The sequence below is a fragment of the Molossus molossus genome, unplaced genomic scaffold (assembly GCF_014108415.1).
Source record: "Molossus molossus isolate mMolMol1 unplaced genomic scaffold, mMolMol1.p scaffold_m16_p_11, whole genome shotgun sequence".
NCBI lineage: Eukaryota > Metazoa > Chordata > Mammalia > Chiroptera > Molossidae > Molossus > Molossus molossus.
Genome location: NW_023425346.1, coordinates 52,877,563 through 52,987,977, shown reverse-complemented (window position 1 = coordinate 52,987,977; position 110,415 = coordinate 52,877,563). Strand labels below are relative to the sequence as shown.

Sequence of the window (110,415 nt, the reverse complement as noted above, 5' to 3'; positions counted from 1 at the left end):
CACCAAAGTGAAGACATTTCTACAAAGACCTTGAAAGAAACCTTTCCTTCCTTTTTCTCCAAGAATTTCTGGAGGAATAAAACACCACCAACAATAAAAAACCTACCTGACAATAACAATAAAATGCAAATACTTAGTGACCATTTACTCTTCAAGGCACTGTCTTGAGTGCTTACTTTTTTTAAATCCTCACTGTAGGATATTTTTACATTTATCTTCAGACAGCGGAAGGGGGAGAGAGAGACAGACAGACAGACAGACAGACAGACATCGACTGGCTGCCTCCTGCACAACCCAGCGGAAAACGAGGTACGTCCCCTTGGATGGAATCCAACCCAGGTCTCTTTGGTCCGCGGGTGGACGCTCTAACCGCTGAGCCAAACCGGCCAGGGCTTCAGTGCTTACTTTTAAGTGGACTCTTTTAAGTAGTTAACAAGGCAATAATACAGCAACACCAAGTGAGTATTAAAGTAACAACTCTGTCCTGAGAGCAAATAAAGGATTTGCTGCAAGTTTTAAAAACAATCTTTTTTTAAAAAAAAACCTGATATAGGTTAGTAGTCAAGCACCAATTTAATATCAGATAAACCTGTGTTCTGATCTTAACTCCACATTTAACAACTGTGTGACTTTGGACAAAGTTGTGATTAAATGAAATCATGTGCTTGGCATATGAAAATACCAATTAAATGTTCCCTTTTATGGGTGTTTTTACTTTAAACTTCAACTTAACCATGCAGATCTCTTGTACTTCTGTGTATCCCATCGAACAGCTAACAGCCAAAGTGCTGAAGAAGCCATGAATGCCCGCTGTGCAGGGATCGGGTAGTGCCATTACAGACTGCAACTTAACTTGGGAAAGGTGTGATGGTTCTACTAGGGTTTCAGTTGTAAAACGACAAGTAATGCACCAACATCGTTTTTATTTATAAAGTTCTACCAAAAGGGGCTGCTTATCAACATTTTACAACCAAGAGTTGTCCGCGGGGGCCCGTTTACTTAGGATTCATTTGGTGCTTCCAGGCTGGGATGACATCAGTTTCGCTCCAGTGCTAGTTCTGGAATCGCTTCCCCTTCCGTCCTCATTGTACCCGCTCCTGTCCCAGGACGCTACTTGTTCATTACAGATACTTGCTTGCTCTCTCTTTACAATCACAAGGTTTGTTATGCCGGGAAACAGGCATGTTGGTGACAGGCGTCCCTTGCACTGAAGGCCTCTCAAAGCTGGACAGACGAACGGTCTTTCCAGGGGGAGCCTGTCACCCCAAGTATTTACGGGTTTCGGCCCAGGTCTCGCGCTGCTGACCAGTTGGCTGTGCTCCGCCAGCTGGGGGTCCCTGGGACCGCGGGGCTTGGAGGACAGCCTGGGGACAGGAAAAGGGAGGACGCAGAGACCCTGCCCCGAGTGCCACGGGGAAGACCGGGGACACGTGCGCCCCAGCTCCATGGAGAGGCTGGGCGCACCTCGACTCACCTCACAAGCCCGGAGCTAAGCAGTTTAGCAGGAGAGGGAGGCAGGCTGCGCGGGCGCCACCACGCACCGCTAGGTCTCGGCCAGGAGCGGCTCCAGCCACCTCGCTCCAGCCGACGCTACCCCCCTGAAGGGTCGCGGCAGGGAAGGCGGCTTCGACCCGAGGGGGAAGCCCAAATTCTGGTAAGAGGTGCCAGAGCCGAGTCACAGAATCGCAGGGTCTCGAGGTCCAGCACTAGGACCCCAGAGGCTGGCGGGGGATGGGAGGCCCAATGGGGCACACCGAATCTCCCGCCCTGCTCAGGGGCGGAGCCCCGGGAAACCAATAGAAAGCGGGGTCGGCCAAGAGCGATGGCTCTGCTGGCCACCCGGCGCCGACCTGCGGGCCCCGCCCACCAAGTAACCTGAGGAAAACTAATCCCGAGACGCTGGGGTTTGGGCCTTTCCTTTCCTCTTTCCGTTTCCGGGGAAGGGAGAGAGCTGGTGCTTAGATCCGGGCAAGTTTACAGACGTGTTGCTTGCCGGGCAGTTTCTCTGTCAGGAGAGAATCTTGAAAGTGTTCCTTGGGTTCTCTAGATACCTTCTTTTGAGGAAACATATAATAAGAGTGAATTCACATTCTTTTTTGTTTAAACTCCACCTCCTTTGGCGTGAAAGGTAGGATCCCTTTATCTTTAAGGTTAGGGGTAGGGAGGAGCGGAGACCGTCTCTCTGTAAAGAAGAGAATTAGAGCCCGGGCACTGAATACGGAGATAGGATAAGACAGCAGCTAATGGAATAAAGAAACAGAAAAAACAGAATGATCAAACGTAGAAAGGGATAATGAGAGAGAAAGGGAATGAGCTGGTGGGATACAGTATCACCTACTAACACAATGCCAATTCATTTGGATTCAAAACAAAACTGCAGAGTCCCCCTGTGAGGAACAGAGGGAAGAAATAAAATAGTCACGATAGTCACGCTGCTAAATTACTAAAATCAAGAAGGTTGAGGCATAAGTAAATAGTTCCTTTGTTTGTTTTTTTTATCCTCACCTGAGGACATTTTTCCATTTTTTTGTTCAGATAAAGTGGGAGGGAGGGGGGGGGGACATCGAGTGGCTGCCACCCGCACAACCCAACCAGGGCCGGGGACAAACTGCAACCGAGGTACATGCCCTTAGCGGAACCGAACCCGGGTCTCTCTGGACCGCACGCCGACGCTCTAACCACTTAGCAACCGACCAGGGCAATAGTTCCGTTCTTATTTTAACTAGCCTGGGTACATAAACTTTTAAAAATTTCCCGTTCTGCGTCAATGCCTGGATATTCATCAAACCTCCATATAACCCTCTGATTACTTCCTGAAGGACTAAGGAAAGAATATTCCCATATTTAGATCACTTGACAACCATTATCCAGACCACCAGTCATCTATTACCATCTTGGACCAATCCAAAGCCTTAGAATGCAGGACTGATTCTTCTCAAGTGTACTTTTTACTGAAAGAATTCTGGGGGAGTGGAGGGGGGGGGGGCACCAATTTGTTGTCCCATTGTTGCAGTCATTGGATGATTCCCGTATGGGCCCTGACCCAGGATCAAACCTGCAACCTTGGCATATCGGGACTACACTCGAACCAACCAGGGCAAGAAGCCATGATTTTAATAGCTGTTAATAAGTTAAATATCTATAGATTTCTTAAAATACTGTGATTATTTTACTTTAAGAAAATAAGGAAAGCCTATGTTTGGGGAAGTCCCTACTAAATATTGGAGAGAATGAAAACTCTTTTTGAGTGTAATAATGTTTCTGGTTAAATTATATGATTCAGAATTTAAGACTACTAGTTCGCATGACCTAGCTATTAAAAAAAAAAAAGGTGTTTTCATTCCTAATGTGTATTAAACATTGTTCCTTAAGATAAAGTGCTAAAAGTAACTGGCCCGTCAAATGAATTTTAGTTCAGCCCCACTCCTTTCTAATTAACATCTTGAACAAAATGAGAGCTGTTTCCAAAGATTATATACATCCTATTTAGATTATGGCCCAGGACCAAATTTAAATACAAAAGACTTTTCTACCCTCTCTTAAGTAGTTTAAAATGACATTAAATCATAAAATAATTGCAAGTCCAACAAAATTCGGATTTCTTCCCAAATTACCTAGAAGCTTTTTTCTGGGGTGGTTGGGGCCAAGGGCCTGTAAAATATATATATTTTTTTCTTTCTTTTGGGCCTGTAAAATATTTTTAAGTTTTATTTTTGGGAGACTTCTCTGCTTTATTATGATCGATACCAGCTTTTCTCAACTGAAGTTCCTCTTATGTACCATAGAATGACTGTTTTCTCATTTCTCCCAAGAATAGTACATAATTAAGTACACAACTAGAACCATTGTATTTGTGCAGGAGAGAAAGTTAATTTATAACTATGGCTACCTGGGGTAATATTAGGGCATCTTTCATGGATTTAGTTTGCCTATTAGTAATCTAACTCTACTGAGATCTAATCCCCTTTCCTTCCCATTCTTCACAGGGGCCTTGGCCTGATGGGAAGAGGGCAAGTGTACTAACAGTTGAGAAGTCAAGCCCTGGCCAGTTTGGCTCAGCGGTTGGAGCATCGGCCCGCGGACCAAAAAGTCCTGGGTTCGGTTCTTGCTAGGGGCACGAACCAAAAAAAAAAAAGATAAGTCAACGCTGTGTGAAGCACTATCTTAGGTTAAGTGCACAAGTCTATGAGCCTGAGTGGGTTTAAGCCCAGCTCTACTGTTTACTAGCTCTGTGGCCCTGGAGAGATGAATTTTCTTTTCTTATAAAAGAAGAAAAATAGTACTTATTGGATACTGTTGTATTAATTGAGTACTGAAGTAATGCATTTTCTTTAAAGTATTTAGAACAGTGCCTGGCACATCCTACCACCCAATAAATGTTATTATTGTCTAATTCACACGAAAAAAATCTTTGAACCATAAAATATTGTGACCTGGACCAGAGTTGTATGTGTATGGATACCTTAATATTCACTACTTTTTAAAAATCCTCACCCAAGGATATGTTTTTCATTGATGAGAGAGAGAGAGAGAGAGAGAGAGAGAGAGATGAAGGGAGAGGGAGGGAAACATCCATAGGTTGCCTTCCGTATGCGCCCTAACTGGGGACCAAACAGGAAACCTGGGTATGTGCCTTGGCTGGGAATCGATCCTGAGACCCTCCGGTGCAAGGAATGATGCTTCAACTGAGCCACACCAGCCAGGGTTATTCAGTATTTTATTATAATATCTTAATGATTTTTTCTTAAAAATTGTTTTTTTCTTTATTGATTTGAGAGAGAGAGGAACATTGGTGAGAGAACATCGATTGGCCGCCTCCTGCATACCCCTCACTGGAGATTTGGTCCACAACCTGGACGTGTGCCCTGACCAGGAACTGAACCGGTAACCACAGCCACACTGGCCGGACATGACTTTTTCCTTTGTACTCTATATTTTCTAAGGTTTTCAAAATGAGCAAGTATTACATTTTTAATAAAAGGAAAACACTGAAACAGTCAACTGGTCAGTCTTATCTTTCCTAATTAATGCAGATCCTGAGCTAAGGAGAAAAAAATAAACAGGTTTGGTGAGTTGCATTATAGCATCCTCTTCTGGAACTGTTAATCCATAAGTGTTGGAAAAAGGCATAATAAACAATATATAAAGAAACCTAATGTGCTTTATATTGTTTGGATCTGAATAAAAGAGAACAAAGCCTTGGTCTGTAAGTAAGGAGTAACAGCCACGGAAAAAAAGCACAGAAGAAATTTTTCTAGGAAGTGAATGAAAGAGAAAAGGAAAAGAGGTCCTGGGGCTCAGCCCTTCATTAAACCCACTTTCCAAGAGAAAGCTAAAGTATACATTAGAAAACAATGTGGGGAAGATGAAGTTTAATGATTAGAGAAAAAATAGCTGCTGTGAGGAATGTAAGGAAACAGGCACTTTCAAAACACACTGCTGAAGAGAGTGTAGGTGGTACTATAATAATGATGGCTCTTTATAAGGACCCGGGAAAGAAAATTTTCTAACATTCCAGTATCAGAAACAGTTGTGCTTCACCTGAGAAACTGATTTGTTTTAACTTAAGGATACCTGAAAATCACATAATCAATCTTACTTCTCTTTGCATTTAGCTGCTTTAAAGTTCAGAGATAAATTTGTATCTCAACAACAACATACAGAAATGTATGGCATATTTTTATGTATTAAGTTCTGCCTTCATGTGCATTCTTACTTAATTTATGATGCTATATGTCATTTTATATATTGCCTTAATTTTATAAACTGCCTTAATAGGGTGTCATAGAACTAAAAGATTCAGACACACATAAATAAAATAAATTGCTTTGAAAAATGTAATGAAAGATCATTTTAAGGTATGAAATTTAGTTAAGATATAAAATTAACTCAGAAATCCAGTCAAAAGCCAAATAAAGCTGTATTTTTATACTGTACAAAAGAAAATTTACATTCTTAATGTAACTAGATACAACTAGGGAAAATTACACATCAAGAAACACAATATTTAACATCTTACATATGTTTCTGCATTGCAGACTGATAATGAATTTTATACATCTTTATTTACAATACCTTAAAATATTTTTTCATCTCTGGCATGTATTTACAGGTCAACAGTGTCTATATTTAACATTTCAACAATCAACAGTATTAACCAGTTCAGTAAGACAGTTAAGATAATGGCTTACATGCACCAATAAATATGATCTTAAATGTGCAGGTTTTGTGGGGTTTTTTTCAGCTCTGATAAAAAAAAAAATGAAGGTTTTCAGTAGTCCTAGGTTGAAAGAACATCAGTCAATAGAGATCATATTTTCTTCATGCCTATCCTATTTAAATTTTCACCAGCACTGTTCTCTGAATACTTGGGAAGTTTATACCAAGCTATAGATTGATGCTGGTTTAAAAAATAAAAAGGCTTATCTATATATACATTCCATAACCTTTTATGAAACAAACACGTGAAAGTGGGATATTTTCTTTTTGTCCATTTTGACAGAGATCAGACTACATAATGCTCAAGTAGTGAAAACTTCAGAAACTGTAGCTCATGAGAGCCAATTATGGGGAAAATCATCTTTGCACCATAAATACTGTTTCACTTAACCACTTAAACTGAATGTAAAGCCAGCATAATTTTTAGAGTAAGAATAAAAAAGATTCACTGTAAAGTAGTTGATGTAACTATTACAAGTATTTTAAAACACATGGAGCATTGAGCATTACCTCTCAATTCAGTTTGGATAATAAAACCCACAAACCTACATTAGTAATTGTTAGAAAGCCAATCTTCTCCTTCCAAGATGGCTGATCAATACATTCATTACTTTTAACTACCACCTGATAAAAAATAATAATACATAGAACCTGGTTGGAACATCAGTTAACATACAATTACATTTCATATTTTCCACAAAATCATTATTTAATAGTTTAAGTAAATCTTTTAGTTTTCATTAGTCTATACATTAAAGAGTCATTTAGCTTTTCATAACCCAATCATGTTTTTCTGCAAAGAAAAAAAATACACCGAGTGATTATGTACATAAATTATGTAAACATACCACTTAGAAATAATTGCCATTGCCTATTAGAAAAGTTGCATTTCCATCATTTCCCCCTCTATTTCACTTTTAAAAAGCCACAATATCATACAATATACTAACTTTAGGAACTAACTGCTTTTTTATTCAATACTGATTAACAGAATCCTTAATTTGAGTTAAGGAGACATGAAAATGTGCCACAGCAATTAATATTTGGACTTAACCTTTAACTGGTACTTTTGCTGGAAATGGAAATGTTGATATTTTACCGACAATAACAAAAGCTCAAATGGAATCTTGTAGGTACAGTATATCTATGTTCCAGATCAAAGAATATTTTAATATCTATCCCCCCCCCCCCCAAGCTAGAAAGCAATCCTTCACGTTAAAGTAGCCTCATTCCTTAACAGTTAGGTACTTTAAAAATTATATTTGGTTGATACATTTTCTTTGGTAAATTTTGTAGTCAATGAAGAGGTAAAGAATTCCCTCTGATACAATTAACACTTAAGCTGTTGACACTCAAATACAGCAAACCAGACTGATATCAATTCTGTAGTTGGGGATGGACTATCCAATTAAGTTCTTTTCTCTTTGAAAAAATAGGAACTTCAAAAAATAAAGTAGAATAATTTCCTTATTTAACCTAATTCCAGATACACATTTTTAAAAAACTCATTTATACTTTAAGCCACATCTAATTCTAATTTTTTGGGTCAAGTATATATTAAACACAATAGCTTTATAGCAGACTTCTGAATATGACTTAATTTGTAAACATGTTCTCAAAATCCAGAGGCAAAACATAGAACTTACATTTCTGTACTATGCTGCCAAGGTATTTCACATCATTCCTAGCTTCCTGCTAACTTCTATCCTGAACTATCTGCTCTTGTATAAGCTTCTCATGCAGCCAATGGCTAAGGCTACAAAAATACTGGGGATTGAAGTTACCAAAATTTTGTGGTTTTTATGGTCAGATTTAGAAGAAATGTGCCTACATAGGCAGGGGAAGTTTGGGTAATGATGATTCCTCTAATTCTCATGGCTTACGACCACCACACAAATTGCTGCACCATCAAAAATCTAGTATAGTTTAAGTACACATTGGATGAGTCTATGAGTAGTATTTCCTATGTATGTTCAGTGCCCATATGATATACCCATTAGGTACATAACACAGGTAATACTAAAATTTATGTCTTACACTAATCAACATAGACACCTTGGCAATGGAAAACTGTACCAATCCAGTAACTCATTATGCTTTTATTTGCACTGTTAACAATTTTGCACTGTATTCCACCTTCTTATAATCTGGCAAATATGCTAATATTTAGAGTTTCAGTTATTAATAATATCTAGTTGTTTTTCAAACAACTTTTTTCTAAAAAGCACTTTAGAAAAAAATTAAAGTATTACAAATAAGGGTCTCAACCAACTTGGTGGTTTAAAACATGACAATAATCATTCAACTTGAAAGATAAAAAGTACCATGTTCAGACTGTTTAACATAGCCATAGTATAGAAAAGTTGCTCTAAAATTCTTATATATTTTCCAACCACTGGCATGACCTATTCAACATTTTTAAACTGAAAAATAAATAACTGAAATACTGATTTAAAAACACCATAAAACAAGATTTACTTTGTAATCCAAAATCAGAAATGGAGGGATCCTCCTTGCCAGTGTTTGTATAAATAGTGTGCTACCCCCTAAAGACACATATTAATTTTTTTTATTTACAAATGAACATGCAGAGAATTAAATGACAACTGTCAACAACTAAAGTACTCAGAAATGGACCCATAACTAACCTCACAAAGTGAGGTAAGAAAAACACCCCACTACATTAAAATATTCACAAATATAGTGCAAACAACCAATCTGAAAGATTTTCAGTATTCCAGTGTCTAATAAATAATTATAATTAATTTAAAGCTACTAAGTGGAGTTTGAGAATATAGGTTGGAAATATTGAGCTTATATAGCTGAGACTACCACAATTAAGACATTTTATATGGTATGTACACTTTGAATAACATGATGGTCACCATTCCATTATGAATCATAAACTTCGCACTACAAACCTTTTTTAATCACATAAGGAAATGTTGCTTTTATCTATCATCTGCTCTAAGCACATGGAAGGTTCAATCTCTTTTGACATTAGAACTTAATGGAATCTAATTTATTCTTTACTTTGCAATACTTCATTGTGCAATACAATTAACTTGCTACCTAGGTGACTATAAAAGCTGGCTGATTCAAAAATTACTTTAAAATAGCCAGAAACACTGATCGAAGCCATTTCATTGGGTTTATTTTTGTATTTAAATAAATCCCCAGCAATATAATCAACTATAAAATGGCAGCATACACTGTTATGTGGCAGAAAATAGTAAGGCATAAATCAGAATAAGAAAAATGTATCTACCTTTATGTCTGTGGTATAGATACCTACACTTCCAACACTTTCCCCATCTGTATTTAGTACTCTACATTTTTCTGGATTTAATACTTTTCTTATGTGCTGTATTCACCAACTGCTAGTCCAAAATTGTACAGAAACTGCAGAAATGGAGTGTTACATAACACATTTACCCTAGTATGAGAAGGGAGGCAGTAGGGTATTACTATGCATTTGACGGGAGACAGGAATTTTATTCTGGCTCTGCTTCTTAGTTATGTGACCATGGCTATGTCACAGCTTTTTTGAGTCTCAGTTTCCTGAGGATGGATATGGGCGGCGGGGGCGGGGGGGTGTGTTAAGAGACAAGCAAGATTGTCTCTAGGGTCTCTGCTAGTACAAAAATTCTGACTCCATAATAAATAGGCACAGAAGAGTAATTAGGAGGGAAGGGGTCAGGATTTCAAATTACAACCATCATCACCATCCCCAGCTTCTAAAATGTTTTTTATTTAAAAATCTTACTTCTAAGTTAGCCTTTCACTTTACATTTTAGTTTGCTTTTTAGTAACACGATTTCAATTCATGTCATAAAGAAGAGTTTCAAAAACCTTCAAATATTTCTTAATCCAATCTGGTATAGATGGCATCAAATTGTTTATTATAGAAAACAAGTATTTTCTCCCTAACTAGTTTTTCCATAGATAAAAGGACTTTTTCTTTTAAATGAAAATTAGGAAATATAAAACAAGGATGTTAAAAGATATTTGCTGGCATATATTTTTAACAACTATTGTATATCCGAGAACTGTTTTTAATTAAATCCAATAAATAATGCAAATGCATATAAAACAATCTCTTACAAAATTTGACTTACAGCTAAACTAACTCATTCCATTTATTTATTATTTTGTTTGTTTGTTTGTTAATCCTCACTCAAGGCTATTTTTCCATTGATTTTTTTAGAGTGTAAGGGAGGGCAGGAGAGAGAGAGAGAGAGAGAGAGAGAGAGAAATAAACATCAATTGGTTGCCTCCCCCATGACCCCGACCAGAGCTGGGGATCAAACCTGCAACCCAGGTATGTGCCCTTGATCAGAAATCAAACCCAAAACCCTTCAGTCCTCGGCCAACACTCCAATTGCTGAGCCAAACCAGCCAGGGCCTAACTCATTCCATTTAAACTATACAGAAAATCTGTTCTAAAATACTGAATGCAAAGTTTGAACTAAATGAAATGTTCTTCGTATTTCATATCATATCACTTAAAAGAATGAAAAACAAATGTCATGGGCCATGCAACATCAATGGGTTATGTATACATACAGAATATATACATATACACACAGATAAATGAAATCTTCTAAGTTGAAAGTTTTCAAAACCAACTTTTCAGGTATAACATTTCTAACAAACCAAATGGTTTGGCTATAATTTGATATATTTGTTGGGGTTTTATCTTGCGCGTGCGCGCGCGTGTGTGTGTGTGTGCTTTAACTAAAATCATGCTAGAGTTAGATGCCAGTAAATGTTGAATTAAAAACAGCCTCCTAAATCAATGGGGCATTTCTGCCGTACAAGTAACTGACCTCCAGCCATGGCTAAGATCTCACTCCCTGGTTAAGTACAATGTTCTTTTCCTTTCATACCTATACTTTGCTTTCTTTACTATGTTACAGATCTTTACACTTCATTTATTTTGGCTACTTTTTCATTCATTTATCTGACATCTCTTAGTTAAATAAGGGATACCTAAAATATGTCTTTGTGATATATACATATACACACCATATATACACACATACAAATCAATAAATCTCTACTTATCAACTTTTAGCTTCACCCTGGACTTTGGCAATTTTGTAGATACTAGTTCAGGTTCTAGTTTTCCATTTTAATACAAGCTGAAAAATGTTACAGACCATCAAATTCAAATAAACATCTCATTGTTCTTATAAAGATTCTAACAGAAAATCCCTTAAAAAACAAACAAACAAACAAACAAAAAAAACCTCTTACAATAAAAAAAAGTGAGGGGGGGGTTATAGGTGTGAAAAAAATAGGCATTTTCCCAGTTATTTTATTTATCAAAATCTATTATAATTTTAATTGGTAGAGATAAAATTTTAAACTTTGTTAATTATGAGAATACTTGCTTTCTATAAATTCAGTATATTTTTCTTTCACAGTAATAAAATAAAGATGTCTAAATATACAAAGCACTAATAGTTCTGATGTATTTTGTGGAAGGATAACACATAGCAGTTCAAGTCACAATATACTGACTTTCAAAAACCAATATATTCTCTTCTATTTCAATCAAGCATTAGAGCCTGAAACCCAGAAGAGTTCATAATGAAATCTTAACCAACCATATCAGAATTTTTTTTTTTACCAATAATGCATTTTTGTAGCACAGTTACCAAATGCTACTTTACATACATTCAACATTTAGCTTACTGGCATGACTTCAAAGTTTTATAAAAATGAGAAACTTTTGCAGATATATGATTAGAAGGTACACAAATTGCATTACATTAAACACAAAGGCAGTGTAGTCCTTGTAGAAGAAATCAAGTCAGTACCCCCTGGTAGAAATGTTCTATAAAAATGTGTCACATTGAAGCATCAGTGTTTTCAGCCAATTATCTGTCCCTGATGTATTTCCTTGGAGTATATGATATATCAGGACTTCAGGTTTCTTAATCCAAAATATCTGACTGAATTTAGGTACATCTAGAAAGCAGCTGAAAGGGTTTCTCCAATAGTCTGACATCACAGAAAGTAGGTTGAGAAATCCCTTTCTTTACCTGAAGACGTACTGGTTCTACTTCAGTCATCAGCTCAAAAGGAAAAGAAAGAAAACCAATCAAAACTTCCCCTCACACACACACGATCCCACACAAGCTAAACAAAAAACACCCCTCCCTCCACAAAACCCCAGCACCAAAGTGTCAGTCATTCCTGGAAAGTAGAACACGCCCCATGGATTCTCTGATTTGTTCAAGCCTGAAGGACAGAAATAACTATGTCCCTGTGGGGAGGAGGGAAGACATGTTAATAATGACTATAGAGCCATTGAGAAAGTGCATTATCAATTACACAATCAACTACCCTCCAATGGAGGTGGCCACAACTTGATTTAAATGCCTCAGTAACTAAGCATTCGTGTCCTCAAGATAAAGGAGATGGGAGAAAAAGAGACACTCTTATTTTAATGAAAAAGTGCAGCAGTCTACCAACTTTCCCCATGCTTCTCAAGAAAATGATTGCACAGACTCAGAGAAGTCCAAAGTCATAGCAGAATCTCTGAGGCACTCCTGGTTAAGAGAGAAAAAAATGTGACCCAGTAATCATAGTTTATGAGAACAAACCCGTTTGTTTGTTTTTTTAAAGAAAGCCAAAGAATCATTTCATAGGGATCATATACACCATTTCCTCTAACATATCTTCAGTCTCACAGTGTTGAAATGGGACCGATCAGCCTACAATGGATTGCACATCACCCAAGGAGAAAGAAAGGCATGGAAAACGAAACATTTTATACTGCTTCACAAACACATTTACAAGGAATAGGTGAAGAGAAGATACAGGAAGGAGGGGAAAGAAAACCTTATTGCTGTTTCCATACAAAATACAGTATGAACATACCTAAACTAAATCAAATCTTATTACAATGACCAATATTTTCACAATGTGGGATGAAGTTTCTTCTTGCACAATGAAATGTTCAGTTTAAAAGGTAAGCAGAAAGATGAGAGAGGATGTCAAAACTACACCTGGGATATTAGCTGCATATTGAAACTTGGGGATCGAGACTGCTTGGTTAAGGGAGCTCCTGGGCTGAGGAGCTCTTTACCTTCTCCAGCTTGACCTAGCCGGTCTTCTTGTAGACTGATAGTTGAGTATCGATTAGCATTGTTTGTTGCTAAATTAGTAACTCCCTCAGTGCCAACCCCAATGCTGGTATTTGCTTGACTGCCATTTACATAGTCAAATGATTTACTCGAGGAAGCACTGGCTGTCCGAATTAGATTTAAACTATTGGTTTTTGGCACCACCTGGCCAGCAGGCAGACTCAGGTGTTTCTTCATCGGTGTCAGCTCAATTGAATCTACACTAAGATCAGTAGGTTGCTGTACATACTGCCGGCGAACTACTGAATCTCGAGGGCTCTCACTGGATTTTATGGGAGAAGCTATTTCTTTTTCCTTGAAGGAATGCCCAGTTGCTACTTTCCTTAAGCTTCCCTTCTGAGAAGAGGAGGATGGTTTGGTCCCAATTGGCTGACTGCTGAGGGAAGCCCCTGATGAAAATCCTTCATCTGCATCATTCAGGTTTACTGACTCCTCTTCTCCATTTACACCCTCAGCACCTAAAAAACAAATCAGAAAGACTCAGCAATAGCTAAATTAAATAAGAAGTAGCTGTGAGTAACAATTCAACTGACTTTATCTCTTGGGTAATGTTTGCTACAGGCTGGCAAAGGCTTTGTTATCAACACTTCCCCTAAATAATTTAAGGGAAGAAACCTAAATCTACACAGAATTCTAATTGTATTCGTTCTGTTTACTTAGCTTTAATTAGTCTAACTTTTGTAAAACTATCCACAAATAAACTTAGTATTCTATTAGTATTTAGGATAAAACAATTTTAGGTAAAATACAACATTTTGTCATCATAAATCTTTATAATATACAATTATCAATTTGAGGGGACCATACCTATTTAAAAAACAAAAAATTTTCCTATCTTCCTTAACCCACCATAAAATAGACCTCTTTCTAATTTCAGTCACCCAGAATAATGCCCAAAACATTTGTCCCTAACATACCAAATCCTTTTAAGCTACAGTAAAAACGTGTATTTCTTCAATAGCTAACTGCTTCTAAATGGCTTTAAACCCTTTAACATGAAACTAGTAAATTTTCTGATTCTAAAATAAAAAAAACTTTACGTTGCTCCAAGTTACTTCCTAATTGTATTTTGTCATATGGACATATCTACTCACTGGTTTCCATATTTTCTTGATCAATTAATGTGAAGAAAATACTTGATTTTCAGAGGGCAAGCTAGGGAACCAGCAGAAATATTTAAGAAGGATTTTTACTTCCTATATTATGTATTTCTATAATATTTAAAATTTTTAGTTTGAGATGTATTATTTTCATAATCACAAAATACTATATAGTACCCACTTATGTTTTATGCAGAAACTACAGTTAACAAAAGAATCCTTTTCTCTGAGTTTTGTAAGATGGGGAGAAGCATAATATATTTAGGTTGGGGTTTCCAAAAAGCCCAATTGTTTTACTGAAAGTATGAACAACACTCTCTTAGAAAATAATACACTTGCTTCTTTTAAAATCTGATAGTAGTTTAGTACATCATTAAGTATGTTTACCAGACTTTGAGAAGTTTAATCTGAATCTATAAACAGATAGCAATATAATTAAGGTAAAACGTTAGGAAGGAAATCTAAAAAATAATATCTTGAGATAGGGTTACCTAAGTAAACTATACATGAAATATTTAAACACAATCTTTATTTAACATAGTACCTGAAAAAATAAAAATATTTTCTTAGCTGTATTTTCTCATAGGGATTAGTTATTTCCTTCCTTCAAAAGAAGAATGAAATAAGCTATCCTTAAAGCAGAAGGCACACCTTGTTATTTTTATCCAGCAGTTTAATAATCTTTAATCATCATGCAAAGCCCTATGAAAATGCGGCTGACACTACTTCTCTCAACCCCTTGTTCAAAAGAATAGTTTAATGTATCTGAAATAAAAACGTTATCATCTTAGCAATTTACTTATAATTAGTATCAACAATTCCAAAATGCCCAAGAAAGTTTACTGGTTCAGAATTTATATCAGTAATATAAAACCAGAGTGTACAGAAATGTATTATTGGAGATATATATATCAAATTAGAAAAGGAGACTGAGAGACTTAGTGCTAGCTTCTGAATTTTGCCACATGCAGATTTAATGCCCAAGCAATATGGCCATAAAAGAGTTGATGATAACATAAAAGCCACCATGCAAAAGAATCTACTGATATTTTATATACTAAAAATGCTGTTTCAATATAGTGGAACACTGACTATAATCACAGGCATCCTCAGTTTAGTAATAATTTCAAATCCAACTTTAAAAGTCACAAATGAAATGTTACTTGACAATCAGAATAAAGATAGGTAATGGGCTCATATTCTCTTCAATTTCAACATACAGTAAATACAATTTTAATTATAAAAATATTTAAAACCATATATCAAAAAAAAAAAAAAAAGGTGTTATCTTTTTTTTAAAGGTCAATTATTAACTTTTATCCAAAAGCTCCTGCAGACTTCAGAATTACCAAAAGTTTACATAGTTCTTAGTAATTTCCTTCCATTTTAAAAAAAACTTCAAGGAATAAAAGGGGCTCTCCCTCTCCTGAGCACACCTTCTCTCCCTCCGCCCCAGCCCCAAGCCAGTTACTTTTACCTAAGCTCCAAGGGCCCCTTCTTTCACTTCTGTAACTTGTTTCCTGAGCCCACTGATGATCCAAAGAAGAGACAAAAGGATTTTTTTAACCAAAAAAGATTTTTGTTGTTGTTAATCCTCACCCAAGGATATTTTTCCATTGATTTTTAGATAGAATGGAAGGGAGGGAGGGAGGGAGAGGGAAAGTGAGAGAAAAAACATGGATGTGAGAGAGACACAAAGATGTGAGAGAGACTCCTGCACAACTCTGACTGGGGATGGGGACCGAACCTCCAACCCAGAAATATGCCCCTGACCAGGAATCGAAACTGCAACCCTTCAGTAGAGAGCCATCGCTCTAACCACTGATTCAAACCAGCCAGGGCCCAAAGAGGATTTTTAATGAACTTTTCTATTCATGTCTGCCTTTCCTTATAAATTTAACTTCTATCAATACTAATTTAAAATTACAATTAATCTAGATTAAAAGACAAAATAATTTTTGAGAAATTTCAAACACACTGACTGTGGTTATACTCCACCCTCACAAACTGCAATTTTCTACTGGTGATGAGAGATATTAAAACAGAATATTTTAATATTTAAAAGGAACTACTATTTTGGTTCCTTTTTCAAAGTATATGACTTTGATGAATTGGAAGAAATGTTTCAACCTTATCCCACATTTTCTAGAATATCATCAAGTGTTAATTAACATAGTACAACTACATTTAGCACAAATACTTCAACATTCTAACAATAGTAGGAGATATACACCAAGTGGCTCATTTAGTCATCTAGAATATTAAAAAACACCTGAAACCTATGTAATTTTAACCAATGCCATCCCAAAAAAATTCCATTTAAAAAAAAGGGGGGGCGGGGGGAGAATGTTAAGAAATATGATATTTAATTTATGTCAACTCTGGGTTCAACATCTATTCATATATTTATTTTTATGCCTTTATACAAGACTGACATTCTGGGGATAACAGATACAGAAAAAATGAAAAGGGAAGGCTGTATTTTTTTTGCATTTAGCTTCAGATAAAGCGGGAAGGAGAGAGGGCGGAACAGAGAGAGAGAGAGAGAGAGAGAAACAGCAATGCAAGAGAGACACATCGAGTGGTTGCCACCCACATGACCCCAACCGGGGCCAGGGACAAACTGCAACCAAGGTATGTGCCCTTAGTGGGAACTGAATCAGGGCCTAGTTAGCCGACGCTCTAACTGCTGAGCCAAACTGGCCAGGGCAGAAAGCTGTATTTTTCACAGGATCTCCGTAAAACAGCAACAACTCTTTGGGTCCCTAGATCATGCACATGCAATATACTGATAGAGGAAGTAAGGTCAATCTGGGCAAATGGACAAGGGAACAAAGGGTAGATTTAAATTCTTACTGAGCATGCTCAAATTTTTAATGCACCAAAGAGCAAGAGACTTCCTTAAGGTGGAAGTAATTGCTTTATGTATGTTTGGTCTTTAAAATAAGTAGAAATATGTAACCTATTTTAAAACTACTTGCTATATTTCATAAATTAGTGTAAAGGTTCCACAGCAGCAATACATTAAATAATGAAAAACGGATTAGGCTACAGTTCCCTTCTTCACAAAGCCAACGCCTATGGCATCACATGTAAAGCAACAAATAAATACTTTACTATCAGGGAGAAGTATTCTTTTATAGTCGGTGGTGGTGGTGGTGGTGGTGGTGGTGGTAGTGGTGGTGGTAGTGGTGGTGGTGGTAGTAGTGGTGGTAGTAGTGGTGGTGGTGGTGGTGGTGGTGGTGGCGGTGGCAGCAGTGGGGAGTTTAGAAGAGGGGGTATGATTCTCATTTTGAGTTACCTACATTGTAGAAACAAGGATCTACTGGATACATGACCTCTAAATAATACATTTCAATTCTGCTTGGGAGCTATATAAGATAATCATTATTTACTATAAATGATAAAATGTAGCATGCACCAGGATAGTACATTTGTAGAGGAAAGATGTTAGTAGTGCCCTAGTTAGACGCAGGCAACTTGATCTGATTATAAAAAGCCAATTGATAACAGGTTTACTTTGTTAAAGAGATAAGAAATTCTTGTTAATTGACTGCCCTGGAATTAGAGATAATTGCCGGCTCCACTTTAGTCCAATTTCCCAAAAATAATGTATTAATGTTTAAAATTCTCCTCACATATTTTTTAAAGAATTATTATAATGAATTAAATCAATTCATATTGAGTAATAAGGCTCATGTCCATTGTGTACATTTTCCCTTTTCTAATGTTAGAATAAACATGCTCAGTAATGAAAAAATTCCAAGCATTTGCAGACCTTTTGGAGACAGGCCTCTGCCTTGTTAGTAGCCATGCCAAGCTGTTCTTTGATTACACAGGGATGCAGACTACAGGCCAGCACAAATGGTAACTAAAGATTGTACTTGACCTGGCACTAGGCATATGGGGGGCTGTGCTTTGCAAGGAGGAGCTAATACACTCTGGGGTAGTAGAAACACACACTAAAATGGAAAGATGTTTTGCTGGGGTTAGAGAGCCAGAATCCTTTTCCAGCAACTGCCTCACTGACTTCTGTCTCCTCATCTCTGTCCTACCCTCTGTTGTGGCTGCTGCTGAGTTGGGCTCCGGTGAGCCATGCTCAGGAGTCCTGCGCACCAGCACCTCCCCCTCTTGCACACGTTTGATCCCTAGGTCAGTGGAGCCGTGTTGGACCGGGGAGCCAGGAATACTCGAGTCAGCCTCGTTTGAGAAGTCAAAGCCATCTGGGATTCAACATATAAAATTTTAGTGCTTTTGTGCTCCTCTATTCTTTTCTGAGCATTTGACCCAGGCAGATAAGAAAATGTATATATGGATATGATATAAAAACAAACACTTTATATAGTTACATGTGTGTGTACAGCATACACACACATAAGGCAGGAGATGAACAATGTGAGGTTTGCAAATGAATAGGATAGAAAAAAGAAATCATTAAAATGGCAATTAACATCTCTTAGGCAAGACAGCTTGACTATTCAAGTACCATATGACTATGAAATACTGCTGGATTCAGCACTTAACTAAAAAAGGAAAAGTAAAGATAAAAACCTATAAAACAATAATCATTTCTTTTATGGATAGCTTTTATTACACCATTAGTTTGACCAGTTATACAATTTTCTCCCACAATGCTCATACATGCACCCTTTTTTCCCAGTACAGTAAAAGTCTTAAGGAACTACTTTCCTATTATTACAAGTTCAAAAAAAGATAAAAATTAATTTGATCTTACTTTCTATTTTATAGAGCATTCATAGAGCATTTTAAAAACATCTTTCTACTTTATTTAAAAATATACTAAAATAAATTTAAGCATTTAAACCACATTTTTAGTGCTATTTTTTATAAAGTGAATGATTTTACTTTAATTATAGAGTATTATAATATCATGTGCTAATATAATCTACAAAAACAGCGATAAATTTACTTGAATCCATGAGTGAGCTATAGGGATTTTGTACTCACCTTCTCTCCTCCATCTATGGCGACGGATAGAAGCTGTTGTAATTGCAGTGCGAGAAATCCTCGGCACTGTTGGAGTGACTTCCACTTTAAGTACTTTCTGGCCTTCTTGTGAAGAATCAGGAGCATCAAATGGTAATGAGTTTTTCATGGCATTAGCAACCTAAAATGATAATATACGTCTATACATACTTCACCCTACATACAATTTATACTTATTACACACTTCTTCATTTTCATAATTTTTGAATATGTATTTAAAATGTGTACTATAAAAGTATAATGTGTCAGGAATATTTGTATCTCTATTGTTCTGTATCCTTCTAGGCAGGCTTTTATTTTATTTATTTAATCCTCACCTGGGGATATTTTCCCACCTATCATCAGATAGAGTGGGAGAGAGGGAAGGGGAGAGAGGGAGGGAGGGAGAAAGGGGGGAGAGAAACATCAATGTGAGAGAGACACATCAATTGGTTGCCTCCCACACGACTCGACCAGGGATGAACTGCAACCGAGGTATGTGCCCTTGACTGGAATTGAACCCACGATTCATTGGTCTGCAGGCCGATGCTCTAACTGCTGAGCCAAACCAGCCAGGGCTCTAGGCAGGCTTTTAAAATGAGAATTGATTTTTTTAAAACTTCAGTCACCCTACCAATTCCTTGAAGTTGTTGACTTTCAAAGAGAAAACACATTCCAAAGAAAACATTGTTTAACATTTGAACCCTGACATAAGAAAAATTAAAGTTTCCGATTCTTCAGATGATAAATAACATGCGAAACTTAACCTCTGATTAAAACAACTAGCCTTTTCTCCACTCTTTTGTTTCATAAGAAATTTTCCCCAAACATGTCTGATATTTTGTCCCAACACTTTCTACCCTCCATGGAAGAGAGTCAAATATCTGGTTCTGGTTCAAGAGTAACTGTTATTGATTGGTTTATGTTTCTTAATTAGTTAGTGCTAATCTGGCAGAGATCTTGAGCTAGAGGATTATCTTTCTCCCTCTCCTTATTCCACAAGGATAAGTGGAATGCAGCAACCTGGATAAGTGTGCCTTCTCTACCAACTCAACCATTCTTTCCAGGGGGCTGTTTCATGGTCTCCTAGATTGAGGGGTCGGAAGGTTAAGTCTTTCAGTTTAGCCTTTATCAGTACTAAAGATCATGCTTGTTTCTCTATTTGCCAACTATTTTATCTACTTATCATCTGGCTCTAGATTTGAATAAAGAAAAGGAGTATTATTTATTGGGTCCTTCAGAGACCCCCCAATAATAAATAACTATACGAGGACTAGAGATTAGGAATCACTTTAACTATATTGCCTTGGAAATTCCCCTCTACTTAATTTATAAAATTGTTACACACCACCCCCAAGGGAGTACATAATCTTGTTAAGTGCCCTGTAATGCAATCCCCACCTTGCTTTCTTCTGCCTCCATGTAGTCTTCCCTAAATTTCCTTCTTAATCTCAAATTCATGAAAGAAGCTGCAAAAATGTTATTCCCCAGAGAATTTGAGTTCTTGCTCTCAGGCTTATGTCCTCATTTTGGCTCAAATAAACTCTCATAAAAATTCAAATAGCCCAGCCGGTGTGGCTCAGTGGTTGAGCACTGACCCATGCACCAAGAGGTCGCCGGTTCGATTCCCAGTAAGGGCACATGCCTAGGTTGTGGGCCAAAATCCCCAGTGGGGGGCATGCAGGAGGCACCCAGTTGATGTTCTCTCTCATCGATGTTTCTATCTCTCTCTCCCTCTCCCTTCGTCTCTCTTTAAAAATCAATTAACAAGATTTTTTTTTAAATTCAAACAATAAATAAAAAAGAAAAAGAAAAAGAAAAATTGTTATAAAGACAAAAGTATGAATTTATAGTTTCACAAATGTAAGGTATTATTATTATAATTTTTTAAATCTTATTGTTTACTTGTTTTTTTTTTGTTTTTTTTTTTTATCCTCACCCGAGGACATTTTTCCATTTTTTGTTCAGGTAGAGTTGGGGGAAGAGAGAGGAAAAGAGAGAGAGAGAAACATCGATGTGAAAGGGACACATCGAGTGGCTGCCACCCGCACAACCGACCAGGGCCGGGGACAAACTGCAACCGAGGTACGCGCCCTTAGCGGGAACCGAACCCGGGTCTCTCAGGACCGCAGGCCGACGCTCTAACCGCTGAGCCAAACCGGCCAGGGCTTGTTTACTTGTTTTAATGTTAATCTTAAAGTTAGGGATGATGACATTAGAAAAAAATGGAAATTTAAAATAAAAAAAGATAATAAAATAGCTTTTTAAAAATTGTACTCTTAAAGTGCTGCAAGTAAAAATACATAAATAATATTTTTAAAATACCATTATAAAAATACTATAAAATGTTCAGAAAACAGCCCTGGCTGGTTTGGCTCAGTGGTTAGAGTGTCGGCCTGAGGACCAAAGAGTCATGGGTTCCAAGGGCACGTATCTCAGTTGCGGTTTGTCTTTGGACAGGGTCGTGATGGAGGCAACCAGTTGATGTGTCTCTCTCGTGTCAATGTTTCTTTCTTTCTTTCTCTCTCTCTCTTTCTCTGAAGATAAATGGAAAAATATCCTCAGGTGAGGATTAAAAAAATAAAGAAAGAAAATAAAAAGTTCAGAAAACAGAAAATTGCAAAGAAACAAAAATCATCCACAGTCAAATCGCCTAGATAACAATGGCATTTTATTTTTGTTTTTTTAAATATTTTTTCTTTATTGATTTTAGAGGGAGTGGGAAAGAGATACAAACACCGATGAGAGAGAACATCGATAGCCACCTCCTGCATGCCCCCACACTGGGGATGGGGCCCACAACCTGGGCCTGTGCCCTGACCAGAAATCAAACCGGTGACTTCTTGGTGCATGGGTCAATGCTAAACCAGTGAGCCACACTGGCTGGGCACACTGGCATTTTGTATGTTTCATCCGTCCTATCTAGATTTAAAAAATAGTTATATACTCCTTTACCACTTAACACAAGCTAGCATTTTTCTTTCATATAAATAATTTCAGCAAGCAAGTATCATATAACTTAACCATTCTTTTCTATGGAACATTTAAATTGCTTTGATGCCTTTGAAATTAAAAACAACACTAATGCTGTGCTTACAACACATTTTAAAAAAATTTAAAGTAGTTTTCTAGGATATGTTGCTAGACATGGAATAGTGGGTCAAACAAAACAAATACACATTACAAAACTGCTTCCGCAGAGGAGTGTTTAGAACTGTGTTATATGCTACTGGTAAGATAAAGAATGCCTTCCATAGCCCACTATTGGATGTTTACATTTGTTTTTATTTTTATTATCTTATTTTTAATCCTCACCCGAAGATATGTTATTTATTGATTTTAGACAGAGAGGAAGGGGGGAAGAGGTAGAGAGAGAGAGAGAGGGAAAGAGAGAGATAGAGAGAAACATCTATCTGTTGCCTCCCATACATACCTGGACCAGAACCCTAGGTATGTGCCCTGACTGGGAATACAACCCACAACCTTTTGGCGTATAGGACGATGTTCCACCCAAATAAGCCACCTGGCCAGGGCAGATGTTTACATTGTTTTGATTAATCATTTACCTTTTGGAGATATATTTACTTTGTGACAGAGTATAAAATCTTTTCATATAAACAAAATATTAATTGGCTTTCTTGTCATGCTTGTTGAAAACATTTTTTCAGTTTGTGCACGGCACATTAATTTTGTTTTTAAGACACTAATGGTTTAGAATTTAGACTGGTTTAGAATTAGAATTTATGTGGTCAAAAAAAATCATCAACCATTTTTTAGTGATTTGTCATATCACTTAAGCTTAGAAAGTCCTTCTTCCTGTAGAAATCTGAGTAAATATTTATAACCTTTTTCCCTCTCTTTTCTTAAAGGGCTTCAAAACATTTAATCCTTTAATTTATTTGCATTGTATTTTGATATATGATAGGAGAAGAGGATCTAAACCAATTTTGTTTTCTTACTAACAGTTAACCAACTGTTATTGTATAATAAACCCTTTTCTTCAATGATCTGGATTGTCTCATATATTACATATTAATTTCTTGTGTCCTCAACAGGCATAGGTATGTTTAATAAAAAGTAAATATTTTCACTTACCAATAGTGGCTGAGAAAAGAGTTCTAGCTGAGCTCGATAAATGATGTCATCAAGGACTTCCTGGCCAAGGTCCCACTGTCCATTATACCTAAGGAGAAGCAGACTGTTTACTATCTTTAGCAAATATCTTTGACATCGAACAACAATCTTTTTATTGTTCCAAGTCCTACTATTTTGATTCTTAAACAAGATTTTCACACCATTTTTTGCATCATTCCATTTCTAAACTATCCCACTTTGGGTTATAAGAACAAAATGAAAATTTCAGATATTAAAGTTTAAAATAGTTACAGATGTCTCTTCACATAAATTTTTTTATTTTTATTTTATTTTATCATATGTTGATATTTAGGGTAACCTATTTAATGCATTCATGACAATCTGGGTTATAAACTGCATAGAGAGACAGTCTCCATAAAGAAAACCTCAACAATTTCTAGACTCCAATGTAATTCAATGATTGGTTATGTTATATTTTGGCTATTTTAAAAGTACTAAAAAGATTATAAAAATTATATACCAATAAGTTAGACAACCTGGAAGAAATGGATATATTCCTAGAAACAAACAACCTACCAAGACTGAATCATGAAGAAATAGAAAATCTAAACAGACTGATTACTAGTAAGGAGATTGAATCCACAATAAAAAAAACCTCCCAACCCCTGGCCAGTTTTGCTCAGCGGTTAGAGCATTGGCCTGCGGACCAGAGAGTCCTGGGTTCGGTTCCAGCTAAGGGCACATAACTCGGTTGCAGTTTGTCGCTGGCCCTGGTTGTGGCCATATGGGTAGCAACCAGTTGATGTGTCTCTCTCTTTCTTCCCCCCTCTTTCCCTCTCTGTCTGAAGATAAATGCAAAAATGCCCTCGAGTGAGGATAAAAAAACCTCCCAATATGCCCAGTTGGTGTGGCTCATTGGCTGAGCATCGACCCATGCATCAAGAGGTCACCAGTTCAATTCCTGGTCAGGGCACAGGTTCAGGTTGTGGGCCAAATCCCCAGAGGGGGGTGTGCAGGAGGCAGCCAATTGATGTTCTCTCTCATCGATGTTTCTCTCTCTCTCTCCCTTTCCATCCTCTCTCTAGAATCAATAAAGAAAAAAAACCCACCAAAACACCTCCCAATAAACAAAAGTCCAGGACCGGAGGTCTTTGTGGATGAACTCTACTAAATATTTAAAGAATTAATACCAATCCTTCTCAAACTCTTCCAAAAAAACAGGAAAGGAGGGAACACTTCCAAATTCATTTTATGAAGCCAACATTACCCTGATACCAAAAATCAGACAAGGACACTACAAGAAAAGAAAATTTCAAGCCAATAACCCTGATGAACATAGATGCAAAATTCCTCAAAAACAGTATAAGCAAACCTAATTCTGACAATACATTAGAAAGACCATACGCCATGATTAAGTGGGATTTAGCCCTGGAATGCAAGAATGGTTCAACATCTGCAATTCAATCAACGTGAGACATCACATTAACAAAATGAAGGATAAAAATCATATCATCATCACAATGGATGCTAAAAAAGCATTTGACAAAATTTAAATCCATTCATGATAAAAACTCTCAACAAAGTGGGTATGGAGGGGATGTACCTCAATAAAATAAAGGTCATATAAGACAAACCCACAGTTAATATCATACTCAACAGTGAAAAACTAAAAGCTTTTCCTCTAGCCACTTTTATTCAACATAGTACTAAAGTCCTTGTAAGAGCAATTAGGCAAGAAAAAAATGAAAGGCACACAAATCTGAAAGGAAAAAGTAAAACTGTCTCTATTTGCAACTGACATACTGTTATACAAAGAAAACCCTAAAGACTCCAACAAAAAGCTCTTAGAACTAATAACAAATTAAGTGAAGCTGCAGGATACAAAATCAATATACAAAAATCAGTTGCATTTCTATACACTAACAACAAACTCTCAGAAAGAAAAATTAAGATAACAGTCCCATTTACAATTGCGTTAAAAAAAACCTAGGAATAAATTTAATCAAGGAGGAAATTATCTGTACACTGTATACTTACACTTTTTATAGAAGATACTGATGAAAAAAATTGAAGAACATAAATAAATGGAAAGATACTCCATACTCATGAACTAGAAGAACTAATATTGTTATAATATCCACACTACTCAAAGCAATTTACAGATTCAATGTAATTCCTATTTAATTTCCTACTGCATTTTTCACAGAAATAAAACAAACAATCCTAAAATTGTTATGGAATCATAAAAGACCTTGAACCACCAAAACAATCTTGAGAAAGAAGAACAACGCTGGAGGCATTATGATTCCTGATTTCAAACTATATTACTAAGCTATGGTTATCGAAACAGCATTGTATTTGCATAAAAACACACATAGATCAATGGAAAAGAATAGAGAGTCCAAAAATAAACCCATGCACCCTGGCCAGCGAGCTCAGTTGGTTAGAGTGTCATCCTGATATGCCAAGGTTGTGAGTTAGATCCTCAGTCATGGCACATACAAGAATCAACCAATGAATGAATCAATAAGTAGAATAACAAATCGATGTCTCCCCCCACCCCTGCTCTCTTTCTCTCAAATCAAGAAATAAAAATAAAAATAAATGAAATAAACCCATGAATATATGGTCAATTAATTACCACAGAGGAGCCAAGAATACACAATAGAGAAAAAGAATACTCTCTTAAGTAAATGGTGTTGGGAAAACTGAACGGCCACAGGCAAAAGAATGAAACCGGATCACTACCTTATGCATCAAAAATCAACTTAAAATGGATTAAAGACTTGAATGTGAGACCTGAAACCATAAAACTTCTAGAATAAAACACAGGCAGTATGGTCCTTTGACACTGGTATTAGCAATGATGTTTTAGTATTTGACATCAAAAACAAAGGCAACAAAAGCAAAAATAAACAAGTGGGATCATATCAAACTAAAAAGCTTCTGCACAGCAAAGGAAAGCATCAACAGAATGAAAAGACAACCTACAGAATGGGAGAAAATACTTGCAAATCATATATTCAATAAAGGGTTATTACCTAAAATAGACTTTTCCCCAAAGAAGACATACATAAATGGCCAACAAGTATATGAAAAGGTACTCAACATCACTAATTATCAGGGGAATACAAACCCAAACCACAATGAGATGTGTCATCTTATACTTGTTAGAATGGCTATTATACAAAAGACAAGAAATAACAAGTGTTAATGAGAATGTGGAGAAAAGGCTACCTTGTGCACCACTGGTAAATTATAAATTGGTGCAGCCACTATAGACAACAGTATGGAGGTTCCTCAAAAAATTAAAAAGTAGAACTACCATGATCCAGCAATTCAACTTCTATGTATCTGAAGGAAATAAAATCACTATCTCAAAAAGATATCTGCATTCCCATGTTCATTACAACATTATTTACAACAGCCAGTATATAAAAACAACTTAAGTGTTCACTGACAGATAAATGAATAAAGACAGATACACACAAACACACAACTATTACTTAGCCATAAAAAGAAAAAAATTAGCCCTGGCCGGTTTGGCTCAGCGGTTAGAGCCTCGGCCTGCGGTCCTGAGAGACCCGGGTTCGGTTCCTGCTAAGGGCATGGACCTCGGTTGTAGTTTGTCCCCGGCCCTAGTCGGTTGTGCGGGTGGCAGCCACTCGATGTGTTCCTTTCACATCGATGTTTCTCTCTCTCTCTCTCTTCCTCTCTCTCCCTCCCACTCTACCTGAACAAAAATGGAAGGATGTCCTCCGGTGAGGATAAAAAAAAAAAGAAAAAAATTACTGCTATTTGTGACAACATGGGTGGACCTTGAGGGCATTATGCTAAGAGAAATAAATCAGACCAAGAAAGACAAAAATACTGTATGATCTTACTTATATGTGGTATCTAAAATAAACAACCAAAAAAAACCCAAAAACAAAACACACAAAACCCCCCAAACTCACAGATACAGAGAACAGACTGGTATCTGCCAGAGGTGAAAGTTGGGGCAGAGGGGGTGAGCAAAATGGGTGAAGGAAGACAAGAGCTATAAACTTCTAGTTATAAGATAAAGAAGTCCTGAGGATATAATATACAGCCTGGTGATTACTGTAAATTACTATATATTTGAAAGTTGGTAAGAGTATAAGTCTTAAAAGTTCTCATTTCAAGAAGAAAGTTTGTAACTATGTGTGGTAATAAGTGTTAACTAAACTAATTGTGGTAACCATTTTAAAATATAAAATGTCTAATCATTATGCTATAGACCTAAAATGGATAAAATCTTATATGTAAATTATATCTCAATAAAAATTGTCTTCAATAGTTATCTTATTTTTAAATTAAAAATGTACATGCATTTAAAAAAATACTAAGAGGAATTCATATTAGAAAAACAAGATAATGGGTCCATCATGGAACAAGTGATAAGGAAAAAAAAGAAATACTAAGTTTCCAACGTTTGAAAGAATTTACCCAATTTCATAAGTCCACCTACTTACATGGCATAATAAACCCCTGTGAGAAGTTGCACCATAAACTCGGGATCCAATACTATTCGACCACAGAGTTCTTTCCAGTGTTTTTCGTGTTGCCGTGGAAACCCACTGACACAAACCCTGGGAAAATACAGCATTTATCATGTGTGATGTCCTGTTTCGTTGAATCAAATATTTTGTTTTTATAAATTCATTTATTCAATTATATATTCCCTAAACATTTTTAAATACCTGCTATGCACCAGTCACTGTCCTAGGTATACAGTTGTGAACAGGTAAAAATAAAATCTGTGCCCTCATAAATATACATTCCAGTGGACTGTATCAATAAAAACAACTTTTTCTCAAAGAACTGAGTCTTTCAAATTCATCCTTCTCTCTCTTCACAAAATAAATGCATAACTTTCTGGCATCACAAATTTTATCAGGATGAATTAGTGAGAGATACAGAAGTCTCAAAGCAAATAAAGGGACATTTCAAACTACTGATGCCTGTAAGATCATTTTTTATTAAAGTACCATAAACAATCCTCTAGCCCTGGCCGATTTGGCTCAGCGGTTAGAGCGTTAGCTCATGGACCAGAGTCCTGGGTTTGGTTCCCACTAAGGGTACTAAGGGCACTGTACCTCGGTTGCAGTTTGTCCCCGCCCCGGTTGGGGTCATGTGGGTGGCAACCACTCATGTGTCTTTCTTACATCAATGTTTCTCTGTCTCTCTTCCTCCCCCTCTCCTTCCCGTTCTATCTGAAGATAAATGCAAAAATGTCCTTGGGTGAGGGTAAAAAAACAAACAAAAACACCAAAATCCTCTACCTTCCCTCTCCTTAAAAGATGCTTCCAGAAAATTATGCTTAATAATTATCAAAAGTTGTAATGTACCTATATTACTTTCATCAATTAATTTATTGGAAAAATTGTAACAGTGAGTTCAGAAGAAATAGTTTTAGTTTTTAGTGCATCATGATCTCAGGAATTGTTTTCAAATTTCAGTTTACATATACACATTTTTATAGCAGAGACATACAATTAGGTGATCAATAAAAACCTTATAAAATAGCATTATATTAGTATTAAATAGATGGGTAAAATATAATGGAAATTCAATTTCAAGAATAATAATGAAAAATACAGAGTGGGACAAAAGTAGGTTTACAGTTGTTCTATGAAAAATAATACAATAATTAATAAATAATAATATAATAAACTGTTTCACAAACTCACAATTATAAACCTATTTTTGCCCCACCCTGTATAATGTCAGACTATTAAAGAAAAGCTTGTTCATTTATTTTTCAAAAGTCTGACAGTTGGTATGATTATTGCAATATTTACATTATATACATTTAAAATATTGACCCAACCACTATTTGTCTTCTTATGTCAATATTTATTGAAAATAATGTGATTTGCTACTATTTAAGATAGGATAAAAAATTTTAAATGTTAAAAATCTGCAAGGGGTACATACATTTTCAAAATTATTTAGGAGATATGTGAATTCTACTATCACTTCTGTTGCTAGAAAACATTCTTAAATGTTGTTAGGAAATGTTCTTACAATAATGTTGCCAATTAAAGATTCAGTAGATTTATTTTAATGAACCAAAAATAGTCACTTATAAATAAGTTTATCTGTAGATAGGCAGTAAGTGTTTAAACAGTATATTCTCTTGACAACAGCATGTAGGTTAGAGACAAGAACTTTGCTAGTCATTAATCATGTTGTTACAGGCAAGTGAAAATACTATACTTATTTTAAGTTCATTTATAAAATCAAACTTACAACTAATCTGGATTGGCTTTCCTCCAATTAGCAAAATTTAGTTTTGTTATAAACAGGACCACACTCTCTGCCCAGTTAGCATAATAGCATGACCTTGAGCAAAGAATTTGATGAACAGGCCCTTGGGGGCTGTGACCTCTATGATCCCGGCTTCCTGGTATTCACACCCTGTGTCATTTCCTCTTCTTGAATATGGGTGAGACCTGTATTTGCTTCTAACTAACAGAACATAGCAAAGGTGACAGGATTTCCATGACTGTGTGTATCTGACTATGTTATTTAAGAATGTAGTACAGGTCTCTCTTTCCTTTTACTTTGAAGAAGTAAGCTGTCATGTTATAAGCAGCCTATGTTGAGAAGCCCACATGGCAAAGAACTAAGACTGGTCTTCAACAGACAGCCAAAAAGAAATTGAAGTCCTTGGTCCTCCAACCACAGGCACCAAATTCTGTCAACAAAAATATCTAATTCTTCAACCGAGCTTCAGATAAGACTGCAAATCTAGCCAACATCTTAACTACAGCTTTGTAAGACCCTAAGCAAAGGACCCAGCTAAGTCATGCCTAGACTCCTGACACACTGAAACTATGAAATAATAAATTTGTGCTGTTTTAAGGTGCAAAGTTTGTGGTAATTTGTTATGAGGCAACAGAAAACTAATATAGCATTTAACCCTTTTGGTGGGGTCAGTTTCCTCAAGTAAAAATCAGTTGAGCCTTGGCTGGGTAGATCAGGTGGTTAGAACTTCATCTCATACACCAAAGTTGTGGGTTTAATCTCTGGCCAGGGCATATAGAAGAAGCAACCAATGAATGCATAAATAAGTGAAACAACAAATAGATGTCTCTCTCTCGTTTTCAATAAGTAAAAAGTTTTTTAAAAATCAGTTGAACAGGGTGAACTAAGGGTTCCTTCTATAACTGAAATTCTGTGACTCTAAATGTCCTCCATCTCCTAACTGATTTATATTACTTAAATTTTCTTTCCATAGTGAATATTTAAAATTCAGTCCAGTTCTGTCCAACTTATTAGAAATTCTGATTTAGTAAAGATTAGGAAACACAAATACAAATGAGACATATAATTGGTACTATTACTAATTTTCTTATATGAAGCAGAGATAGTTATTTGTGAATTATATTAAGAAAAAGGTTCATATTCCTTAAGACTTTTTTCACATATAGGACTATATATTCAAAACTCTCAAAGTGATTAGGTATATCACTAAACCACCCTAAGCTTAAGACATCTTGGCTTAACTTGATGTTCAGATAGAAAATATTTTTTGTTGTTGTTGTTAATCCTCACCTGAAGATATTTTTCCATTGATTTTTCATATAGTGTGGAAGGGACAGAGAGGGAGAAAGAGAGAGAGAGAGAGAAACATCAGTGTGAGAGAGACACATCAATCGGTTGCCTCCCACATGACCCTGACCAGGGCCGGGGGTTGAACCTGCATCCCAGGTACTTGCCCTTGACCGAGAATCAAACCTGAGACCCTTGGTCCACGGACCAACATGTTAACTGCTGAGCCAAACCAACCAGGGCAGAAAATACTTTTTTAATGCTAAAATATTTTCAAGAAGACATGATTCATGAGAGACGATAAGGATTCCTACAGGAATGTACGGTCTATCAGTTTTATTTACTGCTGTATCATGAGAAGTTAGAATAGTGCCTACCATAGAGAATATGCTCAATAATTATTATTCTCACCTGGAGCCCATCAGACAAAGAGATTGATAAGATGAAGCAGGCATATACACAATAGCAGAATTGTAACACAACATGAGAAAACTCAGGACTTCAAACCTAGAAAACATAAAAAGAGAGTAGAAAGGATTATGAATAATCACTTCTACTAGAGACAATAGTAAATTATTTCATTAGATGGTTATAAAAACAATGCCTTAATATTGACTTTCATGACTTCTCATATAACTATAGTCTCTTCCTCAATGCTTCCCATTTCCATTTTCCTTTTTAAAGGTCATATCCTTTGCTGCCATCTATATTTTCTTCCTCAAAAAATAAACCATCATGCTTGAATAGATGACCCCCCTATTTACTTAGTCTACTATTTCTATTAACTGCATGATAAAATCCAAACTCATCATGGCACAAGGGTTCTTTAAAATCCACCCTCAACCTACCTCTCCAACCTTACCCTACCTCCACTCCCTACCACATACACCACACTACATCAATCTTCTTACCACTCGATGAATATGCCATAACTTTTCATAAAAACTTCCTTTTATGCATGTTTCTCTTTCTTACTAGAATATACTTAGAAAACTTCTGCTAAGGTTTCAAGTCCTAGCTCAAATTTTTACCTTAGACATAAAGCTGTCCTTAATTCTCCCAGCTGAAAGAAACTCTTCCCTTATCTGCATAGCTCTAACATAGCATTTATTCCACTGAATCATAATTCTATGTCTTTTTCTGTTTTACCCATTTGGTAATAAACAACTTTAGGGCAGAGACCCTGATATATTCATCTTTACCTCTAGTGTCCAACACAGTCTAATATATCATGATATTATAATAAATATTTATTAAATAAAGAATGCTTTCTTAATCTTTACAACATCTAAGAAAGTTGCTCCTAAACCAGGATGCATATTACAGTTATTTAAGGATCTTTTGGAAAAATATATTACTGTATTTCAACCCAGACTGATCCACTAGAATCTCTAGGATCAGGACCTGAAGGAATTTTTACTTCTAAAAAGCTTTTCACAGGTGATGAAGAGTATATTAAAACTCTTTATACTACTTTCACAACATTTTTTGTAAGTCTGAAATTATTTCAATATGAATAGCTAAAAACTGAGTTGAAAGTCTGACTCAGTAGTCATATGTTCAGATCCCTTCTTCTTCTATAGGTTGCTTGGTTTATTGAAGATTTGTTTTCTGAAAAAAAAAAAAAAAAATTTTTTTTATCCTCACTTAACATTTTCCCATTTTTTTTGTACAGATAGAGTGGGAGGGAGAGAGAGGAAGAGAGAGAGAAACATCAATGTGAAAGAGACACATTGAGTGGCTGCCTCCTGCATGACCCCAAAGGGCCGAGGACGAATTGCAGTCAAGGTACATGCCCTTGACTGGAATCGAACCCATGACTCATTGGTCTGCAGGCTGACGCTCTAACTGCTGAACCAAACCGGCCAGGGCTGTTTTCTGAAATTTAAGGTTTCTTTTCTGAAAGAAGAAAAAAGAAATTTCCATCTAGGAACCACAAGGCATAACTGTGGTTTGGGGTAGAGTTGGAGGGGAAAGATACCATACTGAAATCAAGTATATTAAGTGAAACATACCTTACTGGAAATCGAGACCTCAAGCTCTTCTTCCCTACTTGGCCACCAGAATGCTAGCAGCTAGCCCTCTACTTAACAGACTAAAAGAATTTTTTTTTTAGGGAATTTGACCACTCCCTAAGAAGAAAGAAGTAAAGATACAGACTTAGAAAGTGAGAATGGCTCAGTGAGAAGTTGTGAAGTTCATAATCAACTAGTCCTATTAACATGGATAAAGCTTCTCAATTTTTATTCCCCTACTGTTAAATATAAGGGAGAGAAAAGACATCTAAGAAATTCCATTAACATGAAAATGAGATCAAATTATAAAAACAAAAAAAAAAGTACAATTTAGAGGAAACAATATACAAAGAGAAAACTTTGAATAAAGCAAATTATCATTAATATTCTCAAAAACATGAGAGATATTTCCCAAAAGAAAACAACAACACACCAACAAAACAAAACCAGTACCTATTTTAAAGACTGTTAAGAGGAGAAGAAAAGCCTTTAGGTATACAAAATATAACTGCAGAAATTAAAAACTCAAAAAAGAACTGGTGAATGAAGTTGAGGATGTAAGTCAAGTAAAGCAAAAGAAAAAAGATATGGCAAAGAGGAGAGAAGAGATGACCGCTACAGGAGATTCAACATCCAAATAATAAAGGCTCTGAAAGACAGATAATAAAGTATTTCCAGAATAAGAAGGAAGGAGATCCTACAATAATAAGTGTAAACCGGGCAAAGAGGGCAAAACGGTCCAGATTGGAGTAAGTCAAAATATTCTATCTAGGAATCCCTTTTTCAGAAAAATAAAATTGAGAAAATGATTAATGTGAATGAAGACTTGAAAGGAGATTAAGACAATTTGCAGAGCTTGGATTACAAAGCACATAATAAACAAAGAACAAAGCCAATTACGAATTCCAAGGGGGGAAAAAAGTATACCGAAAAGGAAAAGTAATTAGTTAATCACAAAGCTCAGCACTAAATAGCTCTGAATGAACCATGGTCATTCATAATAATGAGAAATCTGAATAATAATGAATTTCCCCACAATTACACTATAACCACCTTGAAAATACAGGAGAATGAGAAAGGTAATGAACTAAATCATTATCTTTCATAGAGATACATTAATTGATAATGCCTAAAACTGAAAATTAAGAAGCAGCAAGTTACTCAAAGATGTGGAGGTAAATATTAAGAGAGTCAGTTAAAAGCAAGATTTTTCAACCTCAGTATTATTGGCATTTTGGGTTACATAAGTGTTTGTTGTGGGGGGCTGGCCAAGGCATTGTAGAATGTTGAGCAGCATTCCTGACCTCTACAGGGGATACCTGTAGTAGCCCTCTCTCCAACCCAATTGTGATAACCTAGTAAGTCTCCAGACATTGCCAAATGTTCTCAGGGGGTCAGAGAAGTCCCCTGGTTGAGAACTCTTGTTAACAGTTGTTACATCTAGGAAAGAAGAAATGGGAGGGGGAGCTGAAGTTTGCAGTTATTCTTAATAAATGGTACAGAACTAGTGCATATCTAACTCTGAAAATGGATGTGTATTATGTGTATTTCTGATATAGCTGACTGTACAAAAACTGAAACATAAAAACAAAAAAAAGGCACAATGAAATATCACTCCACTCCCACTAAGATGAAAAACAAGTGTTGGTGAGGACAAAACTGATTTCAATCTGTGTCCTTTCCTTGTCATAAACCATAACTGTGAATACAACAGCTTTCATTCACTGAGTTTTGTGAGTCCTTCTAGTAAGTTATCAAATGCGAGTATCATATATTTAACTTTTTGCCTCTTCTCACACCAAACTTGAATCAAAGTAATTAGAGTTATTAAGCATAAATTAACAATTACTACTGTCTACAGTTTTGACCATTACCGATTTTGTGCAGTGAATGTCTCCCTCTGAGGATGAAGATCACTATAAACAACCCTGATGAGATCATGCTGACACAATGCCCCTTCAGTCAAAGCCATGGATCCAATTGTTGAGGGCTATAAAAATAAAATAAATTACAAAATTGTCTCTAAAATGAAGTAAAAGTCTATATCATATAACAATATTTAATTTTGTTTCAATAAAAGGCAGTTTCAGCCCATTTCTTCTCTTTCAAAACCCTTTCCATTTTTCAATTATATACAGATTTAATGTTTGAGAGATTATGAAATCAATCTATATTTATGGCACAGATAAGAAAAGTTGCTGAAAAGACTAAAAGTTACAGATACATAAATTTTTTATTGATTTTTTTTTTTTTTTTTAAGAGCAGGAGGGAGAGGGAGAGGGAGAGGGAGATAAAAACATCAATGAGAGAATGTGGGCTGCTTCCTGCATAACCCCCAATGGAGGTCAAGCTTGCAGTCAGGGCGTGTGCCCTGACCAGGAATTAAACAGGAGACCTCCTGGTGCATGGGAAGACGCTCAATCCACTAAGCCACACTGGAATATGAGCAGTCTTGGGGACTATACATTCAAACTGTGAAGTTTATCTAACTTCAGGTAGGTAAGTATTTTCATTAATCCTATTCTACAACAAAGACAGCAAGGTGTAGGGAATTATAATTAAAACAATATTGAAGGCTATGATCAAATGTTTCTTTAATAGTGACATAATTGATTTCACGTTTCTACAGTCAGAGGAACCATCCATTCATAAATGTTTCACTATCTTCCATTATATTTTATAACATGATTCACAGAACTTAATTAAAACTAAATTACTCAGAAATATTCTATGTTAAAACGAGTCATTCTATTTCCAACACAAAACAAAGTCCCAGAGGACTTTATTAAGAAAAAAAAAAAAAATAGCTGCCTAGAGCTATGAGACAATAGTCTACTGACTGTTAATAAGAAAATGAAATATAATTTTTAGATTACTGGTTCTGCACAACTTTATGCACTAAAAGCCACTAGAGATCAGAAGCTTAATTCATAACACGTATCCTTAAAGAGAGGAGGCAGAAGGAGTTCAGTTCAACAAGAGTCATCTACCTATATAATAATCAATGTTTTCACATTGTTCAAGCAAAGAAATATAAGCAAAAATCAGAAGTATAATGTTAGTGAAAAGCTGGAAAGCATCAATTAGACTCCTTTAAATGAAAATACAATAATTACAGTGATAATATTCTAAGTAGTCATTTCCTGAAAAATAATAAAACTCAAACACAGATGATTGCTAATTAATATGAAAGACCTGAAAAATAAGAGAATACTGTATGTCAACTATAATTGAAAAATTAAAAAATGATTTTAAATTAAAAAAATTAAAGAATATTTTTGAAAATTTCATAAAAGACTAATAAAAAAGACCAAAAATGATACTGGTGAAAAATAGAAAATAAATAAACAAGACCTAAGGGAAAACTTTCCATTAATTACTTTCAACCTCTTGACAACAGCTCAACTTTATATCACTAATAATAAACATCTACTTTTAACACAGTGTTGACTGCTCACGAGCTGACTTATGTTTTCATGCCCAAACATTGTTGACCACTCACAAGTTAACTTGTAAAGAAGTTTCTCGGTTTGTTGCTATTGATGGGACAATCAAAAAAATCACATTGGAGGGATTACTGGTCAACGGACCCTTTGGTTGAAGCTCCAATATTTCCTAAAACTATGAGCAGAATGAGGTCCAAGCAAATTCTTACATTTTTCCATCTTAGTGATAATTCACGAAATACATATGAAGTCAGACTGTATAAATTAGGCCTCTTCGGATTACTTTCTTCCAAAATTTCAGTCTTTGTATGTATCTAAGCAGGAGTTATCCCTAGATGAAAGTGCAGCAAAACCAGATATATTTGCAAAACATGTTGTGTACCATTACACGTAGGTGATTGCTATACAGTATACCACACCAAAAAAATTACTAAAATATATAATATGTATAAAATATAATATGTAGCAGATATGTACGAAGTTTCATTTAAATTCATTATGTATAAATAAAGTATACTGAAGTTTATTTAGATTGTTTCACTTTCATACTCAATTATGTTTTGTTTTGTTTTAGGGAGAGAGGGGGGAAGAGAGAAACATAGATATGAGAGAGGCACACCGACTGGTTGCCACCCACACGACCCCAACAGGGGCGGGGACAAACTGCAACCGATGTATGTGCCCTTAGCGGGAACCGAACCTGGGACTCTCTGGCCCGCAGGCTGATGCTCTAACTGCTGAGCCAAACCAGCCAGGGCTCGTACTCAATTATGAAAAAGTAGCTGGTGACATGAGAAAACTTCTGCGTAAAACTGCCAGTCAACAATGTTTAAGAAATAGATCAGTCAAGATACATTAGGAATATTTACCTCTGGTAAGAAGTTGACTTTTTATCTTTATTCAGTATAATTTTAAATAATTCTACATTTCCAATCTTACTTACCTCATGGTATATTGAAGGCTTAGATAAGGAAGGAATGGTAAAAGAGAGAACTTTATTGTTTCCATCTTTATCAGCAATTTCCTATAGTTAAAAAAAAAATATACAAAGATAATGAAATAATCACAGGACTATTAGAAATAATAATTACTTTCTTAATTTACCAAACATATCACTGGTGACTGAGGAAGATTTTTAGAAATAGTTAAAATACAAAAAAAATAACTACCCTAATTTATCTTTGCTAAATAGGCAAATTTGTACACTTTAGTAGTTGAATTATCCTTTGAGAGATTTGAGTGCAATACTAAGTAAATCAAATACAACATGACAGCAAAGACTTGAAGAAGGCACACAAATCAATTTCCATGTTAAATTTACATACAGGACAGGAAGATTACAAGTGATTAGATCTTTAAGTAGAAACATGGCTGAGTTAAACAAATTCAAATTAAAGGCCTTACCCAAGAGATTTACACTTACTAAATAAGAAAACATACTGTTCTAACACAGAATGAATCTTGACTAAAAGAAACTCTTACATTATTCAGCAATAAACTAAAGACTTCGAATAAGCTACATATTTAACATAATTATTCAACTAAAGTGACTAAAAATAAGCTCCTATTTAGGTAATTCTTATTGAACTAAAGAAAATTCTTATGAGTTTTAAAAGTACTTTATCTTTCATTGAAAAGGACAATGTGATCTTCTACAGGTATCAATAAAAATCTGCCTACAGATGCCAGCAATTAGAGGGGTGAAATGCTCCTCCTGTATCACTCCCTTTCTCTATTGCCTCATTTTAGTCTTGTTTCCTTTAAAACTCATATTAGTATACATAATGGGCATAAAATTCATAAAGAAGATTGCCCTACTAGACTTAGCAGAAAGGTGGTAAGACAGAGACTACGTAGTTAAACAACATAAAAGGAAGAAACAACTATGAAAACAACCACCAGCACCAAAATACAAACCTAGAAGAACATCCCCATAGGGCTCATTTCTGAATTTTATAAGTCATAGGAGAGTAACAATTATATGTGAACAATGGTCCTACCTCTAATTTTGGCAGGAAAATGGGTTTCAAAATTCCTTAGAGAGATCATTTACCTACTTTGTATTCAAACTAGTTATGACCACATCTGGGCCATTATGCCTCAAAGTCTATGCAAGCTAAAATGAACAAACGTAATTTAAGTTAGGCAGTAAAATTTTAATTTTTATTCCTAAATTTTAAATTAAGCCAAATACTTTAGCTCTATATTTGTGAATATTTGTGGAGAAGCAGGTTCTGCAATTTGTTTAAGCAAAGGGCAATATAAAACTCTCCTGGAGGCTATCTTAAACAAGGAAGAGGTGCTAGAAAGGGAAAGGAGAAAGAGAAACAAGTATATAAAAGAAAGCCAATGTGGTAAGAAAAATTGAGAGAAGAGAGAATACAGATATCAAGGGAATTAAAAGAAGACAGAAGCTTAAGGTTACATTTCTGACAAGTAACTGAGCAATTTTTTTATAGTACACTATATTTAAGATGGCAAAAGATATTTAAACCATAGCATTAAGTACTGTCAAGAACTTGTCAAGCATTCTGCTATACAAAATATTTTGCTTCATTTATCCCACTACTACATTTTATTATGCCAATCAAATTAATAAAAATGATAGCATAACGCTAAACATAATCTAAACCTCTAAATTCAATTATTAAATCAATAAACATTTACTAAGTACCTCTGGCTAAGCACTAGAGGGAGACACAGTGATACATGAAACAAATTTCCTGCTTAAAAAAAAAAACAACTATCAGGCAATTTAGCAAAAGAGAGAATTTTATACCAAGACTTAAGCTTTTCATTTTAAAAACTCACCTTCAATTATGATACTACTTACTAATCATAATAATAATTAGTTAAACACCACAGGCACCATGCTGGATTTTTCTAATTGTTTTTAATCCTATTATCCTAATGCTTTATTTCTGTTTTATAGATGAGGCTACTGAAGTCAAGATATTAAGTAACTTGCCCAAATATAAAACAACCACTAAGTGGCAGGGCCTGGTTTTAAACAAAATATGATTCCAAAGGTCATGCATTCTCCATCCTTCAGACATATGTTCTAGTGATGGAAATGTTTTCCTAATGATTGTTAAGGAATAACACTTAGAGGAGTGAGCACTGGTGCAGAAGAATAGTATTTATTGTGTGATTCAATATTTTATGCGGTACTTTATTACCTCTCAACTATAAAACTTTATTTTATTACGTGGAGTGTTCCTTTATAATAAGTACTGAATACACAAAGTATAAAACTTCAAAGGGCAGGAGTTCAATACCAATGTTCTAAAATGAGCACCATGAGAAAATAAAACAGAATAATGTTTAAGGTACTTATGAATTTCTCAGAAAAAAAGTTAGATAAACAATATTATATCACATATGTAATATATTATGAAATAATTATTAAAAATAAATTTTAAAACTTTTAAATACATAGCATGTATAAATATGATCAAAAAAATAACTTGAAGCCTGGCCAGTGTGGCTCAGGGATTGAGCATTGACCCATGTACCAAGAGGTTACAGGTTCAATTTCTGGTCAGAGCACAAGCCCAGGTTGTAGGCCCAATCCCCAATGGGAGGCATGCAGGAGGTGGCCAACCGATGTTCTCTCTCATCAATGTCTCTCTCCCTCTCCCTTCCTCTTTCTCTCTAACATCAATAAAGAAAAAAATTTTAAATTAGAGTTCAACATGTTACCTCTTTAAAAAAATAACTTGAATAAGTCATAAAATATTAACAATGTCATCAATTATAATAGTTTCACCTACTTTATAAAATGCATTATCAGCAATTATTAAGCACCTCTGTGCTCAATTTAATTAACTCAAATAAATTATTGAGCAGGCATTTCAATTTTTTTCTCTAAATATTCTTTAAGTATTATTTCAGAGGACTTTAAAAAATACTTAAAATTTCCCAAACTATCATTTTCAACTTACCAAATTATAAATTCCTAACAGAAGTGCTTCAATGCAACCATTACTCTGTCTGTCTCGGCTAACTGTAAGCCGTAAATAAACCCACATCAATTCTGGCAAGAACTGCAGTGTGAACCTCTTAAGTCGAACTTCAGAGCTACGATAGAGCTCAAACAGCTGGTGGCAGACAGGTTCCAGGAGCTAAAAGGAAAAAAGTACATTAATGATTTCCATTCTTTTGTCTATAATTATTTTTTTTAAAGGCACATATATAATATTTTCAAACTAAATTCTCAACATTAATTCTTGTATATTTTGAATCAATGCAACCAAAACCTGAATCTCTATGTACAGAGACAACGTATTAAACTGACCAATATACTAACTATAAGTACTCTGTGCTCATTTAATATCAACACAACTTTTTTTTTTTATCCTCACCTGAGGACATTTTTCCATTCTTTGTTCAGATAGAGTGGGGGAGAGAGAAAGAGAGAAACATCTACGTGAAAGGGACACATCAAGTGGCTGCCCCCCGCACGACCCAATCAAGGCCAGGGACAAACTGCAACCGCGGTATGTGCCCTTAGCGGGAACCGAACCTGGGTCTCTCTGGACCGCACGCAGGTCGACACTAACCACTGAGTCTAACCGGCCAGGGCTCAACATAACTTTTAATACACTATACTACTAAATTTAGTTCTTTAACCAAAGTACTACACTTATATTTAGTGAGTTTCCTTTTCTGTTCTTACCAACCATTACTACCCTCCATTTAAAAAGTTTCTATTGAAAGAAAATAATCTCAAATGATATGGTTGAAAGATTTAACTTAAGACTATGATTTAAACATATTACATACCACTCAGTAGAGAAAGAAATTTCATAATACATAATATTTGATATCCAAAATGCTAGCTAATATTTTAAATTAATGCTAGCTAATAAGTAAACCCAAACGGATTACTTTAATGTTTTGAGACTGATAAATTCTACTAATTATATTTGAAAGATTTTGAAAAGGAGGAAATTATACAGAAATAGCTTTTCCAGTGTTAAATTGGATAATCTTCACATGATACACACAATATGACTTATGAGGAATTTCATGACCTTGAAAACTGAAGAAAAAGAGCAGTTTAAATAAATCTTTCCATTTTCCCTAAACATGTACTGACAATTTAGAATGGTTTTGTTGAAATAACTGAAGACTAAACAAAACTATGATTTTAAAATGCAGGCAAAACACTGACGGAAAACTATAAAATAATGTTTAATATTTAACACTAGTTTAAAAAATGAATTATTCAGTAATTTATATGCTTAACTCTATTCTGAATGATTAAAACAATGCATATACATTTGGAAATCTGCTCAAATATAGTTATATATCTCTTTAAAAATCTAACATTCTAGAATAAAGTCACCACTTTCACAATTGTAAATTAAGTGTCAACAAATCTTGTACATGTAATATATTTAGATGAGTATGCTTAGCTCTTAAGGAACAACTCTAAAGCTAAAAATATTTATACACACACATCCTAGTCTAGTAACTGCTAGACTAGTAGTATTCAAAATCTTAAAAAACATTCCAACTTTCTCCTTACACTGGAGTCTAGATCACAAAATTTGCACAAGGTCACAGAGGTTAGTGGTGTAGGAAGATACTAGAATTCAGGTCTTCCAACACTAAGTTGATTTTTGCCCTATACCACATTTCTTACATGAGAGCAAAGAGAAAGTAGGAGGTGAGAATTGTTTAATTACAAATAGTATATTCCACATGGTGCCAATAATAAAGTAATAAACTTTTTAAAATAGTCCATTGCTGGCATCTTTTTAAAGTACTGACAATAATATTCTGATTTTGGGGGGGAAATTAAAGATTGTTGCTCTAATAAATTTATTTATTAAAAAAATATATACAAGGTTTAAAAAAACTTTTTTATAAGAGTTTATTTGAGCCAAACTGATGATACATGATGGGGAGCAAGATCTCAAGGGCCCCCAAAATATATATACAAGTTTTAAATCTCCTTTCTTCTTTAGTAAAAGACTCTAAAATTACTTGCTCTAAAATATATTGGCCATGGAACAATTATGATTTGTTTATGTGATAAGGACCTTAACTTTCTTTACTCAGTATCAAGAACTACATGTAGAAGACTATATTCTAAATAAGCATAACAAAGAAATACAGAGTGAGGAAAATTATTACTCTGCTTTTTTAAAAAAGTCGAAGGAGGAATAGCTGGCAATCCAGTAACTTTTAATCAGATACTACTGCAAAATAAGACTATTAAAAACTTGCCAATGCTGTCAAAAATCTTTGATTCTAAGCATATGTATTAGGCCATCATGTTATTAATTTCTCAGTCTCTTAAATGACTCTGATCTCCCCTGAATGACACTATCCCCCAAATCAAAAGGTGTTAAAAGTCATTTTCCTCTGGTTAAAAAAAAAAAAGCTTAAGAATAACTGACACATTCTCCAAATTTAGCAAACAATTTGATATGAAACCACTAAGAGAAATGCTATCTGATGAACACACTGAGACAGTCTGGTTAGAATAATGGAGACTAAATAAGCAATACTTTATAAGGTTCATCTGTGAAAAGGGATAGAGAAATGGGGTAGACAATAAAAGAATGCAAATCAAAGGTGGTTTTTTTTTTAATTAATTTATTTTTGTTACAAATGTTTCTCCACCCCCCCCAACTGGTTCCCCCCTCCCACCCCTCTCCACCCTGTCCTGGGCTTTGTTGTCCATGTCCATTGTTCATGCACACATGCATATAAGTTCTGTGGTTTATCTCTCCCCCACCACCCCCTTCAAAGGTGGTTTTTAACAACAGAATATGGTTGTTTACCATAGCTCATTAACCAGGAAAGGAAAAAAAATCAATCATGGAGGAAAGAGTGGAGATAATTACAGGAGCAATCTTTGAGGTGGCTAGGAAAGATGGGATATAGGCCTAAGTGAAAAAGATGGCCTTTGATACAACCTGGGATACTTCAACCACTGAACAGCAGAAAGGACAGAAGAGGATGGGTAGAGATGCTGGTAGAGTGGTATATTTAAATGGAAAAAATAAAGAGAGCTCCCAACTACTTTCTTATTCTTTTTTAATGACATAAAAAGGAGGCTGAAAATGAGGAGTAAGGAGGGTAAGAATATGAGAAAATAGGTGTAAAATGAACAGTGTACCAAAGAAGTAAGATTGCAAGAGATTTTCTATCTTGTATTTAAAGTACAGAAAGATGGAGGTCTCCTTGATGTGGAAAAACTGCTAGAGTGACTAAGGTATCTGGAAGGAGGGAAAGGAGAAAAAGTAAAGCAATATGTTGGTGTAGAGATTAAGACCTAAGCTTTAGTACAGGTTGGCCATGATATGTAATATCAAACTACCAGGAAATATACTTTCTTAAGAACTTTTATGGTCTTTAAAGTAAAAATGTTTGTAAGAGTGTCACAGTTTCAGTTCATATTATATATAGCACACGACATTTTTCAGAAATAACTTTCTGTTACCTAAATAATACATTTGATGTTTCAGAATATAACAAAATCAGAACTAAAAGGGTCTTCCTTCTAGGACTAAAGTCCAGAATTGCTTTGAGATTCTATAGAGCTTAATATTCTGTTCTTCTAAAGTATGAATACATAGTTAGAACCTGATAGGAGAAAGAATAGACAGACAGACCTACACTGGCAACCGGTTGATTATGACTGCTGGGTCTTGACCTTGAAACTCTCAAGTTGTAATTTTTCCATTTCTAGCCATGATGAGGTCTGACACATTAATATTTTGAAGTATGACAAAATAAAATAATGTAAATAACTTTTCTAAATGTCATAGCTTCCAAGTATAAAAGAAAAGAAAAGGATACTTTTTAATTTAATCCTCACCTGAGGATATGTTTTTATTGATTTCCTTTTAGAGAGAGTAAGGAAGGATGGGAGGGAGGGAGAGAAGAAGAGAGAGAGAGAGAGAGAGAAACATGGATGTGAGAGAGAAACATTGATCAGTTGCCTTAAGTACAAACCTGGACAAGGGATCAAATCTGCAACCTAGACATGTGCCCTGACCAGGAACCAAACTGAACCCACCACCTTTTTGGCCTACAAAACGACATTCCAACCAACTGAACTATCCAGCCAAGGTGGAAACTGATACTTTTTATACACTGATGAATCCCAATGAAAATGACAGCATTTTAGAATCTCATTTTGTATTTCACTATTCTTCTCATCAATATTTATTAAGTGTTCATTATGTACACAATAAAACACTAGATTCTAGGAAGTAACAAACATAGAATATATGACTACTGCCCATGAAGAGCTTACAATCTAAAGAGAAAGCATAAAACAAATTTTAATAAGCAAAGCTTAAATGTTAAGACAGTGCAAAACAAGGGGTGGGGTATACACACATTCATTATTCAAACAGAATTTTGAAAACTCCTGACCAAGGATATGCATTAATATATATATATATTACCATACCTAAAGTTATAAAACATTCATAAATACACAGCAAGAGAAAAAGACGCAAATGAATCCTGAAACTGCTGTTCCAAATAGTAACAGATGTAAGTCTAACTGACAGCCAATCCAAGTTTAGGAGATAGGACAGAAAGAGGTCAATAAGCAAGCTTTTAGTGATAGGACAAAAATGAAGATGCACTTTTAAGTTAAGCTGCTGGTTAGGAGATGATTACCTGAACTTCTTCAAAATCACTCCAGTACACAGCAGAGGCACTCGTGGAGGCTGTATCTGGGAAGATAAGAAGCTACTTTCCTGTGTGTTCCTTTCATTTTCATTTTAAAGCATACATGAATCCAGTGGTGATAAAACTGTATGTCAAACTATCGTGTTAATGAAAAGATAATGTGTGTATTTTGCATAAGTTAACAAATTCAATAGCTATATTTTTTTCCTTTTATGACAAAGCTGAATAATAGAAAACTTTAATCTTGACTATTTAGGCTAAAAATGGTTTTCTTGATCATTTTCAAGCTAAATTTACTAGCAGTATCATTTTATGTTACCAGTCTATGTTCACTGATTAGGGTAATTATACATAGTTCTATATTGTCAATAAAATAACTTATACTTATTTAAGAATACTTAAATAAATCTCAATCAGTATAAGGTTAAAAACTGGCTTCCAGAAAAGGAAACAGAGAAAAGTTTCAAATTAAATAATCTACTCAGATGATGGCCACTCAGATGAAGAATCAAAATATACTGTCCTCAACAGGAACAAATTTGATCAAAACATTAAAAAATATGGAGAGGGGATGGGGAAAGCCAAAGCAACTATCAGAATGAAAAACAGCAGGACTTAAAAAAAAAAAAAGAATAAGGAAAACTATAAAACTTAAATATATGTGTTTTAGTACACATATTTCATTTTACTACATTGAAATTATTTTTCTTATAAACTCTCCTACCTCATTATTTGAATCTTGAATAACTTTATAGAGGGCTGGTACCAGTGTTTTTTTCCGGTGTAAAGTTGCTGCATAACTGGTGATCTGAGTGTCAGGTAATGCCTAAGAAGAAAAATATCAAAGGAAAACAAAAGTGAACTTAATATTTGGGAAGTCACAAACTTTATTTTAAAGGAATTCCTCTTGAAAATATTTATAATAAAGTCAACTAAAAAAAAATTAATACAAGAAATAACCATGAATGTTAATAAAACAAATTAAATATATTATACAGAATGGGGCAAAAGTATGTTTACAGTTGTAAGTATGTGAAACAGTTTATTATTGTATTATTATTAATCAATTATTGTATTATTTATTTTTATTACACCTATAAACCTACTTGTACCCCATCCTGTATAATTCTAACTACTCAACCATAAAAATGATTAGAAATTACATATTATACTAAGATTTGACGAAATGGGTCATCTTAAACTAATCTAGTCTATAAAAGTAGTGTAGGATATATTTTAATTCTTGCATTTTATCTTCATAAAATACTTATTTCCATAGTGTTCATAAAGTAAAGTTTTCAATCAAATCAATAAATTATTTTAAATTACAGGAAATAAAATATAAGGCAAAAATCCTATTTCTATGCCTTATTAAAAGTTGGAGGCTTTCCCTTTTTTATTGAAATAATTTAAAATTTATGCCCTGGCCGGTTTGGCTCAGTGGTTAGAGCATTGGCCCATAGACCAGAGAGACCCGGGATCGGTTACTGCTAAGGGCACGTACCTTGGTTGCAGTTTGTTCCTGGCCCTGGTTGGGGTCCTGTGGGTGGCAACCACTCGATGTCTCTCTCACGTCAATGTTTCTCTCTCTTTCTCCCTCTTTCCCTCCCACTCTATCAGAAGATAAATGCAAAAATGTCCTCAGGTGAGGGTAAAAGAAAAAAAATTATATATCCCCTCATCAATCCTAACTATTTTCATTTTTACGTATTATCTTCTAGCCATTATTCACATTACGGCCAAATTTTAAATAGTTCCAATTATAGAAAGGTTATTTCATATTTTGCCATTTCCACTTCATATCGTATTTCAGTTTCTCCAAAGAACACATTTTCACTGTTTGCATTACTGACATGTAGAATCATAAGACATATTCTTATCTCCAATCCAACTTACCTTGAATTCTGATAACCATTCTTCCACAACACCACGATCAGATCCCAGCATTTTTTTCTACCTTCTGTTACTCTTATCTCTGAAAGAAAAAAAGCACTGAATTGAGGACAGCATTACTACATACAGAAACTATCAAAGGTAAATGATGTGCGCCTTTCACTAAACTCATCTAGTATATATTTTAGATAGGGAAGCTTAGTTTCAGAATATAACTCAATTAAACTAAAATTTTTTAAAGAAAGAAGCTTTATTTTTAATGGTACATTTGAAACCTATTTTCCTAAGGCTTTTATATTTTCCCCAACAATTATAGTTCAAGGTAGCAAAAATAAGTTTATTGAATGAAATCAAACTGCATGTTACCCAAGACAAATGCACAGTCTGTGTCTGGAGCTTTTTACCAAATATACAACTGGAATAAGTTATACTTCATAGAACAAACCACATAACAGATTATAAATGACAAAGATAGAAAAGCTAGATATCAAGGGTCCTATATTTAGCAAACTGATTGTAAATGTATATTATATGAAATAAAGCCTTTGAAGAAGATAAAATGATGTCTATGTTTTCTAAGATAAAAAAATGTCCAAGCAGCTGGGCCAGTCTGGCTCAGTGGTTGAATGTTGACCCATGCACCAAGAAGTCACTGGTTCAATTTCCAGTCAGGGCACATGCCCAGGTTGTGGGCTCAATCCCAGCATGGGGCATGCAGGAGGCAATCAACTGATGTTGATGTTTCTCTCTCATTGATGTTGCTATCTCTCTCTCTAAAATCAATTATAAAAATTTCTTTTAAATGTTTTAAAAAAATGTCCAAGTAGAAAAATCAAGTTATACAATAGCATATAAACTATAATTCCTTTGTAAAATTATATAAATGTTAAAAAAAAATCTGGAAACATATACAGGGATGGGCAAAAGCAGGTTTACAGTTGTTCATATGAAAAATGACAATACAATAACCAATAACTAATAAGAGAATAAACTGTTTCATATACTCACAACAGTAAACCTACTTTTGCCCATCCCTGTATGCACTAAACTTTAAGTGTTTGCCTCTGAAGGAAGAATTACTGAGGAAATACTAATTATGTAACTTTGAATTATAAAAAAAAGCATGTATTATTTTTAAAGTGAGAAAAACAATAAAAAGTTTTGTTTTTGTTTTTTTGTTGTTGTTAATCCTCACCCAAGGATATTTTTTCCATTGATTTTTGTTTTTTAGCGAGAGCCGAAGCGAAGGAGGAAGAGGGAGAGAGAAACATCCGATGTGAGAGGCACATCAATTGGTTGCCTCCTGCAAGCGCCTCAACCAGGCCAGGGATGGAACCTGCAACCCAGGTACGTGCCCTTGACCAGGAATCAAACCCAAGGGCCAACACTCTAACCACTGACCCACTCCAGCCAGGGCAAGTTTTGGTTTTTAATTTAAAGATCAAAAGGTAAGAACCAGAAGAAATAAAGAACTTCTTGGAGGAGTAAAGTATCTTCAAAGAAACTGAAAGTTCCATTATTAAAAAAGACAACATTTCAGCCCAGCTGGTGTGGCTCAGTGGATTGAGCATTGTCCCATGGACTGAGAGGTCCTGGTTTGATTCCTGGTCAGGGCACATGCCTCGGTCATGGGTTCGATCCCCAGTAGGGGGCTAGCAGGAGGCAGCTGATCAGTGTTTCTCACATTAATGTTTCTATCTATCGCTAAAAAGTCAATGAAAACATATTAAAAAAAAAAAGATAACATTTCCTAGGAGTGTGTCAAATTCCACACTAAAGATCTACCAAAAAAAAGAAAATCAGATTTTCTGATTTACCCCCCTCAATTCCAAAAAGATTAAAAAATATCCCTATATAATGCACTCTACCAAGTACTATATAAATAAGGAGTATAAAAAGGAGTAGGACATGACCCTTATTTTAAAATAGCAAATGTCCTTAAGGTAGATAAATTGCAACAGAAAAAAGAGACAGTAGGAAAACCTACAGATTAAAAGACATATAAAACAAAAATCAATAACCAAAGAACGAATCTTATTTGGACTCTGATTCAAACAATTAAAAAAGAACATGATGTAAGTGGAAGAAGTTGAACATGACTGGTTATTTAATGATATTAAATTAATGAATTATTATAGGTTATTTGATAATGGTATCACAGTTTTTTTTTAAAGTGTTTATTGCCCAGCAGGAGTGGCCCAGTTGGTTGAGCATTGTTCCTTGCACCGAAGGGTTGCCAGTGGAGAGGAGCCAGTTTGATTTCTGGTCAGGGTACCTACCTGGGTCACATATGGAAGGCAACTGATCAATGTTTCTCTCTCTCTCACTCTCCCTCCCCCTTCCTCTCCTTAAGTATGTTCTCAGGTGAGAATTAAAAACTAAAAAAAAAATAATAGATAAAAATAGTGCTTATCTCTTAGAGATACATACTGAAATATTTATTAGTGAAATGATGTCTAATATTTGCTTTAAAATAATTGGGGGACAGAGGGGAAAGACAAAGGAGGAGAGTTCAATGGATATAGATGAAATATGACTGGCCATGATGAGTTGATAACCACTGAAACTCAGTAATTGGTTATCGATACATAAGTTTCATTACACTATTCTATTTTGTTACAGGTTTGAAATGTTCCATAGTGAGCTGTAAGAAAAAAAAAAAAAAGAATTGATGAACTAGCCCTATGTATAAATCATGATACATAAGATATAAAGCAGTGGTTCTTAACTATTTTTTTAACAATTAAAAAATAAAAAATCATCACCCAAAGATACGTTTATTGGTTTGAGAGAGAGAGAGAGAAACAAAAACATCAGTCAGTTGCCTCCCATATGCACCCTGACTAGGGATGGAACCTGCAACCTGGGCATGTGCCAGGACCAGGATTCGAAACCACGACCTTTCGATGTACTGGGACAATGCTCCAACCAACTGAGGCACACTGCCAGGGCTGGTTCTTAACCATTTTGAGGGGGCAAAAGCAGAAACTCACAAACCCTTCCCCTCTTTGATATCCGAACAAAACAATGAAGCCCTAATTCAGAAAAAGATAAATATGATGCCCATATGTACACCATTTTGCAAATAATTTGGGGGAGTTCACAGATCTAGTAAAGCCACAGTAGACATGGAATCCCATGTTAAAACTCTTTTTTTTTTTTAAATTTTAAGATTTTTATTTTAAAAAAATATTTTCTCTTAATTGATTTTAGAAAGAGAGGAAGAGAGAGATAGAAACATCGATGAGAGAGAACATCGATTGGCCACCTCCTGCATGCCCTCCACTGGGGATCTGGCCTACAACTTGGGCATGTGTCCTGACTGGAAATCGAACCAGCAACCTCTTTGTGCATGGGTCGAGGCTCAACCACTGAACCACACAAGCTAGGCCCATGTTAAAAACTCTTGCTGAAGAAATAAGGTTCTTAAAAATAACTTCACAAAATAGAACACAACTACATATCCAAATAACAAAGTTCTTCAAAGAAGTAATTTTATCAGGTTCCTCCATTTATTACAATCAATGACTGTTCAAGTCACTGTCATAATTCCCTTTCAAATACAAATTAGTTAAGTGGTACCAAATATTCTTTAAAACCTAGTTCATGATAGAACTAGGCTTACTGTGCATTTTATGCTATGCAATATAAGTACCTATGTGTCAAAGGTTTGTGTTTTTCTTTTAAAGATTAAATAAATTAACACATCAGTGAGCAAAACTATGATAACTGCTCTTAAGGGTCACTGGTGGACCAAAATTATTGAATAAATAAAACTACACAAGTATTAGGACAACACATGAGAGAGTAAAAAATGAATTTTGCTACTGCAAATTTTCAAACTAGGTCAATGTCTATTTAGATTAGGTCTGAAATTTAAACACGTAAAATGTGCTGTTATTGTAAATACCAAGGTTCCCTAAGGAAAAACCTAGAGCTACATTGTCCAATACAGTAGCCACTAGTGTAAATAAAAATAAAAATAAAATAAAGTTTAAAGATTCAACTCCTTAGTTGCACTAGCTATATTTCAAGTGCACAGTAGCTAAATGTGGCTTGTGTCTCCCATACTGGACAGCACACATATAGAACATAGACATTATCACAGAAATTCTATTCGACAGCACTGATCTAGATGTAGCTAAATAATACAGTTATGCAGAGTAAATTTGATAAATCAGTAACTGTGAAGTTTAGATAATAAAAAGGTTAAAAGACATAATTATTAAAAAGAAAACACTTTTAAAAATAAATTTCAAAGGCATTAATTAAGATGTGATTATTTCAAATCTCCTAGGCCAAACTGCTTAATAAATAGAAGCTACCCACCAAAGATTACCAAAAATTCTAATATGTCTAATTGTATGGGAAATTCATTATCCTTTAAAAAGTCAAATTCTATAATTTTTACCTCTGTTCTAAGATCAGTTTTCTAAAGGAGGAGGTGGCACAGGAATGCAGCAGAGTTGAAGTGTGGAATTCATTTGTTAAGACTTAAATATTTTCCAATTCTATAAAAAAATGAAAATAGAGAACTGTAAAATATTGAGACATATTCTCAAGAATGTAATACAAAGAAGAAAGAACAATTTTGGTAAGACATTTATAATATAGTTTATCTAATTTAAGAAATAACTAGGAACTCAAAGTTTCTATAATAATTAGCATATACTTGTGTACCATTACCAAACCAAAAAAATAAAAACATTAAAAAAAAAATCTGAGTTTTAGTTTCAAATTAGTCATTAATTATCTGTTAGACATTAAGTAGGTTACTTAAATTTTCTGAAGCCTCACTTGAATAATCTATAAAACTGCGATTAACATACAATAATTCTGTGAATCCAACAGTACAGTGATATCATATACACATACACACATGGAAACAATCTTTAACATTTTGATATGTGTAGTATAAAACCAGGCTTAAATAATGAGTATCAATGACTATAAAATCATTTTGGCTGAGTTTTACAGAAATGAAATTTTATTTATTTATTTAATCCTCACTTGAGGACATTTTTCCATTTTTTGTTCAGAGAGAGTGGGAGGGAGAGAGAGGGAGGGAGGGAGGGAGGGAGGGAGGAAGGGAGGGAGGGAGGGAGAGAGAGAGAGAGAGAGAGAGAGAGAGAGAGAGAGAGAAACATCAACATGAAAGGGACACATCGAGTGGCTGCCTCCCTCACGACCCAACCAGGGCCGAGGACAAACTTCAACCGAGCTACGTGCCCCTAGCGGGAACTGAACCCGGGTCTCCCTGGACCAGAGGCCATCGCTCTAACCGCTGAGCCAAAGCGGCCAGGGCTAAAATTTTATTTTAAAAAAGAACACAGAAGACCTGGCCGGTTTGGCTAAGCGGTTAGAGCATCAGCCCGCGGACCAGAGAGTACCAGGTTCGGTTCCCGCTAAGGGCATGAACCTTGGTTGCAGTTTGTCCCTGGCCCAGGTTGGAGTCATGTGGGTGGCAGCCGGTTGATGTGTCTCTCTCACATTGATGTTTCTCTCTCTCCTTTCCTCCCTCTCTCTCTCACACTCTATCTGAAGATAAATGCAAAAATGTCTTCGGTTGAGGATAAAAAAAGAAAAAAAACACAGAAAATGCTATTACTTGAACTTTTGGCATAAAAATATATTAAAGGTTTTTTGATCGGAGAGAATCAGTTTCAAACTTTTAAATCTACGGTTTATTAGATTAGATTAAATGTGCTTTTCTTTAACTTTTTTTTTAACTTTATTGTTGAATGTATTACAGATGTTCCTCATTTTTCCCCCATTGACCCCCCTCCTCCCCATTCGTGCCTCCCTCCTGCCTTTCCCCACACTGTTGTCTGTATCCATTGGTTATGCATATAAGTTCTTTGGTTTATTTCTTCCCACCCCCAACACCCCTTCCCTTTGAGGTTTGTCAGTCTAGCAACCAATTTGTACTTCTTAATTTCTTCACTTTTTTCACCCATTCCCCCAACACCTCTCCCATCTGGCAACCAACAAAATGTTCTCTGTATCTATGGGAATGTTTCTGTTCTGCTTGTTCATTTTGTTTGTAGATTCAATTGTCAATAGATATGTATCCATTGCCATTTTGTTTGCTCATATTTTTTATCTTTCTCTTCAAGAAAACCCTTCAACATTTCATATAATAATGGTTTGGTGGTGATGAACTCCTTTAGCTTTTCCTTGTCTGGGAAACTCTTTATATGGCCATCGATTCTAAATGACAGCTTTGCAGGATAGAGTAATCTTGGTTGTAGGTTCTTGCTTTTCATCACTCTGAATATTTCTTGCCACTCCGTTCTGGCCTGAAAAGTTTCTTTTGAGAAATCAGCTGACAGTCTTTTGGGGGTTCCCTTGTAGGTAACTAACTGCTTTTCTCTTGCTGCTTTTAAGATTCTCTTTGCCTCGAACCTTTTGCATTTTGATGATGATGTATCTTGGTGTGGGTCTCTTGGGGTTCATCTTGTGTGGGACTCTCTGTGTTTCCTGGACTTGTATGTCTGTTTCCTTCACCAAGTTAGGAAAGTTTTCTTCCATTATTGTTTCAAATAGGTTTTCAATTTCTTGTTCTCTCTCTTCTCCTTCTGGCACCCCCAAGATGCGAATGTTGGCACGCTCGAAGTTGTCCCATAGGCTCCTTACACTATCCTCATTTTTTTGGATTCTTTTTTCTTTTTGTTGTTCTGACTGGGTGTTTTTGCTTCCATATATTCCAAATTGATGGTTTGCTTCTTGGCTTTACCTACTCTACCATTGAATCTGTGTAAATTATTCTTTATTTCAGTTAATGCATCCTTCATTTCTGACTGGTCCTTTTTTATGCTTTTGAGGCCCTCACTAAGTTCGCTGAGGTTCTCACTAAGTTCATTGAGCATCCTTATAAGCAGTGTTTTGAACTCAGCATCTGTTAGACTGCTTACCTCCATTTTACTTAGTTCTTCTCCTGGAGTTTTGTTCTGTTCTTTCATTTGGGAACAGATGTCTGTTTCTTTGTCTCATTTTGGCTGCCTCCCTCTGTTTGTTTCTATGTATTACTTAACAAGAGGTATGGGGCTAGCTGAGACCAGGTGCTGCTTGTTTGAAAGAATTTAGGAAAACCTGAAGCAGGATGCAAGACAGGCCAATCCTATGGTTAAGCAACTGGCAACAGCTTGGGTGGCCCTGAAAGTTGGGTGGGGTAAGGCCTCAGGGAATCACCAGCGCGGGGCAAACAGTGTGAGCCAGGTTGCCCAAGTCCCAGATGTCTGCCGCCCCAGGGAAGGGCTCACCAAAGGAACAAAGGCCTCTGACAGCAGCTGCCTCTCCAGCCCTAGCTCCAATGCCAAACAACTCAGTTCTTCTGAGTTGTTTTCAACTCAGGTCCTTTCAAACTGTCTCCCCCACGCCGGAGACTGAAGGGAGTGAGTCCGAATAAGTCCATGTGTGGGTCCTTTAAGAGGAGTTGTCTGGGGGCTCCTGCAGCTGCAGCCTCAGCCTCCCTCACCTCAGTTCCCACTGGTTTTACAGCTAGAAGTGATGGAGATTATCTTCCTGGCACTGAAACCCTGAGCTGGGTGCCTGGTGTGGGATGGGGACCCCTCAGTCCTCAGGGAGGATCTTCTCGGCCGAGGTATCCCTCCTGATTTTTATCCACCACATGTGGGTGTGGGGCCAGCCCTTCCGCCTACCAGTCACGGTGTGGTTGCTTCTTTAATTCTGTAGTTATAGGAATTCCAGTTAGCTTGATTTCCGGCGGTTTTGAATGATGGTTGTTCTGTAGTTTAGTTGTAACTTTGATATGGTTGTGGGAGGACGCCATACCGCGTTTATCTACGGTCATTTTGACTGAAAGTCCTTTTCTTTAACTTTTTCTAAAAGAGAACTCAGCCAGATGGATGAATCCATGCAATGGTTGGGGCCGAATAGACTGAAGGCAGAAGGAAGTACCTTTTCCAGAGAATCCAGAATGGGAAGCAGCAGAAAGGGGTCTCAGGAAGCAGGGATGAGTTCAGTGACTCTCCCACAGCAGCACTGTCTGCTCTGGGCTGAGTTGGTTAGAGTGGCTTGAGAGTTTGGGGTTTTTTAAATTGAGGAGAAATTCACATACCAGCCCATCACAGCTGCTGAGCACCAAGGAGGAAGCCTCAGTCAGGGTGGCGCATCTCCGATATGGAGGCAGGTCCCAAGCAAGGGCTATATATGGGTGGTGCTCCACTTAGCCTGCCACTGCACCATCATCAGGGTCCTCCAGGGAAGACGGATCAGGGTAGCCTAACAAACCTGCACCCTGGCCTAGGCCATTGCCTAGGACACCACATGAGACACCAAGTGATCCTGGGCACAGGTGGCACCAGAAGCTGCCAGATGAGTTGTGCTTCTTGCCCCAGGGCCTGGCCTGTTATGTGAGTGGCGGCAGTGGCAGTGGCCACTGCCTGGGCCCCTCAAAGGCAGGCAATGCAAACATTCCCTGTGTGCTGCCCAGCCCATAGCTGGGGGCAGATGGACCCCAATTACTTTATTTTAAGAAAAATCCATCCTAAAATTCATATAGCACCTCAAGGCACCCTGATTAGCCAAAATAATCTTGAAAAAGAACAAAAGTGGACAACTCAAACTTCCTGATTTTAAAGCTTACTGCATACGGCACAGGAAATATAGTCAATAATATTGTAATAATTCTGTATGGTGCTATTTGGGTACTGGAAACAACCAGGGGAAATACTTTGTAAAGTATATGATTGTCTAACTGATACTGGTGCAATAACCTGGTTATCATTTAACAGGAAAGAAATTAAAGAAAGACCAGGTAATACGGGCATGCCATTTATACAGCTTTGCCAGAAAGCTATAGTTTAACACTCCAGGTTTATTCCCCGCCAGCCAATCGATGGGGAAAACGACCTGACAAAGGCAGTTTAGAGCCATGCCCAGTAAGGTCTGAGTGGGAGGTGCCTACCTGTCCATCACACCTGGGAGCACGTCAGTGGCCAGAATAGACGTGGCCACTGCAAACTAAAGAAACCTGAATATTTAACCTCCTAGAAGGAAAGCTCTCTTCTGTTCTTGCTCTCTCTCCCCCTTGCTGCCTGCACAGACATGCTTGTGGGGCTCCCATGCCCTGCATTTCCCTATGAGGCCAGCAGCCATGTGGGATCCATACAATGGACTAATGGACTGACCTAGCCTAATGTCTGATCTGGACCCGGCTGCATCATGGAGCAGACAACATATACTCTGGCCTTATTTCGGGCCTTACTGATTCTACCACTGCCCCTCTTCCAGGACTGGATTGAGGGACATAGGACTTTATAATCCCAGAAATATAATTCCATGCCAGTAAAAACCATTCATTCTCCCATGGGGACTTCTGAATATGCTTATTCAGACTGCACCCCAAGAACCTCCTACCCACGAGTCTCAGAGGGATCTGGCCCACTCATCCCTCGGGTATCATAACCACAATGCTATACACCTGAAATTAATACAAAATAATACTGAAGCCCTGGCCGGTTTGGCTCAGTGGTTAGAGTGTCGGCCTGAGGTCCAGAGAGACCCGGGTTTGGTTCCCACTAAGGGCACGTACCTCGGTTGCGGTTTGTCCCCAGCCCTGCGGGAGGCAGCCACTCGATGTATCCCTTTCACGTAGATGTTTCTCTCTCTGTCTCTCTCTCTTCTTCTCTTTCCTTCCCACTCTATCTGAACAAAAAATGAAAAAATGTCCTTGGGTGAGGATAAAAAATAATAATAACACTGAATATAAACTGAAATTGAAAAGAAATTTTTTAATTAAAAAATAAAATGTGGCAATCTAAAAAAGAAAACTCACTACAAAGCTGCAGTAATCAAAACAGTGTGGTACCAGCATCATAAGCATAGACAGACCAATGGAATAGTTAGAGAAAAAAATAGAATATTTAATTAATGTAAAATCAGGCAAGAAAGAAGAAGGAAAAAAAAAAGATGGGCCAAATAGCAAATAATACTAAGCTTACACATATAAACACAATTATATAGTAACTGTATTACACTATATGGACAAAAAATTCTAAGTAGCCTGGCTGCTTGAGCCAGGCACCAAGAGGTCGTTGGTTTGATTCCTGGTCAGGGTACATGCCCAGGTTGTGGGCCCAATCTCCAGTAGGGGGCATGCAGGAGGCAGCCAATCAATGTTCTCTCTCATCGATGTTTCTATCTCTTGCTCCCTCTCCTTTCCATGTCTCTAAAAAAATTAATAAAAGAAAAATTTTAAAACAAACAAAAAATTCTAAGTAAAAGACTGAGCACACTTTTAAAAAAGAGACACACTTCAAATATAACTACACAGAAAAACTGAAAGTATAGGATGTAAAAAATACACCATGCAACACTAGTATACACATAAAAGGAAACTAATATACTCTACCAATACCAAAGAAAGTAGACTTTAAGGCAAGAATAATTACCATAGATAAAAGAAATATTACATAGTGATAAAGGGTCAATCCAAAGGAAGATATTACAATCATAATATACTTGTATATACCCCAAAATAATCTCAAAATACACAAAGCAAGAATTTTCAAAATTAGAAGACATAGACAAATCCATAATCATAGAGACCTCAATGCATCTCTCCCTGTATTGATAGAAAAAGCAATAAATAACCAGTAAGATATGAATAAAGCAATTAACAAGAATGACCTAAAGGACCTATATAGAACATTTTACCCAGCAACAAAAGAAATTCACTCTTTTCAAGGGTGCATGACACATTTATCAAAACTGACCACATACTGGGCCATAAGGAAAGCCTCAACACACTTCAAAAATGATGATGCCATTCAGCGCATTCTTTAACCACAACTAGAGTTCATTAACAACAACAACAAAACATTAATAAATAAAAACCTAAAATAAACACCACCTACCTGGAAATTTAAAATTATACTTCTAAATAAATCTATGGGTCAAAGAAGAAATCAAAACTAAAATTAGTAAATATATTGAACTCAATCCTAAGGAAGATATATTAAAACTTGTGAGATGTAGTTATAGCCGTAATTGCATATGCAAGAAGTTCCCAATTTGTACATATAAAACAAAGACATAGCTTCTACATGCATGAGTTTCCCTTAACCTGGTATCTTGCAAAGCTAACACTGTCTGTATTAGCAGAGGATGAAAAACAATGGTTCAAGCTTTTATTATTTTTTTTCTAATTTATCTTTATTGTTGAAAGTATTACAGATGTCCCCCCTTTTCCCCTACTGACCCCCTCCACCCTGCTCGAGCCCCACCCCACTCCCTTTACCTCACTATTGTCTGTGTCCATGGGTTATACATATACGTATATAAGTTTTTTGGTTAATCTCTTCCCACCACCCCTCTTCCCTCTGAGATTCGTCAGTCTGTTCCATAACTCCACATCTCTGGGTCTATTTTGTTCATCAGTTTATTTTGTTCATTAGATTCCACATACAAGTGAGATCATGTGATATTTGTCTTTCTCTGACTGGCTTATTTCACTCAGCATAATACTCTCCAGGTCCCTCCATGCTGTCTCAAAGGGTAAAAGATCCTTCTTTTTTATAGCTGCATAGTATTCCATCTTAATAAGCTAGTGAAAACAGCAAATGAATGAAACAGAAAACAAGCACACAACAGAGAAAAAAAGTCAACGAGGCCAAGAGTTGGTTCTTTGAAAAGATTAATAAAATTGACAAACCCCTAGTAATACTAATTAAGGAAAAGGAGAAAACAGAATTTTTAGACATCAAAAAGATAATGACATGATAAACTTTATGCCAATAAATGTGACACTTAGCATGTAATAAACACGTCTTAAAAATATATACATTAGCAATACTGAAAGAAATAGAATATCCAAATAGCTCCATGGCAATTAAAAAAATAAAACCTGTTATTAAAAATCTTCCCATAGCCCTGGCAGGTTTGGCTCAGAGGTTAGAGCATTCTGGGTTCAGTTCCCATAAGGGCAATGTACCTCGGGTGCAGTTTGTCCCCGGCCCCAGTTGGGGTTTTGCGGGTGGCAACCATTCAATGTGTCTCTCTCTCACATCGGTATTTCTCTCTCTCTTCCTCCCTCTCTCCCTTCCGTTCTATCTGAAGATAAATGCAAAAATGTCCCCGAGGATAAAAAAAAAAAATCTTCCCATAAAGAAAATCTCAAATGCCAATGGTTTCACAAGTGAAGTCTTCTAGACAATGAGGAAACAGCACCAAGCTTTTACAAAGTCTTCCAGAGAATAGAAAATAATAGACTTCCCAAGGGGAGCAAAACTGCCCCCCAATTGAAAACCAGGAGAAGGAAAAGTGACATAATTTATCAGTTCTTTAGAATAAAGCTATAGCCTCCTGATTGAAAACAACCAGGAGAAGGAAAAGTGACTTAATTTATCAGTTCTTTAGAATAAAGCTATAGCCTCTTCGGCACATAATTATTCTACTTTTAAGAAAGAGCTCCTTACTTGGCTTTTGGGCCCTGGTAGGGGGGCACCAACATGATCATGTGACTTGATCTACTCTTAAGAACTGGCTGTTCTGACCCATCAAGCCATAAAGTTGAATGTACTAGCAGTTTTCCGTCATACGTGGAAGTTATATTATAGGTGAAATATCAGCTTTTCCTCTCCTTCAGGGCACGTGAGAAAAACTATACTTCTTTACCTTTAAGTCAGATGTGATTTCATAACTAGCTTTAACCAATTAGCAGAAATGATTCCTGTAGAAGAATTTAATTGCCTGCATGAACTCTCCAGCCTGTTCTTCTCTTGCCACTATGAGTTAAAAAGAAAAAAAAAAGCAAGATACATATAGAGGTGCACTGCTGACCCATCATATGGAAAACAGCTGCCCTGGAGTCATCCAGACTTGAAGCAGATTTACATGAGAATAAACTTTTAAAAAATTTTAAGCCATCATTTGAAGATTGATTAATACCACTACATAAGTGGCTTATCCTAACTACAATAGTTGTACATACAATAAGGTTAGAGCCCTAAAAGCACAAATAAGTCTTTAAACAAATGTTTCAGACACTCGTCATCAGATGCACATCTGCTACATGTCAACTCTCCCTTCATCTACGGCCTTGTTTAGTTCCCTATCAAAGAAAGAAATACAAATTCAGGCCTGGTTTACACAAGGTTCCTATGATATGCTGGCATTACCCCTACACAGAGGTGGCCCTGTAAGACAGGAGAAAAGGGAAATCCTCCCAGCAGGCAGATTTTCAAAAAGTTACACTGGTTGTTCACCACACCTAAAAAGAAATGACCAGAGGTATAGATCTATGGTTTGGTTAGACAGGGTCTGCCACGCAAGTACTTGTTCAATATGATTATGAACAAAATGGCCCTGTGAGCAGGAATAGAAATTATACCTTGGCTCAATACAGACTTCCCCTCACCAATGTTAATTTACAATTCCATGATATACCAGGCTACTTCACACCTCCATGCATTTTAAGCTACCTTCCCCACTGGAATGTCCTTCAACTACCTTCTAGCCTAAATACTCTATTCTTCTTTCAAGACTCAGTTATCTCCTTTATAAAGCCTTTTCTTGGCATACAACCCAGTATCCTTTCCCCTCACTCACAAATTCTCAACCTAGAGTCCATACATTACTGTTGTAATTAACTAGTTCCTAGTATTAATAATAGAAAAGAAATAAAAGGAAGGCCAGACATCATAAGCATGGTCATCTGGACAGCTTTACCAGGAAGCTGCAACTTTACACTTCCCAGGGAACCACTGGTCCATTCCCTGCAAATCACTGGGGAAAGGGGTCCAACAAAAGAAAAGATGTACGCATGTGCAGTAAAGTCGGGGTGACATAGGGAAAATACTTGCCTGTCAGTCTAACTTGAGAAAAAGATAACTGGCTAGAGTAGGTGGAGCCACTGCAAGCATGCAGATTCTTAGAAGGTTAAAATCTGCAGCCCTAGCTGGTTTAGCTCAGCATTTAGAACGTCAGCTCGCAGACCAATGAGTTGTAGGTTCAGTTCTGGTGAAGGACACATACCTTGGTTGAGGTTGGTCCCGGCCCTGGTCGGGTCACATGGGAGACACCTGGAAGATATGTCTCTCTCATATTGATGTTACTCTCTCTCTCTCCTTCTCTCTCTCCCTCCCTCCCACTCTGATGATAAACAGAAAAATATCCTTGGGTGAGGATTTAAAAAAACAAACAAACCTGCAGATGAAGGAATTCTCAATCTCTTATTCCTTTTGCTTTGGTCCTGCTTCCTTGCACTCGCCCATGCTCCCTCCATAACCATGTGGTCCTAGAAACCGCATGGCCCATGGCCATGCAGACTTCACACACAATGGGCTGCAGCTGGGAACACAAGCTAAGCTAGCTATACTGAACTGTGCTTCAATATGGAATGGAGGCTCTGGGCAGTGGTTTTAAATCCTAGCTCTGCTGAAGATGAAATGGGACTTTTTCCTTGGTGATATGGAGGGAGATGGAACCTTAGAAACTCAGGGGTTTAATTCCACAGAAATAAAACTCATCCTCCCATGGGGGCCTCTGGAAATTCTTATTCCAGCTACACCCCAAGAAGCCTAGTTTCACTGGCAACAGGTGAGGACGCAGAGAGTACCCCACCAGTAATGCATAGACACCCCCCCCCCCCGCCCGCCGCCCAGGGACCTGTGAATAAAGTTCACAAACTTTTAAGAAATAATTATATCTTTCTTTTTGCCCTGGCTAGTTTGGCTCAGCGGTTAGAGCATCAGCCTGCGGTCCAGAGAGACCCGGGTTCGGTTCCCACTAAGGGCACATACCTCGGTTGCAGTTTGTCCCTGGCCATGGTTGGGTCATGCGGGTGGCAACCACTCGCTATGTCCCTTTTACATCAATGTTTCTCTCTCTCTCTCTCTCCCTCCCACTCTAGCTGAACAAAATATGAAAAAGTGTCCTCAGGTGAGGATAAAAAAACAAAAACAACTATATCTTTCTTTTTACTAATGTCCTACTAAAATTTAACATTTATTTTATTATGGATGTAGGCAAAACAACAAAACAAAACAAAACACATAGTATTGTCTATGACTTGGTCACCAATACATAGCACAGGTATTTTCAGAAGAAATTATAGTTGCTGCAGACATGAAAATATCATTTATGCTCATCCCTACTGCACACATTTCTCTGGCTAAAGAGCTTCTGCCCAATCCTGGATAAAAATGCAGTTTCCAACAACAGTCTTTCTTAAAAACACACAAAACATTGAAGAATGATTTTTTAGGACCTCTTTCTACTGGCTTTCGGGAAGGAAAACAGGCCCTATTCCTTCCCCTTACGAAGCAGGGAACAGTTGATTTCTTCCCAGTAATATTGCTTTTCTAAAGGGGGTCACCTCTTCCTTTCCATCTTAAGCCTCTTATAAATTGATGAGGTAGGCAGAATCATAGTAGCAAACTAGTCTAAAAGCCCATTGTACTTAGTATCTTCTGTTCTCAGAAAACTGTATAAAGGTTTTTTCGTCCTATTATTAAACCATAACTTCTTTAGGGAAGGGAATATTTCTCAGTTGTGTTTGTATTTCTAGTTCCTAATAGGGACCAGCACATAGTTAGCATTTAATTCATGTCTACTGAATAAAGGGCTTAACAGCAACTATTGGGCAGTCTGCAGCAGACTCAGCAGAGAAGACAGGAAGCAAGTATGGCAAAGATTACTAGTTCCCATTTAATATAGATCCCCACCTTGACCCCTACTGTTCTAGTCTATATGCTCAGCTGAACCTTATTTATGGCCAAATGACTTAAGTTCTGATCAGTCAGATCAGAGGAGATAATGTATAAGGAATTCTAGAAGTACTTCTTAAAAGAGAGGTGTGACCTTTTTGTCCTCTACCTTTCTTTCTCCTTCCTTCTGCCTAAAACATGAATGTGATCGCTGGATGTCCAGCAACCATTCTTTGATCTTGAAAATGGAAGCCACGTAATAAGGAAAAGGAGAGAAGGAGACCGGTCCTTGACAACTCTATGGAGTTACCATATCAGTCCTACACAGCCAATTTCCTAATGGTTTTCACAAAACAAAGAAATGAATTACTATCTTGTTTAAGCAATGGTTATTTCTTATCTCTGTTTCTAGCAGCCAAACACAATTCCTAACTAATAATATAAGAAAGAGACCCCAGCAACAAATATGTGGTCTAAGATACCAACAGCCATCTCAGCTATACTTCAGTTTAATGCTGATAAAGTATAAGATGTTTCCACAGAAACAGGGAATAGAGTAAGAAGCAAGCCTGAACAAAGAGCCTGTAGTCTGTGAAGGTACACCACCATTATAGTTCAGTCCAAGATCAAGATGCCAGAAAGGGTGAGAGAGAGTCCAAAAATTGCCACAATCACTATAAGAGTTTTTGAAAAGCTTTGCTGAGACTTAATAAGTAAAAACAAAAACACAAAAAAAAGACATTAAGTGGCAAACAATGTAGGACAGATTCAAATTCTTCATGATGTAGTCTGCATAATAATCAGCCTTATCTGATTGTTGTAATATAGCAGTGTGTTTAGAGCAATTTAGTACACTGACAAAATTTCTTAATATAGTATTATAATTTCTTGCCAACATTTGGGAGTTATGTTCTAGAAAAGTAATTTGGCTTATAAAATTGTGACCAGAAAGACCAAATTATACAAAAATAAAAATAAAAAGTTAGGTTTAAACCTTTACAAAAAATAAAATAAAAGTGACCTTTCTACAGATTAAACTCCTTTAAATTTTCAGGAAACACTGCTATATTACAACAATCAGATAAGGCTGATTATTATGCAGACTACTTCATGAAGAATTTGAATCTGTCCTACATTGTTTGCCACTTAATGTCTTTTTTTGTTTTTGTTTTTACTTATTAAGTCTCAGCAAAGCTTTTCAAAAACTTTTATAGTGATTGTGGCAATTTTTGGACTCTCTCTCATCCTTACATTAAGAAAATAGAAAATGATCCAATATCTCCATGCACTACCATTATGGACTTTTCATGCATCTCTCCAAAATTCATATATTGAAATACTAAGCCCCAATGTGATGGTATTAAAAAGTGGGGCCTTTGGGAGGTACTTAGGTCATAAGAGTAGAGCTCTCCTGAATGGGATTCGTGCCCTTATAAAAAGAGGCACCCAGAGAGCTCTCTCACCCTTTCTGCCACATGGTGACATAGTAAAAATACAGCTATCTCAGAATAAGGAAGTGGGCCCTCAGCAGATGCACAATTTTTCTGGCATCTTGATATTGGACGTCCAGCCTCCAGAACCGTGAGAAATAAATGTTTATTGTTAAAGCTACCCAGTCTATGGTACTTTGTTATGACAGCCCAAACTGATTGAGACAGGAGTTCTTCCAAAAGAATGTGGTAAAGGGCCATTATTATATTAACCTAAGTCCTAAAGCCTAAGCCTCAAAGAGGCCTTGAAGTCTTGCAGCTTTCACCTTCACATATTTAGAACACTACCCTGAGAATGCCTCTTAAGGATGCCAGACTAGCCTACTAGAGGAAGAAAAGCCACACTGAGAAGACTGTAACACTTTAATAAGACAGCCAGCACCAATTGCAAACATGTGAGTGAGGACATCTTGGACTTTGCAACTCAGTCAATTCTCCAAGTAGATTCAACTGTTCAGCCAACCTATAGAATCATGAAAAATAATCTTTTTGTCCTAAGTCATTAACTTTTGGAGTGGTGTGTAAGACAGCAACACTAAATAAACTTTAAAATAACAATACTTAATAGTTTCTTGACGTTGAGAAAAATTACTTGAGATATTTCTGTTTTCATTTTTTAAAATATGTTTTTATTGATTTTAGAGAGTGAGAAGGGAGATGGAGAGAAAAACATAGATCAGCAGCCTCCTGCACGCCCTCTACAGGGGATTAAGCACACAACCCAGGCAATGAGCCTTGACTAGGAATCAAACTGGCAACCTCCTGGTGCACCCTATTATGCTCATCCAGCTGAGCCACACTGGCCAAGCTTCTGTTTTTATCTTTAACTCACCTATTATAGCATCCTGGAGGTCATGCTGCCTCCAATGCTTCATTCAACTATGACTAAAAAAGAGAAATTAATGTATGAAAATACAATACGGAGTCATTAAAAGATTTTTGTGTGGAGTAATAGGTGGCACTATGGTTGCATTTTAGAATGGACTGGAGGGAGATAAGACTGAGAGCAGGGCAACAAATAAGAAGACTGTTACAATGGTCCTAGTGAGAATCCAATAAGAGGTTAGAGGCCTGAACTATCACTGCTGCTACTGTTACTGCTACTATATTTATTATGTATTTATGATGCACCAAGTACTGTAATGAGAACCTTACATATGTTTGCTCATTTAATCCTTGTAACAACCCTTTTAAAAAACTTTATTCTGAAATAGTTATAGACTGACTCACAGGAAGGTACCATGTATCCATTGCCCAGTTTCCTCCAATGGCAACATGTTGTATAACTATTGTAAAACTGCAAGTCTAGGAAATGAACATTGGTACAGTCCACAGAGGTTATTCACATATCACCAGTTTTACAAGCACTCATTTCTCTCTGTGTGTGTAGGTCTATAAAATTTTATAACACATGTAGATCTGTAGACTTACCACCAAAATCAAGATACAGAACTGTTCTATTACCAAGAGACTCCCTTGTAGTCACCCACTCCCTCTCCCTGATCCCTAACCCCTGGCAACATTAATCTGCTCTTCATCTCTTTAATTTTACTTCAAGAATGTTATATAAATAAAATTATACAGTATTTAATCTTTTGAGACTCTTTTTTCATTTGAGACTCATGCAAGTTGTTGCATGTTTATCAATAGCTCATTCTTTTTTTTAATATTTTTATTGATTTTGACAGAGAGAGGAAGGGAGAAGAACGCCCTGGCCAGTTTGGCTCAGCGGTTGAGCAATGGCCTGCAGACCAGAGAGTCCCGGGTTTGGTTCCTGCTAGGGGCATGTACCACAGGAAGGAAGGGAGGGAGGGAGGGAGGGAGGGAGGGGAAAGAAATAGAAACATCGATGTGTGAGAACCATCAATAGGTTGCCTCCTGCACACCCCCTACTGGGGATCAAGCTTGTAACCCGGGCATGTGCCCTGAATGGGTATCCAACTAGCGAGCTCCTGGTGCATAGGTGGACACTCAACCACTGAGCCATACCAGCCAGACAATAGCTCATTCTTTTTTACTAATGCATATTAGTCCATGGTATAATTATGCCACAATATGTTTAATCATTCATCTGTTGAAGAACATTTGGATTATTTCCAGTCTGAGGCTATCAGGAATAAAATTGCTATAAGCATTCATGTACAGGTTTTTATGTGAATATGAGTTTCAATTTCTCTGAAATAGATGCCCAAGAACACAATTGCTGGGTTGTGAATGTGTTGACTTTGACACAGGTCCTGTTTAGAAATTCCTGGTTCATCTTTGTGAATTCTAGACTTTCTGTTTGGGTATCTGTCTGCCACGAAGACAAGAACTAGAAAAAGTAAATGAATAGACTTTAATTTTCGAGAAAACTTAATTATGTAATATATTAAGAGGTGTGACTTTATTTATAAAATTATAGTTCTTTTTAGGTTTGAAATATAACTGCTAGAAAAGTAGTAGTAAAATATAGTAAGTGGTACCAATTTATTGAATGGCAAAGCATGGGTTACAAAATAGTTATTTTGGTCTATCTGTAAAACAGTGAACTCCAAAAAAAATGTTACACAAATTTATCTATCACCTTTGTCATTATGGACCCTCAGCTTCTTTTATTATTTTTGTATTGTTGTCCTCCATTTCCTACCCTTTGCCCCACTCCACCCAGCCCCCTGCTCCTGCTGCGTTCACCACATTATTGTATGTCCATGGGCCTCTGTCAGTCTATTCCATGTATTCATGCCTCTTGGACCCTTGACTGTTTTTAAAATTGAGGAATAACTGACATAATCCTTGGCTCTTGATAGTGCTTAATTCTTAATTTAATCTTTTTAGCTACTAAGATTTGTCAGTTTACCTCCTTAAATTCCTTTTCCCATGTACTTTTTGAAAAATGGGTGGACGAGTTCTATGCCAAGCAGGGAGTGAAACTTACGCCTTTTACATATTCTTTTGTATTGAGGCTTAAAATTTGGTTTTACTAGACTTTTTTTTTTTTTAAAACAGTTTTAGATTCACAGCAAAACTGGAAAGTACAGAGATTTCCCATATACCCTCTCCCCCATCACTGATATCTCACAGAGTAGTACGTTTGTTATAATGAGCCTACCTTGACATATCATTATCACCCAAAGCCCATAGTTTACATAGGGTTCAGTCTTGTACATTGCATGGGTTTGGACAAATGTATAATGACACATATCTACCATTATAGTATCACACATAGTAGTATTGAGGCTTTTTAATCAGCATGTATTCCTTTTGTGGTTCTTTCTTTTTATTTTATTTTATTTTATTTTTGGTGGTTCTTTCTTTTTAAATGAAAAAGGGAATGGGAAGGGGGAAGTATACTGTCCTTTCTACTTTATGAATTTACAGTCTATCACAGTACTTATCGTTTGTAGGGGGAAAAAACTAGAGGAAATGAATGTGTCTGTTTTTCAGGGTTCTGTTGTCCAATCTCTTCTCATTCTATACCCTGTCCCTTTAATCTTATTTACTTAATTAGCATCTAAATGTGATGGTTTTCAAATCTATATTTTTAATCTAGAGCTTTTCCTTGATCTCTAGTTCCTATTCTATTAAGATAATTGTCTGCTAGATGAGGATAACCTGAAGGTCCCGCAAATACAATGTTTACATAAAAGCTAAATGTCTATCTTCTTTCTATCATAGCAATATTGCATAAAGACCTTTAATCAACAAAACTTCCAATTCTTATTTTCCAATTGTAGTTTGATTCTAGAATTAGATAGCTTCCAGAGAACAAGATATAAGTAAATATCTGTGCAAAATAACACAGTTTGAATCATGAAAGAAATTAGCTTGGTGTATGGAAAGCAGCTAAGTGCCAAATAAAAACTATTCCAAACCAAAACATTAAGTACAATTTTTATTTCTAGCAACTTTAGCTCTAGGTTAGAAAATCTATGCCAGCTATGACATTAAATGGTGAAAATTTATTTAACTATAAAAATGTTGGTAGATTTGGTAGCCCCTTCTCTCAAGCAAAAACTGTCACTGGTTCATATCACAAGTAAGAGAGCCTTGAATTATTAGATCAATGATTTGAAAGTTAAAACCAGTGGTGAACCATATCATCTAGGAGAGATTTTTCCTTCAAAGTATGTGTATCTACCTCCCTTCACATTCCCTCTACCACTAGATTCTGAAGGGAAGTGGAGATGATATAACAGATATGTGTGTGTGCCTTTAAAAAAACTCCTACATTATTCTAATTAGGAGCAGGTGTGTGTGTGTGTGTGTGTGTGTGTGTGTGTGTGTGTGTGTAAAACTCTCCACTTTCATGGAAATTTTCTGAATTAGATCCAACTCTATTTTTAACATTGTATCAATAGCAGGCAAAAGGAGCAGAGCTACAGTGACAGGAGCTCAGTAAAAGGCTCTGCAGGTAAAGCTGTTATACTCACACCAGCTATAAGCTACCTTCAGAACTTTCTGTGCCAGCTCCCTCCAGAATCCACTGCATCACATTTTAGACAATGACAAATGTTCAGTTCATCATCCCGAGAAAAGCACATAGACTACTAGCGAGACAAAAATGTAAAAAGAAGCTATTTTGGACATTAAAAAAACTAAGCCACAGACAAAAAAAAAAAGCATAAAAACTCCTCTGTTCTTGTATTAAAAGAATAATAACAAAGTATTGTTTTGTGCAGCTGATAACTTGTTTGGAGACTTTCTGCCCATATTTTATCATTTTAGTTTTTTATTATGTAGCATTAGTTTTTCTATTATAAAGCTCAGTCGAGCTGAAAAATCTTAATTATTCTAGAACTTAGTAAACTACTATAAGATGCCAAAACTGTGTATTATTAAAAACAATCAAACTAAATCTATTGAATGTTGAAATGGCTTAAGAGTTGGATTTAAGCCCTGGCCAGTTTGGCTCAGCAGTTTAGAGCATCAGCCCAAGGACTGAAGAGTTGCGGGTTCAATTCCAGTCAAGGGCACTTACCTCAGTTTCGGTTTGGCCCTGGTCGGGGTCGTGCAAGAGGCAACCAGTCGATGTGTCTCTCTCACATCGATGTTTCTCTCTCTCTCTCTCTCTTCCTTCCCTCCCTCCCTCCCTCTCCCACTCTATCTGAAGGTAAATGGAAAAATATCCTCGGGTGAGGATTAAAAGAAAGAAACAAAAAGAAGTGGGATTCAAAAACAAACTTTCAAGGTCCATTTTAGAGCATAAGATCATACTTCTTTATAGTCACTGCTTCAAATTTCTTATAAACAGCTCTGATACTAAAGTGTGTTAGAACAGTGGACTTCTAATAGTGTATAAATAATCAGCCAATTATTATTATATTTTAATTTGGACTACTGTTTCTTAAATCACTTGACAATTTCCTACTCAATTGTTCAAACTTTATTGCATTCCACAATGACACCTACTGGCCATTAAAAATCAGCCATTAGCTAAGACAGCTCTAGTAGGCTGATTACATAATAAGAAACAAACACACACACACACACACACACACACCACCCTACAAAAAAACAGATTTGTTCATAGGTACTCATACTACAGACTGCAACTAAAATAGAAGCAGAAGTATTCTTTGTGACTGATATATTATTCTTGCAAAAAATAAAAAGACAATGAAACACTAAGTGCCAAAATATTTATCTGAAGCATTGATAAATATTTCAGTGTTCCATTTCAGAACTAACAAACCCTAATGATCCACTTCTCCTTACCAAATGATATTTAGACAAATAAATGAATTTTTGATTTAGGTTCTGGGACATACTAATATAAATTATTAATAGTAAAAGGAAAAGTATAGTACACTTGCTAATACTACATTAGTCCTTATCTTCCAAGGTAAAGGCAACATTTGAATCAGCTTACACTTTAGCAATTTAAAATGCCTTTTTTAAAAAACTGTTTTACAGTGAGCTACAAAACCAAGTTTTTAATGTAGTTTGTCCTTCCATAACATATACATAATGAACTTCCTCTATTAATTGTACAGTTCACTGTGTAAACAATGAATTATAAAAACTCAGAAAAAACATGATAATTGTTATTTATGTCTATAAATACAGTTTACCTCAGTCAGAGAAGTTAAAAAGAAACACACATATTTTTTAAACCTAAGAAATAAGCCATAACTAGTTCCTCGGTCCTACAGAACAAATTACTTAAAAGATGACTTTTGCATGTCCTCCTCCCCATTCAGACCACCACTTTATTTTCAGTCTCTAACATCCACAATATCTAAGGGTAAAATATCTAACAACGGAATTTCTAGTCCTTTTCCAATTTGCACTTACCTCCCACTATAGATTTTTGAGGCTCTCCGACCTTCCTAAAGATTAGAAAAAAAGAAGTATTTCTAATCAGCCTTGACCCTCAAAACAAATAAACTCATTACCTACATAGTGTGGACCTGGCCACGCTCATCTCAAACAAACGAATCTCTCGACTCAAGTCCACATTGAGAAAAGATCTTCGTGACCACTCTATCCGTCATGCGTCCACATTTACAGAGCCTGCCGAAGTAGAAAGCACACAACCGAACGAAAAAACTATTCTGACACATCAATGAGTTACCAGACCTCCACGTCCAAGAGGGTCAACCTAGTTGTTTGTGTAAATAACAGCCAAAGGTTACATAATTTATAGCTATGAAGAGTTGCAAAGATCTGACCGCCAGTAAGTATCTTTCTTCTCCGCTCCCCCTTCCAACCCCAAGAAATGGTCCTAAGAAGCAATCCCCAGGATTTCTCTCAGGTGCCGGCAATACCGCGTCCTTTTCTCTCCCCAAGCTTCGTGCAGGGGGTTCCTCCAGCTCCCACGACACCGTCTTGTTCTCGCCTCTCTCCTCTCTTTGCTGGCGCACCGCAGCCCTCCACGCCCTAGGCCCCCACGTCGTGGCACAGGGCTCAGCCTCCACCCTCCTCAGCTGCCCTCTCCTCGTCACGACCTCCCAAGCGGCTACCTGGTCTAGGAAAGGTTTCGGAACCACCACCACTCCGGCTACCACCTTCCCAGACCAACCTGGTCAGATCCCCTCTATAGCTTCTGCAGCCGGAGATGAAAATCCCTCCCGACGTAGCCCTCTGCGTCCCCGAAAGGGAGCGCGGCCGCTTACCTGTCACCCCGCTGCCTCTGGCTTCTTACCGCCACCGCCTCCCGCAGCAGCCTGCCAACTGCAGCGCAACAACCAGCCCTCCCACTGGGTGAGTCCACGTCCTAACAACAGCCTCACTTATTGGCTGCAGATGCCCGCGGCCCTCCCCTCTGTGCAGTGTCTAAAGATTCCGGTCTCCAAGCAAGGAAAACATCGCCTCTTTCCCGCCCTTCTGTCCTCCACAGTTTGTCTGATCTTTGTTGACCACAGATGCACAGAGGTGCGGAAAAAAATGTCGACTTTCAGCCCTTCAAGTCATCTCCACCTGGCCCATAAATCTGAGACCCCGTACCAGAATTTTAAATAGCTTCTCGGCTTTTCTACCGGAAGGTACTCAAGGTGACAACTTCCGTTTCCGGTTGGCTCTGGATGGAGGTTTGACTATTGAATGTCCTGAGAGGTCAGATTGCTGTCAGGTAAATTAGAGAGTTGGTGGGAGAACTCTTGACTGGGAATAAGAATGAGATTCTCTTTGGGGGAGTTTAGAAAAGGACAGAATAAATAAAGGGTGGGTAGCTCCAGAGGGAAGGGGATCGAAGAACTAGCGGGAGAGAACTATGAAGTGCCGTGGTAGTGAGGGGTGGCTGTAAAAGGATACAGTGAGAATTACTGTGGTTATTAAGTCCAGATGCTTTTTTCCTACTCTGCTACCAACAGCACCCTATGTCCCGTGTTTTGGGTTTACTTTAAATTGAATAAAGGCAGAACAGCCCCAAATCGAAAAATTTGTGAACTAGAAATAACTATAAGGCCAGCCTCACAAATATGTATAGTTTTAAGTGAGATATTTCTGCTGTGAATCTTATTGACACATTGCTAAAGTGAAAAAAGCAGGGTACAAAATAACATCCATTTTTAGAGTGATTTACTCTAAAATTTTTACTATTTTAAAGTTCATATACATAGGTTCAGGGACTGGGGCACTAAAAATTCATTTTTCTTATTTTCTAATGTTTTTATAGTATCCACAAATTTAAAAATGAGAGGATATTGGGATATATTCTTGCAAGTCTTTGGTAAACCATGAAATTACATGTAATGAAAGTAGCATTATCTCCTCTTATTTCCTTCTTAGGGATTCCAGCCCCTTTTAGTGGAGGTTGATCTTCACCAAATTAATAGGTTCACTCCAAACATAGGTAGATAACTTTAAAATTTTTATGATTACATGGGTTTTCTTTGCGGAACTAATTTCCTTGCTATTTTTGTTTGAACAGCTCTGAACTGGAAATAATCACCTGTTGTTGAGTCCTTGGCATAATTTGTCACTTTATCTAATTTTACTTTTTACTGTGAAGTATACATAACAAAAGGGTGTATAAAACATAAGTACTTTTTAAATAATTATAATTAAGCAAACATTTGTGTAACTACCCTTCAGATTAGGAAATAAAGCATTACCAATAATTTAGAACATGCATTTTAAACAGAAGTGATGATCTTCAAGCGGTGAAAATTGGTTCTGAGAGGATGGGTGCGGGGAGTGGGGGGATGAAAAAAATCTTACAGACTACAGTGGTTTGTGGCCCTCTACAGAGCCTTGTACATAAACATATCTACAGTATATCTGTGGTATTAAAATTTCATTGTGGGAGAGGGGTGAAAATGTGATAAAGAAAACAACTGTCCAAAAAACCTTCTTTGACATACAAGAATTAAAAATAGGTTGGAAAACACTACCTTAGAAGCTCCCAGTAGAGCTCTGATTTTAATCTCCTCTACCAAGGGGTAACTACTGTCCTGACGTGTGATAGGCATTCACTTGTTTTACTTTAATTTTCCATCTGTGATTCATTCCTAAAAAATGAATTGTTAGCACTAGTCAGTTTGGCTCAGCAGTTAGAGCATCAGCCCGCGGACCAGAGAGGCACGGGTTCGGTTCCCGATAAGGGCATGTACCTAGGTGTCAGTTTGTCCCTGGCCCCGGATGGAGTCATGTGGATGGCAACCACTTGATGTGTCTCTCACATTGATGTTTCTCTCTTTCTCTTCCTCCCTGTCTCCCTCCTGCTCTATATGAAGATAAATGCCCAAAAAAAAAAAAAGTCCTCTGGTGAGGATGAAAAAAAAAATGAATTGTTAGGTTTCAGATCTATATTAATAAGATCAAAGTGTATGCATTTTTTTTTTATGACTCACCCCTTTCTCATTATATTTGTAAGATTAATACTGTTGCATGTTGTTTTTCATTGACTAATATTCTGTAGGTGACTGTTTCATAATCCATTATTGTTGGATAGTTGGTTCGTTTACAATTTAGGGCTTACATCATAATGTGGTTAAAAAGATTCTTATAAAACATACCTATTTTTATACACATGCAAGAGATTCTCTAGAGCAGTGTGTTGTCCAGTAGAAATATGCAAGGCACATATGTAATTTAAAATTTTTTAGTAACCATATTAAAAAGGTAAAAAGAAACAGATAAAATTAATTTATTTCTGAGTATATTCAAAATACTGTTTTAAAATGTAATCAGTGTTAAAGTTATTAATGAAATACTTTATATTTTCTTCATACTGGCTTCAAAATTGATGTATTTTACACTTGCAGAATATGTTTGTATGCTGTTTTCATAAATGTAAACACTTGATCTGTGTTTATATTTTTTCAAATATACTGTTGATCAAGTAAATCCATATACTCAAATTGTTCAAAATACACTTTAAATTTTCCAATAACTAATTTGAGAATTCATTTTGAAATTCAAATTAATTGAAATTAAATAAAAAGTCTAGTTCCCCAGTTGCACTAGCCAGATTCGAATGCTAGTAGCTACCATATTGGACAGTGCAGATCTAGAGTATATTTATCTAGAAGTACAGTTGCTAGACCATAAGATATTCAAATGTTCAGCTTTTTAGGTCATGCCAAACAGTTTTTCAGAGTGGTTGTGCTATGTCACATTTTCACCACCTGGATGTGAAAGTGGAAGGCACAACCCAATGAGCTGAAGTTTATTGTTTTGTTATCTATAAAAATAACACTAGTAAAAAAAAAATAATAACACTAGTAAAACTGAAGTATTTATATTACTATTAAGGGCATATTTTATTTAATGAAACAAACTTATCAATTAAAAAGGGGTCCTGAGGTCTCTGTTGCTGTAGCTCAGGAATCAGCAAACTATAGCCTACTGACTAAATTCAGCCCATTGCTGCCCTGGCCTATATGGCTCAGTTGGTTGAGCATCGTCCTGTATACCGAAAGGTTGCTGGTTTGATTCCTGGTCAGGGCATATGCCCAGGTTTTGGGTCCAGTTTCTGCAACCCATAGAAACGATGTTTTTCTCTAAAAAATTTATTTAAAAAAATTTTTTTAAAATATTCAACCCATTGCTTGTTTTGTGTACAGGCCATCAGATAAGAACAGTTTTTACAGGCAAATGTGCAATCAATTTGATATTAAGGAACACTAAACTTTAAGCCCTGGTTAAGCAAAATCTTATCCCCCCCCAAATAATTCCTCATCAGTAGACCCTTGTAACAAAAAAATTATACACAGTTATGTTTTGCATTTTATCAATAAAATATATGTGGAAAATTGTTTGTTTTCATTACATAAGTACCTATATAATAGCCTTGATTTTACCTTTTGGCCCACAAAGTAAAATATTTACTGTCTGGCTCTTTACAGAAAAAGTTCATGTGATCATATATATTTAAACACAGTGATGCTGCATTTTAATAGGATCATCTAAAGAAAGCGGTAATAAATCAGCATGTAAAACATTTTTGTTATGCATATCTATGCATTATGAAAGGACTAAAAGGAAGGGAATGGTATTGCTTAGAAATTAGGAACAAGGGCTCTAAAACCAAACTGCAAGGTTCAAAATTCAGTTGTAGCCAGTTGGTGAGGCTCAGTGGCTTGAACGTGATCCCAGGCAACAAGAGGTTACTGGTTGGCTTCCCAGCCAGGGCACATGCCCGGGTTTCGGGTTTCAGGCTCAACCCTAGGTAGGGGGGGAGTACAAGAATTAGCCGATCTCTCATTGATGTTTCTCTCTCTCCCTCTCCCTCTCTCTCTAAAATCAATAAAAACATATTTTTAAAAACCAATTTGTACCATTTACTATTTTTGTTACCTTCAGAAAGTTACCTTCATTGCCTTCATCTGTAAAATGGAGATAATAATTGTAATTTAAGTTCAAAGAGTTATTTTGGAATTAACAGAGTTAATACATGTGAAGCGGTTTAGCATACCTGGCACATCAGTCCCAATAAATGTCTGCCGTTATTTTAATGAAGAAAGGAATGAAAAAAATAAATGGTTGTCTCTGAATGATGGGATTACTGATTATTTTTCTTTTTAATATTTTATATATGTGTATTTATTTTTATATATGTGAACATACACTAGTTATATAATATGCTATTTTATAAAATCTCTTAACTCAGAATTTAAAATATTTATGTTGGTTTTCTTTTTAAAACATTAATTTTTAATGTTTTACCTTAAAATATTAATAATAAATGTGGTTATTTGATAGCTACAATGTGCATATTACTCTCTTATGTTAATCTTTTCCTATAGACATGGCCCATGGACATGGACATGAACATGGTCATGGTAAAATGGAACTTCCAGATTATAAACAGTGGAAGATAGAAGGGACACCATTAGAAACTGTACAGGAGAAGCTGGCTGCACGAGGGCTAAGGGATCCGTGGGGCCGGTAAGAATAATTAAATAATTTAGATAGAATTTATCCTAGAGACTCATCTGTTTATTTTTAATGTATTTTCCTTTAAAAAAAAATGTATTGAAAATGGCTTTTTGCATTAAAGTTGTAAAATCAGTTTTATTGAAGCATCATTTGCATACAGTAAAATTTACCCATTCCATGTGTTTTGACAAATGTATACAATTATGTAACCACCACCACAGTCAGGATATAGACTATTTCTGTCCTCCCAAAAAGTTCCTTCTTGTCCCTTTCACACTCAGTGTCATCCTACTCCTGGCTCCTGGCTTCTGCTTTTTGTCTCTGTAGTTTTCCCTTTCCTGAATTTTATACAATTGGAATCATACAGTATGTAGTCATTTGTTGTGGCCACTTTCACTAAGTATACTGCTTTTGAGACTTAGGCACATTGTTAACTTATATCCCTAGTTCCTTTCTTCCTTATTGCTGAATAATATTCATTATGTGCATATACTTCTTTGTGTTTATGGTTCACCAATTAATTGCCTTTTTGGTTGTTTCCCATTTTTTACTATTACTAGTAAAGATGCTATAACCATTCAAATACACGTGTGTATGAACATAATGTTTTCATTTCTCTTGGGTAAATACCTAAGAGTGTGATTTCTGGATCATATAATAAGTGTATGGTTATTTTCATTTTTATAAAAAGCTGCCAAATGGTTTTTCCCACCATCAGTGTATGAGAATTTTAGTTGCTCAGTGTCCTCATCAACATTTGGTTGATGGTCTTTTAATTTTAGCCATTTTAGTGAATTTTGTACCTCTTTGTGATTTTAATTTGCATTTCCATGAAGACTGATGATTATAACAATCTTTTCCAGTGCTTAGGTGTCATTTGTGCTTTTTTTGGTGCAATGGCTATTCAGATATTTTGCCCATTTATTTATCAGAGTATTTGTCTTTTATTGAATTATGAGATTTCTCTATATATTTTTAGTATTTAAGTCTTTTATCAGATATAAATTTTCAAATGTTTTTTTCTTAGAATGTAGTTTATCTTTACATTTTCTTAATAATGCCTGTCAAAGAATTTTAAGTTTTGATGAAGTCTCAATCTGGCATTTTTTTCCTATTATGGTTTGTGCTTTTTGCATCCTAAATTTTCTCCAATGCTTTCTTTTAGAAGTTTTTATAGTGTTCTTTTTTTACACTTAGGCATAGGATTAATTTTTAGTTAATTTTGGTATCATGTGAGATAAGGATGAAAGTCAGTAGTTTTGCATTTGGACATCCAGTTGTTCTAGCACCATTTGTTAATACTGTATTTCCCCTATTGATTTACCCTGATACCTTTGTCAAAAATCATTTGACAGTATCTGTGGTCTATTTCTGGATTCTATTCTGTGACCCTGATCAATATGTCTACCCTTATGCCAGTACCACACTGTCTTTAAATCAGGTGACATAAGGTCTCCATTTTTTAAAAGCTATTTTAGGTTCTTTGCATTTAGATTTAAATTTTAGACTAAATGTTTAAGTTTCTACAAAAAGCTTGCTTGGATTTTTAAATTTTATTTTATTTTATTTTATTTTTAGAGAGGGAAGAAGTGGGGGAGAGAGAGAGAGATCTGTTGCCTCCTGCACATGCCCCAAGTGGGGACCGAACCTGCGATTTGGTATATGCCCTGACCAGGAATCAAACCCATGACCTTCTGGTGCATGAGACCATTCTTCTACCAAATGAGCCACACTGGCCAGGGCAGACCTGCATGAATTTTAATTGGGATCTCATTGAATCTATAGCTCAATTGATATCTTGATATCTTTTTTATTTTACATTTTTTTTTGTTCAGATAGAGTGGGAGGGAGAGAGAGAGAAACATCGATGTGAAAGGGACACACCAAGTGGCTGCCACCCGCATGACCAACCAGGGCCGGGGACAAACTGCAACCAAGGTACATGCCCCAGCGGGAACCGAACCCCGGTCTCTCTGGACCGCAGGCCGACGCTCTAACCACTGAACCAAACCAGCCAGGGCGATAATTGATATCTTTAAATACTATACGTCTTGTACATATTAAATTTATCCTGAATTATTCTCTATTCTCATGCTATTGTAAATGGTATTTTTAAACTTCAATTTCCAATTGTTTTTTGCTAATATATAAAAATGAAATTGAGTTTTACATGTTGACTTTGTATCTGTCCCCTTACTAAATTCACTTTTTAGTTCTAACAGTTCTTTTTTACAGATTCCTTAAGATTTTATTTCATAAATAACTTTGTGTACAAATATGGTATTACTTCTTCCTTTTCAATCTATAAACTTTTTTTTTTTCCCAATTTTTAATTTTTTTTTGTTACAGATGTTTCTCCTTTTTTACCCCATTGGCACCCCCCTCCCTACCCCACCCCCGCCCCGTCCTCGGATTTGTTGTCCATGCCCATTGGTCATGCATACATGCATATAAGTTCTGTGGTTTAGCTCCTCCCACCCCCAACCCCCTCTTCTGAGGGATGTCAATCTGTGCCCTACTTCCATGTTTCTGGGTCTACCCTATTCCTCAGACTGTTATGTTCATTATATTTGTATATAAGTGAGATCATGTGGTATTTGTCTTTTTCTGCTGGGCTTATTTCACTTAGGATAATACTTTCCAGGTCCCTCCATGTCGTCTCAAAGGATAAGAGATCTTTCTTTCTTACAGCTGCATAGTACTCCATTGCATATATGTACCACAGCTTTTTCAATCTGTAAACTTTTAATTTCTATTTTGTTTGCATTATTTTACTGGCTAGCACTGCTAGTATAATGTTGAATAAAAGTGGTAATAATGGACATTCTTGCCGTCTTCCTAGTTGAGGGAAAGCATTCAGTCTTTCACCACTAAGTATAATCTTCGTTGTAGGCTGATCATAGATGCCCTTGATCAAGTTGAGGAATCTCTCTTTTATTTTTTATTCCTAAGTTACTGTGAGTTGCTATTATTATTATTATTATTATTATTGGTGTTGAATTTCGTTAATGCTTTTTCCGCATCTATTGAGATGCTCTCATAGCTTTTTATTCTGTTAATATGATGAATTACTCTTATTTATTTTCAAAGATTAAACCAATCTTGAATTTCTGAGGTAAATCCTATTTCATCATGATATATTGTCCTTTATATATATTGCTGGATTTAATTTTCTAAAATTTTGTTAGGAATAGTTGCATCTACGTTCATGAGGGATATTACTCTGTAGTTTTCTTCTAATGTCCTTGTCTGATATTGGTATCTAAATTATATTTGATTAGACCTCATATTTTCTAGTAAGTCAGATTTTTAGCATTAAGTGGTTTTTGTTCTTCATAACATGATTTTTTTCTACTCACTTATCACTGCCTGTGAGAAAAGACTTTTTGCACTAGAGGTCTCTAACTTCTGTTTACATCTCTAGAGATTTAGGGTACTCAGAAGAATGATTGCCAGAGCAGGAAGTCTTCTAAACTTCAAGCTGCTATGACAGAAATTTATAAGTAGTAATAATAATGCCAAATTACATACTCTCTGTGCCTAAATATATTATACATTAACCTGTTTATTCTTTATAACAACACTATAAGTAGATAGTAATTTTCATTGAGTAGGAGAGGAAATAGGCCCTGACAGGTTAAGCAACTTGCCCACCTAAAAGGTTGTGAATCTAGTATAAGTGGCAGAGCTGTAGTGACTAGTACAGGCAAAGCCACAAAGCTGATCTATTTTATATGTGAAATGCGGGCATATAGACTTAGTTATCCTATACCACCAATTGTGGTCCACTTAGATGATCTTATATAAGGTTGCATTTATGTCATTTAGAAAGATGAAAATTAAATGTACTTTACTCAGTGAATGTACATAAGTTGTATGTGATTATAATTTTTCCTTTTTTTTTCTTCTAGCAATGAAGCTTGGAGATACATGGGTGGCTTTGCAAATAATGTTTCCTTTTATGGTGCATTATTAAAAGGATTCAAATGGGGATTTGCTGCATTTGTGGTAGCTGTAGGAGTTGAATATTACCTGGAGTCCCAAAATAAAGATAAGAAGCATCACTGAAGATAATACCTGGAAGTATCATAGTGACTTCATAACTCTCTTATAAAAATAAGATTTCTTCACTGTAGCCTACTCATCTGTGTATCCCTTAAAGAATACTAGTAAGATTTAATAAAGAATATGTGTGCCAGTCTGTTTTTGTCATTCTTTAAAAAAAAAAAAAAAAATGTTTTAAGCCATATCAGATTTGCTTTGGAACACATGGTTGTTGAGTACAAGCAACAGTGCATTCTGCATATAGCAGACAGCCAGCATATATTTGAACAAATTGATGTGTTTTAATAGATAAATTTTGTTATTGAGATAACATTTTCCATCTTAACTATTTTTAAATATATATATTTTAATTGATTTTTGAGAGAGAGAGAGGGAAACATTGATCGGCTGCCTCCTGCATGTCCCCTACTGGGGCATCGAGCCGGCAACCTGGGCATGTGCCCTGACCAGGAATTGAATGGGGACTTCTCAGTCCATGGGACAATACTCTATCCACTGAGCCATATCGGCCAGGCTCAAAATTTCTTTTTAAAGCTGAATAATATTGTATATATATGTCATAATTTGCTTATCCATTCATCTGTGGACTTTTGGATTACTTCCACATTTTAGCTGTTATAACTAATGCTGCTATAAACATGGGTGCACTCTTAATAGGATTTAAATGGTAGTTGGCCTTGCTGCTTTACCATCTTCTGCAGGTGGTTTAACCAGACCTATATTATACTATTAAATATTTCTGCCCAGTTCTGGTTGACATGTCTATCGTTCATTTTTCTTCGTTGTGATCTTTTCTATTCTTGCTTTAGTTCTCTTTCCCGTGCTGTGAAAAGTTTGACATTTTTTTCCAGTAATACACTAGACATCTCCCCCATGTCATTGAGTTGTAAATTTTTAATTAAATCTCTAAAGTTGAGACAGCTCAGCTTGTTGAGGGGTAATATTTTTTGCTTGAATAGCAAAGCTAATATAAAACTTGAGTGAGTTTTTTCTTTGTAAATTTGTTTGTTTTGTTAATCCTCACCCAAGGATATTTTTTTATTGATTTTTAGGTAGAGTGGAAGGGAAGGAGGGAGAGAGAGAAACATCCGTGTGAGAGAGACACATTGATTGCCTCCTGCACAACCCTGACTGGGGCCGGGGATTACACCTGCAACCCAGGTACATGCCCTTGACAAGGAATTGAACCCATGACCCTTTGGTCCGAGGACCAACGCTAACCGCTAAGCAAAACCAGCCAGGGCTCTTTGTAAATATAAACTTGAGAAATCATTAAACAAATGAGAGGAATTCCTAATAAACTGATAGTAGTAAATGGAATGTGATAAGCAGAATAAAAAAAGACTGAAAGAAAATAAGGAAAGAGTTTAACAAAGAACAAGTAGAAATAGCAAGATGATAGATTTAAACTTAATTATATTAATTATAGTAAATGCAAATGATCTAAAATTTAAATTCTAAAACATTTCCATTAAAAGATTGTCTTGCTCTGGCTGGGTAGTTCAGTTGGTTAGAGTGTCGTCCCTATACACCAAGCTTGTGGGTTCAATCCCCGTTCAGGGCACATACAAGATTCAACCAATGAATGCATAAATAAGTAGAACAACAAAGTAATGGTTCTCCCTTTCTCTAAAATCCATTAAAAAAAAAAGACATTGTCTTATTTTGTTCAGCATGATTCTCTCAAGGTCCATCCATGTTGTCACAAATGGCAGTATTTCAACTCATGGCTGAGTAGTCTATTGTGTATATATATCACATAAACTTAATAAAAAATAAAAAATTGTCAGCCTGAGCAAAAAGCAAGACCCAATTTAAGCTGTTTACATGAAAACCCTTTTAAAGACATAGTGTGGGAGCATTTGAGATCTTGCTCGCCAGCATATGTCATCAGTTTGGCTCAAATAAACTCATAAATATTACCTACAGGTTTGGACATTTCTTAGGTTGACACCACAGTCTTAGAATACCCTTGCCAGGATCTAGGTGTAACAGGTAAGTAAGAAGACTGACATGTCACGTGAGGAGTGGACAAAGGAATAAACTCATTTTCTAACATGGTGATCCCACAAATGGAAACACAACCCAGAATGTACAAGACCATCCATTGGGGTGAGAAGAAAAAATATTTACTTATATATTTACACGTTTAATAAAAATAAATTCAATTTTGCTAATGTTTAATGTACAGATTTGACAAATGGGGTTTTCCCTCACTTAGTGGATACCAAGTTGTCACAGAACTTATGGTAAATAAAATATCCTGAGGGGAGCCCTGGCTGGTTTGGCTCAGCGGTTACAGCGTCAGCCTGCAGTCCCTAGAGACCCGGGTTTGGTTCCTGCTAAGGGCATGTACCTCTGTTGCAGTTTGTCCCAGGCCCTGGTTGGGTCGTGTGGGTGGCAGCCACTTGATGTGTCCCTTTTACGTCTATGTTTCTCTCTCACAAAAAATGGAAAAATGTCCTCGAGTGAGGATAAAATATATATATATATATATATATATATATATATATATATATCCTGAGGGGAAAGTGAGAGTTCTACCTAACACAGAGGTGAGCAAAGGGACTTTATAGCAAATTGTTTCAGACTGTATTTGATATGTGTTCATGGAATTTGTTATCTACTAGTTTTAATGAAACTTAACCTTATGAAGTAAATAAGTAGCTTAAGAAGATTTTTACAAAGAAACTGCTGATTAAAGGAAATACCACTAATGCAAGAACAAACAAGAAAATAACAGCACTATGAACTTTTTGTCAAGAACATTACAAATGCAATGACCTAATCAAGACAAAGTTAAGCGGAAAAAAAATAATAATAATAGTAATAATCAAGAAGACTGAAATATGATCTTGGACTCACTATCAGAAGTATGATGAACCTTGCTCTAAGAGTGTATTGATTTGATATATTAACTAATGATAGCATGTAGTCATGTTTAGCAAAACATTTAATAATGTTTAATCTATGTCTTGTCTTTTATATCTATATTTGTTTATTCTTAGTTGTACATAGATGATAATATTTACATAATACATATAGAATGTTAAGACAAAGATTGGGGTTTAATGTGATTTCTCATGGTATTCAGTGTCATTAAAAAATAACATTCAACGAACTCATCATATTATTAAAGTGTTTTAAAATGTATAGCTTACTATATAAAACCCAGGTAGGTTATCAAGAAAAATTAAATGTTATTTTATATGGCCTCTCATTCAGTTGTCAACATGAATTTCAACATTTCATAGTATAATCCTTACGGGTTCTTGAAATCTCTAGAGTTATAAAATATTCAAATTCAAATAGATATGATAATGAGAGTGGAATCTTCCAGTTGAGTCTTGGTTTTAGGGGGTGGGGTGGGAGGAGGGTTTTTTTTTGTTTTTTTGCTTTTGTTGTTTTTGTTTTGGGTCGGAACATCAGCTTCAGAGATTCAGAGGCTAAAACACCCAATGGAAATTGCATTTGCCTGCCAATAATTCTATCAGAAAGAATTTACTGCAAAGAGGAGTTTTATTTTAATTTTATGTATTATGTTAAATACAAAATATGTTCTGTATTTAATTTTATATAGTATTATTATATATTATAAACATTACATGCTTAAAAATTATTCACTTGTACACCTGAATCTTGTATGATTTTGTTAACTCATGCAACCCCAATAAATTCAATAAAAAAATTAAATAAAATAAAAATTAACTTCAAAATGCTAGCTCATATAAAGATTAAATTCCATATTGTACTTGATTGAATTACCTTTGGTACATATAAACTATTTAAAACATGGCTTTAGTTATTAGAAAAAGATAGACAATCTCTTATTCTTTTTCTTTCTATACTGATTTTAGAGAGAGAGGAAGGGAGAGGGAGAGAGAGACACAAACATCGATGAGAGAGAACATTGATTGGCCACCTCCTGTATGCCCTGCACTGGGGATTGGGCCCAGAACCTGGGCATGTGCCCTGACTGGGAATTGGACCAGTGACCTCTTGGTGCATGGGCCAATGCTCAACCACTGAGCCACATCGGCCAGACAGAAAATCTCTTTTTCAAAAAAATTTATTTTATTTTTCCCATCACCATTTATCCTCTCTATGCCCTCTTCCACCTCCACCCACTCCCCTACCCCCACCCTCTGCAATCACCAATCACCACATTGTTGTCCACATCCATGAGTTCTTTTTCTTCTTTTTTGCTCAATCCTTCCACTACCACCCCAACACCCCCCTCCCCCCGCCAAAGCTATCTGCCTGCTGTCTATAAGTCAAGACAAAATCTCTCGTCTCAAGGTTTGTACATCTTTCTGTTTAATCTCACATGCCAAAAGATGAAGTAACTCTTTTGAAATATGACCACATATTATAAAACTAACTAAAAAGAATTTTGGTTCTTGCTAAGGACATGTTTCTGGGAATCATTGCAAAATAAGAACATTATTTACAGTTCAGATGTAAGCCATAAGGTTTTGTGTCATTTGTAAGTGTCATATATTTTCATTTTCTGTTTTAAAACTGAAAGAATAATTCTTAATAATGCTCCAGTGCTCTTTAAAGCACATTATGGCTTAAAAGAAATATTTTGCTTTTAGATTTTTACCAGTTACAGTATTTGTAAATTATTAAATCTCATTTAATAAAGCATTTAGTTACCCCCTGCAAATGTTCTGCCTACTCTAATTTAAATTACTAAATTTCTAAACCCAAGTTGGAAATAATAACAGCATCTAACTTACATTTTTCTGCTGATTTTGTAATTAACCAAACATCTTTTTAAATTTACTTATTTTAAATAGATTGGTGATTTTTACCTTGTAGAATAGCTAAGAAAATTTTTAAATCTTTGCATTATACAATTAAATGAATTACGCAAGTAAGTGAATGTTTTGTGATTATAGCTCCTCTTGTGCTATATGTATGAAGTATTTTATTTCATTTATTCTCTTGCTACAAAATTCCCATGGGAAATACTAACTTTTCAGGGACACAATACTGAAGGCCAGCTCTGTGGCTCACAGTAACCATAGCAATAACTGTCCTAAAAATAAAGAGTGTCTGTGTCAGAACAGATGGGATCCTCTTACTGAAGAATCAGGTTCACAGGCAGTGGGATCACCTGAACTTGGGAAACCCACTTGATAGTAACATAATACAAGAGCATGAGGACTTAATACAGATATAAAGTCATATATTTAGACCAGACTTTCTAGTGAAACATAATTAAAAACTAAAACTGTATCTGTAGATATTAGGTAAGTTCCATCAAGGAAACATGTCACAATTCATATATTTAACAACACAAGGATTAAACTCAAGGTATTTTCTTAATTCATGACCTATAAATGCTTCCTTATATTTGATCTGGGTTTATCAGCAATTATAATTTTAATACATCAATTTCTACATTTATAAGTAAATGAAAAATATTTTACAGCTTTAAGCTCTGTATACATTTCTATTATAACACTTAACATAATGCATCATAATTATTCATTTACTCATTTGATTTCCTCATTAAACCCCGGCCTTCTTAAAAACAGATCCTGGCCCTGGCCGGTTTGGCTCAGCGGTTAGAGCGTCTGCCTGCGGTCCTGAGAGACCCAGGTTCGGTTCCCGCTAAGGGCACGTACCTCGGTTGCAGTTTGTCCCCGGCCCTGGTTGGGTCGTGTGGGTGGCAACCACTCGACGTGTCCCTTTCACGTCGATGTTTCTCTCTCTCTCCCTCCCTCCCACACTCTATCTGAGCAAAAAATAGAAAAAATGTCCTCGGGTGAGGATAAAAAACAAAACAAAACACAGATCCTGTACCTGTGTATCTGTGTAACAGGTAACTGCCTAATATAGGATGTCTCTGATGAATGAATTAATAATTAGATGTCTAAAGTGAGGTAAGAGATGATTTGTCACAGATTAACACCTCTTTTATGAACTATAAAGGTGTAGTGGGAATGAAGGATTGGAAACACTCACTTATTTTCCAATGTCTAAGAGGCTTCATGCATTCTAATTGCCTATTAGAAAACTGAGACTAGCCCTGGCCGGTTTGGCTCAGCGGTTAGAGCGTCGACCTGCGGTCCTGAGAGACCTGGGTTCGGTTCCGCAAAGGGCACGTACCTCGGTTGCAGTTTGTCCCCGGCCCTGGTCGGTTGTGCGGGTGGCAGCCACTCGATGTGTTCCTTTCACATCGATGTTTCTCTCTCTCTCTCTCTCTCTCTCTGTTCCTCTCTCTCCCTCCCACTCTACCTGAACAAAAAAAAAAAAAAAAGGAAAAATGTCCTCGGGTGAGGATAAAAAAAAAAAAAAAAAAGAAAACTGAGACTATTTACAAAAGACCCATGATGGAAACTTGGGAACATATTCCCAGATTAGTAAGCACTTCCCAGTTCCAACTCAAAAATGTTAGAATTGAGCTAGACCTAAGCTTTCTGATACATGCAATGTAATATTGATGAGTTGGTGATAAAAATACTAACCATCGCCCTGGCCAGTTTGGCTCAGCGGTTAGAGCATTGACCTGCGTTGACCTGCGGTCCAGAGAGACCCGGGTTTGGTTCCCGCTGGGGGCAAGTACCTCTGGGGGCAAGTACCTCAGTTGCAGTTTGTCCCTGGACTGGTTGGGGTTGTGCGGGAGGTGGCCACTTGATGTATACGTGGATGTTTCTCTCTCTCTCTCTCTCTCTCTCTCTTTCTCTCTCTCTCTCTTCCTCTCTCTCCCTCCCACTCTATCTGAATGAAAATGGAAGGATGTCCTCCAGCGAGGATAAAAACAAAAACAAAAACTAACCATCAAAGGTCCAGACCAACTTCTAAAAGCAACCAATTATTCTATGATCATTGCATGCAATAAACATTTCTCCTTTAGCCTGGTCACTGTGGTTCAGTGGTTGAGCGCCAACCCATGTACCAAAAGGTCGCCAGTTTGATTCCCAGTCAGGGCACATGTCCAGATTGTGGGCCCGGTCCCCAGTGGGGGGGGGGGAGGGCATGCAGGAGATGGCCAATCAATACTCTTTCTCATCCATGTTTCTCTCTCTCTCTTTCTCTCTCTCTCTCTCCCCCCTTCTCCTCTCTCTAAAATCAGTAAAGAAAACATTATTAAAAATTTTTTTTTCTTTAACACATTGATAATTTTGTTGCACTGTTTTGTCAAAATTACAAGGAATAGGGCATGCTTGTCCAACGTAACTCAAAGGTCCAAGTCAAGGAGCTCCAGGGAGTTCTAACTAGAACAGAGGTAGACATCTCAACTTTTTTTTCAAATTCTATTAATTCTTTTAATATTTATTGAACTTCTTCTTTGTATCAGGGATCTTTATGGCCCTATTAATACACCAATGAACAAAACAAACAAATTTCTCTCCTCTTGGTATTTACATACTGGTAGATATTATTTTGATATTACTATATTGATATTATTTTTTTCCTGATGCTGACTAATAGCAGGACTTGTCACTATCAAGCAGGTACCAGACACATGATCTCACTTATTTATGGAATATCATCAACAAAATAAGCTGTCGATCAAAATAAACCCAAAGACATGGAAGTAGAAAACAAACTGACAAACCTCAGAGGGAAGGGGGATGCGGGATTAGGAAGAGATAAACCAAAGAACTTATATATATTTATGCGTAACCAATAGACAAGACAATAGTTTCGGGAAAGCAGGAGGGGGTTGGGAGCTGGGAGGTGGAGGTAATGAGGGGGGGAGGCAGAGGGGGGACATCTATAATACTTTCAACAATAAAGAAAAGAAATGCATAATGCCAATATAAAAAAATAAATAAAAAAGCAGGTACTAGAGACATTTTGTCCACATGTGGTAAATTTTACCAACCATACATCCCCCCCCCCCCCGTGGGATCATATATCTAAATTGTAATTTGAATGAGTGAAATTTGATTCTTGATAATAATCTTTTCACCTATAAACTGCACAGAACTTTGTACCTTCTTAATGAAACATATCTTGCCTTATCTTGTAACTTAAGTATGTTTATTCTTGCCTTATTCTTCTCTAGAAGGTTATAAATTCTTGAGAATCTTGCTTTGTTTATCCTTTTATCTCTTACACAGTGTCTTCCTTACACATGTTAAATGTTCAACAAATATTTAATTTGGGCTTAATTCTGCTTTTAAGTGAAGACTTTATAAAAATTTTTATAATGAGTATAAATTCTCATTTAAACTACTTATACACAATTACATTTTTCCCACCACAGTGCTTTGTGGAAAGGAAATTCTCAATAAATATTTGCTGAATTGAATTGAAAATATTTAAAGTAATTTTCTTAAAAAAAATTTTTTTTTTTAATATCCTCACCCAAGGACATTTTTCCATATTTTGTTCAGATAGAGTGGGAGAAAGAGAGAGAGAGAGAGAGAGAGAGAGAGAGAGAGAGAGAGAGAGAGAAACATTGACACGAAAGGGACACATCAAGTGGTTGCCACCCACACGACCCAACCAGGGCCGGGGACAAACTGCAACCAAGGTACGTGCCCTTAGCGGGAACCGAACCCGGGTCTCTCTGGACCACAGGTCGATGCTCTAACCGCTGAGCCAAACCAGCTAGGGTTTAAAAAATATTTTAATCATTTTTTGTGAGGGCTATACATTTTCCTTTTGCTTAACCATCTAAAACAATCCTTTTAAAAGGAAAGACAGCCCTGGCCGGTTTCTCAGTGGTTAGAGCATCGGCCTGTGGTCCAGAGAGACCCAGGTTCGGTTCCCGCTCAGGGCATGTACCTTGGTTGCAGTTTGTCCCCGGCCCTGGTTGGGTCGTGCAGGAGGCAGCCACTTGATGTGTCCCTTTCACATCAATGTTTCTCTCTCTCTCTCTCTCTCCCTCCCACTCTATCTGAACAAAAGGAAAGGAAGGATGTTCTCGGGTGAGGATTAAAAAAAAAAAAAAAAAAGGAAAGACAGCTTCACAATAACCCACAACCTTCGGACCAACTTAAAAGGAAAAACAGAAAAGAGTAACTATGGAAATAAAAACAATCAGACGTCGAAAGAGTTTTAAAATAGGTCACTTATCTATCCCATGTATACCACTCTTCTCTTTTAAATCAGAAATCTCCATCTTTATCAAACTAGATGATTTTATCCAATTTATGCATTGAGTGCCTCTCCTTTTTCTCTGCTTACAAGCATTTATTACACTTGCTTCATATAGAAAATAATTCATTTCCCCCTTTCACTATCCTTTAAGGTCAATTGATTATTCTTACTAATGGTAATAAAGAGCATAATAAAATGTGCAATTCCAAAAAGTGACAAAATCTAAACTAAGTGGCTTGCACATGCAAACTTTGTGGAGAAATACAGTGGTTTTTGTGGCTGCCTGGACTACATGAGAGGGCCTGAGTATGTTCATGATAGAGCTAAACTGACCTGATTATGTAGATTAACAGAAAGCATTCTCTTCGGTTCTCAGGATCCTAGTCTTCAAAGGCCACAGGGAATACTGAGATATCTATTCACTAAGCCACAAACCACTAGATTTAGATTCAGTGCCATAAGAATTCCAAAGCTCAACATATAGCAACTGGTTGAAGCCCAGGCTATTTTTTTCTGATTTCCCACATTCCCTTTTACTCCCTATCTTACTTAGTGGAACCTAATTCCTGCCACAAATGTAATAACTTTCATTTCTTCAAGCCCTTAGCCCAATGCTTATACTTCATTAATGATTCAACTCATTTGACTTTGCTTGTCTTGCTTCTAGATTATGAACTCCTTGAAACTAAAATCATTTTTATTTTCTCACTTCTTCTCTGGTGCCCCACTGGGTCCAAATGTTCACCAATATAAAAATAAATCTGTATTCCAGAACTTCTTTGGTCTTAGCCTCCTTTGGCATTGATCATATTGTACCACCCATTCTGGTTTATGTTAGGATCATATACATAGGCCACATACAACTCTATATAGACATTTAAGCTTTTTTTTTTTTACACAGCAAAAGTGTATCTGAGTGTCTTTAACAAAGATCAATATGATCAGGAGCCAATGTTTATGGAAAGTTGATTTAATGACCACTGTAGAAGAAAGCAATTTAAAAGATTCATTTCTGTGCCCTGGCCAGTTTGGCTCAGTGGTTGGTGCATTGGCCTGCGGACCAGAGAGTCCCGGGTTCAGTTTCTGCTAGGGGCATGTACCAAAAAAAAAAAAAAAAAAAGATTCATTTTTGCAGTGATACAAAAGATGTCCCAAAACTTTATAAAAAAGTGCTTTGTTGTAGAGTTAGTATTTGTGTCAATAATACTAGTAGTTATTGCTCAATTTTGATTGAGGGCAGCAAGAACACAGGTATTTCTCATAAGACATATCTGATGTGAGAACATATTTCAATTCAGGCTTCAATTTATGTAACAAATGAAATTGAAATTCTCAACCTTCAATTTGAAACAATTTACATAGCACTGAGGTAGATCCCAACATTGCCTAGAGTTTGGCCACATGGTCAGAAAATTTAACTTCTTTCTGAAAATTTTTGTTTATTAAGATGTAATCGACATACAACATTGTATTCATTTTAGGTGTACAACATAGTTATTTGATATGTGTATGTATTGCAAAATGATTACTAGAGTAAGTGTAGTTAATATCCATTACCTCACATTGTTACCATTTTTTTTTTTTTTGTGCTGAGAACTTTTAAGATCTACTCTCTTAAAATTTTCTTGAAATTTTTCAAAAGAAAACTGGTAGGAGAGGTGGTTGACCTTTCTGGCATTAGTCCTGAGGTTTGGGGCAAAGGGCATTTACCAAATCAGGTCTGGAGAGAATACTGAGAGCTAAAGTCAGAAAATCCTGTCCAGATGGATTGTGCAAGTAAAAGGGATGTGAGCATAGATTAAAATTCAAGAAGATTGCCAAGCCAGGCAGGTAAAGAAAATAAATTGAACAATTCTGGACAGTAAATAGCAGGTAGTTTGGATAAAATCTGGTGATAGCTGGTATTGTCTGAAACTCGATCTCATGTTTTCGGGCTAATCTAATTCATTTCAAGAGTCTGGAATGGTATAAACGCCAAACTTCATATTCTGGCAAAGTTCCAGGTATATTGTGTCTTTAGCTAAGTTAGTTTCTGTCTAAAGGGAAAGTTATGAGACAGATTAACAGGTCATTTAAATCCAGGGGCATATCATGTTAGTTGGTGTAGTTTTATTTGTGTGTCCTATACTTGGATGTTTTTGAGTTTCTTTAATCTATGGGTTTATGGTTTTTATCTAAAGCTTATAAAATATTTTCTCCAAGTGTTTTTTTCTGTTTCTTGAATCCTCCTTTAGAGACTTCACTTACATGTATATTAGGGTGCTTGAAGTTATATTACATCATCCCTAATAGTGTTTTTTTCTTCCAGTCTTTTTTTCCTTAGTTTTATTTTGGATAGTTTCTATTGCTCTGTCTGAAATGATCTTTTCATCTTCAGTATCTAATCTGTTGCTAATTATATTGGCATTTCTGGGTCTGATTCTATTGATTGTAGTCATCATGTGGGTGTACTTTCCCAATTCTTTCCATTTTTAGAATTTTTATTTTAATTTTTTAAGTATGTTTTTATTGATTTTTTTTAGAGAGAGAGGAAGGGAGAGAGAGATAGAAACATCGATGTGAGAGAGAAACATCAATTGGCTGCCTCCTGCACTGATTTGGGGATCAAGCCCGCAACCCAGGCTTGTGCCCTGACAAAGAATCAAACCAGGACCTCTCAGTCCATGGGAAAATGCTCAATCCACTGAGCTACACTGGCTGGGCAACATTTTTGTAATTTTAAAATTAAATGCCAGACATTGTGAACTTTACCTTGTTGGGTGATGGCTATTTTTTGTTTACCTACAAATATTTTTGAATTTTGTTCTGAGATGTAGTTAAGTTATTTAATCCTCCTGAGACTTGCTCTTAAGCTTTGTTATGTGGGACCAAAGTAGCCTTTAGTCTAGGACTAATTTTCCCCCACTACTCAGTGATCCATGAATAATAAGATTTTCCTCTCTAGTATGAACTTGTACTACTATTCTCATTCCTAGTTGATCTTTGAGAATAGTTTCCACTTATGCTCCCAGGTAGTTTTTCCACAGGCTCAGGTAGTTTCCTTCCTTATATGCACTGATCAGAACTCAGCAGAAAACTTGAGAAGGACTCTGCAGTCTCTCTGTGTAGGTGTCTCACCTCTCAATTTAAGGAGAATACCAGGCTCTTCCTGAGATTTCCCCTTCTGTGTTGTGACCTGGAAACCCTTTCCAGGCAGTAAGCTAGGGTGAGCATGGGGCTCACCTCTCTCAAGGAACACTCTCCTGCACTGTTTGATGTTCAATGTCTGAAAAAAATATATATATATATATATATATATATATATATATATATTTTTATGTATTTTTCTTAGTTGTTTCAGGCAAGAGGGTTCTCCAGGCCTTGTTACTATATCTTGCCAAAGAAGAACTTATAAAGTCAACAGAACCACTAATAGTTGCATGATCTGTATTTGATCTTCTTCATATCTTGAAGTTACATTTATTACATTTGAAGAGAATAAGGCAGTCCCAGAAACCTTATTCATTCATTCAACAAATATTTAAACACAATTGCAGAGAAGGCTAGCTGTCTACTAAATCTGTCCCCTTTCAATATTATGGAATTTTCCTCGAAAAGTGGCTGCCAGGCCAGAGACTATGGGTTTCTATATTCCTTTTCCCTTCGCGCGCGCGCGCGCACACACACACACACACACACACACACACACACAATGCTTCTCAGTGTGACTGTTTGCCTAGTTGTTACCAATGAAATGAGTGGAAATGAGGTGCTAAATGAATGCTGAGAATGGTGAAGCCAAAATATGAAAAGAATCTCAGTCCCTGAAATCCCTGCATGGAGGGAAGCTGCCTGCCAGCAACATCTGCATTGATTAGTTAGATAATGACAAATTATCTAACTAATTCACAAAATTCTGTTGTGTTAAGCTACTGCTATTTTGGGGTTATTTTGTTAAAGCAGTGAGTGTTGCTCTGGTCGGTTTGGCTCAGCGGTTAGAGCGTCGGTCTGCGGTACAGAGAGACCCGGGTTCGGTTCCCGCTAAGGGCACGTACCTCGGTTGCCGTTTGTCCCCGGCCCTGGTTGGTCGTGCGGGTGGCAGCCACTCGATGTGTCCCTTTCACATCGATGTTTCTCTCTCTCTCTCTCTTACTCTCTCTCCCTCCCACTCTATCTGTACAAAAAATGAAAAAATATCCTGGGGTGAAGATTTTAAAAAAAGCAGTGAGTGTTACCCAATTAATACAGGGACCTACTGTGCTAAGTGCTGGATGTCTAATGCGAAACAAAAAAATCAGGATCCCGGATTAATGGATCTTAAAGGTTAGTCAAGAAGGATAAAAATAAACAAGGAAAGAAACATATATACGGTCACATCCTATAAAGCACCTGCTTGGTTCATGACTTTCCAGGAGAATGCATCTTGATTTTTAAAACCCAAACTTCAGAGAATATATTTTTGTCTTGACACAGTGTTTTTGACTAATATTTATATAGAAAATGTTTATATTTATGTCTTCCCAAAATTTAATACATTTTAAAACAAAATGATTTATATGAAAGACAGTTTAGCAGTTTCTTACAAAACTAATCATAGTCTGGCCATACAATCCAGCAATCATGCTCCTTGGTGTTTGCCCAGAGAAGTTGAAAACTAATTCTACACAAAAACTTGCACATAGTTTTAGAACAGCTTTTGTCATAATTGCCCAAACTTGGAAGGAACCAAGCTGTCCTTCAGTAGATAAGTGGATAAATAAACTGTGCTGCATCCAGATAATGGAATATTATTCGGTGCTAAAAAGAAACGAGCTATCAAGTCATGAAAAGACTTGGAGGAAACTTAAAATGCATATTACTAAGTGAAAGAAGCCAATCTGAAAGGGTTACATATGATATGATTCCAAGTATGCAACATTCTAGAATAGATAAAACTATGCAGACAATAAAAAGATCAATCATAGCAATATCTCTATACAAGGTGGGAGTAGGGAGCATCTCTATTCCCAACATAGCCACTTCTTTGGTTAACAACAGGCAACAGACCTCTCTTATAGCCTGGGCTCTAGAGTTAGACTCCTTGCTTTTGAACCCAAGCTCTGCCATTCATTACCTGTATAACTTTATATTCTGGTTGCTTAATTATTTGGCCTCTCTAGCCTCAGTTTTCCCATTAATAAAATGGAGATAATGCTCCCCATCAGAGAATTACATGAGTTTATGTGTATAAAAAGCATGATACTATACACAGGCTAAAATAATAACTACCATGTACTACATACTATTTTTAAATGGTGGCTTCCCTTGTCAAACTATCTTTGTAAACCCCAGGAGATGATATGACAGATTCTCCCTTGGAGTCTAAGCCCTGAACCATGGGGGGAATAGCCCAATCTCTAACTTCAGTGTTAAGCAAGGAAGCAGTATGTACTCTTTGGTGTCTGACTTCTTGCACTTAGCACAGTGTTTTCTTCCCCAACATCTTATTATGAAATGGTCAATGATAAAGAAAGGAAAACAGAGTGCCTGAGTATTTATTTTGTGTTGAGAAATCTCTCCTTGCTGTGGAGAAACATCATGGAAATAGTCATCACAAGTAAGGACAGCAGCAATATGACTCAAAAATGCCACATCTGTACCTAGGTTTGGTCTCCATCTGTGTCAGCATCTCCCTCCAGGCCTGGAACATTGCTGAACCAGCTGGTGACCTTTGAACGCTGATGATTTTTCTAACCTTTAACCTTGACTGTCTCTCTGTGTCACATTCTGTACCCAACACACTCCTTAGTGTTTCATGAAGGCAGACAACAGATGGACAGAACTCCAAAAAAAAAAAAAAAAAAAAAAAACATGGGAAAAATTAGAATGACATAGAAACTAAAGAAACACAGTAGAGTGATGTATGAGCACTAAAACAAAAAACAGTTGAATTCTGGTTGACCAAAAGAAGAGGGACAAGGAAGAACAATATTTAAGGGACAAACAAAACAACAACACAAAAAGGGTCTGTAAAGAGACTGAGAAAAACTAATCAGAAATATAGGATGTAAAACTGGAGAGAGTTGGGTTCTAGAAACAAAGGAAGAAAGGCTTTCAAGAATGGGGCAGGTCAAGAGTGTCTTGCTAAGATGAAGTATACTTATTGGGTTAGGAAACCTCGTCAATCTTTTCCCACTCCACTTCGGGAGTTTTAGAAACCAGGCCCTTCCTTGGCAGGCAGATTAGAAGAGTCATAATCAGACTTTTTATTTATTTATTTATTTATTTATTTATTTATTTATTTATTTATTTCCTTTATTGATTTTTAGAGAGAGAGAAAAGGAGAGGAACAGAGCGATAGAAACATCAATGAGAGAGAACATCAATTGACCGCCTCCTGCAAGCCCCTCACTGGGGATAAAGCCCACAACCTGGGCATGTACCCTGACTGGGAATCAAACTGGCGACCTCTTGGTGCATGGGTCAATGCTCAACCACTGAGCCACACCAGCCAGGCAATCAGACCAATTTAAAAGGAAAATTTTGAAAATAATAACAATGGAAGCTCTCCAAGATAATAGCTCAGCTAGATTATCCACTGAGATGCTCAGAATGGATTAGATCTACGTAGAAGCTCGGAGCTTCCAATCCACTTTTGTTTGTATATTTATGTTTAAATCAACTTTATCAGTGTATAATTTATATAACATACACAAATACACTCATTTTCAATGTACAGTTCAGTGAATTTAAAAAATGTATACTCCCATGTAACTAACATTCAATCATTATATAGAATATTTCCATAACTCTAAAATTTTTTTAGTGCCTGTTTATTATCAACACTTCTCACAGAAACCACTGATGTACTTTCTGTCACTATAGATTTAGTTTGTCTATTCCAGAATGTTGTATAAATAAACCATACAGTATATACTTTTTGTGTGTCTGGATTCTTTTACTCAGCACAATGTTTTTTTCTCAAATCTTTTGTTATAAAAATGTTCAATCATAAAGCAAAGCTGAACTTTACAGGGAACACCCATATACCTACCACTAGATTATATCATTAGATTCTACTATACTTGCTTTAACATATCTTATTTATTCATTTTATATTTTGATGTGTTTTAAAAACATCAGTATATCTCCCCTAAACACTTTAGCATGCATATCAAGCATCATTATCTATGATGTTGCACAAATCAGTTGTTTGTTCCTTTTTACTGCTGAGTAGTATTCCATAGGATAAATATACCACATTAGTTTATCTTTTTGATGGACATTCAAGGTATTCTTGTTTTTTGCTTATTATGAGTAAAGCTGCTATGAATGTCTAGATACAAGTCTTTGTATGCATACGCACTTTTATTTCTCTTGAGTCAGTATTTAAGAGTGTTTTTTGGGGGTCATATGGTAAGTATACTTTATAACTGATAGTCACACTGTTTTCCAAGTTGTATCATTTGGCATTTCTGCCAGCAATATATTAAAGTTGTAGTTGTTCCACATTCTCACCAATACTTTGTATTGTCAGTCTTTTTTATTTTAGTCATTCTGGTAGGATATTAATTTATATTTCCCTGATAACTAATGATATTGAGTACTTTTTCATGTACTTATTGGCTATTATATAACCCATTACATGTGTCTATTCAAATCTTTTGCCCATTTTAAAAATAAGTCATTTGTTTTATTATTATTAGAAGTTCTTTACATATTCAAGCTTTATGTCCACTGTGAAATATGTATTGGGACTATTTTCTCTTAGTTTATGGTTTGCCTTTTCATTTTCTTTTTTATTTTATTTTTTTTAATCCTCACCCGAGGACATTTTTCCATTTTTTGTTCAGGTAGAGTGGGAGGGAGAGAGAGAAAGAGAGAGAGAAACATCGACGTGAAAGGGACACATCAAGTGGCCGCCACCCGCACAACCGACCAGGGCCGGGGACAAACTGCAACCGAGGTACGCGCCCTTAGCGGGAACCGAACCCGGGTCTCTCAGGACCGCAGGCCGACGCTCTAACCGCTGAGCCAAACCGGCCAGGGCCCTTTTCATTTTCTTAATGGTGGTCTTTTGCAGAGCAGATTTAAAAATTTTGGTGGACAACAATTTATAAATTTATTTTTATGTTAGGGCTTTATCATGTTCTATCTAAAAAATCTGTGCCTACCCCAAGGTTGCATTTTTTTTTTCTCCTGTTTTCTTCTAAGAATTTTATAGTATAAAGAAATGAAAATAAATTAACTGTACCAACATACAACATAATGAATCTCATGAACATAATGCTGAGCATAAAAAGGAAAATATTTGTTTTCATTCATAATGAGAGAAAAACAGTCAGAACTAAGCTACACTATTTAGAGACACATACGTAAGTGGTAAAACATAAAGGAACCCATTATCTTCAAAGTTAGGATAGTGATTACCTTTAGGAGGAAGAAGTAGATTATGATAAAGGAGGCCTCTGAGATTCTTCTGTTTTGTGCCTTGGGTGGTGTTTACCTGAACGTTTGATTAATAATTCTTCAGTCTGGCTGGTGTGGCTCAGCAGTTGAGCATCAACTCATGTAACAAGAGGTTGCTGGTTTGATTCCCTGTCAGAACACATGCCCTGGTTGGGGACCTGATCCCCAGTGGGGGGCATGCAGGAGGTGGTCAATCAATGTTCTCTCTCACTAAAGTTTCTATCTCTCTCTCCCTCTTACTTCCTCTCTTTCTAAAATCAGTAAAGGGGGAAAAAAAAATTTTTTAAACACAACAAAAAAATTATTCTTCACTAATGCATGCATTTATTTTATATGCACTTTTCTGAATTCTTTTACACTTCACAATTTAAAAAAAATTAAAAGAGCTCTAGCTTCATTGTAATTCTTAACTCTGTGATTAAAAACAAACAACCTCAATAAAAGAGTTGGAAAATAGAAAAACCAAAACACCAATGTCCCAGAAAGTAGAGTTAAAAGACAAAGAAAACAGAGAAAAAATACAAAACAAGTTCAGAAGACATCATATATATGTATATATATACACACACACACATATCTCTGTGTGTGTGTGTGTGTGTGTGTGTGTGTATTTATTTTTATGTTAGGGCTTTTTCATGTTCCTCCTAAAGGTAACCACTATCCTAACTTTGAAGATAATGGTTTCTTTTATGTTTTACCACTTATGTATGTCTCTAAACAGTATAGCTTAGTTCTATTTTTCTCTCATTATGAATAAAATGAGAGAGAGAGAAAAAGAAATGGATGGGCCAAATCACCAACTAAATATTTAAAGAAAGTGTTTGGGAACCAAAGGATATGTTTCAAGATTAAAATCTCGGAGTGTAGTCCGGCAGGTGTGGCTCAGTGGTTGAGCATTGACCCATTCACCAAGAGGTCATCCGATCGATTTCCAGCCGGGACACATGCCCAGTTTGTGGGCCTGATCTCCAGTGGGGGACATGCAGGAGGTGGCCAATCGATGTTCTCTCTCATCGATCTTTCTATCTCTCTCTTCCTTTACCTTCCTCTCTCTCTAAAATCAATACAGTGGTCCACACTGACTTTCATGGCTTCACTCTATCGCGATTTTTTCAAATATATTCATTAAAAACTTGATGGAGACAGTGAAAATGATACAGCGCGTGCTCGTTTGTCTGAATCAATTACACACCCCTGTATTACAATTAAAATGAAAATTACTGTATGTATGGACTGTAGGACTATGTATTTGAGTACCCCCGCAAATCCTTCAATGCCAGGTGCAACCCCTTGACCACTCCTTGTGTGTGGGCAATAACTTTTTCCCAAAAATCGGGTGTGGTGAAACCAAGCCAATCAGAGAGTGATGTTCACTGATTGGCTATTCTATCCTCTTCCTATCCTGGCCACTGATTGGCTCAGCCTCATGCAAGTTTGTTTCTCTCATACAGGCTTTTAAATAGCTAGGCATCAGAAGCATCTTTGCTCTGGTAAGTGTTTGTGATTTTTTTTTTTTTTTATTCTCACCCGAGGACATTTTTTTGTTTTTTTGTTCAGATAGAGTGGGGGGGGGGCGGGGGGGGGGGGGGAAGAGAACCATCGACGTGAAAGGTACACATCGAGTGGCTGCCACCCGCACGACCCAACCAGGGCCGGGGACAAACTGCAACCGAGGTACGTGCCCTTAGCAGGCAACCGAGGTACGTGCCCTTAGCAGGAACCAAACCCAGGTCTCTCTGGGCCGCAGGCTGACGCTCTAACGGCTGAGCCAAACCGGCCAGGGCAGTGTTTGTGATTTCTGAGAACTTTTATCTAAGCCCCATGATGGCTCTTAAACATGCTGCTTCATCTCAGCCTTCTGAGGATGAAACTAAGCACCAGAGGAAGATGCTTACCATCCAGGAGAAGGTGAAACTCTTATAATATGATCAAAGATGGCAAGAAAATCGTGGAGGTTGCCCACAATGACGACTTGAATGAGTCTACTGTTTGCTCCATCCATAAAGATGAAAAGAACATCCATGCAACGGCTACTGTTTCTTTCAACAAGGAAGCAAAGCACGTCGTGACAAGTCGTAATAAGTTCATAGTGAAAACGGAGTCTGCCCTAGCCGTTTGGATCAGTGACAGCCGTGAGAAAAACACTTCGCTGGATTCGCTGATCATCCAGGAGAAGGCGAGGCAGCTCTGTCAGTGCTTTACAGAGGACGAACCTCAACCAGGACCCTCTTCTGCAACATTCATGGATTTTAAGGCAAGCAAGGGTTGGTTTGAGAAGTTCCAGAGGAGGTATCATCTGAAGAGTGTCGTTCTCCATGGAGAAGCTGCCTCTGCTGACCAGTCTGTAGCAGAGGACTATGTGAACAACACATTCCTGAAGATTCTTTTTTTTTTTTTTTTTTTAATTTTTGTTTACTTCATTGATTTTTAGAGAGAGAGGAAGGGAGAGGAGAAAGAGATAGAATCAATGATGAGAAAGAATATCAATTGGCCGCCTCCTGCATGCTCCCCATTGGGGATTTGGCCCACAACCTGGGCATGTGCCCTGACTGGGAATCGAACCAGTGACCTCTTGGTGCATGGGTCAACACTCAACCACTGAGCCACACTAGCCGGGCTTCCTGAAGATTCTTGAGGAGGGCGAGTATCATCCAGAACAGGTGTTCATTATGGATGAAACAGGACTGTTCTGGAAAAGAACACCTTCCCGGACATTCATTTTCAAGGATGAGGCCAAGGTCTGTGGCTTCAAGGCATATAAGGATTGTGTAACTATTGTGATGTGAGGGATTTTTGCTCAAGCCTGCCCTTATCTACAAGGCCAAGAACCCTAGGGCCCTGAAGAATAAAAACAAGAACCTGCTGCCAGTGCATTGGATGCACAATGGCAAGGGCTGGATTACAAAGCAGCTGTCGTTGGACTGGTTCCACCAGTGCTTTATCCCCTAAGTCAAGTTGTATCTCGTGAAGAAGGGACTCGAGTTTAATGTCCTTCTCCTCATCAACAATGCTGGAGATTATGTGCAAGACCTATCCTATGACGGTGTGCGGATCAAGCTCCTTCCTCCCAACACCACTTTGCTGACCCAGCCCATGGATCAAGGCATTATTCACTTGTTCAAGGCCATCTATACGCAAAACACCCTGCAGCACCTCATTGAAAGCATGGACCTTGGGGAGAACTTCTTACTGAAGGAGTATTAGCAGCAGTATACCATTGCGACCTGTCTGAAGAACATCAAGGCCACATTGAAGGACATAAAGATGGAGACTGTGAAGGCCAGCTGGATGATGTTGTGGCCTTAAATTGTCCATGACTACAGAGGATTCACCTCAGAGGATATAAACAACTTGGCAGTGGATAAGGCAGTTAGACTAGCCTGGATGCTGGGAGGAGAAGGTTTCGCAGATATGACCCTCAATGACGTGGATGAGCTGCTGGAGACACATTCAGATCCCTTAACTGATGAGGATCTGGTGGAGATGATTAAGTCTGCAAGTGAGGAGGAGTAAGAGCAGCCAGAGGTTCCTGGGGGTCAGGAGGAGAAAGCTGGCCTTACACTTGAGTGTCTCTCGCAAATCGTGAGAACTATTAAGGTAGTACAAGACATGATTTTCAAATGGGACCCACAAATGATGCATGCATTGCAGTTCCCGAATGCACGTGATGGAGCGATAGGACCCTACAAAAGCCTTCTCACACATATGCGCCAGCAACTGCTATCACAATGTTCTTCAGCCATGCACCCAGACACCCACTGCCTACTCCTAGTGCTCCTTCAGTGGAAGAAGATGACGATGCACCTGGTGAAGATACTACACCATCTGAAGACTCTCCTACTGAGGTCATGCCTTGAGAGGAGCAATAACTTTGCTCTTCTTTGCTGTGCAGAACATCTCTTCATCTTCATTGCTTCATCATAGAACAAGTTGCACTATTTTCATAGGTTAGTGGTTGTGTGTAAAAACTGTGTGTGTGTGTAATTAAATGCACAATAATAATAATATGATATTTGTAACGTCTAATATGTCTTATTTTCTCTAATATATTGTAATATAAGTGTAATGGTGAATAAAGGGTGTTATTTTATGTCTAGGGGGCTCTAATAATGTTAAAAAATGTATTTAGAAGGTCGTAAACAGGTTTTCTATGCTTTGTGAAAATATTTGATTTATAAATAAAGAATCTTACTTCGCGGAAATTCATTTATCACGGTAGAGTCTGAAACTGGTTAACCACGATAAACGAGAGCCGACTGTAAAGGGAAAAAAAATTAAAAAACAAAACAGAACAAAAAACAACCCTGAGTGTCGCCCAGCTGTTGTGACTCAGTGGTTCAGCATCAACGCATGCACCAAGAGGTCACCGGTTCAATTCCCGGTCAGGGCACATGCCCACATCATGGGCCCGATCCCCAGTGTGGGGCATGCAGGAGGTGGCCAATCAATGTTCTCTCTCATGGACCAATGTTTCTCTCTCTCTCTCTCCTTCTCCCTTCCACTCTCTGTAAAATCAATAATCATACACAGCAGAATTTTCACTGATACATCACCTAAGGCAACAGAAATAAAGAAAAAAATGAACACATGGAACTACATCAAACTAAAAAGCTTCTGCACAGCAAAAGAAACAACCATCAAAATGGAAAGGCAACCCACTGTATGGGAGAACATCATTGCCAATGATACAACAGATAAGGGGTTAATTTCCAAAATATATAGAGTACTCATACAACTCAACAAAAGGAAGACAAAGAACCCAATTAAAATGGGCAGAGGAGCTGAATGGACACCTCTCCAAACAGGACATATAAATGGCTAAGAGACATATGAAGACATGCTCAACATCACTAATCATCAGAGAGATGCACATTAAAACAACAATGAGGTATCACCTCACACCTGTCAGAATGGCAGCCATCCACAAATTATCAAACGACAAGTGTTGGCGAGGGTGTGGAGAAAAGGGAACTCTAGTACACTGCTGGTGGGAATGCAGACTGGTGCAGCCACTAGGGAAAACAATATGGTATTACCTCAAAAAATTAAAAATTGAACTTCCGTTTGACTCAGTGATCCCACTTCTAGGAATATACCCTAAGAAGCCTGAAACACCAATCAGAAAGAATGTATGTACCCCCATGTTCATAGCAGCACTATTTACAATAGCTAAGATCTGGAAACAGCCCAAGTGTCCATCAGTAGACGAATGGATAAAAAAGCTGTGGTACATATACACAATGGAGTACTATGCAGCTGTAAGAAAGAAAGATCTCTTATCCTTTGAGACAACATGGAGGGACCTGGAAAGTATTATCCTAAGTGAAACAAGCCAAGCCGAAAAAGACAAATACCACATGATCTCACTTATTTGTGGAATATAATGAACATAACAGTCTGAGGAATAGGGTAGACCCAGAAACATGGAAGTAGGGTACAGACTGGTGACCCTCAGAAAGGGGGTGGTGGGTGGAGGGAAGAGATAAACCACAGAACTTATATGCATGTATACATAACCAATGGACATGGACATGGACAACGGAGCCGGGGACGGGGCGGGGGGTGGGGGGGGTGGGGGGTGGGGGGGATGGGGAGGAGGGTGTCAATGGGTAAAAAAGGAAAAACATCTGTAACAAAAATAAAATTAAAAAAAAATTTTAATGCAATAGGATTTTATATATTTCATGAAAGAAAATTTTTTTAATAACTGAATCACTTTTACAGCATAGCCATTGATTAGAGACTGCTTTTCAAGTTAGGTTTTTTTTAAAAGTGAGGAGGGTGTCAATGGGGAAAAAAGGAGAACATCTGTAACAAAAATAAAATAATAAAAATATAAAGAAAGAAAGAAAGAAAAAAAATTTTTTTAAATAAATAAATAAAAACCCTGAGTGTCCATCACAGTGAATGAATACAAATTGTGGATGCAGGCATATGTTGTGAGATTTCAGAATACTGAAGACAAAGGGAAGGTGCTACACACTTCTTGTATTGGAGTTCTTCAGAAAAATTGAACTAATAGAATATATAGAGATATTTTTAAAAAGAGATTTATTTTGAGGAATTTGCTCATGTAATTATGGAGGCTGAGTCCTACATTCCACAAGATGGAGGCCCAGGAAAGTAGATGGTGTAAGTCCAAGTCTAAAAGCTGGAGAACCAGGAAGACCAATCCAAGAGCAAAAGAAGATGGATGTCCCAGCTAAGACAGAGATAAAATTCACCCTTCCTCCTCCTCTTTTGTTCTATTCAGTCCCTCAAAGGATTGGCTAATGTCCACCCACATAGGTGAGAGCTATGGTCTTTACTCATTCTGACTACTCAAATGCTAATCTCTTCAGGTGACACTCTCAAAAACATACCAGAAATAATGTTCTACCAGCTATTTGGGCTACCCTTTGCTCAATCAAATTGGCACACAAAATTAACTATCACATTTCCAGAGAGAGAAAAGTAGAAAATGTTTACATATAAAAAACACGTCAAAATGACTCTGGATGATTCAATAGGAAAAATGATTGTTAGAAGACAATGGGAAATGCTTTCCACATTCTGAAGAAAACTTATTTCCAATTTAGCATGTTTATCCCAGAGTGGGGATAATAAAGACATTTACAGACTGTAAGTTCTCACCTGTTCTCAGAAAGCTACTGTGGGATGTTGCTGCACCATAATGAGGGAACAAACCAAGAAAGAGAAAGACATGGGGTGTATGATACAGAAGATCCACACGAAAAGGAGATAAAGGGAATTTTCAGGTTGACAGTTAAGGGAGACTTCAGGATCACAGCTGGGCTCTCTGTGTGGAAGTGAACCAGTATAGACTGAAGCATCTCCAACAGCTTTGGAAGTCACTGTTCCAGGAACCTGAAATTAATAATATATCTTATGTATCAATAAATTGAGACAAGATTTGGATAACTGACAAAGAGTCTGGGGTCAAATTACTTAGAAAATCAAACAAAACAAGGCAATTATTAACTCTAGGAAAAACTTAAAGTTGCGCAGGAAAGGACAGGTAATCATAGTTTGGTAGATGACTTGGCTGTGACTGTTTGCATGATTATAGTAGTATAAGTACTAAGATTGAACTAATCAAAATCAGACAATAACTACTTGGAAAGATGGTGAGATGAAAGGGGTGAAGATTATGGGAAAAGAGTGCTCTAGTGTCATCTTGTATAATATGAAGTCAGTAGGAAATACCTCAACCTAAACTAATCAGGAAATAACAATGTAAGCATGTTATTTAGAAAAGTAAATAAAGCAATCATCTAAAAGAAGTAATATGCAGAAAAAGCACTTTATTAAATTCAGCATTCATTCATTCATTCATTCATTCATTATTTTTAAAGTTTCCCCTTCTTTTTCACTCCCCGCTTCCCTTCCTAATAATTCAGCCCTAAAGTCATTATGTGGGGCAGGGCAAAATAGGCATCCAAGCAGATGACTGTCTGGTGTGAGGTATCAGGGTCTGAGCAGATTGTGAAGAGTATCTATGTTGGGGGAGGGAGAGAGGGAGACAGGAGTGGTTATCATAAGTGCTTTTTAAGCCATTTATTTATATTTTCTCTTCTGGGAATTGCTTATTTATATATTTTCTCACAACCTTTTTACTTAATATTTTTCTTTTTATTGCATTTTATATATACTTAATATAATGTTTTCAAGGTTTATCCATGTTATGGCATATATCAGTACTTAATTCCTTTTTATGGCTGAATAATATTTCATTGTCTGGATATACCACATCTTGTTTACACATTCATCAGATGATGAACAGCTGGGTTGTTTTTGGCTATTATGAATAATGCAGCTATAAGCATTTGTGTACAGGTATTTGCATGGACACATGGTCAGTTCTCTTGGGAGTGGAATTCCTATGTTATATAATAACTCTCTGTTTAACTTTTTGAGGGACCTCCAGACTGTTTTCCAAAATGATTACACCATTTTACATTTCCACTAGCTATATACAAGGGTTCCAATTTCTCCACATCTCCACCAACACTTATCATTATCTGACTTTTTGATTCTAGTCATCTAGTTGGTATAAAGTAGTATATCATAGTGGTTTTGATTTGTATTTCCTTGGTGACTAGTGATATTGAGCATTTTTTATGTGCTAATTGGTTATTTGTATATTTTCCTTGGAGGAATGCCTATTTAGATCTTTGCCCATTTAAAAATTAATTTATTTTTCTATTTATTATTGAGTTGTAAGAGTTCTCTATATAATCTGGATACAAGTCCCTTATTAGATATAGGATTTGCAAGTATTTTCTCTCATTCTGTAGGTTGTCTTTTTTCATTTTCTTGATTGTCTTTGAAACAAAGGGTTAAAATTTGAGGAAGTCCAATTTATCTGTTTTGTTGCTCATACTTTGGACCATATCTAAAAATCCTTTGCCAAATTTAAGATCATTAAGTTTTACCCTTATGTTTTCTTCTAAGTTCTTGCATTTAGGTCTTTGATGTATTTTTTTTTTTTTTTTGGTACGTGCCCATAGTGGGAACCGAACCCGGGACTCTGGTCTGCAGGCCAATGCTCCAACCGCTGAGCCAAACCGGCCAGGGAGGCCTTTGATCTATTTTGAGTTGATTTTATGGTGTGAGGTAGTGGTTTAACTGCACATTTTTGCATGTGGAAATCTAGTAGTCCCAGCACCATTTGTTGAAAGTATTTAATTCTCTGTTAAATACTCTTAGCACTTTTGGGTGGAGAGGGTCAATGGGGGGAAAGGAGAGGGACATCTGTAATACTTTCAACAATAAAGATAAATTAAAAAATATAATAATCTTAGTACTCATATCAAAAATCAGTTGTCTTGCCTTGGCCGGTTTGGCTCAGTGGTCAGAGCGTGAGCCCACAGTTCAGAGAAACCGGGGTTTGGTTCCCACTAAGGGCATGAGCCTCGGTTGCAGTTTTTCCCTGCCCTGGTTGGGGTTGTGTGGGTGGCAGCCAGTCGATTTGTCTCTCACATGGATGTTTCTTTCTCTCTCTCTTCCTCTCATTCTATGCAAAAAAATGTCCTCGGGTGAGGATAAAAGAAAAATCAGTTGTTTTTATAAAGTTGAGGAATCCCCTTTTATTCTTAGTTTGTTGAGTGTTTTTATTATTAAAGAGTGCTAAATCTTGTCAGATGCTTTTTCTCTGTCTAGTGTAATGATCATCTACATCTATTCTGACCAATCAGAGTGGCTTCATAATAACCAATCAAAACACACAAAGCTGACCAATCAAGACAATGCTATTTGGATCAATCAGACTGTGTAAATTTGAATGCCTCAGTTGCATAAAAATGAACAGTCAACAGGGGTGGGAACTTGCTATTTATTTATTTATTATTTTTAAAAATACTTTTTTGATTTTAGAGAGAGAGGAAGGGAGAGGGAGAGAGAGATAGAAACATCAATGAGAGAGAACACTGATTGGCCGCCTCTGCATGACCCCCACTGGGGATCGAGCCTACAACCTGGGCATGTGCCCTGACTGGAAATTGAACCAGCAACCTCTTGGTGCATGGACTGATGCTCAACCAGTGAGCCATACCAGCTGGGCAGAACTTGCTCTTTAAAAGGCAGGCCTCCCCTGTGTCTCAGGGTAATACACTTTCTATTCCTCTGAAGACTTTGTTTCCCCAGTTTGCAAACTGTTCACCTGAATAAAGTCTCTTCTTTCCCCCTACCCCATATTGGGAACTCCTGTTGGCATTAGATTGGTGGCAGCTAACTTTTGTTGACAATAGATTGACTACCAGCATGACAGTAAAGAGCTGGGCTGACCCACTTCCTAGTGCAACTGATGAAAATTATTTTAAAACAAGCAAACAACAAACAATCATTTAAAATTTTGGAAATAATCCTATGAGAAAAGAGCAAATGAAGAAACATTTATTCACGAAACTCTACAAAAATTAGATAAGAAAGGGAGCATCTGTGGTCTTTCAACCAAGACCCTTCTTCCCTTCACCCTCCCAACTCTGAACTGCTGCAAGCAAGAACACAGGTCTTCCTTTCTCCGTGGCTCCCAATAGGAGGAACAGGATGTCAGCAACTCTCATCCTGCCCCTAGCTATCTACTAATGAGGCTAAGTCCTGGGTGAGTGTGGTCGAGAGATGAAGAATCCTTTCTTTCATGCAGCCCCATTCATGGAACAGAGAGGAACAAAAGAGGGGTGCTGTAATAAATCATAAAAATCTAATTGAGCAGGTCATGGTGGGTAGTTATACTCCAGACATATAACTTCTTTAGTTACCTTTGCCTTAAGCAAGACTTGTCCATTGTTTCTGTACATTTAGGTTAACACACCTTTGAAATGCCCCCTTTCAAGCCTCCTCATTCTAAAGGGTTACCACCCTCAAGAGAGTACATAATCTTGGGGGGGGGGCATTTTTTCTTTATTGTTGAGAGTATTACAGATGTCCCCTCTTATTTTTCCCCCATTGTCCCTCTCCACCTGGCTCCCACCCCACCCCAGGCCTTCACCACATTGTCTGTGTCCAGTAATCCAATCCCGACCTTGCTTTCTCCCACCTTTATGAAATCTTCCATACTTCCCTCCTTAATCTCAAATGCGTAAAAGAAACTACAATCTGTTGTTCTTCAAAGCATTTTTTCTCAGTCTATTGAGATCTTGCTTCCAGGTACATTCTCTGTTTCACTCAAATAAATTTTTATAAAAATTCTTTACAGGTTTTGGTGTTCTTACATTGCTATTTTAAGTTCCACATTGGGCTTGAGTGCTATGAATACTGGGATCCTAATAACCCTTACCCCAGCTCCTGAAGTGGTGGTTCAAGCCAGAAGAGATAAACCCAGAGGACCTCAGGCTGCTACTCCCTCTTCCACCTAGAGTTCATCCCCTAGAGCTGGGAAGGTGACTTGCCCTACTCCAAAGCCCTGGCTCAGTGATTGTGCCTGAGGGAGAAGCAGTTCATAAAGCAGATAGCTTTTAAACTCTTCCCAAAGAAACTGACTTCAATTGCAACAGATATGGAAAAATTTAAGCCAAAGGTTGTTCTCAAGAACCTGGAGGTTGTGGTGATAGGCAATGTGGATTCAAGATATGGGCTAAATTGTAAATTGGCTATTTAGTAAGAGAAAACCAGAGATAAAGATATCTGAGGGAAGCCTTCCTGGAATAAGAACAAATATTAAATACTGACCCAATATTTGATTGGATTTATTTTTAGAGCAATTTATGTCAGGGCATTGTTGAAAATAATGGAGTAATTAGCCAGCAAATTGTTGAAACTTAACAGCTAGATGTCAGGAAATAGTAAGAAGAGAGCTCTACCCAAACTACTATAAGAATAGCAGCCAGCTGCTAAGCAAATAATAAAATAACAGTAATAGGGGAGGAGGGGCAGGAATGTGAGGTGAGAGTAAACAAGTACTCAGAATTGCTACAATATATTATCTAAAACATTTGGTTTTCAACAAAAAAATTATGAGGCATGCAAGTAAACAGGAAAGTATCACCCATACAGTGGAAAAAAAATAGCAGGCAACAGAAACTGCCTTGTGAGAGCAACTAGATGTTGGATTTATCAGAAAAGAATTCAAAGTAGCCATTATAAACATGTTCACTAACTAAATAAAAGGATAATAAAAGAAGAAAAGGAAGATATGATAAGAATGTCATGTCAAATACAGAATAACAATAAAAAGAAATGCAACCTCTAGAGCAGGGACGTGACTCAGAGATTATAAAAATGAACCAAATAGAAATTCTGAAGTTGAAAAGTATAATAACTGAAATAACTTCTTTTGGGGTTCAACAGTAGATTTGAACTAACTGAAGAAAGAATAAACTATCTTAAAGATAGATAGATAGATAGATAGATAGATATTATGCAAACCAAAGAATAGAAAAATGTTAAGAGAGTCTCAGAGAAATGTGTTACATTATTAAGCATAATGGGAGTACGAGAAGGAGAGGAGATTAAAAAGGAGCAGAAAAAAATTTCAAATAAATAACCACTAAAACTTTATTGAAAAACTATAACTTACACATCTAAGATAGTTGACAAATTCCAAATAAGCTAAATGCAAAGAGATCTAAAAATAAACACTTTATAGTAAAAATACTGAAAGTCAGACAAGGAAGAAATCTTGAAAGGAGCAAGAGAAAAACAATTTATCACTTATAAGTGAATAACAATAAGATTAATAGCTGACTTCTCAGCAAAAACAATATAGAGGCCGGAAGGCAATAAGATAACAAATTCGAAGTACTCAGAGAAAAAAAAACTTTCAACCAAGAATTCTAAATCAAGCAAAACAAAGTAGCAATTATAAACATGTGTATATAACTAAAGAAAAATAAGATTGGTGAAATAAGGTGAAATACCTTCCCAGAGAAGCAAAAACTGAGAGAATCTGTGCTAGATCTGCCTTATAAGAAATATTAAAGGTAGTTCTTCAGGCTGAAAGCAAAAAGCCACTCTAATTGGTCAGAATAGATGCAAATAAGGATATAGCTGTGTAGTTCAGATAAGAGGGGCAGGTCTCAGCCCATTGGTAGAAATATGATTCCAGGATCTCCTTTATAAGGGTTGACTCAGACAACAGGAACTGCAGGAGGCTGGCAGCTTAGTTTGTGGTTTTCCTCTGAAATGTAGAGTGCATGAGAAGCCTCTGCTGCCAATAGCTGCTAGATGATGATGATTATGAATTTGAATCATATTAACTAAAAGGGGTCTTTCTTGGCAGGCATTTCCTTCTCTGGGGTC

The 110,415-nt window shown here is 36.7% G+C and overlaps 2 protein-coding genes across 7 annotated transcripts; one reads left to right on the top strand and one right to left on the bottom strand.

The window, feature by feature from the left end:
• Positions 1-10,568: 10,568 nt before the first annotated feature.
• FAM126B (family with sequence similarity 126 member B) lies at positions 10,569-71,491 on the bottom strand. 5 transcript variants are annotated; one of them, XM_036253900.1, is made up of 14 exons: positions 71,412-71,491; positions 51,565-51,664; positions 47,157-47,235; positions 45,985-46,086; positions 45,249-45,304; positions 40,541-40,720; positions 37,540-37,620; positions 35,025-35,140; positions 31,547-31,642; positions 28,051-28,167; positions 23,558-23,645; positions 19,445-19,604; positions 18,532-18,699; positions 10,569-13,834 (listed from the first exon to the last, which is right to left on the bottom strand). In XM_036253900.1, exons 6-14 carry the CDS (start codon positions 40,625-40,627, stop codon positions 13,233-13,235), a joined length of 1,515 nt encoding a protein of 504 aa, XP_036109793.1. In that variant the 5' UTR covers positions 40,628-40,720; positions 45,249-45,304; positions 45,985-46,086; positions 47,157-47,235; positions 51,565-51,664; positions 71,412-71,491; the 3' UTR covers positions 10,569-13,232. The 5 variants fall into 5 exon arrangements, with proteins under 5 accessions (XP_036109793.1, XP_036109792.1, XP_036109791.1 ...); XM_036253896.1 differs by lacking the exon at positions 45,249-45,304 and having other exon boundaries at positions 11,907-13,834; XM_036253897.1 differs by lacking the exons at positions 45,249-45,304; positions 71,412-71,491 and adding an exon at positions 58,034-58,058 and having other exon boundaries at positions 11,907-13,834.
• Positions 71,492-71,655: 164 nt separating this feature from the next.
• NDUFB3 (NADH:ubiquinone oxidoreductase subunit B3) lies at positions 71,656-80,320 on the top strand. Of its 2 annotated transcripts, none has more exons than XM_036254608.1 (3): positions 71,656-71,866; positions 75,987-76,128; positions 80,031-80,320. In XM_036254608.1, the coding sequence occupies exons 2-3, from the start codon at positions 75,989-75,991 to the stop codon at positions 80,185-80,187; spliced, it is 297 nt and encodes a 98-aa protein (XP_036110501.1). In that variant the 5' UTR covers positions 71,656-71,866; positions 75,987-75,988; the 3' UTR covers positions 80,188-80,320. The 2 variants fall into 2 exon arrangements, with proteins under 2 accessions (XP_036110501.1, XP_036110502.1); XM_036254609.1 differs by lacking the exon at positions 71,656-71,866 and adding an exon at positions 72,530-72,589.
• The last annotated feature ends 30,095 nt before the right edge of the window (positions 80,321-110,415 follow it).

Bases quoted from the DNA above. Each gene is read 5' to 3' on its own strand.
- FAM126B (XM_036253896.1), bottom strand. From the start codon at position 47,207: ATGCTGGGATCTGATCGTGGTGTTGTGGAAGAATGGTTATCAGAATTC. The intron at 23,646-28,050 runs GTAAGTAGGTGG...GCTTCTCCTTAG, and splicing joins ACAGGGGTTTATTATGCCAT to GTATAATGGACAGTGGGACC. The intron at 19,605-23,557 runs GTAAGTGAAAAT...TTATCATTTTAG, and splicing joins TCTTTTCTCAGCCACTATTG to GTTGCTAATGCCATGAAAAA.
- NDUFB3 (XM_036254608.1), top strand. From the start codon at position 75,989: ATGGCCCATGGACATGGACATGAACATGGTCATGGTAAAATGGAACTT. The intron at 76,129-80,030 runs GTAAGAATAATT...TTTTTCTTCTAG, and splicing joins CTAAGGGATCCGTGGGGCCG to CAATGAAGCTTGGAGATACA.